This window comes from Medicago truncatula, chromosome 4 (genome assembly GCF_003473485.1).
Source record: "Medicago truncatula cultivar Jemalong A17 chromosome 4, MtrunA17r5.0-ANR, whole genome shotgun sequence".
Classification (NCBI taxonomy): domain Eukaryota; kingdom Viridiplantae; phylum Streptophyta; class Magnoliopsida; order Fabales; family Fabaceae; genus Medicago; species Medicago truncatula.
The window spans coordinates 59,318,440-59,459,511 of NC_053045.1; the positions used below are offsets into that span (position 1 = coordinate 59,318,440).

The following is a 141,072-nucleotide window of genomic DNA, read 5'->3' on the forward strand; positions in this document are numbered from 1 at the left end:
ATCACCGATCTATTTTTCGACGAATCTAAAAAATGAGTTTAATCTTTTGATACATCCTCAAGATCCGTAGCTAATTTCCACCCTTTACTTTACAAACACCTAACCCTACCATTCCTCTTAATCAAGAACACAACTTACCCATTGAAATTGTCTCAACAAATCTAATATTGTCTTGTTCAGTTGATTTATTTATGTCTTTTTGAATGGTTGTCTTGTTCAATTGATGTTTGTGGTATGTATTTATAAAAAATAATTGATGTTTATAAAAAATTGTCTGCATGAATTGATTGTCTTTGTTTCTTGGCCTTTTCTAAATTATAATAAAAATCTGGATTTGGAATTTGTGTGTTTGTTGTTTTGAAGAAGATGATATAATAATGGGGGATAGTGTGTAGGATAATGCAAACAATATGTCGTTGCTTTTTCTACATTTTAGGATTGTGTGTAGATGGTGTAGAGTATTATTGTGAGGCTAGATCAATCCAAGGGTATAAAAAGTTGGTCCGTTATGAACCAATTTTTTTTAGTGGTTCATTTTATACGGCACCGACGTTAGATACCCAATTCTTTAACTAATGGCTTCTTAGTGTAATTGATTTTGTCATCTAAAACGGCCAAATGACATAGTTTATTGTCCAATTGTCTTCTATTTATATGTAATTAATCTTTGTTGTATAAAATAATAGATGTTTGCAAAGTGGTTGATATATATATAAGGAAATGTTAACTAGTGTGTTTGGGGCACAAGTTAAAAAACCAAACGTAGAAAGCTGGAGTACGGTCCGTGCGCGGTTTTTCTTCTCTACCATGACGAATCAATTGATTTAATGTAGGCATCGCTATTTCCTTTGTCCTTCCTTTTTTCTTGGAATATATATATTGAGGAGGTTGAGAATATTATAATGCATGTTGAGGCAGTAATTTCCAGGAAATTGATGCTATATGTGGAAAGAAGACCAGTTCAAAATCAAAATCAAAGTGGAATTACGGTCAATGATGGTAATTTCCAGGAAATTAAGCAAAATTCTATCTAATTTGCCAAAGACTAGTACTAGGACCGCACAGTGTTTATTTTTGGGGATCACGTAACGTATCTATCTTTGGATTCTAGCCACATCTTTGATTTGATTTCAAGTCAAATGTGGAATAATCTTGATGTAATAATAATTGTATAATATTCGTATTCATATTCGGTGGCCAAATTAGCTATCCCTATTTCACCGTGATTGCCAAGTAACCAACGGGTCATATCAAGTTTAATTTTTGAGGGGATATATCAAGTTTAATTTAATTATTTCTTTAAATAAAGTTTAATTTAATTATTAGTAACATAGTTTTATTATTTTTAAAATAATGAATTAGTTTTGAACTAACATAAAAATCGTTAATTATTTTTAATAAAATTAGGATAAGTTATTGTGTGTGTATATAAAATAATAATAATAATAATATTAATAAGGACTAGTTTTTTAGGCAAATAATAATATGGACTTTATCAGATGCATTTTAGTGATTTTACGAATTTTTTTAATCACTGGTAATAAGCCAACTTAAACTTGAGAGCACATGCCTATAATCAGTTTTTCAAAATAAAATGTTGTTTTGTCTTTTGCAAATTGTTTTTTTAAAAAGAATGGTCTACGTACCTTGAATGTGCCAGTGATCTATGACTGATCCAAGATAACATAATTGAAAAAAGGTAGTATAGTTCAACTTGCGGGCCAAGCAAATATGCTGCATACGTAGTTTCGAATTTATCTACTATATAAGATAGTATGAACAAGACATGTTACTTAAGTTGGCAACCATTTTCTAACTAACAATTGTTTTTATTCATTCATTCATTACTAAATTTGCTTGCTACGTCTAGTTCTAAGAAATTACTTCAGCTTTTGGTTCTAAAAGGTTGATTACTCTCTCTTCACTCACTAACTCAATGCACACACAACAAACTAGGAATAAGAAACTATTGTCCATTTAATTTTCATGTTTTGTATTTTAATGACTTGAACCAGTTTCTAATGCTTTTTCTGCAGTTTTTTTTTTACAATTTAGAGTCATTGGTGTAAGGGTTTGTAAGCAAAGCAAGTCTTCTTCTAAAGAAATGGATGAAGACGGTGCAAGTATTCAACCAGTTGTAGATTCTGGCAGCAAGCAAGATTCAGAAAAGAAAAAGGCTAAAGATGAAACCACCAATACAGTACCCTTATACAAGCTTTTCTCATTTGCTGATTCTTTGGATCATTTATTGATGTTTGTTGGGACTGTTGGTGCTATTGGGAATGGAATCTCAATGCCCTTGATGACTTTAATATTTGGAAATATGATCAATGCATTTGGTGGATCATCAAGCACAGAGGAAGTAGTTGATGAAGTTTCCAAGGTAATCCAATCAATATCCCTCCCTCCTCACCAATCCCTTTTAACATGAGCCTGTTTGTGAGAGCCTATGTAAATAAATTATGACCATAAGCTGTTTTTAGCTTATTTCCATAAGCTCTGATGATAAATTATGAAAACAATGTATAGCTTATATGAATATAGTTTGAATTTATTTTTTGTCACAGAAATGTTTTATACATAAGCACTTATATGATATGATAAGTGCATGTGTTATAAACACCATGTTATATATTAGTAGAATTGGTGAAGCTTGTTGGTAAATATACCCTTCAAGGAACAACGTGAATATTAGTTTGAACTTGAAGTGTACATTTTTAACATCAAAATTGTTAGACTTAATAACAACTTGTTGTGTTCAGGTGTCCTTGAAATTCGTATACTTGGCTGCGGGTACCTTCGTTGCGTCTCTTTTACGTAAGTACATTAGTTCATCTATTAGTTCTTACAATCTAATGTATTAGTTTGGTTCATTACAATCTAAAAGAAGCCATTTTTTATATGTATCAGAGTTGACTTGCTGGATGATTACCGGTGAGAGACAGGCTGCAAGAATCAGAAGCTTATACCTCCAAACAATTTTGAGGCAAGATGTGAGTTTCTTTGATAAGGAAACTAATACTGGAGAGGTTGTTGGAAGAATGTCTGGTGATACTGTTCTTATTCAAGATGCCATGGGTGAGAAGGTATTAATGAACCACCATACAAGTCATAAATCATCATCATCATCATTTTGTTTTTCTATGAGTACCAAAAAAAAAGAATTTAGCGAAAATCTTGTTTTTGTTATAAAGGATTTTATATTGGACATCTGGAGCATGACCCTAGTGGCCTGATAGTGGATGGTTCAACGGTCACGCTCATCAGTCATCACTTTTGGTGCATGGGTAATATGGTGGCTGGTCTGGGTTGATAGACTCGAATCCAATATTAGGTTTTCTTTTATTGAGAGTAATTCATCATTACAAATCCGGCTTGTAAGGTGTAGGATGACCTGAATCAGTGATTAGGTTTTTTTACATTTTCATATCATGCTTCATCCAGTGGTGGAAATCCTAAAATCTATTTTTTCCCCTTTTGATTTCAGGTGGGACAGTTTATACAGTTAATGGCTACTTTCTTTGGAGGTTTTGTGATAGCATTCATCAAGGGATGGCTTTTAACTGTTGTCATGATGTCTTGTATTCCACTTCTTGTCTTGTCGGGTGCAATGATGAGTATGGTTATTTCAAAAGCATCATCCAGTGGACAAGCAGCTTATTCTAAAGCTGCAACTGTTGTAGAACAGACAATAGGCTCTATTAGAACTGTATGCAAACTTCCAGAAAGAACTTTTTTTTTTTTCTTTTTTTTATTGCAGATTTTTAGATGACTTCTATTTTTCTGATGCAGGTTGCATCGTTCACCGGAGAGAAACAGGCCATAGCTAAATATGATCAGTCCTTAATTGATGCTTACAAAACTGTAGTAAAAGAGGCACTAGCTTCTGGTTTAGGGTTTGGTTCACTCTACTTTGTTGTTATTGCTAGTTATGGTTTAGCAGTATGGTTTGGTGGAAAAATGGTAATAGAGAAAGGATATACCGGAGGGGAAGTTGTGACTATAATTTTTGCTGTATTGACTGGCTCCATGTAAGTTTTTTGTTCCTTTTCTTCACTCGAGCTTATAATTTCTAAATTTACATTCTTCATCTATCTGAGAATTTACAATCTGGCCCAAATACATGCACTTTTTTTCCTTATATTTTGTTAAAGACGGAGAACATGTTTTACTTTCCTAAGTATATTTCTATTTCCAATTACAGGTCTCTAGGACAGGCATCTCCAAGCTTGAGTGCTTTTGCTGCAGGACAAGCTGCGGCATTTAAAATGTTCGAAACGATTAAAAGGAAGCCCGAAATTGATGCTTACGACACAACCGGGCGAAAGCTTGATGACATTCGTGGAGACATAGAGCTTAGGGAGGTTTGCTTTAGTTATCCTACAAGACCAGATGAACTGATATTCAATGGATTTTCTCTAACAATACCAAGTGGGACTACTGTAGCTTTGGTAGGGCAAAGTGGGAGTGGAAAATCCACAGTTGTCAGTTTGATAGAGAGATTTTATGATCCACAGGCTGGTGAAGTTCTCATTGACGGTGTCAACCTCAAAGAATTTCAACTGAAATGGATCAGACAGAAAATAGGCCTAGTCAGCCAGGAACCTGTTCTCTTTACTTGCAGCATTAAAGAGAACATTGCATATGGCAAGGATGGTGCTACTGATGAAGAAATCAGAGCTGCAGCCGAGCTTGCTAATGCTGCCAAATTTATAGATAAACTTCCTCAGGTGAACTGTTAAATCTATTTAAATGTATAAACTGCACAATAAATTCATGTTTAGCAGTTTGAAATATTCTGTTCCTTCATATCGAACACGGTCTTTTTTGACTTAATGTTTGTAAAATTATGGATAATGATCTTAGGGACTAGACACAATGGTTGGTGAGCATGGAACTCAGCTCTCTGGGGGACAAAAGCAGAGAGTTGCAATAGCAAGAGCGATTCTGAAAGATCCAAGAATATTACTTCTCGATGAAGCTACAAGTGCGCTTGATGCTGAATCTGAGAGAATTGTACAAGAGGCATTGGATAGAGTAATGGTAAACCGAACAACTGTGATTGTAGCTCACCGTTTGAGTACAATAAAGAATGCTGATACCATTGCCGTTATTCATCAAGGAAAAATAATTGAAAGAGGTATATACACATATTCTGATCTAATAGAAATCAAACTGAATGTTTATTATATACCTCATTGCATTCTTATATTTTCAATTGATCAGGTTCACATGCTCAGCTCACAAGGGATCCTGATGGAGCCTATAGGCAGCTTATTAGGCTGCAAGAAATGAGGGGGTCAGAACAGAATGTTACCAATGACAAAAACAAGTCAAACAGTATAGTGCTATCTGAAAGACGATCGAGTCAAAGATCTCTCTCCTCAAGGTCTTTAAGCCAAGTGTCATCTGGAGGTGGGAACAGCGGTCGTCACTCATTCTCAGCATCACATGTTGTGCCAACTGTACCAGTTGGCTTCTCAGAAATTGCAGATGGTGGACCACAAGTTCCTCCTTCAACGGTTTCTTCACCACCAGAAGTTCCACTTTATCGCCTGGCCTATTTAAACAAGCCCGAGATTCCTGTCTTACTTATAGGAACTATAGCTGCAGTGTTGCATGGTGTAATATTACCAATTTTTGGCCTCTTGCTTTCGAAAATGATTAGTATTTTCTACGAGCCAGCTGACGAACTTCGTCACGATTCAAAAGTTTGGGCGCTAGTATTTGTTGGGCTCGCTGTGGCATCGTTATTCATTTTTCCATGTAGATTCTACTTTTTTGGCATTGCTGGAGGTAAGTTGATCAAAAGGATCCGGAAAATGTGTTTTGAGAAGGTAGTTCATATGGAAGTGAGCTGGTTTGATGAAGCTGAGCATTCAAGTGGCGCAATTGGAGCAAGGCTCTCTACAGATGCAGCTTCAGTTCGAGCTTTGGTTGGTGATGCACTCGGTTTGCTGGTTGAAAATATTGCAACAGCTATAGCTGGCTTGGTAATTGCTTTTACAGCTAGCTGGCAGCTTGCACTTATAATCCTTGCTTTGGTGCCTCTACTAGGACTTAATGGATTTTTGCAAGTGAAATTCTTGAAAGGGTTCAGCAATGATTCAAAGGTTTGTTCTTGATCTTGATTTCCATTAACCGATTAATATTGTAAATGAATCTGAAAATGTGTTTTCAAATTAATCCAATAGTAATCAGATAAATATTTTTGTTCAATTTTTGGCATCATACTAAGATGTAAGAAAATTACTTCATGATCATGAATATTGTTACAATACAATCATGATCTCTAAATGCATTTTTGACTTAGCTTTATCTATGTTCTAAATACTTACTGATATTCTTTTCAATGAACAGAAGTTGTATGAGGAAGCAAGTCAAGTGGCGAATGATGCAGTAGGGAGTATAAGAACAGTTGCTTCTTTCTGTTCTGAAGAGAAGGTGATGGAATTATATAAGCAAAAATGTGAGGGACCGATTAAGACAGGCATAAGGAGAGGGATAGTAAGCGGATTTGGTTTCGGGATATCATTCTTTGTGTTGTATTCAGTTTATGCATTAAGTTTTTATGCTGGAGCGCGTCTCGTTGAGGATGGAAAATCTTCATTCTCAGATGTTTTCCGTGTAAGTTACTCTCCATAATAATATACTTATCATCCAAAGTGTTGGGTCAAGATGTTCGTTACTGTAACAAGTGGTACATTATTTGAGCTAATTTTTATAGCATTGAGCTTTTTGCTTCCTAATGTGCAGGTCTTTTTCGCTCTAAGTATGGCAGCTATAGGACTATCTCAATCCGGGTCATTGTTACCTGACTCAACTAAGGCGAAAAGTGCAGTTGCTTCCATATTTGCTATTCTTGATAGGAAGTCACTCATAGATCCAACTGATGAATCAGGAATTACATTGGAAGAAGTCAAGGGAGAAATTGAGTTTAAGCATGTCAATTTCAAGTATCCTACTAGACCTGATATTCAAATATTCAGAGATCTTTGCTTGAACATTCACAGTGGCAAGGTAATTTTCTAATGAACTACTCCAAAGTCCAAACTATTCTATGTAAAGAAGGAACAAAACAACTAACATATTGGTTATATTGTTAATAAAAACATCAGACAGTTGCACTTGTTGGAGAAAGTGGAAGTGGAAAATCAACAGTGATCTCATTGATACAAAGATTTTATGATCCAGATTCAGGCCACATTACACTCGATGGAAAAGAAATCCAAAGTCTTCAAGTGAAATGGCTAAGACAACAAATGGGACTGGTAAGCCAAGAGCCTGTGCTGTTTAATGACACCATCAGAGCCAATATTGCATATGGTAAAGGAGGAGATGCATCAGAGGCAGAGATTATAGCTGCAGCAGAATTAGCAAATGCTCACAAGTTTATTAGTAGTTTGCAAAAGGTAATTTATATAATCATGTTGAAACGTCACTAAATATTATCATAATATCAATTAATATCTCTCATGCTCTTATATTTAAATTATACATCATGTATGAACCTTAATTAAATGTAACTGACTTATGCATGCGTCGCACGAGTATATGATCTTGTACTTAGTAAAAACATGTTATGTATGCAGGGTTATGATACAGTAGTAGGAGAGAGAGGAGTTCAATTATCTGGGGGACAGAAGCAGCGTGTGGCAATTGCGAGAGCTATAGTGAAGAATCCAAAAATACTATTACTAGATGAAGCAACTAGTGCACTTGATGCTGAGTCTGAGAAGGTGGTACAAGATGCACTTGACCGTGTAATGGTGGAGCGAACGACAATAATAGTGGCGCATAGGTTATCGACTATCAAAGGTGCAGATTTAATAGCAGTAGTTAAGAATGGTGTGATAGCAGAGAAAGGAAAACATGAAGCATTGCTCCATAAGGGTGGTGACTATGCTTCTTTAGTAGCATTACACACAAGTGCTTCTACATCTTAGCTAGACCACCAACTTTTTTCATGCTTTTATCTTATATGCATAGATGTTTGTGATGTTGTCCTCCATGATTAGTTAATTAAGTTTAAATACCAAGCTATGTGGTAGTTTTATTTATATGTAATAGTAATAATTTTTCTTTTTCTTGAAATTGAATTAGTGATAAAGGTTTCTATTGTTTATTGACTATCTTCTGGTTTTGACTCAGAAAATGTTTCATGTTCATATTATTCTCATTTACATCATTTATTTATGGTTAAATAAGTTTTTCGTCCCTATAAATATTGCGAATTTTGATTTTAGTCCCTAAAAAATAAAATAGAATGCTTTCATCCTCACAATTTTTTTGTTTTATTTTTGGTCCTTAATGACCAATTTATGTTTATATAAATGTCAAAATTATAACTCTTATAACCAAGATGTATGCTTGATCACTCCTTTAACTAGCTAGGCTAAATAAGTACCGTTGAAAAGAATATTGTGTACAAGCAAGCATATATCAAACTCTAAACAAGTGACTCATACCAACTTGCCTCAACATTTCCAGGATCTATCACTTTGTACAAATACTTGTTACAAAGTACAGTTTTACATAGCAAAATAATTATCATCAAAACAATTTCAAATAGATTATAAAATATAGGCTTATTGATGTGTTTAGCCCTTGCAATTAGGCGGCATTTAAAAATTCGTCCCTGTAATTGCTAATCCTGGCATTTTAACCCTGCAATTGTTAATCGTTTAAAATTTGGTCCTTGGACCAAATTAATCACTGCCCTAAATCTCTTGAACATTTGGTTTATGCATACGAATATCTCTTCTTTTTTATTTTTATTTTTTTTAATTATGTTTACAAATTTAAATATATTTTAATTAATATTTTTTAAATTCATTATTAATAAAAAAAAACAAAAGAAAACATGAAAATGCTAAAAGTGGACCGATCTGAAGCATGGTTGGCCGGAGATAATGGTAGCTAAAACATTCTGTCACAATCATGTAAATTATGTCACTAAAATTAATTTCATAACTATAATTTCGTGATTAGTAAGATAGTAAATATGTTTGTTTTAGTCGTTACGTTACTCGAAAAAAAATGTTCCCGTAAATTCAGCTCAATTGGTAAAGACATTATATTATATATGAAGGGGTTGATATTCAAACTCCGGACGCTTCACCTATTCACCTTAAGAGGTGAAATTTTAGTTGTCAGGTTACTCGACAAAAAAATGTTTGTTTTATAAAAAAGAAAATATCTTTTTTAAGTAGTAAAATAGCTTGAGTAGATTGAGGCCATTAATAATATTCGCTGTTCAAAAAGATATATATAAATTAGGAGATTCTTAATGAATATCTTTAGAACATTGATTAAAGTATTAGAAAAAGTAAATTTGTATAAAAAATGTTTTGACAACTTTTAAAAAATATTGGACCCAAAAGCAATTGTATGTGACAAATGATCTTTTTCAATTTAATCGGAGGTCTTATGTTTGAATTCAGCTATAAGAATGCAATAATGTTAAAAGGAGTTTTGCTATCCATTGTAGTACTACCTAACTCAAGATATTAACCTTTACAATTGTTTGCACAGATACTCAATCGATTAAAAAACAGAAAATTCTATGGTGAAGTCATAAAAATGACTTTTCTGGTGAAGTTAACCCTATGATCAATTATTGAGCTTTTGTGTATTTAATCCATGTCACATCAGATTATATGGTGCATTGCACATTTGCTAATAAGGTGTGTCATTATATCTTTCATCTTTTTTTCCATATCGATTTTGTTCATCCCTTTCTCTCCGAAATTAATCTGCTCCAACACCAAACATAGTGTCTTGCTTAATCAAAATTCATCTTCTCCAAAATTCACATTCTCGAACCCTAAAACCTTTTCTCTCCAAAATTCATCTGCTTAATCAAATCCCTTTTCTCTTCAAAATTCATCTTCTCCAAAATTCACATTCTCGAACCCTAAAACCGTCTTGCTTAATCAAATCGATCTTCACATCCATTTAGTAACCATTTGCTCGTTCTTGACATTCTCGAACCCTCTGCTCCATCTTCGCAGCTAATTCGTAACGGAATTACTCGCACCATATAAGGTAAGATCGATTTGAATATGTTTTTATTGTATCGGGTTAAAATGATATGAATGTGATTGAAGTTTTATGATAAACAAAATAATTTTTTTTTTTTAAAAAGTTAGTTTTCTAACTGCACCGTAGAATTGTCCATAAATGTATTAGTAATATATTTAATGTTTTTCATCGTGATATCTCTTGTTTTATTTAATGATTTTTCATTTTCTTTTATAGATATCAACAAATTAACTTTTTTATTTTATTTTTATTTTTATAGTAATATGTTTAAAAAGCACATCATCATTTTTCTTGTGTGGAAGCTTGAAAAGTCTTTTAATGTTTTTATTGTAATATCTGTTATTTTAATGAATTTTTTATTTTCTTTTCTAGATACTTATAAATTAGTGTTTTCTTTTTTCAAGTTCTGAATGATGTCACATCATTAGTTTTATAAATTTGATGGACTCTAATACCATTTTGAACATATTCGAGAGGAACATTTTAAATACTTTAGTGAACACAACTGTATTCATATAGTTTGATTGAATATATATACTCCTCATCGAATAAACTAATGCCTTGTCAAAATAAAAAATCGAATAAACTAATGTCATGTTATATTTTTATATTAATTTATTTTAAAATAAATTCAAATATTAAACAAGTTTTATTTGAATATATCGGTATTCAACCAAACCACAACATATCTAAGAATTTACCTTCTCAAATATCATTTCAAATGTATAAACTCAATATATATATATATATATATATGACATTTCAAATTTGAGGACTTTTTTTCTTTCAAAAAAAAAATGAGGGGACTTTTTAAATGAGAGAGTGAGAGGATGAAACTGTGGCCTTTGGATTATTGAGATGGCTGTGATTTAATTCTCACATTAGTAGGTCACGTGACACTAATTTACTGAGCAATTAAACAAAACACAGGCTTCCCTCAAAACGTTAATTTCTTATTCCATCTTTTTCCCTTCATTCAACGTAAGAGGATGCTAGCAACACTCTCTTTTGAGCACTCACTCATTTATTAGATGAAATCAATGTATGTCCCATCACTTTATGTGAGTTTCATTTTCAAAATGTAGGTCCTACATTGATTTCACCCAATAAAAGAGTGAGTGCTAGAGAGAGTGCTCAAAAGAGAGTGTTGCTAGTATTCCTATTCAACGTAAAACCTTTCTCTTTCTGCAGAAACCATCACTACTTCTTCCAACCAAATACAACCAAACGTTACACTTCATGGATAAAGATACATCAATTTGATTTGGACAACTTGCACTTCTATTGAGTTACGTTCATCATTCTTCATGGACAAAGATACATCGACTTCTTTTCAAATTCCTCAGGTATATTATAATTAATATGACTTAAATTCATTTGTCATCTAACTATTAATCATATTCAACTATCGATCCCTAAAATATATCTTTTTTCTATGAAGTTTCATTTGCCTTATTATATCTCCTCATGTTCAACTATTGAGTTACGTAACTTTTTTTTTCTTTTCATGGGATGATATTAGGTTTATATATGGGTGTGTATTAGCTAGTTTTTTTTTTTCTTTCTATTTTCTTGTTGGTTTTACTGCTGTTCAATGGTGGGTTTGGCATGCGGTGAGTATGTGCATCATGACACCGCAATTGTCCCCAAAGATCATCTCCATTATTTTGGTAAGAAGCCCCTTTCAAAATGTACTTATTTTGATATTTTTTGTGCTCATGTTTATGGTGCACTTGTTTTGATCTTTTTGTGCTCATATTTTTACTTGATGTTTTTAGGATTGGAAGAATGGCATAGAAAAAGGATGAAGGAAGTTAGACAAACCAGATGAATAACATAGAAGAATGAATGACACTTCTTATTCTTTATGATATGATTTGAAAGTTTAGTTTTGTGATCATACTTGCATATTTTTGTATCAATAACTTAAAATTGTAATGCAGAATTACAATTTGTGATCATGCTAGCTTATTTTGTATCAGTAACTTATTTTGGTGAATGCAAAATTTTAATTTTGTATCAGTAATTTATTTTGGTGAATGTAGAATTTCAGTTACCAAGTATCACTCCTATTATTATGATGTGCCTACTTTTATGCAGCTCATAACAAAATGTCTATTTTTATGTCAAAATGAACTAGAATAAAATAACAGCATTTTTGTGTGTTTTGGTGGCTGACAGTTTTGCGGTTTTATCAGCAGCTGTATTTTGTTCCACAGTCATGTTTCATTCATGTTTTTGTGCCACTGTCAACTAGAAAGTATAACCAACAAAATATAATGCCAATTTTATTTCGTTCCATTAACTATAATGCCGTGTAAATGGCCTTATGGTCTCCAAAGTATAACCAACAATGAATACCAATTTTATTTCATATAGTATATAATTTGCTTTACAATGCAAATGTGAATCACATCAATACAAATGTGAATTACATCACAAATACACAAAATAGAAATTACATTTGATGTTGCAAAAAGAGTACAATTAAGGAGGGCCTAAAACAAAGGGTGCCTCTCCACCAAAATCAAAACTCACCAAAAAAAACCCCTGGAAACCTGCTACCTTAACATAACAGAAACCAAAATAGCAATAAAAGCCAGCCAGAAGCAACTCCAAAACACGCTAGAGGGCCTCCCAAACACAACACCAAACCGCAACTGCAGTGGCATCACAGAAAAACTGCAACTTTGCACAGGACTGCTGTTAAACACAACAACACATAAAATCTATTTTTTCTTATTCTTCAAGTTCTTATTCTCTGTTTGTTCTAGCATATAAATTTCCTTGAGAAGCATCCATGCTTGAGCATTTCTCACATGGTCGTCATCTTATCCACTGAAAATTGAACCTAAATCTACATAAATTCAAAAAGTAGTTAATAGTTTTTTTGAATGACATTGAATCAGTATAACAAAAATCAAGCATTTTACTCCCTCTATCTCTAATTATAAAACTTTTTTAATAAAATTAGGCAACAACAAGTACATATATTACAACTAGCTAGTTAATTTCTCTTTAAAATTAACAAAAAGGGACTGCCACAAGCAGAAGCAGTGCTGAAACTTACTCAGATGAGCATGACAAAGTTGCAAATGTATACTTGAATGACACACAGAAAGTACATGTGTTGCTTTGGTGAATAATTTAATTAGGAAAATGAAGAATGAAAAGCACTTAATAAATCACAACTTTCAAATTCAATATTGTCCACACCACAATCTATGTCTACTAAAAGAAGTATATAATGGGAGAGGAATGTTCCTTTTAACAAGAAGAAAATGTATGCTCCATTCACGCAGTTCATGCTTATATGAGCACTTACGGAGTCAATAGCTGTACGGAAAGGAGAACCATCAGGTGTATATCAAGGTTCCAAGCATAACAACACCCAAAATGCTGAAAAGGATTCTTAAAGTCGCAACAGAACAAGATATAAAAAATTGGGGTATTGAATTAAATTGGGAAAAATGTGAATCAAATTAGGGTAAACAATTTCCAACCTGTTAATAACCGAAATTGAGAAGTGGTTGTCGAGATATCGCCAAAATGACTGTTTTTGGAGTAGAACAATGACTAAAGAAAGAATGGTGCTGAAACGATGAAGAAAGGAGAATTTTCAGAAATCGCGTGAGGTGAGAGAAAGCAACGCGCGGTGAAATTGATGAAAAGAGAGTCATGTGACTCATTAAACCTCTCTTTTAATTACAACCATCTAACTAATCCAATGATCACAGTTTCACCCTCCCACCATCTCATTTAAAAAGTCCTCTTATTTAAAATGTCCTCTATATATATACATTTTGTACCGTCCCAAAAAAAATATGGATCTGAAGTACAGTTCCAAAAATACATGTAGGATGAGGAAAGTTGGTTCCTAATAATGAGTGTGAATTGACTGGTCACAAGTTTGGGAGTAACAATTTTGTCCCACAAAGCATAAACTTATTGGACTCATTCACTCAAGCATAAACTTTTTGTATTCAATCAACCTATAATTTCATATTCTCCAACAGGGTTGACTCTTAGGCTCAGCTGTCCTACTGTATATTTTTATCGTAGGTCTCTACCATTTTTCTTTTGTTAGCTTCCTCCTTTAAATATGCTACACATAGCTATCGTACCATATCAAATAATACTATATGAATCAACCAGATGTTATATCAATTTAGAACAAAGATTGTACGTTGTATAACTATATTTATATGATAAGATCAGGAAAATTTGTTGTCTTATATTAAGATAATGCTATTTGGAAAAAGAATCGTAACATAATTGTATTTAGCAAACATCATGCGGTCCCCATGTTTCTCTAGTCAAATCAGTAACATAATGATAATGATATAGAAATAAAAACAAAATGAGAGGATGCAATCTAAAGATTAATTTTTTTAGTTGTGTAATGTAATAACCAATGATGCATTTGTCCATTCAATGCAATGTTATTTAATTATTAACCTTAGAATAAACAAATGGTTGTAACATTAACCGCAGTTGTCTTAGAGATTCTGCTCAAACTTAATGTAGGTTTCCTAGCTAGTAACATTTAAGTGCCAGATAACCGGAAAGAAAAAAAAGAAAAAAAACCTTCTCAGATAGTCTAAAATCATACTAATGTTTGAATTTGATATCAACTTTGTTATATAAAAAATAGTTCAGATTTAATTCAAGGATCACTGATTTTAACCTTCACTTTAACTCAAGTGCTTAATGAACTCCGGTTAAAGAAACCAGAGTTCGAGTCCTGACTAAAATAATCTTTGACCCGACTTTATTAACTTGTCAAACGAACTTTGGATTATCAGAACCCCTTCTGTGAAAACCGGAGGATTTAGATACACAAAAAAAAACCTCCAACTGTTGTTATTTTAGTGGATGGTGTGTAGTACTTTAAATATAAATATATATTCCTTATAATATGAAATAGGTAATGTTGTTCCATGGTGCATTTAAACCATACATGATTTGATAGCTTTGGCAATGAGCATCTAATTCTGTATTATTCTTTTGCTTTATCTCATGATTTAAAGATAGTGAAGTTAGCTTGCAATGCTAGGCTACTGCCAAGTGTTCCATCAACCTTCATTCTTATAGTTCCCTTCATTCTTCTGTTGCTTTCTAGACAAGAAGCATATCTACATCAAGTTTGCATTAAGGTTTGATTCTTGTTTTTCTACTTACCCTGCTAACTATTTTTATCTATCACTCTTTAATTCTCATTCATCTCTATTGTTGAATTTGCTTAAGTCAACTAGTTTCCAATTTAGGTAGCTGTTGTATTTTTGACATCTAAAAAATCAAAGCTCATTTCATTTGTAACTCTAGGGCCAGTTTGAATTGACTTATTTAAGTTTCTCTATTGGCATACACGTATGGAAACAACTTACTACATGTGCATAAACTATTTTTCAGCTTATTTTCATAAACTCTCCAAGATATAGCTGATAAAAACATCTTATAGCTATTTATCCAAACGAGGCTTAATGGAATAGCTGAATGAGAGTTGCTAACTCAGACTAGTGAATTTTCTTCAGCAGCTGTTTCATTGTTGTTTTTCTTGGAGAAATGTTGGCCAAGGCTAGCTTGGATGGAGATATTGCTTCAACTGAGATGACAGGGTCAACAAGTCATCATCCACCAGTTCCTGCAGGTGCTGAAAATGTTCAAGAAATGGCTGACATGCAACATGATTCCAAGAATAACAAGGTGAAGGATCAAAGCAATAAGACAGTACCCTTTTACAAGCTTTTCACATTTGCAGACTCATGGGATTATTTGTTGATGTTTGTTGGGACTATAAGTGGCGTTGGGAATGGAATCTCTATGCCTTTAATGACTATAATTATTGGAGATGCTATTAATGCTTTTGGAGGAAATGTTAGCACTAAACAAGTAGTTCATCAAGTTTCCAAGGTAACAACTATTTAATCCATTGGTGAAATATTCTATAGGGAAGATGTGAAAATAGTGTTATATGGAATGGTTTCTTTTTGTTGAAGCATACAAGTATAGAGTAATTTTTATTCTAAATTTATGTCATATCACATTCCAACTGTCTATATTATGTTCGATCAGTGTCATCGATTCATTTGTGCAGTAAGTATGTGCTTTGTTGGTATCTAATTCAACAAGAATCAACTTTAGTTTTGATGAGAACAATTTGGATTTCAAATTTTCCTATTTTCATTTCATAATTTAACATGGTTCATTTCATGCTCCCAGGTGTCTGTCAAGTTTGCAATCATGGGTGCATGTGCCTTTTTTGCAGCGTTTCTACGTAAGCATGCCGAACTTTCTAGATTAGTATAATTCAACTTAATATAACCATAAAATTTTAAATATAATTTATATTAATATTAAAATAGCAAAGGTAAATACATGAAATTTTGCAGAGGTGTCTTGTTGGATGATCACAGGGGAGAGACAGGCTGCAAGAATAAGGGCATTATACCTCAAAGCAATTTTAAGGCAAGATATCAGTTTCTTTGACAAGGAAACAAATAGTGGTGAGGTTGTTGGAAGAATGTCAGGTGATACAGTTCTTATTCAAGAAGCCATGGGAGACAAGGTATGAATGCAGCATCATTTGATCTAACCATGATAACAAAATTCGAAGATAATAATAACTCATTCTTCCTTTTTTGGTGGATATGTTCTGCAGGTAGGAAAATTCATACAATATGTGTCATGTTTTTTAGGAGGTTTAGTTGTGGCATTCATCTTGGGTTGGCTTTTAACCCTTGTCCTTCTATCGTCTATTCCTCTTCTTGTCCTCTCTGGTTCCATAATGAGCTTTGCTTTCGCAATGATGGCATCCCGTGGACAAACGGCATATTCTGAAGCAGCAACTATAGTAGAGCAGATAATCGGTTCAATTCGAACAGTATGTGTGCCAACTCCCTCCATAGAGAATATTTCCTTTTTTTCCTTTCCTTTTTCATGTTTCTAACTAAGGATACACGACGCAACTGCTCCAATGCGCGCAGGTTGCATCATTTACCGGCGAGAAACAAGCTATATCTCAATACAATCAATCCTTAGCTAAAGCTTACAAAGTTGGAGTACAAGAGGGATTGGCTATTGGTTTAGGCCTCGGTTCGGTTCGTTTATTTGTTTACTGCAGTTATGCTTTGGCTGTATGGTTTGGAGGGAAGATGGTACTTGAGAAAGGTTATACAGGAGGTGAAGTCATAAGTGTATTTTTTGCAGTACTAACTGGTTCCTTGTAAGTCAAGTTAAGTTATTTTTTTGCAAGATTAGACTCTCATACATAAATCACTTTTTATGAGCTAATTTTATTTTCTAGGTCTCTAGGACAAGCAACTTCGAGCTTAACAGCATTTTCTGCTGGACAAGCTGCAGCCTTTAAGATGTTTGAAACAATCAAAAGGAAGCCGGAAATTGATGCTTATGACAAAATCGGGCTAAAGCTTAATGACATTCAGGGAGACATAGAGCTTAGGGAGGTTTGCTTTAGTTATCCTACAAGACCAAATGAACTAATATTCAATGCATTTTCTCTTTCGATATCAAGTGGTACTACCGTGGCTTTAGTCGGGCAAAGTGGGAGTGGAAAATCAACAGTGATAAATTTGATAGAGAGATTTTATGATCCACAGGATGGTCAAATTATCATTGACGGTATTGACCTCAGAGAATTTCAATTGAAATGGATCAGACAGAAAATAGGCCTAGTGAGTCAGGAACCAGTTCTCTTTACTTGTAGCATTAAAGAGAACATTGCCTATGGTAAGGATGCGGCAACCGATGAAGAAATCCGAGCTGCAGCAGAACTTGCTAATGCTGCTAACTTCATCGATAAATTTCCTCTTGTAAGCTCTCATTTCTTGATTTATCCATCTTGTGAAAATTTCTACACTGTTCTGCTTTTTCACAATACTGGAGACTATTTTATAGTATATATTTTTTCATTAAATTTAAATGTCCTTTTTACCTTACTAGTACTGGAAAATTATTGATTTAGGGACTTGAAACGATGGTCGGTGAGCATGGAGCACAACTCTCTGGAGGCCAAAAGCAAAGAATTGCTATAGCAAGAGCAATTCTGAAAGATCCAAGAATTCTACTCCTTGATGAAGCAACAAGTGCCCTTGATGCAGAATCTGAAAGAGTAGTACAAGAGACCCTGGACAGAATTATGATAAACCGAACAACCATCATTGTAGCTCACCGCCTAAGCACAATAAGGAACGCTGATATCATTGCTGTTATTCACGAAGGAAAAGTAGTAGAAAAAGGTAACATACATACATACATACATACATACATAAATACATACATGCATGCATGCATACTAAGTATGTCGCAATGCAGCAGTCTTATATCTTCTACTAACTGATTATTAGGTACACATGCTGAGCTCACTAAAAATCCTGATGGAGCTTATAGTCAACTCATTAGATTGCAAGAAATTAAAAAGGATTCATCAGAACAGTTTGGTGATAATGACTCGGATAAGCTAGAAAACTTTGTAGACTCTGGAAGAGAGTCAAGCCAAAGGTCTTTAAGCCGCGGATCATCAGGGATTGGAAACAGTAGTCACAACTCATTCATAGCATCAAATTCTATGCCAGACACACTAGTAGGAGGGTCTGAAGTTGTTCCTTCAGCAAAAGCATCATCAACTAAAACTCGAGATGCCCCATTTTTTCTCCTTGCTTATCTTAACAAGCCTGAAATCCCGGTGTTACTCATGGGAGCTCTGGCAGCAACAGTAAATGGTGCAATGTTACCTATTCTGGGCCTTCTAATCTCCAAAATGATAAATACATTTTTTGAGCCTGCAGATGAACTTCGTAAAGACTCAAAATTTTGGGCATTAATATTTGTTTCCCTTAGCGTGGCATCTTTCATTTTTCATCCGTTAAGGTCATACTCTTTTGCTGTAGCTGGTTCTAAATTGATAAAAAGAATCCGGTTAATGTGCTTCGAGAAAATAATTCACATGGAAGTAGGATGGTTTGATAAAGCTGAGAATTCAAGTGGTGCGCTTGGTGCAAGGCTGTCAACTGATGCTGCTTCGATTCGAACTTTGGTTGGTGACGCACTCGGTTTGCTTGTTCAAGATATCTCTACAGTTATTACAGCCTTGGTAATTTCCTTTCAGGCAAATTGGCAGCTTTCTCTCATCATTCTTGTTTTGTTGCCTCTACTATTAGTAAATGGATATTTTCAAATCAAGGCCATGCAAGGATTCAGCACAGACGCAAAGGTTTGTGCCTTACACAATGTGCTTCAATTGCGTCACAATGCATTTTTGTCTCTAAATTTATTTAGTACATATTTTGTTTCTATATGAAATTTGTACTAATCTTCATTTGACATGATGTTTCTATGCTCTAAATATGTTTCACAGAAACTATACGAGGAAGCAAGTCAAGTAGCGAACGACGCAGTAGGGAATATCAGAACAGTTTCTGCTTTCTGTGCCGAAGAGAAAGTGATGGAATTATACCAGAAGAAATGTGTAGTACCATTCCAGACAGGAAAAAGGCAGGGTTTAGTCAGTGGAACTGGTTTTGGGTTAGCAATCTTCTTTCTGTTTTGTGTCTATGCAATCAGTTTTTATGCTGGCGCCCAACTTATTGAGAATGGCAAAACTTCGATGTCAGGAGTTTTTCAAGTAAGTTACGGTCCCAACTCGGAGGCCATTTCAGATATAGTGCTCTTTGGTTGAACTCTGAGCTCATCACATTCTTTTAGCATTAAACATTTAATTTCTTTTCAGGTATTTTTCTCTCTCACAACGGCAGCTGTCGCATTATCTCAATCCGGCTTCATGGCTCCAGGAGCTAGTAAAGCCAAAAGTTCAGCTGCTTCAGTATTTGCTATTCTTGATCAGAAATCAAAAATAGATACCAGTGATGAATCAGGAATGATACTGGAAGATGTGAAGGGAGAGATTGAGTTCCATCATGTCACTTTCAAGTATCCAACCAGACCTGATGTTCATATATTCAAAAATCTTTCCTTGACCATTCATTCAGGACAGGTAAATTAAAAATATTATATATTGGTTTAGTGCATAATTCTCACAAGAATTCACTATCAAAAAATCCATCTAGGTTTTTCTAAGAGAGAAGCTTAACGTTTGGTTGTTTCAATCAGACAGTTGCTCTAGTAGGTGAAAGTGGAAGTGGAAAATCAACAGTGATCTCATTGTTGCAAAGATTTTATGATCCAGATTCAGGTCAGATTAAACTGGATGGAACAGAAATCCAAAAGCTACAGCTTAAATGGTTTAGGCAGCAAATGGGACTGGTAAGCCAAGAGCCTGTGCTGTTTAATGACACCATCAGAGCTAACATTGCCTATGGAAAAGGTGGTAATGCAACTGAGGCTGAAGTTATAGCTGCAGCAGAACTAGCAAATGCTCATAACTTCATTAGTAGTTTGCAGCAGGTAAACTACAGAAATTTATGAAGCATTGACACGTACACAAACACTAAATTGTTTATGGTTCTGTTAAGAGAGGAAACCAAACTGAACTTTTACTACTTCGGTAAGAATGAACCAAACCTTTAATGGTTCATCCAGGACCTAAACAAACTAGTATAAAGGTTCGGTGCACCGATTCAGTGGTTTCAAACCAAACGGAAAATATTTTTACAAAAAAACGAACTGTACTTTTTTCAAACTGAACTAGTTCTTTGTGAATTTAATTGTACCAAATTGCTATTATTAATTGATAATTAGGGCTGTTGAAGAAAACCAAAAACGAAACCAAATTGAATTTTATGACTGTTTAAAAAACTAAAAATCGAATCACTCATAAAAGAACCAAACTATGATAGATAGTTCATGAACTGAACCGAACTGAGTTCAGTCCAGTTCGTGAACTGTCAGTCACAATTAGATTTTTTCGGTATGGTGGAGTTCGCTTCGGTTTAACTGTTCCATACATTTTTTTTAAACAGTCCTAACTGACACGATGTTGACTCTAACACGAAGGCATTAGTAAGAATTTAAGAAAATAAACGTGTAACCGCATGTGTTAGAATCATCGTGTTAGACACTAGACATGTCTTTGATCTAAAGTGTCAGTACTACATAGCACACAATACTCAATGAGCTGAACCTGTTCTTAAAACTCTTGCTACGAACGTGTGAATTGCAATATTTCAAATAACTAGCTACCTATGATGCATGCCTTACGAGGTTCTGAATTCTAGAAAAATAACATATGCAGGGGTATGATACAATAGTAGGAGAGCGAGGGATTCAACTTTCTGGAGGACAGAAGCAACGTGTGGCAATTGCAAGAGCCATAGTTAACAGGCCAAGAATATTACTACTAGATGAGGCCACAAGTGCCCTTGATGCAGAGTCTGAAAAAGTGGTTCAAGATGCACTTGATAGAGTGAGGGTGGACAGAACCACCATTGTGGTGGCTCATAGATTATCAACAATAAAGGGTGCAAATTCAATTGCAGTTGTTAAAAATGGAGTGATTGAAGAGAAAGGAAAACATGACATATTGATCAACAAGGGTGGCACCTATGCTTCTTTAGTAGCATTGCACACAACTAGCACTGCTTCATCTTAAGACTCTTTCAACCTATTCAATCTATTTTTGCATGCTTCTTCAAAAAAAAAAAAAAAATTCTATTTTTGCATGGTTTCTAGAATAAGTTATTTTGAAAAAGTTTTTTTTTATACACACACATTCTGCTGCATCTAATATATAGAAGCATTTATATACATGCTTATTACCTCCAGTACGATTGACACTATTGTGTACATTTTTTTTTTTTTTTGGTAAAATGCTTAAGTATACATTTAACAATGAATTGTGTCATTTTAACAACAAATTATAGGGTTAACACAATTTAAGTAGCACCACTTCATCTTAAGACTCTTCACATTGTTGTATTTATATATACTGTTACTTTTTATATTCTATAAGAAATCTTGATTTTCTATCAATTAATTTAATAACTGTTTCATATTTTTAGGTAAAAATATGATTTTTCATACGGTACTTTGACTATATCTTCTGTTCTCCTTCTAATTCATTAAATTTGATATTATTTAGCTTTGTTTATGTACATTTTCTACTCTCTTTTTTTTTTTTTTTTATATAAAAAAACTTTACATCATCATTTTGTTTTCTAATTCTATTTTTTCACGTTGTATTTTATTTTAAAAAATCTAAAATTTAAATGTGATAATTGATTATTATTATTATTGACGATAAAGAAAAGTAAGTAAAAGATAATCAATTACAAGACACATAGGAACTCCTGTATTGTTTAAATGGGTACCAAAGGTTGGATAAATGTGGTAAGTATAAAAAAAAGTTGGATAACTCAACTGATTTGAACCTAAAGATTAAAGAAGCCGAGGTGATAAAAATTTAGGGTAGTTCAAGTTCGTTGATTTGAACCTAAAGATTAAAGAAGCCGAGGTGATAAAAATTTAGGGTAGTTCAAGTTCGTTTAATGAGAAAAATACTAACATATAACATAATAATGTTTGTCATTAAAAAAATGCTTAAGTGGATTTCACATAGTTCATTTTATAATTTTGGATATCAATAACTAATAATATCTAATGAGCATTCAATTTCTTCAACTCAACATTTCAATTGTTGTAATAAATAAATTCTATAAATAACCATATCATTACCATTAAACAAAACTAATTTATTTTAAAATATTTTATTAAGTTGGGTCCGCAAAAATAAACAACAAAGATTCTTTTAATAAACATCATTCTCTAGAAGAACTCAAAATTATCGTTTGACAACATAGGTATGTATTTAGATGTTAAATAAACGAAGCACACACCATTGTGATGCTCGGTGAAAAGGGAGCGGAAAGGTGGTTTGTTACCCCTAAACAAATATGAAGCTAATTAAAAAAAGGTAATTAACTTTCGTTTGGTTCGAGAGTTTTGGAAGGGAGGAAATATATTTAATTTGATGTGTTTGATTCAATTTTAAAAAGGCCTTTAAGATTTTCATATTATATAATCCGAAGTGAGTTTTTTTTTTCCTTTTTTTGTAGAACATTGTTTTTTTCCACCAATTTGGATTATAAAATTTGAAAAGAAAAAAAAAAAGTACTTCGTATTTTATAATACGAACACTCCTTGTACAACATACTTGGAAACATAAAATCCGAACTCCCTATACATCTTCTTATGTTAAGAATTCATGAGAAAATATATCAGATTATATAATCTGAATCCTGCTATCAACACAAAAGACTAAGCATTTTTGTGTAGGATAACCAATTTAAGAATCATATTAAACATCCTAAGGCCATTGTTCGATGTTTCCGCCATGTCTTATAAAAAAATCCAATTTTTAGGCTAGTTGATGAGTTTTTACTTCAAAACTTGTGATATTGGATTATTAACCCACTACAAGGATTCTAAATCGTGTTTTTCTAGTTCGAATTAATAAACACAAACATCAAAAATATGCTGGGAATAAGACTAAGGGCAAAGAAAGTATGGTGAGAAAAATAATTGCCTAAAAGAATACACAATTACCGACCTAAACTCATCTATAAATACAAAATTTGCGACCTAAAATCTCAAATTAATTTTAATTCTTATTCTTTTTTCCACCGCCGCTCCGTCCAAGCCTTTCATCTCTGTTTCGCAGTTGGCATAGGTTCTGATTCTGCAATCTCTCTGCCACGCCGCAACATCTTTCACCTTCGCATCAGCAGGTTTTATCGATTGATCCTTTCTTTTCTTTCAGAATTACTACCGATCACTTATAAATCACAATTTTAACATTGAATTGAATTAAGTATTATTGCTGATTGTTTTTTTATGAGTCACTTTTTGTTGCCGTACCGAGTACTGTGAATCACAATTGCAACACTGCATTGAATTTTGTTATTTTCTTAAATTTTACTATTATTATTATTGTTATTATCAATGTCACGATTGTTTGCAATGATCTTGTGAACACAATTAATTTATGAGAATATAATCCCCGTCAACACTTATATGGAGGTCTCCTTTTTCATGGCAACGGATTCAAGTGCTTTCAAATGATGAATCCAAAAAACAAAAGAATCATACCATTTTCAATATAATTAACAATATTGATTTGTTGTGTTAGTGTGATTTTCAACAATATTAATATGTAAAACTCAAACGAACTTTGTTAATTATTTTTAAATGAATTTACATGATAAAGATCAAAAGAATTATGTTTAAAGTAATTAAACTCACAAATTTAGCGAGAGGAGAACTTGTGAGAATTATACCATTTTTTTTTTTCTTTCTGGCTAAAATGACTTTAGAGTGAGAATTAGGGTTCCCCTAAGAACATTAGAAGAGTGATGAGCCATCAATTGCCAATGTTTGTGAATTACGCTTTTTGCAATATGATAGTGAGAAGATAAAGGAAGGAAGTGTGTTGATAACAAGTGGTCATGTAACCAGTGATGATGAATCATAGAAGGATGATAACAACAATGAAAAGAACAAGTCGGCGTTGAGTTTCAAGAGTTCTAAAGACAAGATTTTGCAAACATCTCAAGATTGCAAGGAACCGCTTCTAATAACGATATTGAAGAGAAGAAGATTGATGAAAGTGAAACTTAATTCGGGTCCATACATGTTATGAATTTTTAATGAGCTTCCAAGTGATGTTTTTGAATATGAAACCATTTAGCGTCTTTTTTTAGTTTATATTTTTTATTAGGAATGATATTATGATTTTGTGTGGATACCCTTGATGTTGTTATGTAATTTGCCTTGTTGGCAATTTTTTTAATTATAATATCACATGTATTATTGAGCCTTTTATGAAATACATAATAAAACCGCTTAATAATCCATAAATATATTATAACTAAAAATCCTCAATAAGGAAAATTACATGACAACATCAAAGGTATCCCACACAAAAATCATGCTATCATTTCTCATACAATAAACATAAACAAAAAAGAGACACTAATTGGTTTCATCTTCAAAATCATCACTTGGAAGCTCATTCGAATCAAAATTCATAACAACTATTGACCCTAATTCAGTTTCACTTTCGTTAATCTTCTTCTCTTCAATATCATTATTAGAGGAGTCATGTTCCTTGCAATCTTGTGATGTTTGAAAAATCTGTCTTTAGGAATCTTGAACCTCAACACCTGTCGTGGCGGTTAAATACAAAAGCTTTCTTGCAATATGATATATGGTAAAGAGAAGATGAAGGAAGTGTGCTGCTAACAATTAGTCATGTTACGAGTGATGATGAATCATAGAAGGATGATAGCCACAATGAAAAGAACAATTCGGCGTTGAGTTTCAAAATTTCTAAAGATAAGATTTTTCGAACATCTCAAGATTGCAAGGAATTGCCTCTTGTAACCATATTGAAGAGAAGAAGATTAATGAAGGTGAAACTTAATTCGGATCAATACATGTTATGAATTATGATTTTAATGATCTTCCAAGTGATGCTTTTGAATATGAAACCAATTATCATCTCTTTTTTTGTTTATATTTTTTGTTACGAATAATATTATGATTTTTGTGTGGGATAGCCATGATGTTGTTATTTAAATTTGCCTTTTTGATAGTTTTTTAAATTATAATATCACACGTATTATTGAGCAGTATACAAAATACAAACGGCATAATAATAAAAATTCTCAATAAGGAAAATTACATGACAACATTAAGGGTATGGAACACAAATTATATTATCATTTCTCATTCAATTTATATAACAAAAAAAAAGACACTAGTTGGTTTCATCTTCAAAACCATCACTTGGAAGCTCGTTCAATTCAAAATTCATAACAATTATTGACCCTAATTCAGTTTCACTTTCGTTAATCTTCTTCTCTTCAATATCGTTATTATCGTTATTATAGGAGTCACGTTCCTTGCAATCGTGATGTTTGAAAAAATCTTGTCTTTAGGAATCTTAAACCTTAACACCCACTTCTTCATTTCATTGTGGCTATTATTCTTTAATAATTCATCAAAATCACTTGTAACATATCAATTGTTAGCAACACAACTTGTTCCTTAATCTTTTCATTATCATCCATGATGTTGCAAGAAAGTCTGTGCCTTTTACTGTCATGATTGTGATTCACATCAAAATTGGCAGTTTCCTAGTAACTCCATGAGACGAGTTCAACTGTGTTTGATCATCAATAATAACTCTTTTGTTCTTATATGTTATTCGGAGATTCTCACTCTAAAACCATTTTCTGAACAAAAAAAAAAAAGGAATAATTCTCACTCACAAATTGTCCTCTTCAGTCTTCATAGAGCATGATTAGAATGTTATAATTTCTACTCGCTAATTTTGTAGCTAGGTTTTATCATGTTAATTCATTTAAACATGATTCTTGCGAGATTCATCGCGTTAATTCATTTAAAAATGTTAGAAAATTACACTAGCACATCTGATCAATATTCTTAATCATATTGAATATGATATGATATTTTTTTTTTTGGATTCACTTTGAACTCAATTGTATCCAATGTGTAATTTTTTTTTACAGGGTGACTAATTTTCATTTCGTAGTCGCCATGAAAAGGGAGGCCTGAAGAAACCCATTTTCGTCTGTTGTCCTTAATAATATTTTCCTCGATCATAAATTAGTTTGTCGAGGACATCATCTGCATATAAGTTTTTGAAATTTTTAATTAGTAAGCCTATCATCATACCATCTTTTTGTGACATTAATGTCCACATTACAATGTCATGAACCCCTGATTGAGAATGTGTTTCACTTAGAATTCGAAGTACTCTACCTACACGAATAATATGTTCCAAACCTAATAAATTAATGCATAATTGTGACAACTGAATTTTATAGAACTTTTAAATGTTGAATAAAGATCAAATCACTCATAGATAAAATAGTAGTCTTCCTACCATGTTCAATCAAATTTCACGTGTTATACTCTTTAATATCATTGTAACATGATAAAAATCGTCAGCGTTATTGACTTTACTTGGTTGGGTTGCATCATCTAATTTTGATACATGTTGTTAAACTAGTGGCTGCAAGGGAAGCCCTCATGTAAGTCAAGTTAGGAGGACTGTAAGGAAAATGGGACTTCAGTTCAATTCTAAGAGGCAATTGCCTTTTCCAACTTCAATAAGGCAATCATGTACTCTTGGAATCGAACCGAAGTTCCCATTTTTGTGATTCTTCAACATTTTTTGTTCTTCCTATGTGTAGTACTTTTCCCATTGATCCTGCTGTGTTCTTTGTAGTGGTGATATTGATCCACCAGGCACCCATAATTGACTGCACATGAGGTTTGATGTTTTAATTTATATTAAGAAAACTTATCTTTGTTTAAGGGTTTTATTGTTGTTTGTTTTAGACGATGGGATTTTAATGTATATTATATGTCATGGATTTTTGTGTATTTGTTATGTGCTTTATTTTACAAGTTATAGCCATTTATCAGTTATCTATGAAGTTTAGCTTTACATTTGTTATTAACTGGTTCTACCGACGGTTGGACCATGACTTGGGGTCTCGCCAGTTCAACTTCAGGTCTGGTTTGAAAACATTGACTTTAGGTTTTAGATAGTAGTTTAGAAGGTAACTTTGACATGTGTTTAGGTGTTTTCATTTTGCAATTCTGAACTAGTAAACATATCATATGCACATCTCAGCTTTAAGCATGGATCCTGAAGCTGCAAGAAGTGCACGAGAATCTTTGGACCTGGCATTTCACATGTCCAATATACTCGACACGGGTTTAGACCGTCATGCACTTTCTATTCTCATTGCCCTCTGTGATCTTGGGGTCAATCCTGAAGCACTTGCTGCTATTGTCAAGGAACTTAGAAAGGAGAGGCTCCCACTGTCATCATTGCTTCCTACACCTCCTTCTTAATCATGAATGTATTTTGTTATATCTCTCTCCAATGTTGTTTTATGGAAGGTATTTTTTATGTTTATATTTGAATTGTTGTATGCATATTGAGACACTGGTTTATCAAGAAATGTTGGTTAATTTTTTAAAGCATTATAGACAAAAGAAACAATGGAAGAATAGTTTAGGTGTATTCGATTTCTTCCTGATAGAAGTATTAGTTTTGTTTTGTTCTTTTTGTTAATTTTTCCAATTGACAGAAACTCTTACAAAAGCTATTATCTGAATTTATTGCAAGATTGATTCATCTTGGAAGCAATATGTATTTTAGCAAGGTTTCCTAGTAATAGTGTACCTGCCTAATGTTTATATATATTTTCTTATTACACTTATGAAACAAGGAAGGCTTTACTTTCTTATTTTATGTGACGTATATACAGGTCAAATATTGTATTTATTTGGTAGCTACATTTCTAAAAGATGGGGCAGATTGTTTTCTATTTCATAAGTTCTTATTTCTTTCATTTTGTTTTGGTCACTATTTGTAAACTTAAATCAGGCTTGAAGCTTCCTAGCTTTTTGAGACTTGCCTATTATTCTTTTGTTTAGGTTCAATAACCTTTGGTTTGAACTTAGTTTACTCAGTACATGTCGTTTCTTAGGATTTTTATACTTTGTTTTCATGCCTTGGTGTAGGAATCGTAATGTCTGCATCTTTTATAGAAATTACATTTCATCAACTTGTGAGGGCTCTAATGTATTTATGTGGAATGTTTGTGATGGCAGGTATAACTTCATGAATTCTTTAAAAAAAAAAAAAAAGTATAATTTCATGAATAGTAAGAAGATTAGGTCCTGTGAGCGAAATTCAAATGCATTTGTTATAACCCCAAGAGTTTTTCTTCTTTTTTTTTTCTTCTTCTTTCTAATGCAGTTTTGATGACAGAGATTTGAATCGCAGTTCAAAATATTGTGGTAGTTAACCCTAAACAATCAAATATTCATTCATCCATAAACTCTAGTAAATTCATATACTCATTTGTAATCCAATATCTTCGATTCATCACTAATTCAATATAGGATGATTTTCACAACCCTTTTGGCCATTTTTGTGACTATTGTTTAAAGTTGCTTATGACAATTTCATGTCATTGCCCAACTCCGTATGCAAAGATACTTTTTAGTTTGGTTCATTGTATAATCTATTAGAAATCAATAACAAATTTATAAGAAAAGAAACTAAACTTTTTTGGGGTAGGAAGCATAATAATGTTCCCTAGTAATGAATGTGTTGCTCGCATAGGTTCACGTTGAAATCCATATAAAACTCGTTCCTTCACTCATAGTCAGCAGGTTGTTTCGGTAGGAAACCACTATAATTAGGGCATTTATAACCTTAGTGGCTCTATAGAGTAACTTCGCAAACTTCAAATTAGTGGACCGACCGTAGGATTAATTTTTGAAATAATTAAAATATGAAAGAAAAATAGCTAATTTTTTTAAGGGAAAAAATAACTAAATTTTTATTTTTGAAATAATTAAATGCTTATGAGTATGTCTAAATAAATTTTAAAGTTGTGACTACATAAGTATTTCTCTATTAACCGGATAACGGTACTTAATGGTCACACTTGAGAACCCATTAAAGTTGGTTGCTCGGAATATGATAGATCCACTCAAGGGCTAATACAACACTCCATACATGACAAAAATAAATTGCAACATGGTCCTTTTATTGTTTGTTTATGTGTTATGTGTCTAGATGCAAATACCATTTAATTGCTCTCTTGTAAATTACAAGCAAACCAACAAGAGCAATGATATTTGTACATCCATTTAATGACAACTTTGGTGACAATTTTGTTTTCCTCTCTTTTGATTGGTCAAAAACAATGAAGAGAGAAAAAGAAAGAGAGAGGATAATAACATCATGTGAGTATGAGAGAGAAAGTTGTCAAAAAGTTGTAGCAAAATGGTTGTACAAATATCATTTCTCAACCAACAATATTTGGTTTATTTGAGTGGTAAGAGATTCAGACACTTTAAACAAGTGATCAGAGGGTTGATCTCCAACTCTTGTATATAGGTAAAATCTAATTTAGATGATAGAGCTTTCTTATGTGTCAAACAAATAAGTTTTCTTATGTATCCAACATATTGTTAAGAGGATTAATCATGATTAAACGGAGATAATTACTTTTTAGTTATAGTTATACATGATTATTATATATTAAAAAAGAAACCCAAGGGTAGGCGGCTACTCACTGTTCCATATCCCAACACCATAACACAAATCTGTTCACACTTTCATAACCACTCTTTTAGGATATTGTGTTTGTTGTTATTAGGAAACCAAGTGTATTTTACTCCTTCTTATCATTATTGTGGGATTAGTGATGTAAAGTGTCTAAACACCTGAAGCTTATCATGATTCATGCCTCAAACTTGCTTATCACTATCCCTTCCTTAAAGCTGCAGCAAACAATTCTTTACTTAAAGAGAAGTGTTATTTGAACAACTATTTTATAAAACAACTTGTGGGACAACCAAAATATAAAAAGAAATGTGAGTCTTGGCACAAAAACCAAAGTAATAGAGAGAGAAAATGAGAATATGATGTGAGTATTAGAGAGAAAGTTGTCATAAAAATTATCACAAAATAGATGTTCAAATATCATTTCTCTTACTTAAATCATTATTTATGTGATTAATAATACTACCAATTACTGGACAGTTTTTAAAAAAATACCAATTTCCTATCTTTATTTTATTACTACACCTTTTATATATTTTGTCTGAGTTGGCTATGCTTACGTTCATAAACCCAAATTCTGAGTTGCCACGAAGCTCCTTAATATATTTTGTAATCCATTTTTAATTGGGCAAATGAGTCCCATTATGAGAATTTTTCAAAATAAAAAAGTTCACCATTTTTAATCATTTTGATCTCTAACCGTCTTAAGAATAGTTACAATAGTCTCAATGTATCGAAATTCTAAAATAGTATTTAATTGTGTATTTTGTTAATCAATATGTCCCTCGTGTTAAAATGTTCTTTTAATACTATTATATCAATACCTCAATATACTTATTTATCGGCATATTAATCTTTAAAGTATTTACTTATTGTCATATTAATCCTTATAAGAAAAGAGTTATTGTAAACATTGAGGAACTATTTTAACTTCAATAACTATTTTGACTAACAGAGTGCACAATCAAGAACAATTTTAGAATTTCGATACATTGAAAGACTATTGTGACAACTTGTTACATATTGAGAGACCAAATGACTATTATCTAAAAAAAATACATTGTTTATTATAAGATTATTTTAATATTTAATTTTTGTAAATATTCAGTGAAACTAAACTCCTTTAAGCAAAGTTCGCGTCTTATGAAAGAGAAAAAAGGGTTGAAATGGGAGACATCACTAAAAAGTGGTCATATAGATTTTTTGAAGATTAGTTGTCGACAAATTTATGAATACTTTGAAGTTAGTACCAGTAAAATGATCAAAAAATTGTTAAAAATAATAAATATTTGCTTTAAAAAAAAAAAAAACTCGATAAAAACATGTCCTACCTTCCTCTCAAAAAAAAAAAAAATATGTCCTACCAATATTATTGATCATCAAATCAACCACTAAATTAACATCAAAATGATAACTAAAAATGCCCGAATCACTTGATCAGGTCAACTGCTTAGCTTCAAATCCACAATTTACATGAAAAAATAAAAATAAAATGCAGGGCCCATTTTTATCTTTATGTCAAGATCATATCTTAGTTCGCTTAATTTCCAAATAAAGTACATTTTCATCAACTCATTTTATAAAACTAGAAAACTTTTGAACCTTCACATTTGGCATAGCATTTGTCATGCGTCTATGTTGTTCACATCTTATCTTATATCAAAAAGTTTAAAGGCCTATGCTAGCTTATGGTTGACATACCGACATGAATGAATTGATGATGAAATATAAGCTTCTAACAAAACAGGTAAATGTATTCCTCAAGTAATAAGAATGATTTAAAAAGAAGAGTGCAGAGTGAAAAATACCGTATAAGGTAATGACTTTTCAAATGAGGAACCATAATTCCTAACCCAAGTACAAAATTTGATGCCTATTTTTAGCTAGTAGGGATCCGTATAAAAATGATGCAGATAGCTGCTCCCAACATACCAAGCTTCCAACATGACAGTAGAAAAACATTAGTAGTAATTTGTTATTGGTTCATTTAATATGCAAATGTTAGTCGTTAGTACGTTATGTTCATATCTAGAGTTTAAACCCTAAACTTTTTTTCTCAAACTTTTTCTGGTGTTCCAAATCAACAACTTGAACTATGTCGTAGAGACTAGATTTTGTTTCTATATTTACGGCGGAAGAAAAGATAAATTAGTTTATCAAAATGTCACTATGTTTAATCAATTAGGAGATTATACGTAATTAGGAAATCACACATTTGATCAATGTAGTCAAAAACGAGTATCGTGTCATAGGATTGTCCGATTCTATGTGCCATAGCGACGCCGACGAGCTCTGACCTTGTTCTGTGACGTTTTCGTGAGTTTTGTGGTGAGGATCGGGTTCCTATATAGGAATGTAATGAAAAAACGAGTTGGGCTGGCAAAATCAGGATTAGGCCTTGCGAATCGGGTCGGGTCAAAAATTAAAACCCAATTCCCTATATAAAGTTATAACCCGGTTTTTTTCATTCTTGATCTTCTCACCTTCACCGAAACTACCTAACCAAAAACAGCGACCCTTTTTTCATTCTTCCTTTCTTAGCTCCGAAACTACCTGTCGTAGTTATCTTTCTTCCTCACACAGCGCAATAGCACGAAGAACGAGGGTCATGTCTCTGTTTCACAAAAGACGATCGTGTTCCTTTTTCTGGCGGATTTTTTCACTGGCTTTTGAGAAACTTATTTTGAACTTGGTAGTTTCTTTTTATGGGTACTTATGAACTTACTCTTTTGAATTGAGTTACTTTATGAACCCTCATCTTTGTTGTTATGAATTTGAGGATTTATGAACTCTCATCTTCGTTGTTATGAATTTGAGGAATGATGATTATGATATATTAATTTAGTTTAATGTATTATAAATTTTATGACTGTGTATGTGAAATTACAATTTTACCCTTGAATGGGTTCTTATGAACCGTCTTTCATCCCTCATGTTTACGTGTTCCTTCACCGGCAAACCGATCCTGCGTAGGATCTCAACCCTGACTACATTGCATTTGACGCAATCATACAATTTGGACCATTGATCAATATTAGACTATTCGTGTTTAGACTTAAGTAAAAAGATTCAAAATGAGAACATGAGCCATCTAATTTTAATTTGATGGCCTAGATAGGCAACCATACGATCATGTGAATGCAACAAATTCAATTCCGCCAATTACCTGTTGGAAAGGGACAAAAACAAAATTTGGGTCCAAAGGTATATTGTTAGAAGTTTGTTAAAAAGGTAATTAAAAACTAGTTTGAAAAAAACGATGTTTCTCATATTAAGATACTTAATTCTGATAATTATACCGATGTACCAACTAGATAAAGGTTAATTATGTGTTCACACTTCTATGGGAAAAGGGGTTAGAATTTAAACACGTGAATTGAAGAGCAAAGTTACAAAAGACAAGGGATTTCAAAACATAGAAAAGAATGCATTATGCTAAACTCATATTAATATTACTTTAAATAAATCACAACTGCCTTAAAATATGACACCTGAGCTGACATGAAGTCACAACAAACAAGTGAAAACTTGGAATTTTTCCTAATATATTTTAAGTATTCCTTCAAAGGGAATCACTTATTTACCTATATACTCAACCACCTACAACTCTTTTTCTCTCCATAGCCTTCTCCTCCATTATACATTTCCAACTCTCTCATAATCAAAATATGTATTGCCACAAAGGAAAAAACTACATATAAGACAAGTACCTACCTAAATTCAGTTGTGAATGGTGGGACTAATCCATGAAAGCCAAGGTACCAACTTTCTTTGTTTGTACAGGTGTGTGAGTGATTCATTATAATTCATCTATACATATCTTACAATAAACTGATATATTTTCATATTTCTTTTAAGATGATGACATCAAAGAGATTTTGTTGGCATGGCTTGGAAAGGATTTCTTGTTGATTCATGTGAAATAGTATACATCAAGTTCTTAGGCAGGTATTTATGTTGTTACTTATTAGCTTTTGCAAAAACAAATTTAAACACTGCATTAATTAATTAAATAATTTTTCGTTGATGTTCAAATATTTTTATAGGCAAATATATTAGTAAGTTAGTTTAGTTGTTACGTTAGTTTTTCAGATTTCGAATCCTTACTCAGTCGGTGATACTTCACTTACCAAGCCCGCCGAACTACCGACTTGAGACAACTGGATAATTCAATATGATCCATGTCCATTATAACTAAAAACCATACATACATTTATGTTTTGATTTTTAAAAGAAAATAGTTGCGTTTGGTTAATGGTTAGTAACATCTTCCAATAGCAAAATTGCTAAGAAGGTACCATTTTTGAAAGATATAAAGAAGATGAACAAAAAGGGAATGTAGCCTTAAATTATATTGGGTCTAGTAAGTTAGGACCATCTATATATCATTGCATTGCATGAAGCTAGAAATCATTGGAAACATGCATAAAATACAATAATACCTACAGTTGGACCAATTTTAACAAAGAAATGTGCTAAATGCGGTCCACATTTCTGATCAAAACAATAGAGACAAACATGTGATTCAGTGAAGATGTTTTGTTTGCATTTGCTCTTATGGCAACAAAGTACTGAGTAGTAAACGGTGGCTCTAAAATCTAGCATTCTTTCTCACTTTCATGTACAATTTATGTCCTGTCACATGTGGATATGCTTCTGCACTTTCTTCACAGATTTCACGGATTCACTCAGCTTATTATTTGATGATAAACAAAAAGTTATATAACACCAACCAATTCACCTTTGGCATATACGTTAAACTTGGCAATCATCCATGTTCAGCCCATTTAAGTAATGCTACAAATTATTAAAATTGGTCCACAGATTTATGAGCTATACTTGACATGCATTTTTTTGAGGCGTATGACCCCCTACATTTGGTATACGTGTCTTACAATTATCTGGTCTTTTTAACGAGTCCTCCCGGAACACTTTTAAAGATTACAAAATAAGAAATTATTTTATATAAAAGTCAAATATTTTGATTTCAAATCAATTGATTACACATATTGCAATAAAAAGTTGTCATTTAAAGGTCTTATAGAGTGTTCCGAGAGCATTCGTTAACATTTCCTGTAACTTGGTTATTTCTTCCTTCACAAAAAAATTCACTTAATTATTTCTAACATCCAACAAAGATTGATTGTATTCTTCACCTTTTTAAGGTTATCTGAGTATATATTCCCTAAATAATGACCCCTTTTGTAGAAACCGATAGAGAAACATAACTATTTTAATTTTCTGCTTTTTACAGCGTTAAGTAAGGAATTTGTGACTATGGGCTCATATGAGTCATGATTCCTCAATATTAATATACTACAAAATATTGAAAATAAAGAAAAGGAAATAGCCAAGTCTATAGCAAATACATATAGCTACGTTATCTTGAAGTTTTCTCCAGCATGACGAGGAATTAAAATTATTTTATAAAAAAAAATTGACATTAAAAAAATATAAAAATTAAAGGATAATAGCAAAAAAATGCACAAGGAACTATATATACATAAAATTTTATATTTAATTCAATTTTATATTTTGTAATACTTTTATATATTCCATTTTCAAATGTTTTTTTTATCACTATTACATACATATAGTAATTTTATACAAAAATGTCACTTTTAATGTAACCTTAATTATTATTTTTCTTTCAATTGTACCCTCTCATCAATATTGCGTGTCTCTCAAAATTTTATTTTATTCTTTACATCCACAAGAATGAGAATTAACCAATATAAAAAAAAAAAATTGATAATATTTTAATAATCTAAAATGTATATTAAACTAAATTATTTTGATAAACATTGGCAGGAAAAGTGGTAAGTACTAAAAGGTATTGGGGCCTATTAGATTTGAGAGTTTTATTGATAGTGATTCTTATAGCAAGAATCTAGATTCATCTTTTTGTGAGTGGTTTTGCTTTATAAAGTGGGAGATGCACTTCAAAGAAACACTTGATCCTATGCCTTAGATTTGCGTGGTACTTTTTGGATGGATTTGCTTGCACTGCCCTCTTGTTAAAGGAAAAGGAAAATAATTTGCGGACATCCATAATACGCATTCTACAAAGAAGAAAAAAAAAAAAAGAAAAAAAAAGAGAGTGGTGTGATATATTGGTATGATATTAGGAGAAATACAAAGAAAATAAGGTGTGTAATGAATGTGGACTCAACAACTTATAAAAATTATGAATGGGGTCAAATGCATTTTAATGATGAGATTCTTCATATTTCTCTCCTTTTTTTCGTTCACAATTGAGAGGATCTATCTTCGAATATCATTATCCATAACTAAATTTTCATGTGCAACTTAATCAATTAGTCGTACTTTTAAGTTGAAAATAACTAGATAATTGCAAACTTGATATTTTTTTAATTATTTCATGTTGAAGTGGTTCATATTGTTTGATTTTATTAAAACCTAATCTATATTTTTTATTTGTAAAAGATTATCTTCGATGTAATTAATTGACCAGTGAAAAACATTGATCACATGTACGGTTTATGCAGTAAATTATTATAATTAGTGTGTTATAATTTACTTAAAAAATTTATTTTGTGAAAAACCATCATCTAACTCATTGAAAAAGTGAAAAAAACTCGATGTACATTGTCTTCCATTCATCTCACGACAAGTGTTTGTTTGGTATATGTATTCTTCACTATTATTATTTTTAACAATGAGTGAATATATAAATTAATCATGAATGATGTTGTTTTCCGTCCTTAAAAAAATGATGTTATTTTGCTGAATATTTTCATTTTTTTTTTTTAATATTTGATTTGATTCCCCCGCATGATATGTAATTGTCATAGCTTTCTTTCAAAAAAAAAATGTAATTGTCTTAGCTTCAATTGGTGGTGTCAATTAGACGTGAAGATAAGGAAAGGAATGCGATAGGAACCGACTTTAATAAATTTGATTTGGACATCAAAAGAACATTTCTAGGCTTGTAAGAGACATTAAACATTATTCGTGGTCTCAGCTATGATCATCAAATCGTTGTTCCCTCCTTATAACTTCGTTGGTTAGTTGTTTAAGCTACAACAAGAATGCAAGATAAATTAATACCATCATCGTTAGAATGTCTTGAAAATAAGTACACCTTCCGGTCACTAATATAAGTAAAAAACTACATTTTAGGTTCATTTATTTAATGATGCACATGATCTTTATTATAGACCACATACATCATTAAATAAATGAACTTAAAATGTAGTTTTTAACTTATATTAGTGAGCGGATGGTGTATCTACTTGATTTATAGTTTAACGGTTACAACCAATCTACCCTTGGAAGGCATGTGTGTTGTTTGTTGATACGTGACACCATTAATAGTCTCACCTTAGAAAACACAAATGACACAACTTCATTGAAATAACAAAAATGTTCCTTCCATAAGAACAAACATAGTGAATAGAAACATGACTCTTGACTCAACTGTAAAAAAATAAGCGATTACTTTTATACAAAATAAAATTGTCAACAATAAAATTCATAAAATACATATATTCCTAAATTTCATATGACTTTGCAATTAATATTTGAGGGCCCAATAATTGAAATTTATCATCCTCATTTGCATTGAGAAACAATTTTGGACCCACAACCACTTTAGTTCATTATACATGGCATTCATCATCGTCTATGTATATGCACTAAATCATTACAACTGCTAATTGTTGTCTTACATTACAAGACGTACAGACAATAAAACGAAAGCAAAATTAAATAAAATAATATATATTTTGAAGAAGAAAGAATACAAAGAAGCAGAAAATAGAAGTTGGATATTTTATTGGTTGTATAGTATGAAGGGAATCTGATATAAACTAAGCGTAACAGAAAATTAAACATAATATAAAAACTATTTTCTTTTTCAGAATAAGACAAGAAATAAATTTAGCAAAAATATAGATTTGAAGCCAAACAAAAAGACACTAGATAGACCTAGGATATATTGTGTTCATGTGTGCCAACACAATTTGAATAAGACACAAAAATAAAATGGTTTTTTCTGCCGTTTTCTAACTGTACATGTTGATCCTCGTGTCTGTTCACCTTACGTCACTTTCTATTGGGGTGGGGGTGGGGGTGGGGTGTGGCCAACTTTAAATCTTCAAGGTGTATATGAAGATTGCATAGCTAGCTTAGCTTAAGTACTTTGTACCTAATCTAATCTAGATTTAATTGTAGTTTCAATCCCCTTTTTTTTTTTATGTCGATCTTCGTTTTTAAAAGAGTTTTGTTATTTAAACATCAAAATAAATATATATTGTGTGACTTGGTATATGTGTTTCTTTTACTTTTTTTTTGACTTAATAATAGTTTTAGCCCCTTAACTTTTCAAAAGTTGCGATTTTGGCTTCTAAGAAAAGAAACTACAATACCGCCTCCTAAGTTTTGCACTCGTGACAGTTTTGGCCCCCAAGCCAATTTGGACTTGGTCTACGCTGACGTGGCACCCTAAGTGAGGTGCCACGTGGTATTTTTTAATTCTTTTTTGCCTTGGGGGCCAAAACTGCTACAGTTGCAAAACTTAAGGGGCGATTTTGTAGTTTCTTTTAGGGGCCAAAATCGCAACTTTGTAAAAGTTAAGGGGCAAAAACTACTATTAAGTTTTTTTTTTTTTTTTAATCTTTTACAACTTATATTAGTTTCAAAGATACACATAAAAATAAAAATAAAATCGTATTTGACATAAAAAATTTAATGTCAGGGTATTATTTATCTCTTTAAAATTTAGTTTTGTTAGTCTCTTACACATATTTCTGGACCCAAAAATTGTGAAATGACAATCATTTTTATTAGACGAAGTCTATGGTGCACATGTATGATAAGTCTTATATCATATATAAAATTGTTTTCACTATTAGATCAATAGATCTTACTATTAAATTAAATCATATATGATGAAAGATTTTTTTTTTTGAGGGAATATATGATGAAAGATTGAATTGTGAAAAATAGACTACCGTATATTTGACATAGTTTTTTTTATTAACTATCATAAAATATTTGACACAAGTCTAAAAAATTGGACATTATAAAGGTGACGGGAGAACAATCATTTTAGTCCGTGAATGTGTAATGATTAGTTACAATAATCCTTTAATGGATCAAAATTTTAAAATAGTCTCTCATTGTGCATTATGTTAGTCAAAATAGTCCATGACGCTAAAATAATATCTCAATACTCGCAATAACTCTTTTTATATAGTGACTGAAATGACAATAAGTAAGTATATTGAAAGTTTAATATGACAATATTAATAAAACATTTTAACATCAGAGACTATTTTGACTAACGAAATGCATAGTTAGAGACTATTTTAAAATTTTGTTATAATGAAAAACTATTATAACTACTCATTATACATTCAGAGATAAAAGTGACTATTACCAGTTCCATGAGCAAATAAAAATAAGATATCAAAATGGTAACAAAGTCTTTAATCCTAATATGTGTATCATTGACTTGTTACTGTGTTTGACATAATCACTCATGTGATTAGTGATTACAAACTTGAAATATATATATTACTCCTTCCGTTCCAAATTATACGACGTTTTGGGCATTTCACACATATTAAGAAATGTAATTAATATTGTGTGGGAAAGAGATATTGTGAGTTGTTTTACAAAATTATCCTTAATAAATGATATGGGAAAGATAAATGAAAGAATTGAAAAAAGAAAGAGTAATAAATAGTTAAGAATATAATAGGAAAAGTAACATTAATATTTCATTGATATTCTAAAATGACGTACAATTTGGGACAAATATTTTTTCTAAAATGATATATAATTTGGGACGGAGGGAGTTTTATCTATCAATCTCCTTTGTACATGTTGATACTTGTGTATCATTTAGGTTCTATGTGTTCATCTATGGCTACTATCTACCTTCTATATTCACACTCATACATAACATAACACACACGGGTGTCGCATAAAGTTTGTTTTATTATTCTACGTGTCAGGTTCCTGTTACAACACCATACATACATTCACTCTGCTTTAGTACTTTCTCTTTGATCTTTTCTCTCTTCTTTCAGACACCATTTTCAGAATCATAACCATGAAGCAAAAAACACCAACATCAACAACTACAACCACACCAAGAAGTGTGTTGAAACATCACCAACAACAACAACATAGTGATAATAAGTCTCTACAAACTGTTCCACAAACACGTTTAAGAGTAAGAGCTTCTTCTAAGGCTAAAGAATCACCAAAAACACCACCAGAAATTGTTAATAGAGTCTCTACCATTTCATCAACAAGAGCTAAGTCAGTGCCTCCAGACATGAAGAACAATTCAAAGGCCAAAAGAAGTATTTTTATGAACAAGGTTGTTAAATCCATTGAAGAAGAGGTTGAAAGTTCTCACAAGGGTAGTAAGGAAGGTGAAGTGGCTAAGGTTGTTGTTGTTGCTCCTCCGCGGCGAAGGAGGATTGAGGAGGATGATCCTGATGTGAAGGAGAAGAAAGAGTTGCTGGAGAAGCTTGAGGTGAGTGAGAATTTGATCAAGAGTTTGCAGTCTGAGATTAAGGCTTTGAAAGATGAATTGAATCAAGTTAAGGGCTTGAACATTGATCTTGAGTCTCAAAATATAAAGCTTAATCAAAATCTTGCTTCTGCTGAAGCTAAGATTGTAGCTTTTGGCACTAGTAGTAGCACAAGAAAGGTGAGAAATTTATATATGAATTTGTTTCATTTGCTTTTAAAGTGCATGGAATGTGTTTTTTTTCTTTTCTTCATTTGTTTTGTAGCCTTCAAGTGTGTTAATTCATTCATTAGGATCATTTAATCAATCATTGTTTGATTGGAAATTTGGAATTACCTTAGTTTTAGAGTGTTAACTTGTATGGTGATTACAAAATTGAGATCAATTATTTGTTTTTATATGCCTAAAATGTCATCTATCTCAAACTGCTTCCTTAGCAATGAATCTGATTTTTGTTTTTCTTGAATGAAGAAGGAGCCAATTGGAGAACGCCAGAGTCCTAAATTTAAAGACATACAAAAAATCATTGCTGACAAATTGGAAATGTCTAAGGTAAAAAAAGAAGCCAATCCTGAGGTGATTTTTGTTAAATCTTCGATTCCAGCTCCAATTCCGAATCATGCAGCCATTCGTGAAATTACAAGTTTAGGAAGAAAATCTCCACCCAACCACTGCCTCATGCCACCTCCACCACCCCCGCCACCACCAATTCCGTCTCGGCCTTTGGCAAAATTGGCTAACACTCAAAAGGCTCCTGCAGTTGTCCAACTATTTCACTCCTTAAAGAATCAGGACACGAAGAAAGACTTGAAAGGATCAATTAATCATCAGAAACCGATAACTAACAGTGCACACAATAGCATTGTAGGAGAAATTCAAAACCGATCAGCTCATCTTTTAGCAGTAAGTATTGCATTCAATTGTGTTAACTAACTTTCAAATTTATTCTATTAATCAATGAGTGATGACTGATATGACTGGCCATTATTTCCAGATTAGGGAGGACATTCAAACAAAAGGGGAGTTCATTAATGGCCTTATAAATAAGGTTGTTGACGCGTCCTATGTGGACATTGAAGACGTCCTCAAGTTTGTTGATTGGCTTGATGGTGAACTATCCACTTTGGTAAGTTTCTGCCAAAGTTATTTATTGGTGGGCCTTGATGCAGCTAATATGTTATATGTTTGTTAGTTCTTTAAAAGATAGATAGTTTTGAAAATTTCTTTGTATCTAATTTTTGTACATAAAAGATAAGCTCTTTTTCTTTACTTAGGATCTTTTTAAAATATTGGTTCACCTAACTTCTTTTGAGGAGAAAATGAGTCAGACTAAGCGGAAGCTAACTATAAGTATGTATTTGAAAGTGTACATAAAACAAAATGGTTTCTTAGTAGCTTCTTATGATCCGGTGTTGCGCAGGCTGATGAGCGTGCTGTCTTGAAGCATTTTAAATGGCCTGAGAGGAAAGCTGATACGATGCGTGAGGCTGCAGTTGAGTATCGCGAGCTTAAAATGTTAGAACAAGAGATTTCATCTTACAAGGATGACCCTGACATTCCATGTGTAGCTAGTTTGAAAAAGATAGCAAGCCTATTAGACAAGTAAGATTATTGTGACAATGATTCTATTTATGAACTACAGATATGACAGATTTTCAGGTGGCAGGGGCTAACTCTTTCCATCGTTGTGATAGGTCTGAGCGGAGCATACAGAAGTTAATTGTGCTGCGAAATTCTGTCATACGTTCGTATCAAATGTACAACATTCCAACTGCGTGGATGCTTGATTCAGGAATATCTAGCAAGGTATCGTTTTTTATGCTTTTACTCGTGAAATGAAAAACAATGACTCTAATACCCCTATTGGCCTTTGAAATGCTTATTAGAATTGAGTTGATTAGCTATACACCATTTCTGCAGATAAAGCAGTCTTCAATGACTCTTGTCAAGATGTACATGAAAAGATTGACAATGGAGCTTGAATCCATTCGAAATTCAGACAGAGAATCTAATCAAGATTCTCTTCTACTACAGGGTGTGCATTTTGCATACAGAGCCCATCAGGTATTTTAGCAACTTTTAAGGCATGTGAATGAAATCTGTAACTCGTAATTGTTCAGAAATGCGTCATTTGAACATATCATAAATTGAAGCCATAAATTCTCCTAATGTTCAAATGCCACCAAAAGAACAAATGATGAGTAGGTTTACTACAATCAGACTTCTGTCCCATGCATTTAAAACTTAAGTCTGATAAGCTATGTACTGGGACCAACACTTTGAATTGAAGGTGTCTGGTGTACGGCACTGAGAGTCTGACATGAAACTAACATGTGTGCTTACATTCAATCACTTCCATTTTCTTAAATTATTGTGAAGAGTCTGTGTCGTGTCCGGCGTCCGTATACATGTCAATGTTTCGTAGCTAATAAGTGAAAATGAAATGGTTGTGAAAATTTCGGAAAAATGTAATGCATGTGAACAAGTTTGTTTGTGATTGTATCAATGAAGAACCGAACTACCTCTTTGTATTTTTGTATCTTTTTACTTTGGAACCAGGTTGTTGTTCCAACATTGTTTTATTTGTTGTTTTGTAGTTTGCTGGAGGTTTGGACTCAGAAACATTGTGTGCATTTGAAGAGATAAGGCAACGTGTACCAGGACACCTAGCAGGGTCTCGAGAACTTTTGGCTTGCATAGCATCATCATGAGAAGTCACTGATTTTTAATACTGCTACTAATGGTTACAAAATGTTGGCGACTAAACATTCAATATTCTTTAAATATCTTCTTCGATGCTCAATGCTTACAATGAAGGATGAACCCCTCACTCAGAAGATTTTGTGAAGAAAGTAAATCCCAATCCATGGATAAGTCTGCTATGAAACTGTTACAGCCTGTCTCACAATCTAGGAATAGGATCTTCGGTTGAGTTATTTAATTTCAATAGTGAATTTTTTGAGATAGTTCTCTCTAATGTTGTAGCTGCATATATATATATATATATATATATATTTAACATTTACAAAATACTCTAATAATGTAATATTCATGTTTCATGTCATATGTAGTGTCTGTCAAATACATATTGAAGCAATCTCTCTTGTATTATATTTGATAATTGATAATTCGGTACTTTAATCCAAAAGGGAAGTTAGTAGCTTAAAACTCTTTAAGCCTCACTACAAGAGTGTGTTCTGTGGAGATTGAATTGTTTTCCTCTCCTCTCCCACAAGTTGAGTGATACTTGACCAACTAAGTCACATTCATTGAGTACTCTTTTTTTTAAGCAAAAGCATCACATGACATTATGACATAATAGGAAAGGTACAACCAAGGGAATAGTCACAAAGACTAAAATCAATTGTCTCCTTTAAAACCTTATCAGAAAAATTCAAATGGATAAAACCTTGATGAAAGTAAAAAGAGTGTTGTGCAACTAGAAAAATGCTAAAAAAATCAAAACATGACCAAGTACACAGTTCGAGCATATTTCTAAAGAAAGCTTCACTGGCTTTAGATGGAATGTTATTCATCCATGATGTCATAAATATGAAAATCAAAGGAAAGGAAAGAAGATCATTGTTGATGGAACATGATTCGATTGGACCTGGAAAGATGGTTTGTTGGATGATATTCATTGTGCAGAGAGATTGAGCTTTTAGCCTTCCAATGTGGTCTGCTGCGAGTTCTTCTAAATTGAGGGGTTGTTTCTGCACGCGCTCTGACGCCTAAGTCTGTGAGGGGTTCAAGAGAGAGTGCGGCTATACATAAGGTAATATAGAGGATAATTAGGGGTTTTGGTTGTCAAGCATTCACATGAATAGTTGTCCCTGAGGGATAGATGTGACCATTTGGGTGGTTCTCTAGCATTGGATCTGAACTGGACGGACTCGAGCCTAGCCAGAATGGGTTTTAGGCCGGTCCGAAACAAAACACCGATTAGAATCTTTCAAGATTTAATATCCAATTTTTCTTTAGTTGTAGTGAACCTTGATGAGGATGCATCCCAAACTAGTTTAATGGTAATTTATACCTTGATGATGTTCGCACAATAGCGTAAAGAGTGTCACCATCAAATGACAAATAAGAGGGTCTAAAAATACCAATCTTCTTTATAGCATAGATCATATTCCTTATGTAGTGTTAGGAGTAACGATACTAGTGAGTCGTAGGTTTTGAATTTGAGGATAAATGGAGTTAGAATTTTCAATTCGGGAAAAACTGGTGAAGGGGCTGAAATTATAACATATTAGAGGGCTAAAATTGACATGAAATCGACAGAAAAGTTACAATATTATAAGAATGGCTTAATTGCACTTTTGACCCCCTATCTTTTCAAAAATTGCGATTTTGGCCCCTAACTAATTAAAATACAAAACAGCCCATATGTATTGGATATTTGGCAGTTTTGGCCCCCAAGGCCACTTTTGACTTAATCTTCGCTGACGTGGCACCCACATCCCTTAAATGAGGTGCCACGTGTCGACCATTGTGGGTGCCACGTCAGCGAAGACTAAGTCAACAAACATAAACTACATATAGGAACTTGAAGGGATTAAAATAAGGGAGATGCGACCTTATATATCCTTGTAGAATCAAAGTTATAACTGTGCGTGTGCATTGAGTGAGAAAGCTAAAACAATATCTTAAGTTTTTAAGATTCTTTTAGTTCATATAGGTTCCAGCAATGGAAAGTATTAATCTTCAATTGCTTTAAAGAGAAGAAGTTGTCGCATACCTCAATTACAGTTCTAAGATAATCAAGAACAACTGGAATCTTGGCTTCCGCAGAAATTATAACAGAAAAGTTATAATATTATAAGAATTCATCTTTTAAACTTTTTTGCAAAATGTAAAATTCATCTTATGATATTATAAACTTTTATGTAAAATTTTATTAAAAAATATGAACTCTACATATGAGTTTACTTAAAAAAAAAAAAAAGACTAAAAATGAGAAAGGAAAACTTTTGAGAACTAAAAGTCAAAAAAAAATTTTTATATGAACTAAAACAAAAAGCTGATAAATTTATATGGACTAAAAATGTATTTAAGGTACAAAACCGTAATTCACATTTTTTTCTTAAGAGGAAAATCATAATTTACATCAAATTTAATGTAAATTATTGTTGCCATTACCAACTATTTATAGGTTTGAATGGATAAAAGTGATGACACAGTATATTTGTTAGTTTGTTTAACTTTACGTAATTTCTACAATATATTTTTGCTGCTATTCAAGCCTTTTCCAAATGTGCACATGTCTTCTGACACGTCAACAAAATCCTCACACCTGTGACAAGTTATCCTTCATCTCAACCGCATGATACAGCAAAGCTTCCATCAACGACAGATATCAAACCAATTCGTAAGCCCGCCATGCGCAATCACACGCCCAACACATTTAACACACAAACCATACGCCACGTCATCATTATCCAATCAATAACGTCCACGCATATCACAGTTCCAAAAACAAATTCCATAAACAAAAAAGATAACACAACATCCACCGAAAAAGGAAACAATACTTTAAATTTGAAGTTTTGTTTCAATTTCATCGACGACTATCACCGTCATCGTCATGGAGGTTTCCGGCACCGTTCTCCGTCATACAAACTACATCTTTGGCGTTGGGACCCACACCCGTTCTCATGGCGTGGTTCCTCGGAGAGTGAGAATGTCTATGGGGTCTGGTTTTCATGATGAGGGTCACGTGCAGTATTACCAAGATGTGAAGAAAAACACAGAACCTGTTATTATAAGCAACAAGAAGAAGATCAAATTGCTCAAACGCTTCTCTAAAAACGTTTCCCAGTTACCTCAATTAGGGTTTGCTCAAGATCCTAATCTCTTGGATCAACTTCACCAAAACCTCATCACGGTACTTTTTTCACCCCTTTTTCTTTTATTTTTATTTCTGCTATTTGAATTTCAACATTCTTCAGGTTGTCAATTAAAAATCTGTGTTTTTTTCTGTTTCTTTTTCTTTCTTCCCTTTATACCACAAATTCCAATTATGATTGATGATTATGACAATAATTGAATTGATATATATTTTTTTTTACTTGAATGGATGCAGGAAGGTGGTGAGGAATTACTTAGAGAGCTAGAGAAAGTGAGAGCAGAGGAGAAGGAATTGAAGAAAAAAATGAAACAGGAGAAGAAAAAGGCTAAACTAAAACCCTCCAAGATGAAAACTTGTAATAAATCTGAATCGTCGTCGTCTTCATCCTCTGAATCTGAGTCAAGTGATAGTGATTGTGGTGAAGTTGTTGACATGAACACTTTCAGAGGAGCTGGTGTTGTTGATGTTGCCACAAAGCCGGTGGATGAATTGGAATTGAAGCTGAAGCAACCTATGCTATCCATACCTGAAGATTCTACTTCACATCATCATGTTATGGATGTGTGCACTACAAATAATGCATCTCTTGTTACTGGGTTTAAGAAAGAGACAAATGTGGTTATCCCTACAGCTCAAAAGAGGATTGAAGTTTGCATGGGTAACAAATGCAAAAAATCAGGGGCTGCTGCATTGTTACAAGAGTTTGAGAAGGTAGTAGGTGTTGAAGGTGAAGGTGTTGTTGTTGGATGCAAGTGTATGGGGAAGTGTAAAACTGCTCCTAATGTGAGAATTCAGAATTCTGTTGATCTTAACATGGTTCAGGGAATTGATGATTCTGTTAAAATTCCAAGTAACCCTCTCTGCATTGGAGTTGGTTTAGAGGATGTGGATACTATTGTGGCTAGGTTTTTAGGGGAGGATTACAAAGATGTGGGTATGGTTGCTGCAGCTTCTTCATGAACAAAAATCGTAGAATTGGCTAGCTAGTATACCGATTGTATATATGTGTCAGCGTGGAGAAAATATCATTATTATTATCATTCCTTAAGTTTCATTTTGTATAAAAAAAATAGTTATTATGTATTGTGGATTTTCTCAAAAACAAAGTATTGTGGATTTTTCCATTAAAAAATATATTATGGATTTTATTTCCTTTATTTTAATATGGATTTTTATTTCCTTTATTTATTGGGAATTTAAGTTGTTTATAAGAATTCTGCTTTTCACCCTACACATTTTGCTCGCGCCCTGTGCTTTTTTCAAATATAACCTGATAAGCTTTGTGTGACTTATGTGACACACCACTGAGCCTATGCGCGAGTTAACTTGCGCAAGTTGGCCGGTGGTCAAAACTGAAGCATAAACGTTTTTTGGACGGTAGTCAATGGTTTTGATTGGATTTTACACGTTTTTCTTAAGTTTTTCACACATTTTCGGACCTCATTAAGTGTCGTATACCTTAATACCACCTATAAATACCCTCACATACTTCCTCTTTTCCTCACATTTTCTCCTCCCACTCTCTCCCCCTCTCTCTTCTTCTTCTTCTTTGCTTCTTTAGTTTCTAGGCTTTTTTTATACCCCTTTAGGTAAATACCTGTGGCTTTTGGGGGGAAATAGTGGTTCGTTAAGTTGGGGAAAAAGACATCATGTCTTGAGATAATATTAGGTTTGTTTCCTTTTACTCCTAAAATCTTTTTACCGTAGGTAAAAAGAATCAATCTGGGTTTATAAAAGGAACCAAATTTAAATTTAACTCAAGGGATCTTGATGTCGTTTTCTCCAACATGACGGATCCCCAACATGACGGATCACTATTTTCCCCAAGAGTTATTGGCATTAACCGAATAGGGTAAAATATATGTATTATATAATCTAATGTTTGAATCTTATTAATAAAATTGAGAGTCATTTTTATTAGTTTTGTTTTTTATTTGTATTTATTTTTCGCACTTATTTTATGTTTATGCTTATGTATTGAATAAATGAATATTGAATAAATAAAATCGATTTTATTTTCTAATTTTGCATTTAATGAATAAATAAATTAGAATGAAAATTGAATTAGTATAAAATCGAATTTATTTTAAGTGCATAAATAATTTAGAATAAAATAAAATAAAATAGAATTTATATTTAGACTTTGCGCCATATTGACTAAATAAAATATTTTCGACTTTGCACCATATTGAATAAATAAAAAAAAAAGTAGGCACTTTGCGCCACTTAAAGGTCGCACTAGTTTACACTTGCGCCATTTAACATGCGCAACGCTATTTAACTTGCGCACAAGTTTACACTTGCGCTAGTTAACTAGCGCAGGGCCATTTTGGGCATGGTTGCAGGTGCGAGCAAAACGTGCTGGGTGAAGAGCAGAATTCATTTTATAATTGTAAGAATAAAAAAGAAAGCATACTTGTGAAATTTTAATGTCATTTTCTTTTCTATCATTTTGTCATAGTAATTTTGAAGTATGTGCTATGTCACATTAGTAACACCCAGATCACTATTTGACCAAAGATTGGTTTTTACCCCTAAAAAAACTTGATTGTTGACACCTCAACAATTTGACTGCATTCCAAGTTTTATGGGGCAATGGCAGAATGTCCTCTCCCACGATATTTCTTAGATTGAAAAAATGGGGAATCTAAACACTCTTGTATAAGCAACTCACCGTCAAAAGAAGTACAGTTAGATAGCTTACATGGCAGCAACACAAAACTTTGTATTGAGTAGAGTAATTTACAAGCTAAATTCATATGATAAGGTACTCTGTACAAGTCCCACACAACTAGGAGGGGGGAAGTAGTTAAGGGGTGCACCAAAAATCTATTGGGAGACTTCATAACCATCTGATAAAACGATCAGCTTTTCCAGCACCAGCAGCATAGTTTAGAGTCGCCAGCTGTGCTGACCACCTACTTCATATGAAGTATGAACTATAGTCAAATAGCTGTTAGCTACTATAGATGCCTTTATCCGGGGGTGAGTAACATAGAGTCAACAATGATCATATTCCACTATGAGAACCTGCTGTCAATTCAAAATTCCAAAGTAATATTATAGGAAAGCTTCTAAACAATAGTATTGCTGCAACATTCTACATGTTCAGGGGATCCGGATTCACTACCTTTAAGGCGGGAAAGTCACCATGACTTCGAGGCTATCTCTCTCCTATACTACTCTCCCTCTCTCTCGTCTTATCTATCGTTTCTCTTTCATCTTTTTCTTTAATTAAATACACAAAATTGCACTAAAGTCATGTTGACTTTCCCACCACCGAAGTCACTCAATCCCATCCCCTGATGCGAACATGCTTGCCGAGACACAGGAGTTATGGATTTACTTACCATTTCACTATAGTTTTGAGTCAGTACCGGGGACGTTTGGGGGTTGACTGATGTTCCAATCCACCTGTGCTGTTGTCACATCTTCTGACAAAATGGTCAAGAGTTTTTTGCTTTGCAGGGCTACTCAATGGTGGCTGATCATCTGAGACCTTTAAGGTGTTCTCATGGCCATCAAGCATCTGAATTTTTCAATAACTGAAGTTTAGAATTCATCTTAAGAATATAAAATAAAAACTACTTGAGTATAAATCTTCTCTAAAAGGTGCTAAAAACATGTAACAGAGTTCTCAAACAAAATAGAGATATATACCTGCCCCAAATTTTCCAGTTTGCTTTGCACTGTGTCCCTATGAAGTGAAAAATTATAAGATTATCAATGCATCAAAGACGCAAGTCAATACCAACCACCAAATCCTAGAGGACTGAAAAAAACATAAAACCTACCATATGATATCATCAACTGTGTCATTGGCAAGCAAGTAGTATATATTTACCGAGGACTCCTGAAAACAAGAGCTAGAAAGTCAGAATCATCACAGCACAGATTGTTTTTGGATACTAAACTATCAAATAAGCTTAGCAATGACAAATGTTTTCTTTAAAGAGACAATCTAGCACAAATTTTTAAGAGATCGTCACAATTTCTAAAATGATACTGTGTGCTAGTACTCTTACTGCTGATGCTGACTTTTAAACTACGACAATAGATCACTCTCTTTTCCTTTCTTTTTCAACTTAACAACAACCAAGTTTGAGAATACCTGGCCAATTCTATGTACTCGGTCTTCGGCCTGAATTAGATCACCAGGAGTCCAAGACAATTCTGCAAAGATGACTGTGCTGGCAGCAGTCAGTGTTAACCCGACACCTCCAGCTTTGATAGATAGCTACAGGCAGGAACATATGAACAAGAATCACTATCTCTAAATTGAACCGCATTTTACACTAGAATTATAGTCCAAACTAGTTAAGATCTCAACAGATCAAACAGAACGATAATTACAAGAAATCATGAATGAAATTGTCATACCACTGCTGCCTTGATAGTATCTTTTTCCTGAAACTCTGTAACCAATTGTTGCCTTGATCCAGAAGGTGTACCTCCATCAATCCGGATGCAAGCAACCTTTTTTTTCTGGAAATTTTGAACAGTTCTCATTAGTGTTTATCATCACTTGATGAAATGCGTAAAATTTAAGTGGCCTTACAAGAAGAAACTCGTGTATCGCATCAATCATTGGTAGATGGTGTGCAAATATGAGAAACTTGCAGCCTGCCTGCAACAATCATTGCATATATAGAATTACGACATGCAATGGTGATCAACAACTTGAATTAGATCACAGGAAAAAAGCAAGGCAACAAAATCGAAGCAGCCACCTTTTTAATAAAGATTACCCATGAATTTGTTGCATTAGAGGAAAATGCCCTACATTGTCATTTTCCATATTATATTTCCAAGCCAAGATCAATGGCGTGGAAATATAATTTAGATATTTAATAAATCAGTGTTGAAGTTTCACCATTTTGTTTCATGGAAGGGTAATAATCATCACAAAAATTTCTAGCAATGAACATTGTTGAAATATAATGCACATTTCTAGATATTTCTAGAATACATTAGAGAAAACTAGAATAATACAAAGTTGCTAGATGTTTCTAGATTGCTCTATTAATGTCTAGGTTAAGTTAAAGCCTAGAAACATCTATAATAATCTTGTGTAGATAAGGCAAACAAAGGCCTAGATTATTCTAGTTCTAGAAACATCTACAAGCACCTATAAGTAGACTTATATGGGTGCAATTGTATTCAAGCCTTTGGGATGTAATGTCAATAATATTGAAGGCTTCACCAAATCATATTCTCTCCTCCTACAATGAGCTAATTCCTAATGTGTGTCCTCTTGTCCCATACTACTAAACACTCCAGCACTAGCTCCCTTAACTATATTTTTTCAACAAACATAAACTACGTATAGGAACTTGAAGGGATTAAAATTAGGGAGATGCGACCTTATATATCCTTGTAGAATCAAAGTCATAACTGTGTGTGTGCGTTGAGTGAGAAAGCTAAAACAATATCTTAAGTTTTTAAGATTCTTTTAGTTCATATAGGTTCCAGCAATGGAAAGTATTAATCTTCAATTGCTTTAAAGAGAAGAAGTTGTCGCATACCTCAATTACAGTTCCAAGATAATCAAGAACAGCTGGAATCTTGGCTTCCGCAGAATCGGTATAAAGCTGGAGTTGAATGAATCAAAGGTTTAGTGTTTAATCACATAACAGATTCATAATATTTTAATTTGCCCACATGCAGAAGGGGAATGAACAACTATAAAGTATAAACCTTTTCTAATTCTAGGAAATAGTAATAATTTCTCAAACAAATTGTGCAACTTAAATCTAAGTGCACAACTGCTTCCACCAATACCTTGTTAATCATATTCTGTTTAGAAAACTTGAGTGATTCAGCCTCCTCTTGTGACTTAGCTGCCTTAATTTTGGCCTTTACCCTCTCCAACTGCAAAAAAAAAGTCAATACTGGTCAGCTTTACCACCATAAACTGCATGTGCAAGACAAAAATACTGCCATTTTCGAGTAAAATGACCTATTTTTGGTATAAAAAAAAAAGTTAAGAACATGTTTCTAGATAAAAACTACTGAGAGCCCATTCCAAACCATTTCAGAAGTAAAAATTAATCAGTTATCTCTTCATCTCCCTGGAGGCCAGATTATAATTCATTTATTAACAAACGCAGGTTAAATAAAATTCTTGTAATATTACTAACAATCAAACAGTCTAGACAAAGTAAATCAATTTACTCGTTCGATCTATCAAATTCAAAATCCTATGATAAATGTTAGATGCCCTAAAGTAAGCTAAAAGAATATTTTGGAAAAACACTTAGCAACTGCACTTCATAACTAGCTTGAGTTATAACATAACAAAACTGAATGATACAACCCTCATCTCAAGATGTACAACAAATATGTTGAATTACCTCACGAAATAGAGCATTAATTTGCTTCATGTCCTTGTCGGCCAAGTCTAAGAAGACCTGAAAATCAATTATAAATCAAATACAATAAATGACTTTTAAGTTGCACCATAAGCTTCGTGCGTTGGAAAAAAAATGGTCAAAGAGCATAAACACAGATTGCAAAGAAAAAATGGCGATGAATGTACACACTTGTTGCCTACGCTTTACAGGAAGTTCAGAAAGAACATCCTTTTTAAGCCTCCGAATCATCGTTGTTGCCTTCATCAAATTGTGCAATTCCTCATGATTACTTGCCCCTTGATAAACTCCAAACATTCCCTGGAGGATCCATGCAAATGATAAGCTGGACTACTTATCCAATAAAAACAAACGGAAAGGGGGTAATTTAAAAGTCATATATGCAACGAAGAGATGACTTACACCCTTGCAATACCGGTTACCATATTCATGAACATTCTTATACACATCAGGATACAAAGCTTCCAGCTATAAAACAATTTCAAAAAGATTATCAGAATTTAGATTCCATCAATGTCGAGCATTAATGAGGTATTAGACCTAGTGAGACATAAATAACTCACTTGTTTGAATAGTTCAATTGGTCGTGATAAAGCAGGAGTTCCACTAAGCAATATTGCATATTGTGCTTTCTGAAATCAGCACACAGATTTTAGCTTTTTAGTGAAGAAAGCATGAAAGAGTCAGATAGATATTATTCAGCAGCTAAGCAGTCTCTACAGCAACTTGACTAAAAAAAAGCTAAAATATGATCCAATCAAAATGTTTCGCATATAGCACCAGACTACCTTTTGGGGAGGAGGGTAAGGTAATCATGGTTCAGCGTGACAGACACTTCGCACGTGCTTTTGTACACACCGTAACACCAGAGACTTTTTTTTTTATTCATTTTCTTTTATGTTTAAATATCTTTCTGATTCTCAGTCTTCCTCTTTTATCTGTTGTTATGTTTGTTTTCTATGTTCATTGATTATGTAATTACTTTAGAGCCAAGAATTTGAGATGAGATACAAGCATGTGATTGTGGCTTTCAAGAACTAGTACCTTTATAACCGGAAGAGAAGCAGTTGTTCTCTTTGCCTGGGCATTTTTCAGAAAGTGTGACTCATCAGCAATTACAACCTGTATAAAAATAGTTAGCAGCTAAGAGTGTGATTTATCAGCAATACTTGGTGAATAACAACAATAATAATAATAACAACAACGATATCAGCTGCAACAACACCTAAATGGCAAAAAAAAAACATTTCTTGGCATCTTAACCACTTGCTCGAGCCATTTTGACTTTCAAAATACTGGAAGGGGAAACTGCATTAGAAACCAAAAGAAGATAAACAATTCCATTTTAGTTTTCAGCTTTTTACTTTTGGATTATAATAGATGCTTTTGTTGCTTTGCTAGAGCTGGATATTCCAAATTCACACAACCGGAAATGAAATACATCATGTAATAATGTATGCGCTCATTATCTAATAATTTTGTTTTGTGTGAATAATAATAATAATAATAATTAAAGTCATTTTCATTTGATGATCAATGACTACAAAACATCATTGCTAAAAGATCCAAAGGAAGGAGGAATAGCAAATCTTGCATACTCCATAGCCTTCAACAATCTTTACCATGTTTTCACAGTTCATTTTTCAATGAACACACCTTAATAGCCCTAGTCCATTTTTCAAATTTCATGTATTTCAACACTTTTAGTCGCAATATAACTGGGTGGTACTAACCTTAAAGTCAGACTCCATGAGTGTACTTTGCATCTTTGGCACCAGATCATATGAGATAATGTTGAATAGTCCATCCAGATGAATTTTGCTTTTCACACTTGAAGATACTATATTGAAACCTCCTCTATTTGATCCACCAATTTGAGATAAGACAACCTAATCATGATAATTAGATAGTATAAGATAATTTAAGATATTGAGATAAATGATATACTTTATCACAAGGGGAACATAAAGAAGCAAAAAAAATCTTCATAATTTTTTTAACACAACCATAAGAGAATAAACAAAAAACAGAAGTTATAAAAGGATCATGGAAAACTTACAAGTATATCTGATGAAGGAATATTCAGCCATTGTTGAATCATCTAGATCAAAGTAAAACAATAAGGACATAAGTTACCAAGTGTGTTACAATAAATGATGAAAAATATAGAAATATAACCCTTACAGAAGCCCATTGCAAACGTAATGCAGATGGTGCAAGTATGAGAACAGGCCACGAATCCTGAACGCATGCAGCTACACCAATGGCCTGCAAAACCCAAGAGAAGTTATACATTATAATGTAAGCTCTTATGAAATAAAAGGGCAATTTTGGTGAAGAACCACCACTTAGCCTGCCCAGTCACCAAAATCAAAATAATTAGGATCTAGCAACTTATTCACACAAGATCGGATCTACGAAAAGAACTTATATCTAACAATATACACAAATACTAAGGGTGCAAAAAAATGATTATCATTAACAGACAAACAAATACATAGAAAATATGAATTATTGCATGGCCTTGAGACAACTAAAAGTATAATCATATTTCAGACTATCAATTAAGTATATGTTTTTTTTTAAGAAGCTAAATTAGCCCACCCAAATTGGCACCGGAGGGAATCGAACTTGAGATCTTGAGGCGGAGCACACTCCCAGATCCCAAGCCAATACCACCAGGCCAACCCAAGTGGGTTTCAATTAAGTATATGTATTTTGAACAAAGAGCTGATGCGTACATGTATCTGCACAAATTAACAATTTAAAGTTTTACCATCTAATTTTAGTCCAGTTCAGTTTATGAAATTCAGCATAGTCGATCGAAATTGATAGAAATTATCATTATCCTACAAGAGGCAACTGCGCAGGCAAGATAATTTTGGATGAACAAGCACCCACATTGATGGTGCAGGGGTAGCGAGAACTATACTAGCTAAAAGGTAGTTGCAGTCATAATAAGGAATCAACCTAAGAAACGAAGATCACAGCTCCAACATATTACACGGCCTGAGTTGCAAACGAGAATTAAACTCATTGCATGGATGCTACTGTGATTGTGATGTTATTCTTGCATACTATTGTGAATCAAGTTATATATAGATACTGCCATAGCGTCAAGTATGATTTCTACGATAAGTTAATTAACATCTAAGATACTAAGATACTCATTTTAAATGCTGAAGGTAGGAGAAAGGAGAAAATCAACAAAGGTTGCATGTTTGTCGCACTGCTATACAAGCACACACAGAACACAGTTGAATGTATGGAAATAGTTTAGTTTTAGACAATCAATTGCCTGCAACGTTTTCCCCAGTCCCATTTCATCTGCTAAAAAAGCACGACCTCCATGCTGCAATATAAACCTGAAAACAAATAAATAATAACTAATATCAACGCATAGTAGAAGAACAAATTACAGAGGAGAAAAAAACTAACAATCCATATTATATGAGACTGATGGGGAAAAAGTGAGCAAGCCAGTACATACCTTATACCGTCTCGCTGAAATGGCAAAAGTTTTGATTCAACATCGCTAGGGATCTTATCATATCGATCTTCCAGTAAAGATAAAAAATAGAAACTTCAGAAATTTTTGGGGAATAAACGATATAGCATAAAGCCTTTGCTTATCTAGAAAGGAAAGAACAGAAAAACTGATAGTCAAAACATTCAGCTAATACCTCGAAGATCAGGAACAGAAGTGGCAGCAGTAATAGCACGTTGCACTAAGGGATCCAAGTTCTCCACCTGTAAAATATTTACAAAACTATGGAAATTAAGGGCCTAAATCATCTCAAATAAAATCACAAACTTAGTTACAAAAATATGGCATACATCCTCAGTAATCCTCACCCTAGGATAGATTATTATTATTCAATGATCAAAACATTTATTGAATTAGTGATCCCAACTTCGAGCCCAGTCCTATTATCCGCATATGATGCTTTACTTCTCTGGTAATCTGTCTCTCTCATTAGAAATTTGGAACATCTAAGGGTGCATATACAGTATGTGCAGGTTGTACAAAATAATTATAGTGGAGGAAAAAATAATTACAAAGCATGTATGAAATTAAATTATCTCCATTGTAGAGATTTAAATTGAAGCCTGTGAACACTATGGATTCTGTCAAGCCAGAAAATCCCAATCAATCGCATTAAACAGTCGATTAGCAAAGAAAGGGAGGAAACAGACCACCAAAAAGAGAAGCATTACTTTCTAGCTTATGTTCGAACTGTCAGGACAAATGGACAATCAACAACCATATGCGGTGGTTGAACAATGTCACTGGTGATGCAGAAGATCTTCAGAAGGACCACAGTACAGCCAATATGTGCTGAGAAACGAAACTTTCTTCAAACCCATGATTCAGCTACTTCACAATAAAACCCCAAACAGTGCGATGGTATTCCCAAAACAGACCAGGAAAGGTCCATCCACCAGCAGATATACAGGGGATAGCAATTGGTAAGGTAATCAGTTTTTCATAAATCATAACTCCACTCTCATTCAGTCCTACCCAAAATGTATTTGACTCCCTAGACCATGTTCTTGTCATTGTATTCATATTCAATATCAAAATGCGAAAATCAAAGATATTGTATTCTTGTTCTATCAAATACCATATTTGTATCCAACTCATTAGTCTCTACTCTCTAGGTCTTTCTTAATAGTTTCTTTTACAGTTTTTCTATCTCTTCCTCTACCTCTAGTGATTGGAACCCCCTCCCCCCCTCCATTTGACCTACTCTCCTTGCCATAGAATCCACATGTCTTCTCTCTACATGCCCATACCACCTAAGCCTAGTTTCCACCATCTTTTCTACTAGAGGTGCTACCCCAACTCTCTCTAATGTAGTCATTTCTAATCCTATCTCGTCTAGTCTTACGACACATCTAACACAAAATCCTCCTCCCTGCTACACTTGATTTATTTTCGTGTTGATTGGTACAACATTGCCGGTCTTACAGTGATAATCTAAGGAGGGTCACATGCAAACAGCATTATCCCTATGAGCTGATGTGCCCACCAGATCAGGGGATTCACGAGACATTGTCCTTACAGTTGCAAATAGTAAGACTAATTTGTTAAGTGTAAATGGAAGAAGTTATTAATACCTGAACATTATAACCGGATACGTCTTTAAGAACCTTTTCGGCTTCTGACAAAGAAGAGAGAGGGAACAACCATAAGCGTTCTTTGGCATTCCAAAATGATTTAGGGATTCTTCTAAAAGCGGCAACTATTACCTAACAGAAACAAAAGTGTAAAGCATGAGGCAATGATAAAACTAATTTGTAGAATAATGATATGATAATTGAAAAACAAATTTGAATAAACCTGATCATATTGAAATTTTGCAGCAATATTTCCAGTGGAATGGAGAAAAAATTTGACCGAAGCTTTAGTCAATTCTTTAGAATGCTCAACCGCGTTGTTAGTGTTGTTTGGAAGTGGTCTAGCAGGTCCTTGAGGCAAAGCATCAACCTGAAATAGAGAAAGATTAGTATTATGGTAATGAGTGAGCGAAAAATGAAGAAATTAGAAGATTACTCTTTGAGGACGTGAAGGGGGGGGAGGAGGAGGAGGGTTTGAAGGGTGGGAGCGGAGTTGAGCGATTTTCTGGAAAGCGTCTCTTTCAAGAGAATCAAGGTCTTCACCGCTCAAATCCCAGTCTTCTGGTTCCATTACTCACTTTCAACTTTCAATTCAATTTCAAACCCGCTTGATGATTTTTTTTGAAGGTTTTATGTCGCTCTTTGTTTTTCTCCTCTTTCTTTTTAATTGGTATGTAGGTTACAGATGTTGCAAATCGGTGTGGAGAGAGAAGAAAAAACTGTTTTAAAATGTACAATTTCACACATTAAATTCTAAATTTAGCTCGGTCAATAGGACAATACATTATTATACATAGGGGTCGGGATTCGAACCTAGAAGATAAATCTCTTTAAAAAAACTAGAAGATAAATCTTTATTTTATAATAAGAAAAAAATAAAGATAGATTTTTAAATACATTCTTAGATTTAAGGTCAAATCCACACAAGTTAATAAATTATTATAATATTGATAGAACTATTTTATTGCACATGAGGAAAAAAGATAAATTTTTCCTTATTATAATACAACGAGGAAAAAAGAAATTAATTTTTCAATGACGAAGAAACTTACTTAATGTTAACCTTAGTTATTAGAGTAGTAGTAATCGGAAATCAAACCAATCTCTTGAAGATTCATACTAATAGCAATCATTAATCATTTGATTGAATTCATGGTGAAATTGATCAAAATATCTTAGTGGGTATTTAATGGAAAAATTCACTGAAGTAAAGAAGAGAATAGGATATACCCATTCCTACAATTCCCACCATTTTTCCTATCACATTTCCCTTTTTTGTACACTCTCACTACATTTCTAGGGTTACCGTTAAGACAATCCACGTACGAAGCCCTATCCAATGCCATTCCGATGAATCCCTTCCAATCCTCACCGGAGCCATGCGACTGTTGCGGCTTCACACCGACAACCTCTCTCTTCCTCCACACTATCACCTACAGAGCCATCAACCGTCGTTTCTGCACAAACTGCGTTCTCAAACAACAACAAGGCACTTTTTGCCCTATTTGCTTCGAACTCTTCGACGATACTTTCCTCCCTAATCTTCACATCATGTGTATCCGTTGTCCTTCAATTGCTCATCGATCTTGTGTTCTTCCTTCGTCCACGCCGGATTTCGCTTTCCTTTGTCCTCCTTGCGCCGATCCTAATTTCTCTTACTTCAAAATTGATCGGAGTGGTATTGATTTTCATGCTAATAAGGTTCTTGCGGCGGCCGCGCAGATTTCGGCGAATACTTTGACTAGATCGGCTGCTGCGATTCGGTTGGATGCTGAGAGAAGAGCTATGGTTGCGGTTGGAGCTAGGAAGAGAGCTGTTGAAGCGTTGGAGCTTTTTGCTGATGTGGTTGCGCAGGTGCAAGAGGCTGGTTCGACGGAGCATGAGGATGATTCTGGTACTCAGAATTCTGACTCAGAATCATCAGATTAATGTGTTTTTCGTAGTTGCTATTGAAATTAAGAATGGAATTTTGGTTGTTGAATTGTTTATCTTGTTGTGAATTAAATTCCCTGTTCAAGTTCTGGTGTTATTGTGGCAGGTTTTGATTAGGACTAGTTGTTGATTAGGTTGATTGCATTTTTCAAATCAAATGTTGTTTGTGTTTGTTATAAAATTACAGTGATTTTTGTAGGATTAGTTGATGAGTTTGATTGCATCGTTCACATATTGTAGCTTCTTAAAAGAATAAAAGAATAAGTTATTTTTGTTCTTTCTTGTTCAAATGCAGTAATTTGCATGTTATAATATATCTTTCGATAACTTGTTAGATTATTAATAAATCTAGGGCAATGTTGTCAGATGCAGATTGTGGAAAATAGCGTTTGTACAAATTCTACTATGCTACAGGCTGCAGCTTGCCGCGATAGCGACTATTTGACAACACTTTGTACTAAGGAGCGTATCACAGAGTAAAAGGGATTTGTTCAAATTCTGCTATGATATAGTGTTATGGTGCCACTATCTGACAACACCGAATCTAGGGCACAGCTACCTTAGTATAAATACTTAGAAAACACATGCATAAGAAAATAAAATTCTCTAGTCTACACAAACATGTTGTTACTAAGAAACTGGACTAGAAAAATGTTCAACAGTCATATCATAGATCTAGACATGTCTATGAAGATCATACTTTTATGGTGTTTGTTTCATTATTTATCTGCTTGTTGTTACTGAAAAAAACAGCACAAGTTTCCCACATTTTAGTTTCACCGTCATTATTATAAGAGAAATGATATTTGAACAACCATTTTTTGACAACTTTTGTGACAACTTTCTCTCTCATACTCACATGATTATTCTACTTTCTCTCTCTATTGCTTTGATTTTTGTGCCACTATCTAAATTTCTTTGTAAAATTTGGTTGTCCAACAAGTTGTCACAATAAATGGTTGTACAAATAACATTGCTCTTATTATAACTCTTGCTCTTTCTTGAAAGGAAACAAATATTTGTATGTATAAAAGAGTAGGCATTTGAGCTCTAACGACGAAGGTGGTGAAGGCAGTGACCAATGCTTTAGACAATGATTGATGCGAATACAACTTATTCTCTCACGGGCCTGACGAAAAAGTTTACAAATTTAATCGTGTACCCAAAATAATGTAGTGTTTCGTCAAGTTATGCTCAAACCGTACCCAAGCTGTACTTAAAAGAGTTTTTAAGCTATATTCAATTTCTTTTTTGAAATATTGTTTCAGCTATTGGGTTTGTGTATGTCTCCGAAAAGAGAGATTACTTTGCTTTAGAGGGCATAAGACTTTTGTGCCAATCCATCATTTTAGAAGTGAAATATATGTCAATTATGATGGTGGGTTGTGTCACAATGAATGTTCTCTAGATGGGTACGCTGCTTGATCCAATATCCGTTTGTCTGACAATATCTGTACCCAATAATTCTGTTGCTGGTTTCCTCCGACTTATATATAAATCTACTACATAAAATTGTTATTGCAGAAGTTACAGGTTGTAGGTCTTTTTCCCATCACTATCTGTTACATTTTTAGTTTGGGATATATGCATTGGTATGATGTTTTCAGTAAATTTTGATAATTCTCCTTTAGGATTTGTATTCTGAAATCTGAAAATAAATTATTCCAGTATGCTGTTCTTCCGATTTGATATTGAGTACAAGGGTTATCCTATGAGGTAGGAAAACACCTAAATGAGGAACAAATCTTAGTTGATGGCTTTTTAATATGAGGTTTGGTATACGTCTTAGCTGTTACGTTTTCCACCGGCTTGCTTAGAATCAGTTTAAAGAAGCAAAGCATGGTTCTCACCGTAGTAAGATCTATCCATATTTGTTCAAAAAAGATCTATCCATATCAATAGGCGATTTAGTAGTCTGATGTGGGATAACCTAAACAGTTAACAAATCATAGTTGATGGCTTTTCTCTGAGGTTCATTTTATCTTGGCTACTTCTTCAATGGCCTTTTTAGAAATAGTTTTTAGAAAAGAAAGGGATTCTTGGTATAATAAGATTGATACAATCAAGTATCAACTGGTATGCAAGAACCAAGAACAAATCTTTATCCTTTACAACATGAGTCGGAGAATGGAAGAATGAGGAATTGTATACAATCTTTAGGGAAAATTCAGGAGTCCTTGAATACTCTCGTATACACTACTGTCAACTTCCTTCCCTCTTTCCTCCCTCTGTTCCCTTTTTATATTCCATCCCTATCATAACTGTCATAACTGCATGTGACTATGACTACCCTACTTGTAGAACTGGGCTGTTATTTGTTTCAGATGATACAACTGAATATTGTACCCTGCTTCCCTTCATATTCCTCCTAATAAACACATTTTTTTATCAATGGTCCCATATCAAAGATAATCCAAATAAGTAGGAGCAAGGGTGTATATGCTTAACATCAGTGGTGTCAAATATTGCTTGCTCTAAATATTGTTTCTTGCTTGTTAGTGATTAAAAATCTCTTATAACTCTGTTCTGCGTCTCAGTTAAACCCAACAAATTTTGTTCCATGTTGGCAAAATGGAAGCCTGGACAAAATATACTTAGAAATCTCCGTAATTATATAGTCATTCTTTTGTCTGATGATCAGACTCTCTCACCTATCTGCAATAGATACAGTAAGTTATGCTGTAGTGTAATATTATTGTTATCGAAACAGTGGAGGTTGAGTTGCGGAAAGGGACATGCAGTTGGTCGGGATCTTCAAGCTCGCTGTCTCTCAATCGCAAATTATTGTTATGGATCCTTTTTCTTGTTTTCCCAATTTCATAGCTTGATACCGTTAACCGTATAGCTTAGTGGGGCTCAGCTTACCTTGCAAGACACCTTATGAGATGTTCAGCCCCCAGTGGGTACAGACATCCAAAATCCCTGGCGGACTGGTGTGCTTAGCTCACTGTTCTTTTCTCTCTCTCTTCTTAAGTTACTTTTCTTTTCGATATGAACTGTGTTTCACTTTTTCCTAATCTATGACTGGAACTTTCCTGCTTTCCTTGACATTCCGTATCATTTTTCAACTCTGATATTTCAAATTTTCTCTATTAATTGACAACAAGAGTAAACTGTTTGTAAATCATTTCGTTGTCCCAGCAGCTTTTGCTTTCTGTGAGCCTCTTGCTCTTGTCTGACCAGCGTTCTTTAGAAAACTAAGCAATGGTGTGGATGAGTTGGTTTTACTGGATTACTTTTCACACACGTTTGGGATGAGGGTCTGAATTCTCTTGCTCAAAAAGAAAATGGTATCAGTTACAAGTACAGAGAGGAGGGCTTGACCAACAAGAGCCCTCTTCTCCTTCGAATGAACCTTGTTCACTTGCAAAATTCCGGGTTCCCATTCAAAATGAATCTATCACTTGTTGCCTTCTGGTCCTTGAGAGACCTCAGGTCAGATGCTGAGCTGACTATGTTGACAAGAAGGTAACTTTCTATGCTTTATTACTGTTGCTATTCCTTCTAACTACTTTTTTTTTGTCATGGATGTGCCATTTAACATTGATTTCAAAAGAGTATTTTTTTTAAGAGAATAATAAATCAATACTTATAATAAATATATTTTTTTAATTTTAAGAATATTGTAAAAAATGGGTAATCCGGTGCATTAAAACTCCTGCATACGCATACGAAGGGTCCGGGAATCCCACCATTTTTTGTGTATTGTACGCACTACGCAACATTACCCTGTCTTTTTTACACAGGAGCCTATTTTCAGAAATTTTAAAATAACATAAATTGAATTTGAAGAATTTGTATAAATCCTCCAAAATCTTCATCCAATGCAATTTTTGAGTTCCTCCAAATTACGAAGATTTTATATTATGAAGAAAATAAAACCCTCCAAAATTCTCCCTTCCCAAAACTCTATATTCTTTCCACTTGCACCTTTCTTTTTGAAAGTCCATCCTTCCCTGCCCTCCAAATTCATAAACAAATTCACGGTGAGTTTGATAGAATTACAGTGCTACAGTAATTTCGTCAAACCCAATTTTTATTTTTTTTGAACAAGCAAACATGTCGTCAAACCCAACTTGATTTCAAACATGTCCTTAACTAGTTTTTTAAATAGAGTTAATCCATAGTACAAATTCTAACACAGTACATTTTCTCACGCAATTTTATTGAAGTAGTGGGTCACCACCAAACATGTGTTCAAGGTTTGTCTCTCCAGATCTCTTTTTTGCCGTTGGGTATTCATTTTCTGATAACCAAATTATTTTATTTTTGAAACAAAGTCCGTCAACCAAAATAAATTAAAGATTTATATTTTTATCAAATTGATACTATTCTTTTTGTATTTTTTTTGTCCGTATTTCTTAGATAGCCAAATAATTTTGTATATATATTTTTTTTTACCAAAGCAAAGTTAACTATTATCATTAATCAACCAGTTTTCAATACAAAAAGGATAATAATAAAAAATACGGTGACTAGCCCAAAAATAGGCCGCCCTAGCTAAGCTATGAGCAACCATGTTCGCTTGTCTCCTAACAAACTTCACCTCGAAGTTGGAATGTAAAGATAACTGAAAAATAATACTAGAAACAATAACATAAAATTCTGAATCACCATGGCCCGAAGACGATAGCGCTTGCACTAGAGTAGCTGAGTCGGACTCGAAGACAACCTGGTCCGAACTGATCCCAACAGCAAAGTGAATGACATCGAGTAAGGCAACTGCCTCCCCCCTCCAAAACTGTCATATTTGCTCGTTGCCATTTCGTTTGAGCCCGAATGAATTGCCCACGAGAGTCTCTAACACAACATACGAAAGATGTAATATGTTGACGGTCATGAAACGCGGCATCCACATTGCAGTTCAACCACGTCTCACGCGGTTTCTCCCAAACTGAGTTGTTAGCTTGCACTCTATTCTGCCCGTGTTGCGCAATCGATGATGAGGGTTGTTTATGAACCTCCTGCCATTGCTGCCATGCATCTAGTGTTGTCCTCCCAATGCTTGTTGAAGTGTGATGAGCGTCATTCCAAATGACATCTTTACGTGCAGCCCAAATTTGCCAAAGAAGTAAAGCCACCCGACCAACAGTGTCTCGATTTTCGAACAACATATGTCAAAAACAAAATCTGCCAAACTACTTGCAGTGCCAACTCGTGATTGCAGCACAGTCGAAAGCCCTGCCCAATACCAACTCTCACGCACCACCGTACAACCCACAAAAGCATGCCAATCATCCTCAACAGTTGTATCACACCAAGGGCATAGCACCTCACATAGTACATGTCGTGATTGTAGTCGGAGACGCATCAGAACACACCCCCTGCAGATCCTCCATAACAAATTATGTGCTTTATGAGGGGAGTTCACCTTCCAGATTCTATGACATTCTCCTTCAACATGAAACTGATCGGTATGTAACAACTCCATCATAGCCAGTTTATAATCAGTCTTAACAGTATACCTCCCACTACGTTCCATCATCCACGCTATTCTATCATTATGAACTTCCGCAAATAGTGGCCTGTCGAGAATAGCTTGCACCATATCATCTGGAAACAAAGATTCAAGCTTATCAATATCTCAAACTCGTTCCTCGTCAACTATCAAATCAAACACATGCAAACTATGGACACCTTCGCTTTGTGGGGATTGAATCCAGTTTCCATGAGTACCTCGAACCCATGGATCATTCATCACGCCGATCTGCCCATTTCCAATTGTCCATCTACATCCATATAAAAGTAACTTACGCGAATTCCAAATACTCCTCCAAGCAAAGCTCGGGTTATATTCGAGTTTAGCACCCAAAAAAGAAGAATGGGGAAAGTACCTCGATTTAAAGACTCTAGCAACCAGAGATTCAGGTTTAGACAGAAAGCTCAATCCTTGCTTAGCTACCATAGCGAGATTAAAAGCTTTGAAATTCCGAAACCCCATTCCACCAAATTCTTTGGGGCATGCCATGCATTCCCATGCCATCCATTTAATCCCTCGGTTGTTACTCCTTCCTCCCCACCAAAATGCATTAATCATCTTCTCAATATCATCTAGAATTGAATTCGGCAGAAGATAAATACTCATTATGTAAGAAGGAATAGATTGTAACACAAATTTGATCATAACTTCCTTACCCGCCTTCGATAATACCTGTCCCCTCCATGCATTTATTCGTTTCCAGATACGATCCTTGATAAAAGAAAAAATGGACCGCTTATCTCTACCAATCATCGAAGGTAAACCCAAATACTTTCCGGTACCCATCACATGTCGGACACCAATAATGCGTGACAAATCCTCCTGCGCCGCCCCACTCATATTGTGACTGAAAAACATGGACCGCTTATCTCTACCAATCATCGAAGGTAAACCCAAATACTTTCCGGTACCCATCACATGTCGGACACCAATAATGCGTGACAAATCCTCCTGCGCCGCCCCACTCATATTGCGACTGAAAAACACTTCAGACTTTGATAAGTTAATTTCTTGTCTAGACGTTGTCTCGTAAGTTCTAAGAATAGCGAGTAAATGTTGTGCTTCCACCACATTGGCCCTGCAAAACAAGAAACAATCGTCTGCAAACAACAGATGGGACACCACTGGTGCACCGCAACATACTTGTACCCCGTGAATATCACCTCTGTTAACTGCCTTATGTATTAGAGTCGAGAGGCTCTCGGCCACCAATATGAATAAATATGGTGATAACGGGTCACCTTGGCGCAACCCTCGACCGGGTACAATAGGCCCCACCCTGTCAAAGTACATAAGTAACAAAACTAACACACATCATCATCCACTGGATCCATTTCTCTTCGAACCCCATTCACATAAGCACATCACGAAGAAACCCCCAATCCACTCTATCATAAGCCTTGCTAATATCAATCTTGAGAGTCAATTCCCCTCTCCATCCCTTTGTCTTCCTCTTCATTGAGTGAGTTATCTCAGTAGCTATTAACATGTTGTCCAATATAGAACGGCCCTCGATAAACGCTGACTGTTCCTCTGACACGCATTTATCCAAACATCGATTCAGTCGATTAACGAGCAACTTTGACACCATCTTATATAACACATTACAAAGAGATATAGGTCTTAGATCCTTTATATAATCCGGGTCGTCGCACTTCGGGATCAAACAAATATTTGTTTCTTTATAAAACATTACAAAGAGATATTTGTTTCTATAACCACAATCCAACCAAGAAACCACTGCCTGAAAAATATCATCACCACACACATGCTATAATCTCTGATAAAATGCCGGGTTAAAACCATCTGGACCTGAGGACTTGTCCGATTGCATCTGAAAAAGGGTCTGACGCAATTCTTCCTTAGTAATAGGTGGTGTTGTAAGCATTATATTGTCATCCATTGAAACACACTGGCTCATCAAATCCAACACCGGTTTATGAACTCCTGCATTCGCAGAAAATAATTGCTCAAAATAACATTGAGCCACGTTACACATATCCTCTTGCGACGTAGCCGTCTAGATCCTCTAAAATACAAACACATTGGTTAATTTCTTCTTTAAACCGAACTCTCTTCCTCCTACCCCAGCTTTGCAACTTTATAGAACAATTCACAACTCTATCACTGAGTTCCAACCTTATAGTCCCACCCCAGCCATCCACCACCACCTCCTCAATATCGTCCTCTAAGAGCCAACTGTTTTCAAATTTAAAAGAATAATTATACCTATGACGAACCGTAGGGACAATATCAAGAAGTATTGAAGTGTGATCAGAGTGGGAAGTAAGCAAGTTTGTAAGTTTGACTTTTGGAAAACGTTGTAGCCATTCTGAGTTTCCCATAACCATATCCAATCTTTCTTCTAGTACTTGATTAGTACCCGAACTCTTGATCCACGTAAATGGGTGACGGTGCAATTTAATATCGGATAAGGCACAATCATCAACCGCTTCACGGAAACCCATACACAACCAATTAGGATGAGGATGAATACCAGACTTGTCTTGTTGAGACAACAAGTCATTAAAGTCCCCAATGATCCACCACGGAAGAGATGACATATCCCGCAACTCCCGAAGTAAATCTCAAGCATCACAACGACGAACACGTTCAAGAAAGCCATAATAACAAGTTAATCTCCAATCACCAGCTTCTTTATCCTCCACAATCATATTAATGAAATTTCGAGAGTAATTTAACACACGACAATTAGAAACATCTTTCCAAAACACTGCCAGCCACCACTCATGCCTTCCACATCAACTGCTAAGCATGAGTTATATCCCAACATGACACATATATTTTTCATGCTTCGTGTATTAGCCAACGTTTCAGAGAGGAAAAGAATGTCTGGTTTGTGTCCCCGGGCCAGGTTTCGTAGATTTGGAACTGCACTCGGGCTGCCCAATCCCCGACAGTTCCAACTCAATAATCATTGGTCCCGACAGTCCTGGCTGCAAGGACGTGCCGATAAAAAATGTTGGTTTGTCTGATTTGTGGAATCCTCGACCGGTTGGTTGTCCTCTCGCATATGTTTTCTCTGAAACTGATATTCCATGTCTGCATTATTTTCATTCTCACTAGTAATGTGCACCTGATTTTGGTTATCAATAGTTGAGGAAATGACCGAACATGATGTACCCGAGCTTATATCTTTAGTAAAAGTCAATAAAGGAGCATTTGCATGCCTTAACTCCTTCACACCAATGTTGGCCCCACCTGACATAAGCGTAGAACCAGTTTGCTTACCCGCCAGAACCTGACATGTGGTCACTCTCTCCACAGAAGTCGGAGATGCCTGCTGCCTACTGGACTCAGACTGTCCATCTGTTTCGGCTCTCCTCCCTCCCTCCTTTACCACATCAGCCTTAGAACCCCCATCTTCCCGCAACCATTGTGATGACGCCCTCCCCCTGGTTTCCATGGATCTGCCCTAATATTGTTTGACCACCGTTTTGGAATCGTAACATCTGGCTGAGAGTACCTAACCTCACACTTATTCTCACTATGTCCTAGCACCCCACACACAAAACAAAAGGTTCCTAACTTCTCATACTTGAAATTCACCACACACCATTCTCCCTCATTCGCCTTGATCTTCTTCCCTATCTTCAGTGGTTGTCTGATATCAAACCTCACCTTCAACCTCATGTACTCACGCCAGAAGCTAGAATTGTTATTTCCATCATACTCCAAAAAAACTCTCCAATATAGTTTCCTAGCCCCATTCCGACTTTCTCCTTCATCATACCAGTTGACAAATTGTAAACCCTAACCCAAAGATTCATGTAGTTCAACTGTATATCCTTCAACGACACCCCTATTCGCAACTTTTCCAAAACCAAAGAATGATTGTCATATGTCCACGGACCGCCTTTCAGTACCTCCTCCATATCTAGTTTGTGAAAGAATTGGAACAAGAATAGTCCTGGTTGCGCTTCCTTCACCGCCACCCTTTCACCCACCGATCGCCACACCTCAGACATCCGTATATTCATCTCCTTAAGTTGAATAGGACGATTGACAAGAAAACGGCCGTCTAAGCATGGACGAGGATCATGTTTAGAACTCTCTTCCTCCTCAATGTCAAAACTTAGTCCTTCATCATCACTTAATGATAAGTCTTCCAAACTCACTTATGTCGTTGTACCAGCACCACAAACTCTTACAAGAAGAGAAACACAAAAGCTCTCACAACAAAGGAGAGAAAACCTTCAACAATTGGACCCAATTGCAGAAAACCAGTATTTACTTTTGTTAATCGCACATTACAGAAGAGCAGATGGTTAATTTGATTGATATCGCAAATCACAGAAGCAGTTGTATAGCAAATCGCAGAAGCGGTGCTTACTTTTAATAGCAAAACGATTTCATGTAAGGGAGGCGCATGTCAAGAAGCAAAACGCAGAAACTGTGTTTACTTTTAATCGCAAATGGCTTTCATGTAAGCGGTGACTTACGGTAATGAAGTGAGTGACCAATAGCAAAACTAGCTGTGTTTGTTAATTCAATTTCTTTTCAATAGAACCCGTCGCAACCGCAAATAGCATGTTGGGAAGTAGGAAGAAGAAGCACTTAAAGCAACACAGAAGTGATAGAAGCAACACGTTTATATTCTTAACACAATCGCAACTTGAAGAATTTCAATTAACCGCAATCACATATTTTTTTGATTGGTTTCAAAAGCTTGGAATCACAATCGTACTATTGTCAATCGAAATCGCTTTCCACCGTTTGTATATTTTCTTTTGAACATAAAAATAAATATTTTGTTTGAACTAGCAAAACAAATCTTAATAGACAAGCTCAACTCACAATAACAATTTATTTGGCTGAACACAATGTCACAAACTCCACAACTCTAACTAACATTGTATCTCAATCAACTCCAATTTTTTTCCTATACATCTGAACAAATTCATAAATCTCCTTTTCATCAGAGATGAATTTTGAGACGCTTTCTCTCTCTAAACATCTCTTTCCCCATGCAATAAGTTTTGGAGAAAATACTTGGGTGACATAGAGTTGGGTGACATTGGTGACATTGGCCAATCACAATGCCACAATGCTTGTGTTTCTCTCTCTTTCACAAGCATTGTGACATTATGATTGGTCAATGTCACCAATGTCACCCAACTCTAAGTCACCCAAGTGCTACCCAAGTTTTGGGCAGTCTAACTTCATTTTCCCTACTGTCTCATAAGTAGAAAACCATCTATAAAATGGAATTAAAGCAATATCAGGAAAACCAAATGTGTCTCCCGCTAAATATGGCTTGTCACCAAGAACCTCTTCCAATGTCTTCAAATTTTTTATTAACTCCTCCTTTTCTTTCTCATGTTCACCCACCTTTCCAGTCCATATCTTCTTTGCAACTTCATGCACCTGTATATTTAACAATAACATTGATGTCAACATAATCCTTGTTATTTGGAGAGAGAAAAAAATCCTTCTAATTTGGCACACACAAGTAGATATAAAAAAATGTATGTGTGATTGAATTCAAGCTATACACATTTTGACCATCTAAAATCGAATGATTAGTATTTCAACTCTTAACTATTTAAAAATATAAAAACTTAAGTCGTTATAAAAAAAATTGAAAATTTATTTAATATTTAAACCATCTAATTTTGATCGAAAGTTCGAGATGCATGTGTTTGATTGCGTAAAGTCACGGTGCACGTAATCCAATTGTCACGTGGTTGCAATTGAGACAACATCAATTTCACATCACCTTAAACGCGACCACATTTTCTATAATACCCTCACACATACATTAATGTCGTAGCCTATCAAAAAACTATTAATATCTTATGGATAAAATAAAATTTAGTTAAAAAAATTAAACTAATTAACCTTATTATCAACAAAATCAGCCCAAAATCTAGCTTGAGCTCTCTGATGTGGATCGGTGGGCAGCAATGGAGTTTGATCTTTCCAGACCTCATCAATGTATTCAACAATAATCAAGGATTCACAAATGGGCTTCCCATTATGAATAAGGACTGGAACTTTTTTGTGAACTGGATTCATTACCAGGAGCAGTGCACTCTTGATGTTGACAAGATCCTCTTCCCTGTACTCATACTTGACCCCTTTCTCTGCCAATGCAATCCTAACTCGTATATCAAACATGCTGAGATGAAAACCCAACATCACCACCTCATCCTCCATTGTCTTAAATGACTCCACTGAACCAACCAAGAGTGAGTGCCTTTGAATATATAGCAAAAACATTCATTCAAGTCATACTTAATGTTGTAAACTTTTTATTTTGACTAAATTAATGTTGTAGACTTCTCTTTTGTCGATATTCTTATTTCATGTTGTTAACTTGAAATGCATTTATTTCTCTCAAATACTTTTTTATTTTTATTTTGAATATAAACCAAAAAAAAAAAAAAAATCTAATGTAAATAAAAAATATTACTCCACCCCTCCCAAAAAAATAGTATTATAGGGCAATGATTAAGGAAGTCAAAAGTAGCATGTTTGTATTGATTTCAACAACATTTTGACTTTTAAAAAGTTAAATTTATCACTTTTCACCATTTTTCAATACTATATTTCTATTTTTATCTCCTTATCCAATGTTCCAAGAGCAATGGTTAGCCTTCTCCATTAAAAATATATACTCCCTCCGGTCACATTTATAAGCAACTTTCAACTTTTTAGATTCATTAAATAACTGATGTATCTAAACTATATATAGTCTTGATATATAAGTTAATTAATGAATCTGAAAAAACAAAAGTTGCTTATAAATGTGACCAGAGGGAGTATAAATGAAGGAACCGGTGGTTGCAGATTTGGCCTTGGTTTGAAACCCATTAGGGTTGTTTGTATGTCAACACTTTGGACTCGTATGGGTTCAAAAGCGATTTTGAGAAACCGGTGGAGTTTGTGTTTCTTGCTTGATTCTCTAATATTTCCAGGTCTATTGAGATCTGCAGGTCTCGATGCATTAGGTCCACCTTAACTCCGGTGTCGTCTTGTCTGTTGCAGTCCTTGTGACTGTTCTCAGAGTGTTGCTCGAAAAAGCTTTATACCTGCTGCTTTGTTCAGGGGGTTGCTGGAACGTGGATTTGTTACTGTGTTGGCAGTCGATCCATACACCAATCTAAAAACCCTTTTTTATCCTATTGACGCCCTCTTGTCATCTTTTTTGTAACTTGGTTTCGAGCGTACACAGTTTCGCTGGGTTGCGCCCGTGATGATAGTTCGTTTGTTAGGATTGATTAGGGTCGTTTCTGTTTTATCACGATGTATTCCCAATTGGGTTATTTCTGGGTCAGGTCTAATGCCCCCCCCCCAACTCTGTACCTTTTTTCTTTTATGTTATTATATTTCTCTTTTGCCTAAAAAAAAATACATTCCCCTCCCCTCTTATGTTAAAATCTACACTTTATTCCCTCAATAATTTTTTTATTTATAATAATTTAACACACTTTGAAAAAAATAATACTCCAAGTCTATTTTAATATACTTAAAATTTGAATACATATTTTTCGCAATTTTTTATTCATGATTTTATTAATATATCATTTTAAACCCTATTGTAAAATATGAAACAACCCAAAATAAAATTAAAATATATAAAAAATTACTAAAGACAATAAAGTATGATTATTTAAAAGTTAATTTTATACTCTAAATTATAAGATTAATAGAAAATATTTAAATTTAATTATCATTGACATTTAAATTATTATGAAATAAATTTATTTTTCTTAAATGTTGGTTCAAAATTAAAGTATTCATTTATGTTAAACTAGATTAAAATGTAGTGCATATTTAATTATTAAGTGAGGAGGTTTATTAAAAAACAAAATATTAAGGGATGAGGTTGTAATTCAAGCATCTTATAGAAGAGGGGAATAGTTTATGAGAAATGCTAAGGACAAACTCTCAAACACACTCTTTCAACACACTCCAATAATAGGAAGCCACCTCACCCCAATTTTTAATACATTTCAATTTCATATTAGGTTGTCGGTTAATTAAACAAAGGATGGGGATGATGTGTCAACATGTTATTGGAGTGTGTTGAAAGAGTGTGTTTGAGAGTTTGTCCTTAGCATTTCTCATAGTTTATTTTACTTTTCAAGGAAGTGGAGTGTATATTTTAACATAAGAGAGGAGAGGAGTGTAATTTACTCTTCTTTTTTTTTTAGCATTTTTCTTTCATGTGTAAACTTGGACATATTAAGAAGATCAAAATAGTAAATTTGTATCGAAACTTGTGCATTTTATATAAAATATAGTATAATTTTCTAATAAATAATTGTTGTTTTCAACACAATGTTGCTACTTTCACTACAAGAAATGTTGCATTTTGCCAGGGGCGGAAGCCCTGGCAAAATTCAGAAAGCCTTGGCAAATGCACGTTTGCCAGGAGCAGAATCACCAGCAAATATGCCCGTCGCAAATGAAAATGCCTTGGCACGCCCGTCCTTTTCAGAAACATGTCAGGCACTTTGCCAGGGGTTAACCCCTGGCAAATTGTGTACGACTATAAAAATTAAAAAACATTTTTTATTTGTTAAAATATTAAAATTTAATAATTAAAATAAACGTTTTTAAATTTTATTTTTTTTTAGAAATTGTTTTAATAATAAAAATTATTGGCAATTAAAATAATTTTATAAAACAATTTAAAAGTAGTTAACAATGCAAAATATTGTCTAGGAGCATTGAAATTAAAATTGTACTAAATACTACACACCATAAGTATCAAATATGTAGAAATTGTGCCAGACCTAGAAATTATATAGATAAAAGCCAAAAGAGAATATATCATAAAGGACCTAAAACATCAATCCTCAACATCCACATCGTCCACATCATCCTCCTCATATACGAGATAAGGCTCAACATTCGGACTTAAAACCGGCGCTCCAGTGTGGGAGGGAGCTTGAGCCTGTGCTTGCGTAAGCCGAGCTCCTCGTATAATCTTTGGCGGTTAATCATATCTTGTACATGGGGTTTAATCTAGCTTCTGTTGCTGCGTCCACAAAGTGAGTAGTATACCTCTTCCTGTTATTGCCCTCGCTCTTTTGTTTTTGTTTCGGAGGCATTCCTAGATATTTATTAATAAAAAAAACAGCATATCAAAATGAAATTGGAGGCTTGAATGCTTCATTGCATGAAACTATATCAGAAATTATAAAGCATTCCTTCATGATTTGTGTAAAGTCAATACTTTGTACCAACCAATCATTTGCAAATATGCTAGTGTCTACCTAATTGGATAACAAACTAATATTTAGCAAACTAATATTTAGGATTGCAGGGGTGAAATTGAGATAAATACCAATCATTTTTATAACTTAAAATCACAATAAAATAACAGACTCTAATGCTCAAAAACAAATCTGAATCAAAACCAACAAATGGCAGATATAATCTCATGAATGGATGACATAATACTGATCCAAATTATCATGCATATCTTCTTCTAATCTACCTCATAAAAAACAGAAAAACTATATTACTTCCACACATATCCATATGCCAGGATTAACTTAGTTCAAAACTAGTTATAACACTCACTCATAGATCAGAACCTTAAGAATGTGAGGTGCCACAAACATTTAATTCAGATGACGCAGTAGTGAACATAAACCAACTTTTAACTAAAATGATACTCATACAAAATTAATTCTAAAACATATGCAGTACTGACACTCAATATTAAAATGAATGCTAGTTATGCGAAGGTCGCTATATCAAACAGACTTTAAAAATTTTAAGAAGTAACAAACCTGATGAACGGTGGCGGCGGTTTACAGTGAAGGAAGGAAGGAAGGACGGTGGCGGTTTCTTGAGCGATTGAGAACATGGCGAACACGGCTTCTAGAAGAAGAACAAAAAACGACCACACAGACTGCAATTATCATAGCATAGGTAAATGCAATATGAGTCAAATTAGCACAAGTCTTATAAGCAAAAAAATACATTCACAATGCAATTTGAATAAATGAATTAGAAAACAACTTCTAAAAGTTGAATGCATTGTTCAGCTCCATACTTTGTAGCATGAATGCAACAGATATCATCACCATAAACACCATTTGATCAACCTTGTAATTACATAAACCATACATCCAAAGATTTATTTTTCAAACAACATGTTATGAAAACGACAGAAGTAGTAATGAGAAACATATCTGCACCATCCTTATAGAAAAGAGAAATAATTATACTTCTTCCATATGATAAGAATCAAATTTTGGTTTAGTTCTCAACTAAATAAGTCATCTCAAGTGCTATTTAATTAAGAGTTTAAGTCTCAAGGAGACAATTGAAGTTGCAACTATTATTTCCATTTTGCTGAATACACGATCAATTAAATTTCTGTATATAAAAAGGGATGAATCGACCGCATTAAAGGGAGATTTATAAAAGAGATTTCTAAAATTCAAGGTGTTAGAGTATACGATCTTATAGAAGGAAGGAAAAGAGAACTTTGAATCAAAACAAAAGGGAAAAAATAAGTGTACGATGTTATAAAACTAAACTAACATCAAAATTTTGAGGCATCTTCATTCATAAACAAATTAAACTCCCCTGCCACAAACAAAAATCATAGTAAATAAATAACAGGTAAAAAGGAAGGAAATAAAAAGAGTGATTAACAACAATAAAAAAAAACTATAAGGTGATTAACAACAATAGTAAGTAAGAAGGTTCATAACCAAAAGGAAAGAAAGAGATAACAAAGTCATGTACATACAATTGTAGGAAGTAAGAATGATTTACCCCAAGTTAACAACTTCATTCCATGAAGAAATGTCCTATTTTTTTTTGAGTAAAAATGGTTGACAATACATGCATGATAACTCATTTCAACAAGTATGAAACTATCTCTTTGTGCCAAATATGAAACTATAGCATGATTTAGTATAACATTCTTTTATACGTGGTTGTAATGAAACTACTGATCTCATCCATAGTTTTTTTCTTCAATATCTTTCAAAAGTATTCAGCAATTACACAACAGAACTAGCAATTACACAATTTCAAAAGTTCAATAAGCAGCAGAACTTGTATTCAGCAGTATTACAGCAACAACAACAAAACTTGTATTCAACAATTACACAATTTCAATAAGAAATCTCAACAAATATAAACAGGGATGAATCAAGGACATCAATTAAACAGCGATTACAAATATAAACAGGGATGAATCAAACCCTAAAACCCCCAATTTCAATCTCACCCTCAATGTGAATCTCAATCCTGTTTGGTTAAACTACCTGTTTTTGTTCTCCACGCCGTTCCAATTTGGTTTCGTCGTCGCGTTTCTCATTGTACGTATTAAAGAAAGATTTATAGACGAGAGAAAACATGAGATCAAGAATTTACAAACCTGATGAAGAACGGCGGCGGCGGTTACCAGTGTGAAGGAAGGAAGACGTGTTTTTGAGAGATTGAGAAGATGAGAGCGCCGGCCGTTTCCTGCGTGCGTAGAAGAATGAAGGAAGGAAGAGGAATGAACGGCGCATAGAAGAATGAAGCAAGGAAGAGGAAAAATGAATCTTTCTAGGGTTTGAGTAGAAATGTCTAAAATACCCTTGTTTTGTTTTTAAAACCAAGGACCATCTTGTATTTTCACTAACGATACCAAGGACCCACCGAAAATTTGCCAGGGTTACTGCAATTTGCCAGGGGTTTGCTCCTGGCAAATGGTTCAATTTGTAATTGCAATTTACCAGGGGGCTTCCCTGGCGTTACTCCTGGCAAATTTGCCAGAAGCATCAGCTCCTGGCATTATTCCATGGCAAAATACAACTTTTCTTGTAGTGTTTTAATTATTTTATCATATGTAATATTGTAAATGGTAGACAAACTCTTATTTTTAATATAACTATCTGTTTAAAAAAAAAGTGTAGGAGACTGTGATTTTAATACACACACTTTCAACAAGAGAGAATCTTTTCACATGCTAACAAGTGTATAACTGGTAAAAAAAAACTTAAAGAGAGAGTTTTATGTTCAAAAGATAATTTTTTAGACGTTTTAGAAGTTGGTTTTTTAATAAATATCCTAATGACACTTGTTAACATTTTCCTTAATATTTTTTTTAGAGGTACATTTTTCTTACTGTTTTTTGAGAGGATTTTTCTTAATGTTATTAACTAGAAAATATATTATATTCCTAGTTATATAAAAAATATGATTTATTTGCCAAATAAATTGTCCTTGAATAAAAAAAAATCGTCCATAGATAACTCTTTAATTCAAATTACTATTTTTTTGCTAATTTGTTTTGATGCAGGGGAGAGGGAAAAAAAGAAAAAAGATTAGGAAAGAAAAAAGATAGGTTAAACTGGACGAAAGGTGGTTCCCATAAAATCAACAATCAAAATAGTTAAAAGAGGAATTGAAACACCCTTTGATTTAGCTTTGATAACCGGCGCACACAACTATTACATTCCCTTAAGAAATGATTGGAAGACAAGAGTCAAAGGTGAGTTGTTGGAACTCATTCCTTGATCAAAGTCAAAGCCGATTGACAATCTGATTCATATAATATTAATTTTACTAATTAGTATTATATATATCATTCTTAAATCAATATATTTTACTTTGTATTTATCATAGTAGTAAATACACAAGTAACATTATCCGTGTGAGCTTACCGATGCTCTTCATCAGATCACCAATGCACGCCGATTACAATACTCGTCAATCATAATAGCCACCAAAAGACTTTTCCCATTTTTATCGTAAACAAAACTATTGAACACCCTTCCAAAAAAAAAAAAAACCATTGCACACTTTTAACAATATACATTTAAAAAGTTGCAGTCAAAGAGTAGAGAAAAAGAGAAAAAGAGAAAATTCAAAGAGTAGAGAACTTAAGTTGTATTGTTCAAGTGCGAATAATTCATACGACCGAGTATTTTAGACCAAGTAAACACGCATGGACCAGCTCCTAGCTAGTTCATAGATATATCTTAGGATTCAAAAGACATATAAAGAAACAATTGTTCAACAAAAATTTGCACAACCAAGTATCAGAATCGATTATCCAATTAAAATTTGGTAGCTTATAGCTCTTGAACATAACAATATTCTAGCAATATATACTAAAATCAACATGGAGAATTTATCAGATGATTTATTGATAGAGATATGGAGTCGTGTTTCGTACAAGACAGCAGTGAGTTGCAAATCCATCTCAAAGCGTTTCTTAGCTTTAATCTCACAGCTCCAATTCATTGAACGATCAATTCTTCATCACCATACTTTGCTCCAACAAATGAAAGAACAAGAAAACCAGAAAAAATGGCACTTCAATTTTATCTCAAAGCGTAAACTTCTCATTTCGTTCTCACCAAATCTCAATCTTTCTACTCCTGAAAATCAAATTTCATTGTGTTTTCTTGGCCGAAAATTCGATCCTAAACTTGACAATATAACAAGAAAAAAACATGTCTTATATTCGAGAATTGTCGGATTTTCAAATGGCTTGTTTCTCTGCAAGAAAACCACACGTGGTAGAGTCTACCATGTATGCAACATCCTCACAAAAGATTGGATCAAACTTCCACTCCCTCCACCGCCGGGAACCGGTCACAATAAACGTGACCGTGTACTAGAAGGCTTTGTTTGTGAACCTTATTATAGCATCGGAGAAAGCACAAAGAAAGTATCTTTCAACCATCACAGGTTCAGGGTAGTTCGTTTTCCTTGTTTTGAAGGAACAATTAGTGAGATTCTTTGGGGTATAACAAAGTCCGAATTTGAAATGGTTGTTTTCTCTTCGGAAACTGGACAATGGAGCAAAAAAAATGTGTCCTGCCCAAATGGTTTAAGCTTTACACGACCTGCCATTTTGCCGTACGTTGTTGCACATGAAAACATTTTGTATTTCATGGGAAAAACTAGTATTCTAGTGTATGACCCTTTCAACAATGATGAAAAATGTGAAATCATTAATTTTCCTAGTGATGCATCAGCAAATGATATTCTATTTAATGGTCATGTTGGTGTGTGTCGTGGAAAATTTCGAATGGCTTGTTTTTGTACTCTTCGATGCTTTGTGAAGGTGTGGGAATTGGAACAGGATTATAGTTGGAGTTTGTTGCACGTGACTTGTTTTCCTCCCATACCAGTGAGGGATTGTATTGTAGATGAGTTGTTGATGACTGGGGGAAGGAATGAAATTGTTGATATGGGGACTCAAGTGAGAGCTATTCATCCTTATGATGGTGATGTTGTGTTCTTACAACGTGCTCATAGAATTTTTGTTGGAAACTTGAAGACTAACGAGATTGAGGGTGTTGGTTATGGGATTCATGGGTTTCAATCGTTGCAAATGATTTCACTTGATCTTCCATTGTGGCCAACTCCAATTCCATCCATACCATAGCATAAAATAACATGGGTTATGCAGACAGAATTTGTATGTGTAGTTAGTAGCATTAGTATATGTCAAGATATATGTATTCAAACATGCAAGTTTAATTTTGTTGACTTGCAGCTTAATTTGTCGACAATAATTCCAACCAACTCCAAAATAATTTATCTATGCTACATGACTGAGGCAGTACTGCTCAAGTGAGTGAAGAAAGTGCTGCATCTAATGCTGCCTTGATTATAGCTTCACACACAACATCTATAAAGGAAAGGTTTTTCTTTTTCTTTGAGTCTGAGGGTTTCGTAGTTGAAACATTAGAAGAAAAACACAATCCCTCATGCAATGAAAGAGGAAATGGTTGGTAGTTGTTTGAAGAAATAGGCATTTGGAATTTGAAGAAGCTATTAGAGGGTTGGGTTAAGTCCAATGTTATAGTGGAACGCGATGATGCAGATGAATAGAAACATTTGTAGAATGCATTATTAGCTATCAATTTATAGTATAGAATAACTATTATTAGTTTGGAACTAATCATGCATAGCACAAACCAAATACTACTTTTGTAGTAGTAAATGTTGTAAAAATTCTAGAATATAACCCCATGTCTGTAAAGAGGAAACTTATGTACAAATTGTATTCAAGTCTTCGAGATGGAATGTTAGTAACATTGAGGGCTTCACAACATGGTATTTGTCCTCCTAAAAAATGTTAATTACTTACTACTTGGTTGCCTCTTGTCTCATGCAACTAAACATTCCACCAGTACTTTCTAATAGTGGTATTAGAGCTGCATTCGGTCATTTAGTAGGCATAGCAAAACAATTTCTCTTGTCAGCATCTATATTTTTTTTTTAAACTATCTATTCTACAATAGAAATACTACTATCCTACTAAATTAAAAGATGAGTCTTTTGACCCTCGTAAGTTCAAGTTTAACTAATGTTGTAGGGTTATGGCTATAAGACTCAAGTTCATATAGAGCACACAAGTCCAAACGATAAATAAAATGGAGACATGCGGCATCTAAGAAGAAAAATAAGTTTGTTGGAGTAAAAATTAGTCCATGTCAAAAGTCTTCAACAAAACTTACAAAGACTCTCAAGCAACTAATTTGAGGAGCATGAATGAAAATCGAAACATGTAAGTTATTTTAAGACATTTTTTTAATCAATATATCACTTATTTTAGGACGGATGGAGTAATAGTTAAGTAAGATGCATGTTCCTTAAAAAGAAAAAGTAAGGATGCATAATGCATAGTATAAACCAATGCATTTCCTGTAGTAAACGGCATGAAATTCTAGAATGGTTCACTTTACTATCATTAATCTTGACATTAATAGTAAGGTCAATATTAATGAAGGTTCTTCAATATCAGAATGGTTGTGAGGTTTTGAAGTGGGGGAAAAGATAAGAATCACGTCATCAATTTGCTACAAATTAAAGAAAGATGTGGAAAAAGAACAAATTAACGAATTACTACCTGCTTAGGAACTGGACATGATATGGTGTTGTTCCCAATCCCATATTGCAACGATAGTAGGCCCGGGGACAGTATGGGTTAACTCAGATGCTCGATCATCCTCCATTATAATTTGTTTATTGATTTTATTAGGTGATGAAGATTGTTGGTTCTGCTGCTGCTGCTGCTGCTGCATCGTCTCCACTAATAACTTATTCTGAAGAAGTGCATAGTGTTGTTGAGTTACTTGATTTAACATAGATCTTCAAATCTGATTCTCCTTCTTCACCTCTTCTACCTTACTTTCCAGCCACCCCAACTGAATTAAGTCCACTCATAAAAATAAAAAATAAAAATATTAATTGGTTCAGCATCAATTCAAAATTAAGCACATATTATAAGAAAATAATTGTATAACTATAACCTATATCAGTTTAAGCTATATATATGAGGGTTAGGCTGGTCTTGATTATTCATTGGAAGCTCTTCTGAATTACTATTCAGACTCAAACTGAGACCACTACATCCTATTCCTACCTGCACATACTAAATTATTATTCAAAAGCAATAATCAATATACTAATTAGGAGGCATGCAGTGAATTATAAATATACTAATTAATTACATGGATGGAAATTAACTCACAGAATTTTTATCATATAGCCTTTCATCAACTTGTACTAGTTTTTGCAGTGCAACTTTCCCTTCAATTTTTGTAGCAACAATATATGAATGATGGATGCAGCCTTCCTACCGAACTATATAATTAAAGGGTGTGTACAAGGACTCTTAATTTCTTAAGTCGTTTTACTTTGTTATCAAGAAATTAAATTTTCCACGTAAGATATATAAAGTCACCTAGCTAGTTCAATTAGTGGTAGACTCAAGAGGATATATAGCGACTAGTTAGAGCGGAAGACGTTGCCAAGGTGATTAAATACTAAAAAAAAAACTAGTTTTATATCATAATTTAAAATTGAACACGAAACGTATATATATACTCGTTAAAATGAGGTGTTTGATGTTCGAACTCCAATCTCTATATATAGTAATGTATTGTCCCTGTCAACTAGTTATGTTCAGGGGATAAGATATTTGATTTTGAACCTAAGACTTCATAATTAAAGAGACTGAAAAAAGTATGTATATATATATTCTCAATCACCTTTTAGTGTGTAAAATTGGAGTTTAAAGATGGATCCTCATCAGTAATTTTAATAAAATATTGAATTTGTAAATTAGAAAGAAAAAAAAGATAAAAAAAATGTGGCATTACTCTAAAAAATGTGATTTAGGGTCCACCTTAATTAGACTCTTTTTTGGAGGTTCTTATCAAAAACTTCATAGACATCACCTATAAATTGTTATAGTAGATAATTTCACACAATTAAAAAATGATGTAAATAAAATAAAAAAGATAATAATTTTACCAAATTAGTTGATTTTATTATGATAAATGCAAAGTGTAAATAATAGCTTGGAAGTTATGCACATATATAGTACTACTATTGATTAAAGAGTATAAATAGAAAAGGTACTGATAATTAATATTACGTTGAAAATAAAATCAAAAGTGACGTGAGTTTATAATGGTTTTGCCATTTCGTTTATTTAAAAAAAAAAACCAAAAGTGACAATTATACTATATTGTAGGATAATTTTTATTGGGAAATGTTAAGTTAAGAAGTTTAAAAAGGAAATTTTATCTTGGAAATGATGTAATTTAACACATTGAAAGTTTAAAAATTAAATTTATCTACATAAAACTTGTAAATTATTTCTATATTTGAATCTTTAACTAGTGCCCTAAGGACATTAGTTAACAAGACCCATTTTTATTTTACAAATGTGACGATTATTACAAATGTGATAATTTTATTTTACACAAATATCTAGTGAACAGCGTACTCTATTTTTTAATTGGACAAAGATGGACGTATTTGTGTAGCAGGTTTAGCCATGCATCAGTTGTCTTGAGATTAAATTAAAGTATAGAAAGCAATTCATGATTCATCTCTTAAGTCAACCAAAGAAGCTGCTACGTACCATTCAACAAAATCAATGGGTAGACTTAATTCGTTTCCTTTCATCCCATGTAAAGGACATAAAGGAGAAGACGACAATAGTAATTGCATTATTACAGGAAGTGTGCATTTACTTAAACGGTGACATTTAATTTTGGGATGAATTCGTGAAGCAAAACTTCGCTCAAAATAGCATGGCTCTATATATAGATATGTATGGGTCAAAGTTCGAATACCAAACAGACCGCTTATTTATTTTGAAAGATGAATTTTTTAGTGTTATTTGAAAAAATAAATAAATAGAGAAATGGTTGTATAAAAGAAAGTGACAGATAAGTGATTTGCTTGTAACAAGCGGCAGTGACTTGGTATTTCGAAAGAGTTTACTAATAGTACTAACGATGGAAAGGGACAATAGAACATGGACATTGTTTCAAAGTCATATATCTGATACCAATCAATCCATGGAAAAGGAACAAATAACGGTGCTGGTAGTAATTTGGTAAAGGAAAGCTGCTCTAATGGCCATCTTCACATCAGACCAGACCACTTCAACTTTGACTTTAGACTACAAAAACAAACTTGACTAAGTCTTCCAAATTATTGTTGTTTTATGTTCTCAATGACATCAATTTATTTATATTTTAATTTTATCTATAAATTATTATTGTGTAGATGACTTTCGAATCGTTATATCTTTCAATACATATATGTGAATTGTTAATAGTCTTGGTTTATGAATATTTTAGGGTGAGGGGATGGTGCCTTAATCCAAGGTTGGGAAGACCTTTGGGCTCAAAGAGCACTTACAAAAGTATTTACATTGACCTCCCTCTAAAAGCATTAGTAGGGCTCAAACCCGAGTAATAAGATAAATTGACCATCTTAGTTTATGTGAATTGTTAATAGTCGATAGCTAATAAGATGAGTATGTTAAGTTTAAAGAATATGTATGTTTCTTGTGATCAACATTAACCATCTATTCAACTAAATTGATAACATTTTTACACATGATTAATTAGATATTGTAGGTGTAAAAAAAAATTGATGTCTAAAACAATTTCATCTTAATTAGATTTAACAAGCATTGATGTTTATATTCACATTTAAAAATATACCACTTTGAAAAGAAAATCTATCAATATATATATCAACAAGCATCGTAACTGTGTAATTAATTATGTTTAGTTGTTCTAGTTCGGTCACTCTCCCAATTGAGGAAGTGCCTTCTAGTTCACATCACATCTGGATTGGGGGATTTCTCATAGTGGGTGTTGCTGCACATGCAGCCTTCTGGAGTTTGTAATGGTATAACTGCAAAACTAAGATGGCTTCCATCCTCACACGGTTCGAGTTGGAAATAAATGAGATCGACAAAGGTTGATGTTTGGGAATCGACTCCAACAACTTTTGGCAACTGAAGATGATATTCTTCACCAATCTCTTCTCTAGATTCTTTCAACAGAAACAAAGGATCTCTTCTCGATTAGCTTTCAACAACTCAGATTTCAATGCAAATGCGGCCAATGAGTTCCATGGTTTTTCGACTATGTGACTGTGTATCGTTGCTAACTATGTTTCTTGCTACCTGCTGGTAATCGAAGGATGCTTATGTGTTCGAGGTGTTTGTTGGGGTCTCCCACTCCCGTAGGTGTTTCAAGCTTTGGTGGTTTCTCTAAGGCTTTAAGATACATAATATGCGATATTCCGGTGAACGGTCCACGAATGGTGGTGATCCCGCTCGAGGAGGATTTCTTAGTACGTCGAGGTGGTGGTTGAGTGTGGCTAATGTATCATCATGAGCAATGGAGACGGAGGTCTACGAGGAGGAACCCTAACTGCGTTGAAGTGGCATCACTAATTAACAACAACGATGAATGAAATTTTAGGAGGGGAGAGCTTTGCGGGGTTTATTTTTTTCACAAGACAAAAAATATATTTCTAATTTTGTGGAACTTGTATTGGAGGAAGATTTTGATAAATGTTTCAAAAAATAACTATTTATTTATTATTCTCTAAAAAAACACAATCAAAAAATTTAAAAAGTTTCTCTATTTTCTTCTATTGTCAATCTCTAAAACTCTACTCTTTATTCCCCTCCAAACTCCTAAAATTTGAAAAAATTATACTCCTCTAACAACCATTTGGTATTTTTGTATCAAAACAAACATTTGGTATTTACACACCAAGGATATAAGCTGTATATGTGTGATCGATAAACTTTGGTTTTCATTTGTATAAAATAAAATAAAATAAAAATTGACAATTACGGCTGGGCTAAACATATATGTAACAATAAAGAAATACACGCTAATCGTAGCGATAACTTTAGAACTTCCATTGATCTTTCATATGATATTTTCATGTGCAGCTAAATCTCTTTTACTTCTATATAATTAAGCAACTTGTATCATTTTAAATGACAAACATAAGCTTTCATAGAAAAAAATTAAAATAAAATCAAACAATGGGTTTTTTGTCCTAGCTGAATAAGACTTAAACGAGTTTAATCACAAAGATATTTTCAAAAAGAATATCACTTTACAAAAATATTTATTTTTTGCAAATTTTTGTCAAATTTTTTTAATATACGAACATGTCTATAAGAATCAAATGTTAGAGAAAGTTTTTTATTTTATTTTTTTTAAGGAAAATATTAGAGAAAGTTGATGGCTCATTTTGTTACAACTAGCAATTGTTGAAGTTACAAATAGATTCCGATAAATAAAAAGTCCAAATAAAACAACTAAAACTTTTATTTTGGTAAAATAATGCATAATTCTTAATTTCATTGAACAGAATTATTTAATAGTATTATTTTAGTCACACCAAAAACATAGTGTTCAATCTACCTCCAGGTAAAACAAGCATTTTACTAAAAAAAAATATATAAAAGGTATAACAAGTTTTTTTTTAGGAACGTAGAACAAGCCATGTGCAACATAATACAAAATCTAAAATCATTGTAGTTTAGTAAAGTAAAACTTGTTAATTGAATGTATATATCATTCACATTATAAACTTGATGATTTTTGAAAAGGAAGAAAGAAACAAGGATGTCTTTTCAGACTCTTTTGTAAGGGAGTCTATAACAAAGTCGTTATTTTTTTTTTTTTATAAAATAACAAACTTCACTCTATTATTGTGAGATGTATATAAAAATATTTTTAATTAGTAAAAATCATAGCTCAACTGGCAAAATGCCGAAATTGTTAGGCCGGATGCCATGACCGGAGTTCGAACCCCGATACCTCCACTTGTGTGTGTGTGAATTTATAATGACTTTGTCATTTCGTCTATCTATCCAAAAAAAAAAATCATAATTGGATGTTTGAGCCGGTTGGAAAACGTACAACAACCTATCAACATGCAATTATATTGTGCTATTATTTTACCAACATTTCACATTTTACAAGGTCGTAAAATTGGTATAAATAACAAACTTCACTCTATTATTGTGAGATGTATATAAAAATTCTTTTAATCAAGAAGCATCATAATTGGATGCTTGGATCGGTTGAAAAATGCACAATAACTTATAAGTATACAATTATATTATGATATTATTTTACAAACATTTCACATTTTGTAAGGTTGTAAATATGAAACATAGAACATGAGTTTTAATTCTTTCAAAATAAAACATGAGTTTAAACCAATGGTTCAAGTTAATAGAAAAAAGCACCAGAGTTAATGAAGAAGGTGAGGTATGACATGATTGTATGTGGACAATTGTAAATATTCTCTTTTTTAATTATGGTAGATCTAGACCATTAATCTTATTTGATGGTAAAAATTAAATGGTCCACCGGTGAACCACTTGTTTGATGGTTCACCCTAGAATCCATCTATTTTTTACAATAAAATGTAAAAAAAGAAAAAAAAAAAATTAAATTTTTATGAATAATGAAATGATATATTTTTTTATGAAATGATATTTTCTAAAATACAAATAACTTTTTATTTCATAAAAATGATAGTTAATTTATAAATTTTTGAAGTAAGAGTACCGGTACACTTTAAATTGTGGGTGTACCGTAGAAGTTTCCATAAAAAAAAGGATTATTACGGATATATTAAGGAAAAAATTGTAAAACGAATCATTCTCGTTAAAATATTGCTTAATAAAATAGATACAAAGTTGCATAACTTTTCAAAATAGAGTACTAAAAGACAAGGCAGAATGAGTTGATAAATTGTAGTGCAACTTCTGGTATCCAATTAAACATCAACTGATGCAATTTCAATACCACCAATTTCCCCCAATTTGCTGCTAGAAGTAGAATCACAATGATAATAAGAAAATATACAATCCACTTTCACCCACGTTATTTCGAATGAAAGAGAACTCATCCAACATAGAAGATAACCTCTAGTTTTTTTTATATCTTTGCATTGGGAAACCCCTAAGGAATGTTTGTTTGAACATCATGAAAATGTGACTTCAGGAAAAAATAGAAGGTTTCATTTAACATCAGTGGGAATGACATGATAAAGAAGGGAATGCATTTGATATCTTCCCATGTGAAAATGTGAATTAGAACGGGTTGACAATCAGATAGTGATTATCTGATGCAATCCAAATTGTAGCGTGTACCTTGTGATACTTAAATGAGATCAATCCGATATCAACAATTACAGTAATTCAAATGAAGCCAACGCTTTATGGCTAATTGTCATCATGTATGAAAGAAAAAAAATGAAATCTAATACATTTGGAATTTCGCCTTTGTTTTCTCGAAAACCTCTTCTGCAATGACGGCCTCATTACCATCAGCTCTTTTAATTTCCAATGTTGCTTTCTGATAGAATCCAGTACCTCGCAATGCATCTGCAATAAAATCATCAAACCCAATAGCAATTGCTGCTTCTGCCTTCGCCCCATAAACCAATCTCTGTTTGAAAAAGAATATTGTAATAAGTTATGCTTAAAACTGGACAATGTTGATACAGATGAGAAACATAGGAAAATCAGGTAATTCCAACCTTAATTCGGGAAAGGTGGATTGCACCAAAGCACATGGGGCAAGGTTCACAAGAAGCATATATTTCACAATCTGAAAGTTCTATCTGCTTAAGCTTCTTACAAGCCTGTAAATTGAAAGTGCTGCATCAATTTTTGTTTACCGTTTCATAAAGTTAATGAATTAAATATAGGCATACAGAGTAAAACATATATGGTTTTTAGAGTTTATTTTGGCATTAGATTGTAAGAGCTTATAAAGTCTGTGTGATAGCCTTTCTAAAAACTAAAAAGTCTAGAGTGATAAAGGATAATGCTGGGAATCAAATCCATATCCGACCATTAACCTATTGTTCAAAGTGGTGATGATATGTTAAATTCTGTTAGCAATTATTTCTTTTTCAACAGTTCAATGCTGCAGAATTTTAATCTAAGCGATATCTAGATATTAAAATTTAAACCCATTAAGTACCCTATTGCAAGCATAGTCTCCTATTATGTGTATCCTAGAATGATGGCAAATCTTTCAGCAGTATATATATATATATATATATATATATATATATATATATATATAGCAATTTCAACAACTAACAGTTTTTGCCACTTAGATCACTGAAACTATAGGAGACCAAAAGATTCAAATTGATTAATGTAGCAGTTCACATCTCAAAACTAGGTATCAACTATCAAGACTCAAGAGAGTCAAATCCCTTATCATTTTTTTGCATAGAAGAAACCCAACATATGTTCAAGACCCTTATTTGACCAATGTAACCTTCAAATTGATCATTTTACATACTGTTTTAGTGGGAGTAAAGGGGGCAGGCACGGTGTCCCTAAAAATAATATTAATTAGTGGCTAGACAGTTGCTCTTAATAAGTTTTAAACTAATAGAGTTAACCAAAGTTTGAGTGGTATCTTTAGAAGCACTGCCTGTTATGTTGATGGTTTGAATCTTTCAATCAAGTCAAAATATGAACATTTACATGAATTAAGTATTGCTTTGAAAAAATCAATTATCAAATGGGGCAGGATGTATCCATCTTGTGCAACGATGAATGCTATTTCAGTTAGAAAAACAAATGCAATAAAGAATACCAATACTTCCTAATAGAAAAATTGGATTTTCCATGCTGTATGAGAAAGCTACAGTTATTTATGATCTTACCTCTCTTATTGCCGTGACCTCTGCATGAGCAGTTGGATCAGTAAAATTCAGAACCATGTTGTGACAGCTAGCAACTACTTCATCATTGTGAACAATAACAGCACCAAAAGGGCCTCCATCTCCACAATCTACTCCTTTGTATGCTTCTTCGACTGCTCTTCTTAAAAATTTGTGGTCTCTATCTTGCACAGCTAATTAAGCAATGACAACAGCAGGATACAATTGATAAGAAGCCAGCACATTACCGAGCAGATAAAACAAAAACTCCATATTGCTGTTCTTAAACCATGGTGAATATAGAAAGATAATACAAGTCTTTGCTTATAAAGCCAATTGTTTGCTAATTTGAATCCTAAATTTCAGGATAGTATTAAATGAAATGACATGAGTAATACTCTGAAACATGGTCATCAACATCCTATGATACAAGTGAATCATATCTCAATTCCATACAAAACTAAAACTAATCAATATGAATCTCTTATCTCTTTTGAACACGAATCTCGTCTTGTCTCCCGATGCATTACCCGATTCACCATGATGAGTACCGGTTTACTCAAATGAACCACTACCTAAACTTAGTGTAGTCAGCCACTTTTTTTTTTTTTTTTCTTTCTTTCAATTTTGTATATCCAAACATGTTTCTTTAATTTTTATATGCCGCTTGTTTTTACTTAAAAAATAATATATTTGTATCGGTTTAACGACAAATGTTAGTAATAAGTTGTTATGTTTGTTTTTCTCTCCGTCCCAATATGAAACTAGGACCTCCAATTCATTATCCCTTAGCTCAAACTAGTTGAGCTACCCAACCACCCCATTTGTATCGGTCATGTATGTTACGATTCATGATAAGATTTAATTCAGAATTCAGAAAGTAGATCTTTTCGTTCTCGAATCGATACCCATACTCCGAAATAAGTAAACCTAAAAAAAGGTGAATTATACAGAAGCATTACCTTCCTGATGACCAGCAAATGCAGTAGCTACTGAAACGGTTCCATCCTTAGTTTCTACCACTGAAATAATTAAAAAAAAAATAAAAAAATCACAATTAAGCAAATAGAATATTGTGAAATTCTACAGAAAACTTGTCAGCTAGGTTTGAATTTGAAGGATCCAGATGAAGCACCACAAATCCAATCTTCCACAAGTTTATAATATACTTGAAATTACAAGATTTTAGGGTATAATTAAGGTTCTGCGATTAATAATAAATAAGATCAACACATAACATAACATGGTTGAGAAAATGTGTTGCAGGAAAATTCCAAAATAAATTGCGTATAAAAGTTAATCAAAAGTGATGATCATAGAAATCAGAAAAAATAAAAATAAAAATAAAAATATTGGAATCAGGTTAAAGAAAAAGTGAATAAAGAGTGATAGTGAAATACCGTTAACTTCTTCCATTGAGAGCGTTGTTGGTTGGAAATCGAGAAGGTTTGGTTTGGTTTAGAAAGAAGAACGATGGAATGAAATGAATAAATAAAAGAGGGATGGTGAAGAGAATAGAGTCCACGAAAATAGTAACAGAATAATAGTTACGGAAATAAATCATTATTATATAACTAAATATTCGGCATGTGAGTTTCGATGCAAATTCAAATAAAATAAAGGTCGTGATATGTATTGTATGTACACAAAAAATATATATATTATATAAAATAAAGTTCGTGATTAACACTAAAATAAAAAAGGTAGTGATGGGGTTGCCGTGAACTTGATGTTGAACAAAATCTGTGATAGAGAACCAAAGCAAAGCAAAGCAAAAAGAAAGTTTATGAGTTGTCCTACATAGTAGTGGTTAACGTCCTCTCTATATTCATAATTCTTTCTAATTATTCCATTTAAAGAGATAATATCATAATAAAACCTAAAAATAATTAATGATGGGTTATTATCTATTTTTTTGTACATAGCAAAGATCATAACTCCATTAGGTTCAAAAAGATCTCAATACTCATTAATCCCTAATAAATGCACTTGTTGATCCCTTGTTAAAGAGGTGTTTGCATGTCCTCGTGAGCTTAACTCAGTGGGTATAGATAATGTATAAAATATGCAAAAAAGAAATAGATGTTTACATGATATAAGTTGAACTACGACTTTATGAATCAATTAGTTTTTTTTTATCAATTAAACTAACTCAAAAAAAATAGTTAAAAATACAAAGGAACAAAAGCAAAATGAGATTGATTAATATGAAATGAAATTAAGGGTAAGTAAATGGAAAAACAAATTTTCCTTGTTTTTTTTTTTTTTTTGTCTTTAGTCCAAAAAAACGATGAAAGTATTTATCAGGGTTGGACAATCTCAAAGCTAAGTAATTGTTAATAAGGAACACGAGAATGAAAGTATTAAGCATTCACCTATTAAAGATCAACAATAGTTAATGAAAGTATTTATCGATCATTTATTATAGAAGTTTTTACATCGACATCAACAACTGAAATAGGAGTACGAGTTTATAAGTGAGTTCGTTTCTAACCAATTAAGTTAACTCACATAATTTTTTTCTTAAAAAAATAAAATATTAAAATCAATCTCAAAACTCAACAACTGTCAATAAAAATATTTATCGATCACCTATTAAAAAAGTCTTTATATCAACTACAGCAGTTGAACTACAAACTTGCGAATGAATCAAATACTTATTAATAAAGCCAACTCACATGAACTTTAAATAAAATAAAATAACAAAAGCAAAAGGAGATAGATGAATGTGAAATGAAATTGAGGGTAAGTAAATATGAAAACGAACCTTCCTTGTTTCTTTTTATATTTTTTTGTCTTTATTCTAAAAAAATAATATAGTTATGACTTTATGAACATGCTATAGTTATGGTTGTTAAAATGGGTATGGTTGTTGAAATATAATAATGTTGGATTGTTATTAACTTGCTAAAACAAAATAGTATAAGGTCGGATTTTCTTCACAAAAATAACAATAATTAGTAAGATGTATTTTTTAAAAATTATAAAGAATGAGATATAAATTTTTGAATGAGTAGTTTGATGGATTTGATCTTATCTTTGTTTGTGACTCACTCATTACACACGTTACTCTACCGCCCAATTCTATGCGTGTTTCCTAGGTAACTTTATTTGGTACGTTTCAATAAGAATATACCAAAAAAATCATTAACTGCAAAGATAAATGAAAGTATATAGTCTAGAAGTCACAGCTCAGCTGACAAATGCCAAAATTGTAAGGTCAGACGTCGTGATCTGGGTTTAAACCCGAAACCTCACAGTTGTGTGTGAGTTTTAATTTCAGTGAATTACCATTTCATCTAAGACAAAAAAAAAATGAAACTATACATATTCATTTAATGATATTGAAAAGTTTACAATTTTATGATGGTGAAAAAATACAATTTTATTTTGGTCTGATATAGAGTAAAGCCTCCATCTCCGTTGTCTTGTAAACATAATTTAGTTGGTAGATGAAATGAGGTAGCATTTCACGTGGGAGAGTATAAAACTTTTCCACCATAGGACAGTTCACTTTAATCATTAGGATCAATGGAAGAACACAATCTTATCATATTCTTCCAACACTATATTATTTTCTAACACCTTCCACCACCCTTCTCTCTCCTTCTTCTCTACCACCAGCAACATCTAACAACATGTAATAATCTGCAACGCAAAATTAAAAAGTTTGGAGAAGGTGGGATCGAGCCACCATTTGAATAGGTTCATAGTGTTCATCTTACCCATCTTTTCTGCAATAACAATTAAAGTTTTAAATATCAATTGCTAAAATTAATTAAAAAGTTAAATGAACGTCATTTTAAGTATATCCAGTTTACTTGCACACCCCTAATTTTAACTACTGTTAAAGTCTTCCTTTACTTGTTGTTTATTGAATTCAAGGGTTCAGCCTTGAAGCTTTACTGGTAATCATTCCCATATCAATTGTTGGCATGTTCTTTTTCTGGCAATTTTTTTTCCAACTATGAGGCCCGTTGTTTGTGCCCATCACCGCCATCCCTTTTCCCGCCGACCACTGCTTCCGCCATCCCTATGTTGTTTGCCACCGCATGACTAGTTTAAAATACTTCCTAATCTTTTTGTTTCTAATTATCAATACAAACATTTTCTGCAATAGGGCGTAATTTTTAAGGGTAGAAGAATTCAGTCTCAAAGTTCAAGCTATTATCCTAAAATGAGCTGATGGTATTGAGGATTTATAAAAAAAATTGAAAATTTTTTGGATCTCAAATTTATTTGACGTCTTACTTTGGCATTTCTTTAAAAAATGAAAGAAGCAGGTTGTGGAGAGGGTAAAATCGCGGCATGGCCTCTGGTGAGGGTGAATCTTGCAAAGGCATGTTTGTGGTTGTAGACATGCAAGAATGGCAATACGACAAGGAACAGCGTTGCGAAGAAAACATGAGAGGATTCACATTCGGTAGTGTGTTTGATGTTGCTGGTGATGAGAAGAAGGAGAGAGAATGGTGGTGGAAGGTGTAAAAGAAATAATCTAATGTTAAAAATGTATGATAAGATTGTGTTCTCAGATTAATCTAATGGCTAAAATAAATTTTTTTATGGTGGAAAAGTTTTATACCTTTCCATGAGAAATGCATGAAATGATGTCAGTTGAAGATATTAACGAGTACAAATTCATTACTACGTAGACTAGTTCACTTTTTTTATATGGGTCTTGTTATCTGTGGCATTTAGCATGCACAAGTTTTTTTTTTCACCATAGATTTTAACATGGTCTTTCCATACTATATTTTTCTTTATTGGCTTCAACCTCATAAGAGAGTGCGATAGGACATAGTAGTGCAGGTGGGTTGCCGATCAATCTTCTAATCCAATCTAATCCTCTTAGAATCTATTATTAAGCAAAAACAAATCATTATGAGCTTGTTTTCACATTCCACATAAATCCTCTATGATAACAGAACAACTTTTTAAGATCTAAAAAATGTAAATCCAGAACATGTATTGGAAAAAGTCAACGAAATGGAAATTAACAGATTGAAAAATGTAGACGAATCAAAAATTAATGGCTTCAAATCGAATCCTCCACCACCGTCGGCGCCGAAGATCTTGCTTGTTGAACGAAACTCCATCACCTTCAAGATTCAATAGATCTTGTTCTCTGTCACGAAATCTCTCTATTAATCCACTTTTTGCGTTTTGGACACCTTCGCCAGAGAGCCACCGTCCACCGCCGGTTCCAAGGACCCTGGTCATCTTCTCCCTTTCATTTTCTGGGCAACTTATCTTTTTTTTTTTTTTATGATTTTTGTTATCAAGTTTTAATGGAAAAGAACCGTACATTTTACTGATATAGCAATACAGGGAAAAATGTTCATCTATTTTTTAATGTAGGGGTTAATCTATCATGTAAAAAAACAGTTGAAGATTGAATAAGAGCGTGAATAAATCAAAAGGGGGATTTTGATACTAAACTGTCCATGGGTAAGAATTAAACGAATTGAAACTTTGATTTTAAACAGCTTCAATTGAAGAACATGTGAATTTGTTGTGAATGGAGGAGAAGATGATGACAAAGAAGAGGATGATGATGAAATTGGAACTTTTGGAATTGAGATAATGAAGATTAAAGAACTCTTTTCTTTATTTTTGATTTTTTTTTTTTTTATAAAAATAAAATTTAACAGGTACAAAAGCATAGACATAGAGTCTTCTTTCATGTAACCAAAAAAAAAAGCATAGACATAGAGAGAGAAAGCCATGAAATTTTTTGATCAAGTGTTGAGAGGCCGATGTAATATGGTGTTCTTAATATGATCTAATGGTGCACCAAAAACTTGTGCATGGTGCACAAATTTGTAGTTTGTGAATAAAACTAGAAGTTTATCATAGAAAATAACAAAACTTTAACTTTAAAAAGTTTAATAAAGTTGAATGCACAACTTTTAAGACAATTATTTTTATTTTAAATTTCTTAGTATATGTCCTTAGGGCACATGTTAACATTTACCTTTTTATATATACAAAATGTTAAAGAGTGTCACATGTGCACTCCTTAGCATACCATAAATGAAAGGGTCTTGCTAAATTTATCACTTTTCATCATTTTCCAATGCTATATTTCTAATTTTATCCCCTTATCCAATGTCCCAAGGACAATGGTTAGCATTCTCCTAAATGAAAATACAACTTTTTTTCTTTGAGATCAAATAACATAGTAGTTGGAAATTCACGTTTTTAAGATGAATAAGTGAGGTGTTTGAGGTTCGAACTCCGATTCGGAACAATGAAAATACAACTTTTAATATACAATAGTATGAAAGTATATTTTATTCATAAAAAAAAAAAAAAAAAGTGTGTATGTATTTTTCTTATTAAAAATAGTGAATATTTTCTATCAAAATTCCAAAATTCAAAATTTATTAATAAAACTATTTTTATTAATCACAATGGATGCTATTATTTTATTGAAGTTCAAAAAAGTTAACTTGGACTTAATTTATGATATAAGCACTATAATTTGTATTTGTTGGGGGGTATGGGTGATTAAATTTGCGAGTGATTATGTTTCAGACAATCTATGAATAGATAAAACATGGTTAAACTGTACTTTTCAACTCTTAAGTTTTAAAATGTTGCAATTTTGACCCCCTATTAAAAAAAAAGGGTCTTGTTAACGAATGCCCTCGAGGCACTCTTTAAACATTCCTAATGAAGAAGTTATTCTTTAAAATAATTAAAGACTTCAATTTCCAATGCAATAAATGCACAAACTTTCATAAAATCTTACCATTTTAGGTGCTTAAAGAGTGCCCCCGGGGCACTCGTTAACATTTCCCTAAAAAAATTATAATTTTTGCCCATTTCGTCACAAAATTGGTGAGAAGACGCCACATGTCCCAAAAAAGGGGCCATAATCACAACTTTTTGAGAAGATAAGGGGTCAAAAGATCATATTTCCCTTATGTTAGGGGGTCAAAAGAACATATTTCCCTAAACATGAGGTCACTTTTGTCATTTTCTTTCATTAGGGGCCAAAATTGCAACTTTTTAAAACTTAAGGGGTGAAAATTGGACTTTAGCCATAAAATATTGAATACATAAGATAGAATAGAAGACCTATATACCTAGTGTCTTAAAGTTTTAGATGGAGATATGGTGTCTCTCTCTTGTGGCCTTGAAGCATTTTGGTAGGTTGTTTCTTCAATGACCCTGAACTTCTCAACAAGTGATATCAGAGCCATGGTGCCTGATGGGGGAGCATGAGTGGGTCATCTACTGGATTCTCATGCGCCTTTTTGATTTCCAAAATATCCTCGTTCAAATTGTATAATCTCACATAAAGACCTTCAACTCATAGCCAGTAAATTTTCTAAAAGTTTCATCTTTTAATTTCATGAGATTAACCACAAAAGAATGAGAAGAGATTTAAATGGAGGTTCAAATCTCGTGTCCACAAGTTGAATCACAACACTATGCGCCCCCACGCATTGGACAGAGTCAGAGGCCATCCAGAAATCAAGTTTTCCAAACCTCCTCTTTTGTACATGATAATATTTAAGTCACACTCAACACATATGAACATGCATTTTGAAGAACCATAATCCTCAGCCATCAATTATTACCGGAAATTTACCAAATCGCAAGTGGCTTTTTAGAGGATTATTATATATAGTTGTACACCAACGGTATCTAACTTTTTCCCTTTAAAATGAGATTAATGAAAAAGTAAAAAGAAAACAATACAACAAATAATATGATTAGTGAATAAGAGCAATAAAATACCTTTAACAATAACAATGAATGATATATAAAGAGTAAAGATATCGTGCCTTGTATTTGATCAAGTTCAATTGTACGAAATATACGTATACCAACTGTACCCTCTATTGAAGATCCCTTAAGAATTAAGATCTCATAAAGTTAAGACAGCTTGATATATAGCACAAATATCAGCCTTAGCTTCACCACTAACGGTTATGGCTAGCTGCCTCTGCATAAAGATAAATAAAATGAACATATATTAACCAAAATACGATATATATACATATACTATACTAATTAAAGCTGAAAAGGAGGTCCTCAAAGCTTCCTTTGGAATTTTTTTTTTATTACTTCTAAGTCTTTACCTTTATCCTTTTTGATAAATCTATACGGTACAATGTACAAAGTACACGGTCCAACTTTAGATGTTCAAAAGAATTTGATTTAAGTATTATTATAAGCACATTTTTTAATGCTTCTTAGGCATAGTTGCATTCCTAGCTAATTAAGGATGAAAAGAGCTAAGATTAAATTCCCCCTATGCATGTGAACAGAATAATCACAGAGAATTGATATAGGGCTGTGCACAACTTTCGTTGGACTACAACAACAAGCAAATATTATTTCCTTAATTACATGCATATTATTAATAGACATTATGAATTTTATTCGAATATTAAGTTTTCTTTATAAAACATTTCAATTGTTCGATTGAAAATGAGAAAGAACATAGAAATACGGGACCCTGTTGCATTTCATTTTTTCATTCCCATGAAATATAATCAAACCTTCGTTAAATAAAGGCATTGCGTGTAAAATAGAAAACTTACACAAAAGATATTGGCTCTAGAAATGCTCTGTTTAGCAACAAAGGTAAAAGTAAAATGCAAAGAATTCAATAAATCCTATGCACGAATTAATTATATATAGGATAATGTTTCATGTACACACTTTTTTTCATACACACATTGTACCACTTTACTGAATGTTATGCATGGATTATATATAGGTCAAAGATTCAAAAATGAAAATAATTTTTAGTAAGTTTTATGTAGAAAATTTTATTTTTTAAAATTTTAATGCGTTGAATGCGCCATTCTTAAAACAAATTTACACTTTAGACTTTTAACAAGTTTTTTAAGAGCACTTGTTATCATTTTTCATATGCAATCGAGTAACATGATAACACATGATCCAATGAATCTTACATAAGTTTTGATAACATCTTAAAACTTGATTTAGATCTAACTCAATCATATAAAATCGACATGAAACATAAGCATTACCTCCACTTACAAACCTATAATGTTTAGACTTTATCTCATTGGAATCTTAACAATTCAAACCGCCAAACTATATCTTGTTGAATAAGTTACATATAGTAATAGTAGTACTAAGTTAATTGATGAAAAATTCCATAGAATTATTCACATTTAATATTACGACAGACCTTCTAATCTTGTTGGTGAAGTAGTTAGTTACTCTAGGGTTCCGAGAAAGAGGAAACCAGGAAAGGAATAAAAAAAGCTCACAGAAATTTGAGATGAAAAGTGAGAAAGACATACATTCAACAAAGTTAGGAGCAGAAGCATTAATCTAATTCCGTAGGCACTATTATATTTTATTTATATAAAGAAGGCATCTTTTGTGTGGGGGAAACAAAAGCAAAGCTGGGTGGGTAGTAGTAGTGTTGCAAGGAAAAAGGGAAGAACCGCAGCAGGTTAAGTCAAAATACAAGATGAGATGAGAGGACAACAAAACTAGTACCTTTTTTTTCCCTCTAAAGTTTTACAACCATGATAAATCAACAACTATTTTTATTAGCCATTTCAAGGAATCTTGATCGTTTCATTTAGCTGAGTAATTATTATTATTTATCAGAAATTAAAGAAAAGCTTTACCAAATTAATCTTATTAACCAGGGATGTATTTCCATTATCATAAAATACTCATATTTTTGTTGCATTGCATGTGGCATATTCACTTTCTTTCCTGTAGGCTATAAATATGCACTGCTATTCCAAGCTTGCTACTACCATAATACCAACTAAAAGAAGATACCTCACATAATAATATAGGTTAGCTTAGAGGTCAAGTAATCTTCCAAAAATCATATCTTATAGTGATAATATGGGAGGCAAGAAGTCCTCTTCCTTTTGTGGTATGTTGAAGTCTTGTTTCTCAAGTGGAGGAAGCAGTAGGGATGATTATTACTATTATGATGATGATGGCAGTAGCAGAAGGATATTTGCAAGTGATGAAGACAGAGGTCGTTGGGTTGCTGAGCCTGGTATTGACAAGAAAGCTTCTGCTTTCATTGCTAGATTCTATGCCAACCGAGCCACTGATTCTGAGCAACAAATTGCTTCTTGAAATTTCATTTTAACTTCTTCATTCTTGTTTTTCCTACCAATAATCCCCCTCCCCAAATGTAAAATATAATGTTTTCTTTATTTGGTTGTAGTCAGTTTTATAATAATTTACTGCAGTTGTTCTTGATCATCGTTTGATTATATATGATGGTGGTCTAGTTCTTTCTTTTCCCTTTGATATTGCATGTATTGTAGCACTCGCACACAAAGAGATGGATAGGGTACTAATATGATTACAATGACATTGAATATCAAAATAATTAAGTTACAAGAAATTATATAACAAAAACTAAATAGATTAGACTAAACTATAAATATAAACCCTCAATATAACTTAAACCCAATATTTTATTATGTAACAACTCCGTCTTGTTTTATTTTGGTTAGCTTTTTTTATGTTAAGGAAATATTTAGGGTTTAGGTTATTTAAGACATATCTAGCAATTTCTAGTAAGCACATCACATGAATGAAATTAACTTTGCAGTCATATAGCTAGATCATTTGGTGTCTACCTTATAACGTTCTACTTTTCTAGTGCGAATCTGTAACTTTGGTATACCTACAGAAAAAGCACTGGATTCCCTTTCCTTTGTGTCAATATTTCAGCTTTTGGGACAACAGTAACCCTCATTGTTCTCGTATTTATCCGATTATTAGACTATAGTTAGTTAGAGAAGCTTGGTTAAGAGTTAGTTAGAGTTAGTTACACAACTAAACATTATATATAGGAACACTAATGCATCATTTCTACTACCTTTTATCAAATCTAGTTTACTCTATTATGAGTCACTATGGATATCTCCCACATGAATACACCTATGCTCTCTTTCTAGCTGATCACTATGATCTTTATCCTTAGGATTCCATAATTACTAACACCGGTTACCTGTTATGGAGCACTACACAACAAAGGGAAAGAAAAGTTAACGATCTCTTTTATCTAAAGTAGGTATCAACACACCAAACGAAAATCTTAAAGAGATGCCATAAGTATATGGGTTTTTCTCATTTCACCCTTTCACGCCAAACATTATTGAGTTTGATCATGTGTCACGGGGTGAACTTCTATATTTGGTCTTACTTGTCATAATTGATTATTCTATATCATATTAATTTTTTATATTAGAATTGATGTGTGGATATTTTTGTGGACGGTCCAAATCGATGAAGTTTGATGATATATTATTCTTTTATATTGAGACTAACTTATCATTACAAAATTAAATTTCGATATGAGAAGTATCCATGAGAGACTTGGCTTATGGATGTACAATGTTGAGTCTTAGATCAGTTGATTTATATTCTTACCATGTTCCTTCATTTTAAGTATCTTTTCTTATGAAATTATATTCCTTGGTCCTTTTGTCAAAAATAAATATTATTGTTAAATAGTTTGTGGGATTGGTGTTATTTTTCAAATATAAGTTGAACATAGAAAAAGTACAGTCAAAAGTTCAAACTCCCAACAGTAGGATGCTAATTTGGAAACTGACTACAGTACAATTTTGTTAATTTGGAAAGCAGAATACATTTTGGTTCGAGTAGTGATATTTGAACATCTATTTGAAACAACTTTTGTGACAATCTCTTTTTTCTCTCTTTCTATTGGTCAAAAATAATAGAGAGAGAGAGAGAGAGAAAAAAAGTAAGAGAGGGAATAAGAGTATAATGTGAGTATGTGAGAGAAAGTTGTCAAAAAGTTGTCATAAAGTGATTGTACAAATATCATTTCTCTTTTGATTCTGCCTAATTATATACATGAGCAAATATTCTTACAATTTGTTGTTTGTGTCAAGAATATGTTAATTACTTTTACATGCATAAATCCTGTGGGGTATAAATATGCATATTGCCTAATCTATTTCTAAGCCCAAATTAGAAGAAAATTCAAGTTCAAAAGAGAGTCAAGAACTTGTATCTTGACATGGTCAACTAGAAATCTTAATAACGGGAGGGGCAATACAAATGTGGTGTAGTGTGAGTGCCAAACATTACTGTTACATGCATAAAAGAAGTGTGAATTCTTGACTCACTTTGGAAACCATTGGTAAAGGTTGAATGGAATCATCAATAAATGTACATTAGAATGAGAAGGTACCATTTTAAATTGGAATATCATTCCTGCAGCATCTTGTACAAGAACCAATGTTTATCCTTTGAATCGCATGGCTTCTAAGTAGCACAAAGCTACTTTCAGTGTCGGGAATAACACTCAATTATATTTGTCACTTCTTGGTTCTTCTTACATCATTTCACCCAAAATTTTATGCTATATGTTTGGTAAACTATAGTACATATAACCAACAATTCACTTTTTCCCCACATGGAATGAATTTTTACTACTTTTATTGGAAATTTCTTAGAGGTGTATAGTTCTCTTGCTCAGCCTCAGATTATAACTTGGCCTGATAAAATAATTTGGATATTTTAGATAAACAACTTTAATCCAAGGTGAATCGGAGAGACATGATCCAGAGTTGGTGATGTGGGACGAAGAACGATAGTGCAATTCGGAGAGAAGATGTATTTGCAAAGTGCAAACACTTTAATACTCAAGTCAACATTTGATTAAATAGAGTGAGAGGTTTATCAAAATTGGTTGTGTGCCTTTCTTACGACACAAGTATCCTTATATAAATGGAGTTTCAAGTAAATTAAGGTAAATTCTATTGCAAGTGTTGAGAGATTGTCGATGCAATTAGTCGATCACCGTCTGATGATGATCATGTGATTGATTACTGGAAGGATACACTTTGGTATGTTGGCGGCACAACGTCTTAGTGTGTGCCTGTTTATCGATAATAAATAGCAAGGTTGCTTTTTTTCTTATGCTTGACTTTGAATGCAATCCATTTTTTCTTGATAAACTTGAATGGGGTCCTTTTGAAAAGGATAATGCATCAAAGTCATTATTTATCTATATTTACTTTTGTGCGCCTTACATTGTTTGTATCCGTTAGTAATTTGAATGAAAAGGGTCTTACTAATCGGTATAAACAATATATGCACAACAAAAGTGACTCAACACAAATCAAACAGAAAAACAGAATAAAACCAAAAAGAAAGGACAATTTTAGTGATGGAATAAATTTATATGGTTATTTTGGAGTGACAAAACAAATGTTGAGTACTTCTATACTATTTTTGTTGTTGTTGTTGTCGACAGAAATACATTCCCATACTATCAAATAGAATTATTTTCATTGTTGTGTTCACTCCCTTTTTAAGAGACTGTTGGCACATGAACATAATGAAAAGGAAGGTAACTTGTTTTGTTTTCTCTTAAGTTTCATTCTTTTAAGTGAAACTAAAAGGATACTATTTTTTGTTTATGTTTTGCCTTGCCTTATTCTATTTTAACACACAACAAATAAAGAACAGAATTCACATGTTCTATTCTATCCTGTCCAGCAATTATTTAACCTTTTTTTAATTATTTTTAAAAAAATTCAAAAATTGTGAATTACTTTTATTTTCTTTTTCCGCAATTTTATTTTATTTTTCCCTCAAACCTCATTTTTGTTAACTATACAACTGAACTAAGCTCACGAGCTCCCTTAAACCTTATTTTGTATATACTATATCATATATTTATTTATTTTTTAAATGAAAAAACGTTTCTCACCTTTTCTGGTCCCTTAAACCTTATTTGTATATATTGTATCATATATTTATTTATTTTTTAAATGAAAAAACATTTCTCACCTTTTCTGTTTTGGAATTAAAAACAAGTGTGTCTGGTTCCATAACAAACGTTTCTTTGTAGGTAAGCTTTTTTCATTCATCAAATCTCAACTATTCATTTTTTAAAAAAAATATTATTAATTGATTTTTTTTTAAAAAGAACGAAATACTACATACATAAATATTTTTAAAAAGTTATGTGAATTTAAAAATAAATGTTTACTCAAAAAGACACTTCCTGCTTTTTTATTTCCGGCACAGGTCGATACATATATATATATGTTCGAAAATTTTACTCGTAGTGACTTGAGCTCAAATACAGAGTTTCTTTAGCTTTTTTTAAAAATAAAAATAAAAAAAATACACTACAAAGTTTCTTTATTATTAAGTTGTGTACAAATTATTATTAAAAAAAAAAAGTTGTACATGGACAAATTAAATAATAAATTAACATTGGTGTTGGTGGTTTTTTTTTGTGGTGTCCGGGATTCAAACCCCGAACCTTGCATATATTATATATTGTCCTTATCAACTGAGTTAAGTTCACGGAGACAAGGTGTTGGTGGTTTGTTATAGTCTATGTCGTTTCTTATAAGTTTTCTTTATTGAAAAACGTTTATTAAGGAAAAAACAAACTCACAGAATCACAATAGTATATCAAGTTTTTTAATTTATTGTAGTTTTATCCGATTAGAGATATTTATCTCAATTATGTGCGGAAGAAATTCGATCTAATAAAAAATAAAGTATTATCATGAATTTAAGTTTTGAAAATAAAAATAAGGTTGAAAATGAAGACTTCATTGTAAATGGTCAACGTCAGCCAAATTTTTCGAGAGATATTTATCATCGATAAATTTGATAAATATTTAATAGCTGATAAAAAAAAAATGATTGGAAGTGGTCAATTCATTATGAATGGTTTTATAAAAAGGCTGTCATGCCAAAATATGATGGAAAAAAATTGACACATCCACAAATAGAACCTAGAAGTAGTAAAATTTGATTGGTTTCCTATTCCTACCAGTGATCAGCTAGATGGAATTAGAGCCATCTAAATTGATAGGAACATTCTTTTCTTTTTTTTGGTATTCTTTCTTTTGACATCTTTAGTTAGTTGTGCATGGCTCTTTCATGTGGAGCCTTAGTTGAAATGGTGACCTCAAGTTATTTCCAAGTTTTCAGTGGTGAGTATTGTATCTATAATCAGTTGGAGATGGAGGTGAATAAGAGAGACAGAATAATTTGTACATTTCTTTCAAATGTAGAGGCTGTTATATAATGGAGTTCATCAAGAGAATTGGAGAGAAATCTCATTGTGGTCTTTCAATGATTTAAGTTGTGATTAGTGAATTTTTGGTTGAAGTCTCTTCTAGACAGTGCTTAACTAAGATGTGTTTGGGAAGGTTTAGGGGAGGAGGGTTTGGGAGTTCTAAATCTACATTTTGATATATATATATATATATATATATATATATATATATATATATATATATATATATATTTTATTTTTTTTTGTTAATATATACACACACATATTTAATATTTTAAAATAACATCGCTATTAATGATCATATAATAGTATAGTCACATTTAATTAATTTTAAAAGATATTTCAAGTGTCCATAATTTCTCAACAAACACGCCCTTAGAAATTTTCACCAATTAATTTCAACGTTTTTTTTCAAGTTAAAAATTGAACATTTCTTGAGTAAATAATCAATTTAGTTCTTCGAATATTATTTTCTAATCAAATGTTTCAGCTCAAGTAATTAAAAAGTTTTCAACTAGCTAGTTTTCTTAAAGTTATGTGCAAAACTTTAAACGATGAGATAAATTAATTTAACCAATGTTTTCTCTTTACAAAAACAATGGTGAGACACATGATAATCACTAAGATTGAATTAAGAAGATCAATATTCATAATAAATAGGAAAAATAGGAATAAAGTTAAGACTCATAATATAATGGAGAAGAAGAAATAGAGATTATAGAAGTAAAACCAAATAGATAAATAGAAGCAAATAGTAAAACTTTATTCAAAACAAAAAGTAGTAAATACATAAAAAAAAAAAAAAAGAAGTAAACAAAATAAACTAAGTTTTTGGGCTATGAGAAAGAAAATCTATTGTTTTTTTTAATCAAAATTGGATCGTAAACTAAGAAATTTCAGCTTATCAAGATTTTTTTTGGGTACATATGCTTAAAAAAAAACTTAGTTCCAAGGATAAAGAACTTTCAAGGAGTCACTTAAAAGAAAAGAATTCAAGCCTTCTTATGAGGAGTCCCAAATCTTGAACTTGGCAACGATGCCACACAATTTGGCCAAAAAATCTGCACTAACACTCTCTTCTTTGAAAGAGTGACATAACTGCACCTCCCAATTCATTCTCAATAACTCTTGAACACAAGCAATGCCAAAACCATAACAATGGTACTTGTTAACCGATTTAGTAACAATATCAATAATAATTTTCGAGTCTGGATAACAACAAATTTGATTGCAACCCATATTATAAAGCTTCAGACCAATAAACAATGTCATAAGTTCCGAAAAAGTATTATTGAAAATACCCAAAAAGCCGTTGAACCCAACTACCATCCCCTCTTCTAATTAAACCACCGGTTCCAACTCTACCGTAGTGATTAATATATTGTTTTTTTCAATTAATATTGGTTAAGTTAGTTTAAATTGCAGTTTTGTTCAGTTTTTTGAACATAACACATAGCAATTAATGAATATGCATTCTTACAAAAAAGTAATTTAGACAATATGTTTACATTATGTAATTACCTTAGAAATAACTTGACAAACGACAGATACTTTTGAATTTTCTTTCTTTCTTAATTTGAATTCTTCCAAGGACTAATATGATAGTGCCTAACACTTTCATGGATCAAAAAGCAGTACTAATTTACTTGTTATTTATTCATTCCGATGAAAAAATGGAACATTGTACCCAAAAAAAATGGAACTGTTCATAAGAGCAATGATGAGAATGAATAAGACATGTGACCAAGAAAATGGGCATTATAAAAACGTGATGTGGGCATTGAGTTCCCTACCTCAAGAGACAACATAGACAAAATCATGTTATGAGACTAAGATTTTATTAGAAAAGGAGAAGCATGAAATAAATAATGGGAAGAAATAAGAGTATATTATTGAGTTATGCTTGCACCTGGAGTCTTTGTGATTGGGGCAGTGTGTCTGTAGAAATGGAAAGACGCACATTGTACGGCACCTTATCATGCACTTTGCCCACCCTCCTTCGGACCCTTTCTTAATGTCTTTTTGAATGTTTGGTCCCATCTTCAAAAAATGTGTCATAAACTATTTGAGATTGTTTAATAGACACCTTAAAATTGCTTATTAGATTGAAAAAAAATCTTATCAGAGTTACCACTCGATAAGATTTAACGCACAAAAACAGTTAATTGAAGATTACAATCTCAACATGAGCGAAATAAAGGTCAACTTTCAAATTATTCTCCATCCAAAATATATACCTCATTAAGATTTTTAATTATGAACCGAAAAAAGCTTTGCTCCCACATATATATATATATATATAACAAAGAATAAATGTCTAAAACAAAACAATGAATCAATATTAGTATTTGAGATGACTTCGAGATTCCATTTGTTCTTTGAAAAAGAAAAGAAAAAATGTAATTTTTTATTTTGAATAATAAAAAAAAGTCATTTTTAGTTTAAAAAAATAAATTGAGACAACTTCGTCTTTGCTTAAACCACCTTCAAAAAATTAATTTTTAAAAATGATATTGTTTCGAAATAGACAACAAACCCGAACATCATTGAAAAACCCAAACAATAAAAAAAAAATGGAGAATTTGGTCTCTAACAACAATTTAAAAGGAATAAATTGGTCCTTAGAACAAGAACAATACCTTCGTTTTACAATTATTCGTTCATTTTAGTTGTATTTCTTCTTTTGCATTCAAAAGACTAATTTTTTGTTGGTCTTAAAATGGACGATTGATTGAATAAGGAACTACTTAGGATTTATTTATTTATTTATTGTAGAAACCAACCAATTTCTCACTTTTTAATTATTGGCAGGATCAAATGATTCATTGTTTATTATTTCTTTAAAAAAAATTACTCATTGTTTATTATTGTCAAATACTTAATTGTCTGTTTTGAAATATTATTGTCATAAGCAAACCAATAATATGACGGTGGTTTAGGTATAAACTGTGTTATTCCAGTTTATTTTTCTTATAGAATTTTTTTCCTCAAAAACTAAAATGAATCTCCATGCAAACAAAAAATCAAATCATCAATACTAAAGAAAAATACATTGCAATGATTAAATTTTAATAAATAATAATGGTATAATTTTTTCCTCAAACAAAAAAATAATAACATTGGTATAATTTTTATAAAAAAAAATCCTTTGATCTCCTTCCATATGATTACTGAATATATATAAAAGGAATTTAGCACAAAATTTTGTTAAAATAAGACTGTTTTTAATACTTCCGATGAAAGAAAAAAATACACCACTTTATAAAAATGATCGAATATAGTATCAATTATTTTTAATGAGAAATTCGAAAGTCAAATTATTATTTTTTTTGTTACAAAGAGAAACAAAGCAAAAAAGAAAGAACAAACTAACTACTCTCTAAGAAATAAAGGGCCAACGACTCGCTTCTTAGGAGATCAACAAGGCCAGCAGGGGGAATCATGAAGCAGAAACTCAACATCATAAGAAGCTTCAAGCTTTGTCATATAGTCTGCACATTGATTCTCCTCTCTTAAGAGTGTGAGAAACCGTTACATTGAGTTGATGAAGCATTTGTTTTATGTCTTGTATGATAACAACATAAATATGGAACCTCTTAATGGGGTCATATACAAGGTTGATGCAAGCAAGATAATCAGAATATCAAACAAGGTCGACATATCCCAAATCCTTTGCCATGATCAACCCGTGATAGATAACAAAAATCTCACCTAGCAAGATGTCATATGAACCTGGAATGCAACTAAAGAAGCACAAAAGGAATATACCTGCATCAGCACGCAAGACTCCACCAAACCCGGTTTTAATTGGAGAACCAAGACAACTTCCATCCACATTAAGAATAGCACCTGAAAAATTGTTATCTTTCCATCTGATGTACCTGTTAGTTGTAACAGCAAAAGAAGAAGGAGAAAGGCTGATTACAATGCTTTCAATCAAATTTTTATGTTACAAGTCAGACGATGTAAAGACCAAGATTCACCACCCAAACACATAAGATTCTGATGTCGCCAAGATCACCAAACTCCGACAGAAAAAGTGATAGCATGGGAACCCTTAGTTCCCCCTTTAAGCCACTCGTAAGCATCAATAGAAGAGAAGAATTCAGGATTAGTGAAACCTAAGTGGTGCCATAACATAGCAGAGAAATAACATATACTTACGTATCTAGTTTATTAGATTTTTAATTTGAAAACAACATATACTTACAAAAATGTCTCATAAGGTGAAAAATGACGAGCATTCTCAATGAAGAGTCATTTACTGAATATGAATTTTAACCTATTAAGGAAGAAAATATTGGTACCATTACTACTACTTTTGGTTACATTATTAAGCAAAACATAAATTTTTAGGTTCATTAAATAACTAACGTATCTAGTTTATAAATGTGACTAGATACATTAGTTATTCAATGAATCTAAATTTTTTTTTTTTTTTTTATTATAAATATGACCGGAGAGAATATTAGTTATCATCACATATACAAAGACTCTCACTCTTCAATAATAAATATGTCCGAAAATTAAAATAAGAAAGAAAATAGGTAAGAGAAGGTTGAACCATCATATTCATATATACTTCCACTCTTCGTGTAGTGATATAAAGTTATTAGTGAGATTCATTTAGTGGTTTTGTTTAGAGATGTTGAATTTGAGTTATTGAGTCACTAATATGCACTTTCATTTAAAATTATACATAAATTATAAGTGATATGAGACTTATTAAAAGCTCTTTAATTTACTAAGCTCTAAAATGTATTTAGGCTTTGGGAGATATAGATATAGTGATAAAATTTATTAAATTTTTTTTAAGACAATGTATTTGCTAACATATTTTTTTAATTGCACGCCATTATCTCCTTTGATTTCCGTCAAATAACAAATTTAATTGATTGTGATATTTTCTTATATATTCTTAATAAAAACTCTCTAGATAAATAACGATGTTATTAAACTTTTACCTCTTTAGAGCGTGGACCTTGTGTCTTTTATTTCTGAATACGGTCCTCACATAGTACTATTAGGCTCGCTCTGGGAATAACATTTGGTGGGTGATCTGATCTGACTTGAAATGCTTTGATTTAATTATTACTTTTCGGAAGCTACATTTCATCACACCTTTATCATTAAAAAAACTCCTCATGTTTGAAAGTATATATTTAAATCGCAAAAATTGTTTGAAGTTACACATGTTCAAAGTTTTGGTGGATTTTTTTGGAAGCAATCCTTTGAATTGATATTGGATGGGCGGAGAAAGTAGTCTCATAACGTCTTTACAAAATTTACTTATAAGATGAGGCATAATATTTTATAAACTTCTTTTAGATGATAACAACATTTGATATTTGACCATTGCGTGTGAAGAAACTTTAGTTAGAATATATCAATGATTTAATCGAACTCAATATCGCATGGGTTAATCACAAACTATATGTGAGTGATTCTCAAAGTACTAGAACTATATGCGATGAACTCAATATTGCAGTGGTTATCATAGCCTTGCGCTAGGTGTCGGCTAGGCAAATATTTTCAATTGCAAAAAGAATAATTTCTTATCTTTAAATTTCAACAATTAAGTATCTTCATGAATTAAGTATCTTCTTGATTGAAGAATTTTTTTTTTGGTCAAGGTCTGAATCCAAAACCTTGCATATACTATGCTTGTCCTTACCGACTGAGTTAAGCTCACGAAAACCCTTGATATAAGGTAGAAGTGGTGTCTCTTGTTCTATAATCAGTGGAATCAAATTTGAGATTTAGTGCTTGATTTAGCGGTGGTTTTTTAAGAATCACGGTGAATTTTCATGTTTTCACAAAAACTTGTTTTTTAGTTTGAGAATTTTCACATCCAACTTGCCTCGGGACGTGATATTTTCACTGCAAAAGCTAATCCAAACAAACACTTATTGTGCTGGCTAGCATGCTTTGAAAACTCTTCATGCAACTCTTAACAATTATCATCTTCTTATTTTAGTTTTTTTTTTGTTCATCCACACAACACAAGTTCTAAATCTCTGCCAAGGATACAAGTTACAAACATGCATTCACCAAGATGTAAAAAAAAAAAAAATAAGAGCATGTAGCAGCAGGATTAGAAAGTGGAAAAGTAAGGCCGACCATCTAAAGACCAAACATGCAGTATGTCTACATGTGAAAACAACGTACACCACCAATCATCTCAACTGTTTTTTAATCAAATGTGTTATTTTAGGGGGGAAAGTGTTATAAAACAATAATCATTCCACCAATAATTTTCACTCTTCAGCTGTCAGTCAGTCACATGATACATCATTAGATTGCATGTGAAAAGGAATAAACCAAGTCTAATTAGATTAATTACAGAATTGAAAATCAAAAGAACAAAACTACTTTGCAATAAGATCATATTACTGTTACATTCATGGTTCCATTAAATCATTTATTTGTTATTAGGGTTATGCTAACTAGTGTTCCTCAAACACCAGTTAAAAACATAAGAAATAGAAATTTTTTATTGATAACAATTTTTTTTTTTTTGTGATCAACAACTTCTTAATAGTACTTTACTCCCTCTGTCCCTTAATAAATGACACAGTTGACTCCATTACGCATTTCAATGCATAATTTTGAGTTTAAATATCTTGAATAATATGTTAGAAAAAATCATGAAAATTTGATATTTTGAAAATACTCATCGAGACGAATCTAATGATATCTTATATTATATTATTTATCTATGTATATTAGTAGAAAAATATGGTCAAAGTAAGCTAGATCATTTATTGCGGGACGGAAGGAGTATTAATTTTCTTAATAAGTGATTAGGGACACTCTTTAACATTTCTTATACCTCATAACTAAATCATTGAAAGATTAATTTGAAATAAAGAAATGTCAATGTCATAAGATTACATTATTTATGGGTTTCAGATTCCCAAAGATAAGGCAATATTTCAGCTCACAATATAATGTTGCTTTCGATGTAACCATAATGCTAATTTAATCTATTGATTTTTATGTTTGGAACCAATTGACCAGACACACTTTGCAGCAGGGGATGAAGATATAAAGATTTTCAAACCAAATTAAGCTGCATTGGGAAGTTAACAATCGATTACTGTTAGTAGTACATTATTTAAATTGACTATTATGTCTTTGTCAACCCATGATTACAAAATCAACGGCACCGTCACACTAGTGTTCACATTTTATTTTTTTGACAAACACTAGTGTTCACATTTAACAATACAAAGTTTCTATACATTTTTTAATCCATTAAATTATGAATCCTAAGACTAAGTTTCAATAGCTAAAATATAGGCACACTATTGAGTATTAATGTCAAAATTGGGTGCTAGATGGAGCTGAAAATGAAGTGCCTTTAGCTTGGAGACCCCACAAAGGGTTGGTTTCTTTGTTTCCTTGTGTTCTTCCATCTTCCACGTTTCCATTCCCCATATCTCATCACTATCACGAATCTTAATTGCATATAATAATTGGCAATTTTATGCATTCATGCAATTGGTAGTTATTTAATCAAAATCGTGTAAGTATTAATACAAATTTTTTGTTTGGTTTTAGAATTTAAGATATAAATTTAAATCGTTCAATCTCAATCTATCGACCATCGCATAATCGTGTGGAAATTAACACATCCCATGTGTATAACTAAGCCTTTGTCCAAAGATGATCTACTAATTTCAATTAGTACAATAAAGTGCTAAGAATTTACCAACCTTCAATGGGGTCGCTTCCTTCCTTCACATAATCACAGTAACAAAATTGTTTTCCTCATAGAGTTAAAATAAAATGCACAAAAGACAATTTTAGAATTTAGCTAGTCTACACATGTAGTCTTGCCCCTAGTAGCAACGTGTCAATAGAAAAACAAGAAGGGTTAAGGAAGGACAAAATTGTGCAATGAAGGTAAAGTAGAAAGAAAAAAAAAGGTTACATAACATTATTAACACATAGCATTTGCATAGGATATAGGAGGAGGAATAGGACCTCCAATCCAATGAAAAGGCTAAAGTTAAACTTAATTGGCTGAGAAAAGTAAAAGGGTCCACCCTTATTATTTGATTGAATTGAATTAAATTAAATTAAATTAAAAAAAAAAATAGTACAATCCAATTGAAAAGATCTTCACGTGTAAGTTGATGTAGCATGTGCTTATGTCCAGTCCTTTAGGTTTGATGAGAGAGATAAGAGAAGTCAATAAAAAGGAGTGATGTTCCTTCCACAATCTTAACCTCATCTCACGGATCTTGCTCCTCTCTTTCCTTCTCTTCTCTATGTGTTTGTGTTTGTTATTTTTTTATGCTCTCCTATACATACATATATATATATATATTTTATATAAAAGCTCTAGGGTATACATTCATTTGCAAAGATAAGGTATAGAGAGCATATTCAAAGGCTTTTGCTTTGTGTCAATCAACCTAAACCAAATGGCTTCTTGGAAGAAAACCATCACAACACCATTCAAAAAAGCTTGTACTTTCTTTAAAGAACAACCAACAACAAGGGATCCTAAGAAGTCTCAAACAGGTTTGTTTGTACATGTCATCCCACAATCTTAAATCTTCAGAATTTTTTTTATTTTTATTTTAAATATTTTCTTACTTTTTTTTAATTATTTTCAAAACTAAAAATAAAACACTTGTTGTAATTGTATGATAATTATTCAAATAGTATTTTGTCGGTTAATAGTACTATTATTCCTTATAATTTAGAATTGTACTTTTATTAATTGTACTCTTATAGAATCAAAAGAAATTGTACTTTCAATTCCACATTATTTAATTCATTTTTCATTGTTTACAGAACAAGAGAGGCGTATAATGGATCTGCAAGGTGAAGTAATGGCATGTGGGTATGAAGATGTTCAAGTTATGTGGTCAATGCTGGATAGGTCCAAATCCACAGCCACAGAATGTAACATAACTTCATCAAGTTGAATTACTCAAATGCCCTTTGAAGTCCCAGTGCATAAATTAGCGAATGTTTTTTTTATATGCTAATTAATGTTAAGGTCATAGTTGTTGCATCAAATATCTTGAATATGATATGAATGTAATGGAAATTAACAAGATATTTGATATGTGCCCCTTTTTTTTCTTTGATGAAGAAGAATTAAGGTGGCGGTTTTAGTTTGTCTAAGTCAAAATGTTAGTACTCGTTGGGAATCCCCGTGATTGGTGAAAGAATATCATGGTGAGATTTTTTTAATCAAAGGTAGATTCTATGTCTATGTCTGTTTTCCTCTTTGACGGTTCAATAAGTACAGTGCAATTTTACCCTTGTCTTTTACTTATTGTGTCTGTTTTCATAAGGAAAGTGGAGAAAGAAAGTAGTAAAAAAATAATCAAAAGATCTCAAAATCAGATATTTTTTACAATTCCTATTACGTAGGGTCGAAAATGTTGATCGGAGCTCCTTTAATTATTATCATGAAAAATCTTGATATTTTGTGTAATTGTAAAAGTAGGGTCAGTCATGAAATTTTTGTTATTTTAGACAAATTAAAAGAACTGTGGCCTCTTAATAAGATTACTTCTCACAACATTGTGAATCAATTGAATCTCAAAATCTCAATTGAAGAAAGATAGTCGTATTTTAGTGTTCGACGCATTTCAAATAATTTTACCTCGAGTGAAAATAAATTATTTCCTCCCCGCATTTTTTTGTTGTTTAGTCATTAACGGTCTATTTGAAATCAATGTTCTTTAAAAAAACATTTTCATAGGAATCAAGACTATTTAATCTATCTTATATATTGCAAATAAAATTTTAGTAACTTAATTTCAGAAAATATCTCTCAGCAGATACAATGGTAAAAAAATAAAAAGGATTATTAATATTATTTTAAAAATGTATTATAAAAGGGTTACACATTTTCTCTAAAAAAAAAAAAAAAAAGGGTTACACATTTTAGTTAAAGGTAGATATTTTGAGACACGAGGATCCATGTAGATTTTTCATTAATAAATAAAGATAGTCTTCCCTTTAATTCTATAGCATGCTTCAATCCATCAACTCGAGGTCTTAGTCGAAGCGCAGTTGAGCACATAAAACTGATGTGGATATTTCTTTCAATGCGATTCAAACATTGTTTTATCATGTTGTGAGAGACTAACTTATTCGGCCAAACTCAACCATATTGCTAGGAGACATTATTTTAACTAATTTAACTTAGGGCTTAATTGTACTTTTGGTCCTCGTATTTTTATTAGCTCACGAAAATGATCATGCGTCTTTCAAATCGAACAAAACTGTCCCTAAATTATCATGTTTTTTTTTTTTGCAGTTTTAGTCATAGTTCACCATCTGCAACAAGCTCCAACAATTCACCATCATTGTTTAGAGGCTTAAGTCCACGCTGAAATTAGAATTTTGGATGCTGGTGAACTGTTAGAACTTGTTGCTGATGGTGAACTATGAGTTTTTGGAGGTGAAAATAGAGGCTATGACTAAAACCGTAAAAAACATGATAGTTTAGGGACTGTTTTGTTCGATTTGAAAGAGGCATGACCATTTTCGTGAGCTGGTAAAAATGCGAGGACCAAAAGTGCAATTAAGCCTTTAACTTATGAAGAATCATTTTACTATGTTTATTGATTATTAATGTGTTCCCTCGCATCTCCCATGATTGTATCACCATCAATGTGCGTTTATCGTTGGCCTAGCGTTTCACTTGAAACATAGCTTTTCAATTTGGGCAAAATCGTTTATCTTTCCAAGTTTCCATAACATGGTTGTTGGTTGTTTTGCCTTGTCCGCAAGGTTGTTGGCTATTTCTCCTTTTTTTTCCACCCATTATAAAGCTATTTTATGGTTATCGTCGCTCCTTTAGGGGTTGAAGGGTTCTTGTGAGACCCCGTCCGTCGCTTTATATAAGCATTCTTTTGTGAGTATAAAATGGTGTATATAAAAAGGGATGGAGGGACTGATAGTTTGCTTTGATAGGAGAACATTATGGTGCAATGCTTTTCTCCTTGTGTATAATACACTGTATATGTATGTTGTCTTGACTGGGAGTGCTAATTTAATACTTTTGTTGTCAAAAATTATTTCAAAAATTATTTCTCCTTAAGCACAAGAGGGTTAAATTATTAATTTCAATTTCTGTGTTTAAACTTAAGTCAGCAACAGTGGGCTAATCATCCTCTGAAAAAAAAAAGTAGCTAATCAATTTGTTTGTGGGGCAATGTTGATTCATATGATGGAAGGTTGAAATTTAATTGTGTTACGCAAAAATGAAACATGTTTTGATTTTTTATATTCATTGAATATAGCAGTGTCGATGTCCATAACTTGTGGATGAAATTGTTGTGGGACAATATATATTATGTTGACATGTTTCAGCAAGGTTTGGGAGACCAGGGTTAGCAAATGTGAGTTGTGTGCATAAAGCAGCAAAAGGTGATGGAGGATGATGGAAAGTGAGGTGTAGTAGCCGTCGACGGAGGCCCTGACATGTTTGAAACATTGCCACACACCAATAGCTAGTTCAGATTTGCGGCTGAAACAATATTCTCGCATCCTAAGACAAAAGGATCGTGATTTGTGGCTGAGTCTACTGTGCATTGTGACTGTGTTTAAAAAATAAAAAAACATGACAAATGTGGACACCTTTCTTAACAGATATTCAAACATTGGATCATCATGTTGTGGAACACTAATTCCTTTCGCAAAAACCAACTTATTTTGGGGAATCCATTTCCAGTTATAATACCTTTGCTTGGTTTGACTAAATATTATGGATCCCCTGCAAATTCATATTTCACTTGTCAGAATTATTTAGACATTTTTTTGTCAATCTTTTTCCAAGCTAAGACGAATGATACTTATGCCTAAAGTTTTTTCCGTTTTGGGTACAGAAAGATATAAGAGAAGAAGCGCTGCAAAAAGCAAATGATAGCAATACGCTGAACCAATGACTACTGGTCTTATAAAACCAACTAGTATACTAGTATATGTAAACAACTCGAACGATAAACATTAAAAATATACATTCTACTGAACTATCTGATTAGGCATGGTTGACTATGGGGCCAATTCACCTGAAATTTCTCTCTTCCTTTGCTTCAAGGATATCAACTTCCTCGTTGGATAGAAGATCCACAATGGGTTCATATACATCCCACTCCTTTCTTTTCCTGATGCATTCAACCAAAACAGCCAAAACATATGAACTTCTCATTTTTAACTTAATAAATAAAGCCATAAAATAAAATACAAACATAATCTTAACAGAGATGCGTATTTTTTAACCAAAAATTACAAATAAGTTTGAACCAAACAAACAAGTAGAGCCTTGTCCTTGTATGTTCAGATTGGCTAAAATTGCACAAACAGCAAATGAAGTGTAGTAAAAAAATTATGCAGACAAAAGACAAGCGAACAATTAGTAAAACAGTTCACTTTTTGTCTCAAAAATTCCACAATAGTCCTTACACCAATCAGCAAATTTGTTTATAAAATTGAACTAACAGATATTAATAGGCTTACACTTGTAAATATATATCTACAGTCACATTATGCCGCTGCTTAACTGCCTTACCAAGCTGGATTTTGAAGCTTATAAACTACTTTTATTTTTGGCATAGGCAAGGCTTATAAATTACTTAATATTAAAACCTATAGTAATAATAGGGAAACTTTCACATTATGTCATATGAAAAAGAACTTTAACTACGTAAGCACCGTGACTTAAACAGTCCAAGATGATAGGATTATATCAATGTTCAAAAGCAAATCATTGAATTTCAGCAAACAAAGAGTGCATTACTTTATGAAACAAACTTACCGGACAACACTAGATTTAATACCAAATAGCTTGACCAAGTCCACTGCTACAGCGCCTCCTTTACTGTCAACAGATGATAGATGAGTCAGCGATTAAATAGTAGATTAGGCACACATGTACACTCTGAATTTATAATAAAAACATTTATCATATCAACTGAACTAGGATAAAAGTGTATGAAAAACCTGACTGGAAAGAAGTCAGCCCCTCGACGACCCTTCTTGCTTAATCTGCTTTCTCTTGCAGAAACCACACTCTGAACTACAATCTGAATATGAAAATGAATTAAGACGACGGTAAATGAGCCTATACACACACACACAGACACACACACTAATCGACCAATAGAATGAATGACCTCGTAAAGCTGTTCTCTGATGGCAAAGGCAATAGCTGGCTGCAAAACAGTAGCATTTAGGTGTTTAGTATGTTTCAATTTCAAAAAGGTTTGTGTGTTTCAAATTTCAAAGTCCATAATAATGGGTACTTACAAATTCAAGGAAGTACAACAAATTAATTTATTATTAGCAATAGGTAGATATACTTACTCCAACCTCAGGATCCTCAATGCCCATGTCTCTGCAGAAGGTTCTTGCAAACTCTTCAGGATCACTATCAAAGTTGTTCAAGTCCTAGAATTTAACAAATTTAGACACATACATGAGGAACCAACAAAAGTGCAGCAAATCAGTAGATAACAGTTCCAATCATATAATACAATGCCGGTCCTGCAATCTTACCCATAAAAATTGGTCCTTTACAAGCGTATGATTTACACGAAGATCAAGCTGTAAAATAGAAACAACCCGATTTTGTCAATAGGCAAATATTCAATTCAATGACAAATATATTACACTCATTTCCCTTGAGAGATGCTTAAACTACAGTCCTCTACTCTAATTGTAAAAAATACACTCGCATCCCCTTAGAGAAATGAAATGTGCTGCACTTTTCTCCATTATGATGTAAATGAACCTTTTAAAACAAGTCTTCCAACTTCCAAAAACATGTGAATAATTTTCAATGTCATTGATGGTAGCCAAGTATGTAATTTTGAATACATTATTTATTTGGAAACTTAAGATTCAAAGTGATATGTTCATCATGCTAAGAAATGAGCATCACATATTTATATAAAAAAAATGGATACGAAGATAGTTTAATTTAAGATAGATTAAAGTGTACTCCCTCCGATCACATTTATAAACAAAAATGTACTTTTTAGCTTCATTGAATACATAATGTATTTAGTCTATATATTGACCAAATACATTAAGTATTGAATGAATCTAAAAAGTGTTTTTCTGCTTTCAAATGTGAGCGGAGGGAGTAGCTCGTAATCATATCATTGATCATTAAAAAGAAAAGGGCAGGCTTCTTTGATGGGGAAAGAGTGTAAATTAGTTTTAAAGGGATGATAGGAATCTATGGCCTTTTTGGATTGACTAATTTGAGGTTATGCAAATGAATAAGCTTTTATGTATAAATTCACAAGCTTATCCATGAGAGTGCTTATATAAGCTGCCCTAGTTCAATCCAAGCAACATAGAGAGAGAGAGAGAGAGAGAGAGAGAGAGAGAGAGAGAGACCTTGATGGGAACAATCTTTTCTCCAGCATACATATCTTGACCGTCATAGGATCGAAATTCAGCAAGCTGAGACTGATACACAGAAAGACAATCAGCATGATGATGAAATTAATAAAGTAAAATTGAGTTAATGTAAAATAAAGAAACATTGAAGAAGAGAAATGTACTTGAATGGATTGAGCAATTTGAGTAACAAAAGGTGGAGGTAGCTTCAAGTCTCTCACGGTTCTTTTAGCAAACACCACAACCTCAGAATCAGGATCTAGAATAATGAATGAATCAATGTTTTTTGAGTAACATAATGATTAAAATTAGAAAGATATATAAGAATGGTAGTGGAATAAATAATAATACCAGAAGGGTTCCAAGTGAAGGCATCCTTGTATCTATGACCGTCGATTTCAATGTCGAGTCGAATGGGTACGAGATTTTCCGAAGTTGGCCTGTGTTTTTTTTGTTTATCATTCGTTCAGTACTCGTTAATTCAATCATTCAAGAAAGAAAGAAAGAAAGGAACTTACATCCTGAACTTGACAGGGTTTCTGTAGAAAGCGGAAACAGGGGTTTTCATCTTCAATATTCAATGATCATGCACCAGGAACCAAATTAATCTCAGAATACAAATTTAGGTGATTAAAATAAAAACAAATCTTCTTCTCCGTTAGGGTTATTTTGATATGTTTGGGGTGTTCAAGAGCAATTTTTTAAATTAGAAGAGCGATTGGGCCTCTCGGGTCAGGCTGTAACAGGCTGGGTGATTTTCATGTTTTTAATGCATTACCAGGGCTGGCCCTAGGGATAGGCCGCGAGTGCGAAGGCCTAGAGCCCCCGTAGGGGGTCCTAATTTTTTTTTACAGGGGGTGTATATAGCAAAGCTAAGGAAAATGTGGGGTGCGTATAGTAATTTGTACCAGTAGGCCTAAATATGAATCATTTTCTCGGCCCATTAGGAATAAAACAGAAAGAAAGAAAACGTGGAAAGGTCCAATAAAGAGGAAAATAATGGAAAGGGTCCAACTAACACACAAACAAAAACTTATTTTGAACAATTAGAAAGACAGATGAAAAAAGAAACCTAAAAAAAAAAAACCAAAAGGTTCCAAAATCAGTCATTCTCTCCGGATGAATTGTCTTAGGTTTATTTTTTTTTTCTTTCTTATTCCAATTCTATTTGATAATATTGTTTCAATTCTCTAATTGCTTCAAGTGATGAATTTTAATTATGTTTTTTTTTCTTATTCCAATTCTCTTTGATAATCATTGTTTCAATTATGTAATTGCTCGAGGTGTTGAATTTTAAAATTCTAATCGAATGATTTATGTTTTTTCTAATTGAATTTTTTATTTTTCCATATAGCATGATTTGTACACCAAAAAACATATAGCATGATTTATGCAAAATCAAGAGTTTACATATTGTACATAAAACACAGTACACGTTGAACTTGAATATCATATAGACTACAGTAGTAGGACAGTACACGTGATTTTTGTATTTTTAATTTAATTCTTGATTTTTTCTTAATTAAGTGTTGATATATTTTTTTGGGTGCCTAAGTCCCGTAATACAAAGGCCCTTTTTTCATACTATGCCTAACACCCGTAAAACTCCGGCCCTGCATTAATATATTGCTTTCTTTCTTTCGGAAGTGTTAAAGTTTTCATGTTTCTTGTGTAGGACCCAGTCCTTCTTGTTCAATCTCTTCCTCGTTTTCTTCCGTGTCTAGTTAAGGACGATTTTCCTCAGGACCAGGTTTGTTTGAAACTTGTCTATTTTATCTCTAGTTGAAATTTTGTTGTTTTGATTGTTTTTTGTGTGACTTTGTTTGTTTAGTATTACGCTGCTTTCGCACTTACAAACATAGCAGCTGGAACTTCTGAGAACACTAAGTTGCTAATTGATCATGGAGCTGTACCAATACTTGTTTAGTATATTTTATTTATTATACTTATATGTTATGTATTGTTGCTGAACACTAAAACTCTGAAATTGTAGGCATTGGGAAACATTGCCGCTGATTCCCCTAGTTGCCGTGAATGAGCAAGCAGATCTTTCTATGCTGATCTCTTCTCACCCCTTGTATAAGTATTATTATGTCATCTCATGTGTCACCTGTTTGAATAACCTGATTTGGTGGGGCTCTTTTTGTCAGGTTGTTATCAATCATGGTTCACTCCAATGCCTTTTGAGCCTGTTGACCCATGATCACAACAAAAGTATTAAGCAAGAAGCTTGCAGGACTGTATCAAACATTACAGCTGGTAACAGAGAGCAGATACAGGTAAACAAATAATTCCCATCTTTTTTATACTCAAATGACGTTAAATATCAATGTTAATGAAGTGCAGTGAACTTTACCTTTTATTTATGTACGATGCAGGCTGTTATTGAAGCTGGTCTCATTGCTCCCCTGGTCGATCTTCTTCAATTTCAGCAGAATGTGATCATTGTATCTTGTACAAAAAATATATTTTGCTGGGGAGAAGGTATGTTGCAGAAGCAAGGAACCGTGACGCATGGCAATTGTGGAAAAAGTTTATGTTTTAAATCCGGTGGCGTCTAGGGTGAACCATCTCTTAAGTGGTAAAAGTGAACAAATGTATCTTCCTTTCCCCCACCTTCTCTTTCCCCCCCTGATATCATATCTCTCCCAATTTGGTAATGTGTAGCACTCCCTCAATTGAAATAGTGTTGTATTGCAGATTAATAGATCATTTCAAAATGGCATATATCCTACATCAATTAAAGACTTTAGAATTATATAAAGCTATATCTAAAAGTTATATTTTGAAATCCATCCACTGATATGTGGACTTAAGAATAATTTTATGGAGTAATAAATAGCATAAAGACGAATATGTTGGTAGAGTGATTACGTCAATCCACTGAAATATGGACTTAGAATAATTTTACTATATTTTTATAATATTGATAACTACCATGGACATGTTAGTATAATAATTTTACTTAATTACTAGATTAAGTTTATTGTCCGCAAGTTTTAGTTCATAATTTTACCTAATTACTGGATTAAGTTATTGTGCGCAAGTCTTAGTTTATGGACTTAAGACGTCGTGATGAGGGTTGAACACGACTCCTTCACCTATATGTGTGAGTTTCGATAGTTATTTGTCATTTTATTTATCTAAAAAATAAAGTGTGTGAGTTTCAATAGTTATTTGTCATTTTATTTATCTAAAAAAAATAAATTACCAAGACAACACATCATGTTAAGTAACCTATAACAAGACTTACCCAAAAAGAGTAATTGAACAAGACTACTCAATTTTATGATTTTTTTTTCCCGAGTGGTCTAACGGATAGAAATTTACATTTTAAGATGAATGAGCGAGGAATGTAGAGTTTGAACCCCGTTCATGCATATATAATGCAGTGTCCCTGTCAACTAACTAGGTTAAGCCCATGTGACTACTCAATTTTATAATTTAAGAAAGAAAGAAAGGAAGGAAGGGACTTACATCCTGAACTTCACAGGGTTTCCGTAGAAAGCGGAAACACGGGTTTTCATCTTCAACCTTCTCAATCAACTTTTCCAACCAATATTCAATGATCATGGGAAACCGATGCTATCTTATGTTCGGGTGATTTGCTTAGGAGACATATTTTGGCTAATTCTGTTGTTAATTGTTCGGTTGATTGTGGTTGCATGAAAGATAACGATCATTTATTTACCAAGTGTAATTTTTCTCAGAACTTTGAACTTTAATTTCTTGTTGGTTAGGTATCTCAACGGCTCTTCATGGAAATTTACACGATCACCTTCTTCAGTTCGGTGGGCTGAGAGAATTATTCAATATAAGGTTGATTAATAAATATGACGATGTAATGTGTTGTCAAGTCAATTAATGAATATGACAAGACAAGACACCAATAAAAAAAAATACATTGGTTTTCATATATGTCAACATTTAGATCATTAGAAAAAACTTGACCACTCTCTAGATTGTCTCTTCTAGTTTCTTCATTGAGGGGTGATTTTGGGTCAATTCTTTGACCTGAAATCACTCATCTTCATCTTTTTCTCTCTATTTCAATCTAAATAAGTGATTTTCACATAGATCTAGGTTTTTTCTTTTTGATTTCATCATCTAAGTGTGGTGATTTGTTGTTCGTCGTCTTGTGCGGCATTGTTTGATTTCCCGTCTTCTTGCGGTGTTAATTTGATTCATATTGAAAGATTGATTGTTCAATCAACAATTTGGGCGTCAACGTTGCAGATCCGGAGGTCATGGATATTCCGGTCACTTTAATTTTATCATATATTTTTGTAGGCATTATGTCGTTATATGCTATTAACTTGGATGATGTGAGTTTGTTCACAGATTCATCCTTTACGTTTTTAGCAGTGTTGAATGATGTAATCTCTCGATTTAAATGAATGAATATCATTTTATTTTTGTCAAAAAAAATTAATGAATATGACAACACATTTATTTTAATAGTCAATAAATAACGTGACAACACATTAAATCATCATATTCATTAATCAGCCTTTTAATTATAATTAATATTTTTAATTTATTAAATGATTGGTTGGAAGAAATAACTCATTTATGAGTGTGATTGATCCGCAAAACAGAAAGTACTAGACAGACCAACACAAGACAGAACAACATAGCACAAGATAAAGATTTCAGTTTATCCTATCATTTATCTTTAGTTAGTTTTACAAATTAAACACCGTACAATTGAAATTGTTATGTCTTATCCTTTATTTTTATTTTTAGTAAATCAAATGCATTCTATGTGTCAAGATATTTTCGTATGGAGTGAGAACTTCACGCTGTTAACATAAAAAGAAAAGAGAAATGATATTTGTACAACCACTTTGTGATAACTTTTTGACAATTTCTTCTATCATACTCACATTATTATATTATTCTCTCTCTTCCTTTTTCTCTCGATTGTTTTTAACCAATAAAAAAAGAGAAAAAAAAATTGTCACCAAAAATTATATGAAATGGTTGTTTAAATATCACTGCTCAAAAGAAAAATTAACACCACCAACAAAAATTAAATTGGAATCCTTTTCAATCAATATAATATCTCCTCCTTTAATTGGAAGATATTTTGGTAATGATTAATGCAATAAAGCGGTAATCTCCCTATAAAAAAAGTCTACGACCCCTTCAATTATTTTCACACATTTCAGTTTAGTCATCGTAATGATGAGATGTGGTTTTCTTTTGTTTGTGTCAACACTAATTCTTAGCAGTTCGTTGTCATATGCCTACACATATAATGTTGGTGCCAAAGATGGTTGGACAGTCAAACCCTCACAAGATTACAACTACAATTTCTGGGCTAGTAATATTAGGTTTCAAATCAACGACACGCTTTGTAAGTTCAATCCAAACTTTTATCTCATTTTTCATCCCTAAATGTCAAAACTTGATATACATCGTAATATTGTTTTTTTTTTTTTTTAAGAAAGTAAACAAAATAATCGAAATACTCCTAAAAAAAATCGAAATACAAACTTAGTAAAAGAATTCAAAATTTAGAATATATATATTTTGATCGTTACAATTTTTTTTTTTGAAGGAATCGTTTTTATGCATCCATTTTCAATTGTTATATTATTTACAGATCGGTATATTTGAGTATTTCTTTCCAATTTAGTTTATAATGTGAATAGACTAAAAATTAGATCAATGATGAAAAACATAAAATATAGATTTATGTTAAAGTATTGTAATTGGTTAGAAATTCATCTTAAAATATATTGTTCAAGTTTTCTATTGGCTAGAAATTTTATGTGGCGTGTTTAGGTTAGAACTTGACTCATACTATATTACAAGACATTGTCTCTATCAATCGAGCTATCACAAAAAAAAAAAATTATTTAGATTAAAAGATCATATTTTTAGGACGTGAATTGTAATGAAACATTATTCTAATGTCGACAAATATACCATTTTTTGTTTTATTTTATAATATGTTGTGTTTCACCATTTTATCATGTAGTTTTCAAGTATCAAAAAGGTTCTGATTCGGTGCTAGTGGTAAACAAACAAGACTATGATTCTTGCAACATCAATAACCCGATCCACAATATGGACAATGGAGATTCAAGTTTTCTATTGGACAAGTCAGATCACTATTACTTCATTAGCGGAAAAGATTTGAATTGCGTAAATGGTGAAAAGTTTAATCTTGTTGTTTTGTCTCCACACCACCATCACTACCATGAACATCATGGTCCATCATTATCTCCCGCGGTTGCACCGGTACATCCCCCAACATCGCCTTCACCATGGAATGCTCCAACACCGGATGCTCATGGCACAGCTGTTCCGACACCAAGTGCTCGTGATATGACTACTCTGACATCCAGCGGTGTTCACAATGGGAATGCTCCGGCGATTGCTCCTGCATCGAATGATCATGGTCATAATTCTCCGGCGCCGTCTCCTGCTCGTTCGGATTCTACTAGGTTGACCGGTTCCGTTGGTGTTATTGTTATGGTGGTTTTGGTCTTAGGAAGCTTTACCTTTTTTCATGGGTAGCCTAGTTGTCACCTAATTTTAAATGTTGCTTCTGTTTCCTTGTATTTTTTTTCCGTTGAATTTCGTCGTGTTCTAGTGTTTTAGTCTATGGAGATGTCCTCCAAAACATATTTTATGAAATATAATTAACTTTTACTTTTATAAACTGCAGTAGTTTTTCTATTTACACCCTATATATTTCTGGTTATACCCAGTTTTTTTTTAAAGTTTTTTTAAAAAGTTTTTGATAATACCAAAATTGTCCTTTTATATAAATTTTCTTAAAATCTAGATTTCATTAATTGTCATTCTAAAATTCCACTCTCTTGTCACTCTAAATTTCACTCTAAAATCTTGATTTCAGTTTTACATTGTTGTGGTTAACTTAAATTCAATTTAAGTAGATTCATGTAAACTTAGGGGGATGTATTGGATTAGGATTCTACGGAATTTTAAAAGACTTTTTAATTATGAAAAAATTTTGTGGTATTCAATCAAGACTTTTTGCAACTTAAAAAAAGTTTTGTGGTATTCAATCAAGACTCTTTGTCATTTTAAAAAAGTCTTGAGGTATTCAATCAAGACTTTTCATCACTTAAAAAAAGTCTTGTGGTATTCAAAATCATTCAAATTTCGAAGGATTGTTTAATAAATTGGATTTTGATGGATTTTGTGTAATTTTATAGTGTAATTTTAACAAGAAAAAGTTTTTCATGAAAAGATGAGATTTCTTGAGATTGTTTTTCTTTTAAAAGTTACTATCTCTTTCTTCCTCTCTCTCTCTCTCTAATCTCTCATCCCCCCTCTCTCCCTCTCTCTATCTCATAAAAAAATAAAAAATTGTATTGAGAATATTATGAAAGAGAGTATGTCGTAATCAATGTTCCGCAAATCGAGTGTTAACTCTCCGATATTATCGAGTTTACATTTTTAGGTACAAAAATCGTGTTAACTCTGACGTAAAATCGGTTTCTGGTAAAATTGGAAGGTTTAACCAGTTTGACTGAGTTAACACTCGGTAAACTCGTGTAACTCGACCGATTTATAATGGCTGACACAATATTTTTTTTGAAAGATTTGTAAGTGCTGGCATAATTTTAAATATGTACAATTGAATTTTGTGGGAATAACATTTTTAACAAATAAAAAATGTGTATTGAGAATAATGTGTTAGAGTGTTCTTTAGTCCCTTAAAATCTTATAAAATCCATAAAATTCTTAAAATTTGAAAATCAATAGTAAAAGAATTTTTTATTGGTTATATTTTTCTTTATTCAAACGCTAGAATTTATTTGTTCATTATTTTTATCATTCACGCTTGTAAGTTTGTTCTTTTTCCCCTAAAATTCATTGAATCCTTTGAAATTTTAAAATCACATAAAATCTTTTGAAATCCTTAAAAGTCAGTGTGATAAATCCTTTAAAATCTTGAGTGTATAAAGTCTTTTACATAAAAAGTCTTTTAAAATTTCACAGAATCAATACAATCTCACATAGTCGTTTAAAATCTTAAAGACTTTTTTTTATTTTATTTTATTAAAATAGTATTTTAAAATCCTAATCCAATACACCCCCTTAGTTTACATAATCTACTTAAACTTAGTTTACATAACCTACTTAAACTGAGTTTAAGTATGTACACTTAAACTCAGTTTACATGACCTATTTAAACTAAGTTTACATATACATACTTAAACTGATATTATGTATAATCATTGAACAAGGTTGAACTTTTAGATGTACACTTAAACTCAGTTTACATGACCTACTTAAACTGAGTTTACATACCTACTTAAACTAAGTTTACATGATCTCCTTAAACTGAGTTTAAGTATGTACACTTAAACTTAGTTTACATGACCTACTTAAAATAAGTTTACATGTACATACTTAAACTAAGATTAAGTAGAATCATTAAACAATGTTGAACTTTTAAATGTATACTTAAACTCGGTTTACATGACCTACTTAAACTGAAGAGGATTTTAGGGTATAACCGAGAAAAAAGAAGATGCTTTTTGAAAATTAAATTTTATGGAAGGGTAATTTTATCCTTTTGGGATGCAACCAGAATTAAACAGAGTGTAATTAGAAAAACTCAATATTTTATTTCATAAAAATAAATAAATTGTGCTATTATTTCCTCTCAAAAATCTAAATAAACCGTGCTATTATTTATTGTATATTTTTGGGAAGTATTTTATTTATTATTAATTACGAGCATCAACTCTATTTAAAGGTGAATGATCAAGATAGATATTAGAGTTTTTCTAATTACATCTGTTTAATCTTGGTTGCACCTCAAAATGATAAAATTATCCTTTCATAAAATTTAATTTTCAAAAAGCATTTTTCTTTTTTCTTGGTTACACCATAAAATCCCTCTTCAGTTTAAGTAGGTCATGTAAACTTAGTTTCAGTAGGTCATGTAAACTGAGTTTAAGTGTACATCTTAAACTCAGTTTAAGTAGGTCATGTAAACCGAGTTTAAGTGTACATTTAAAAGTTCAACCTTGTTCAATGATTCTACGTAATCTCAGTTTAAGTAGATCATGTAAACTAAGTTTAAGTATACATACTTAAACTCAGTTTAAGTAGGTCATGTAAACTCAGTTTAAGTATGTCAATGAATTTTAAGTGTACATCTAAAAGTTCAACCTTGTTCAATGATTATAAGTATAATATCAGTTTAAGTATGTACATGTAAACTTAGTTTACATGAACCTACTTAAACTGAATTTAAGTTAACCTAAACATTGTAAAACTGAAACTGTCGTACAGTGCAGTTGAACAAGAAGAAGAAAATCGAAATCAGCGTTATTGAAAAAGAAGAAAAAAATCACTTATTTATATGCAATCGAGTATGAATGAAAGATGTTTTGATTCACTCTTTAATCTTCCATAGAGATTAATTGAACATCAGGATTGTTTGATCGTTGGTGGATGAAAGAGAATGGAATTTTAGAGTGACAATGAATGAAATCAAGATTTTAAGAAAATTTATATAAAATGACAATTTTGATATTATCAAAAACTTAAAAAAAAAAACTGGGTGTAACCAGAAATATATAGAGTATGAATAGAAAAATTCGGGATATTATCAATGGTTGATTTTGTGTGTATGTATAATATTGAATATTAAATATTAACATTTATATTTATAATTAGGGATAATTACACCCACCTCCCCTTAAGTTTTAGTTAAATGACAAATACCTCCCCTCTTTATATTTGCTTCTAAATGACACGGATCCCCCTCCTCCGCTAACGCCGTCTGTGAATTACTGATAAAAGACTGCCTTCAACTTCATCATCGTTCAGGATTGCTGTTAAAAGAGTGTGTGGTGTGTTTGGTAAGGTGTGGTGTCACTGTTTGCCATGTTTGAATTCATTTATCTCCATTTATACTAAATAGATATTGGGGTTGAAGGAAACAAAACTCAGAAGTTGCAAGAGGCAACTCATCTTTGTTTCCAAATTAGTATGTATAACTTCGTTCACAAGCTGTTTGTTGTTTTGTCTCAACCAAGACTACATACAAGTACATACTTTTTGGCTCAAGTGTGCTTAGAATTGCTTGTTGATGTGGTTTAATTGATACTATTTTTCTTTTTATTATGAACAAAATTATGTATAAAAAGAAAATAAGCCATTATGTTATTGTGAATTAGAAGATGAAAATTTCTAACAATGTATTGTTGAGAGTTGCTTAATTTCTCACCGAGGAAGGATAGATAACAACAAATTGGAAAACGTGAGTACATAGCTGAGAGCACCGATGAATGTGTTTCAATTTTTTCTTCCAAATGAAACATAACAGATAAGGGAGGTTATCTGTTTATTAGTAAACTAGAGGAGAGGTGTGTGATATTTAGCTAAACTTTGGGGGAGGTGAGTGTAATTTTCCCTTATAATTATAATTAATAATCATAATTTTCCCCCAGGAAAAAAAAGTCATAATTTTATTATAAGGAAAATAATGACGCAGTGCTGAATGTCGATCTAGGAGTAATTGACTAGTATGGAGAACCAATTTTCAATGAAACCAACAATAGTGTTCATAAGCTTAGCTCAATATAAATAGAGGTGTGTTATTTGAATAAATATTTGTGAGATAACTTTTGGAACAACTATCAATTTACAAAAAAAAATAGGTATTAACACAGAAACCAAAATAATAGAGAGAGAAAGTAAAAACATAACGTGAGTATGAAAGAGAAAGTTGTTACGCTGTCACAAAATGGTTGTACAAATAACATTTCTCATATAAATATGAACAAATTATAATATATGTATGTGGTCGGTGTTCGAACACGTCATTTATTCATCTTAAAAAAAATAAATTTCTAGTTATTAGACAACTTAAGAAAAGAAAAAAAAAAACAATAATAATAATTATAAAAAACATTTGAATGTGATAATAAGATATCTCTTTCAGTTTAATTAGAGGTTTTTTATTTAAATACGGCGAAGCTATTATTAGTAGGTTGCAAAACACAATGAATTATTTACTCTTAGAAAATTAAAATGGTAAAATAATTTTATGAAATATAAGTAGTTTTTTCTCTCAAAAAATATTAAGTAATTTTTTTTAGGGGGCAAATGATATTGAACTCGCAATAGATGGAGACATGTGATTTTACCAGGCCGTCCTTGAGGAGGTGCAAACAGCTCTATAGAACTGGGCCTTTCCAATTTTGGGGGTCCAAAATTTTTTTTTTTAATGTACAATACAGTAAAAATATAATATATACCTTAGCATTACAGAATTAACTAAATGGAAAGTGTGCCCAAGTGGTATTTCTTGGTGTTGTTATTCAAAATACCATCAGTTTGACTCTCATTGATGGCTAATTAACATTTTTTTTTTTAATTTTTTTTTTTCCAGCATGAAAAGATCTCTTTTGGGCCTAATTTTTTTTTTTTTTTTAAGAACACTTGTAATTTTTGGCATATACTTGTAGTATAAAATCGCAAAGTTCTAACAACAATCAATATAATTATTCTCTAAAAAAAAAAAAAAAGCCAAACATTATAATTATAGTTTTTTTTCTCTTCTAAGTTTTTTTTAGAGGCCTAATTTTACTAAGAGAGTCGGGCCTCCAGTTTCACAGGGACGGCCCTGGATATTACTAGTGTAAAGATTTGATGCGGATAAAAATATATTTTAAATAGAAAAGGATATCAATTTGAGTGCACTTTATTATTACATAACGTTGTTTTGAAGGACAATGTATCTGATACATGGCGTTGGCTTAAAGATCCTGTTCATGGCTACTCAGTTTGGAAAGCATATTGATTTCTTATTTCTGGTGAGCAGGTGGATAGAACTCTCGTTGATGATGTCTGGCATAGATGCATTTTGGCAAAAGTGTCTCTGTTTGTGTGGCGTCTGCTTCGAAACTGTCTTCCCACGAAGGACAATTTGATGCGTCGAAGGGTTCTTCAGGTTACTGACACCGCGTGTGTTTATGGTTGCGGTGACTCGGAATCAACTAATCACCTCTTTTTAGAGTGCGAGATTCCCAATATGGTTTGGTTACATGTGAGAAATTGGATAGGTTTATCTACGGTATCCTTGTCAGCTGCGAGAACATTACACTCAATTCTCTTTAATGGCGGGAATGCCTCTTAGTTCACATTATGTCTTTAAAGTAATTTGGTTTGCTTGTGTTTGGATGATTTGGAATGATCGTAATGACCGAGTCTTCAAAAACACGGGATCAAATTCTTCTGTCTTCATTGAGAAAATCAAACTAAGTTCTTATTTATGGATTAAAGCTAATAGACCGTCTATTAATTTATGTTTTCATGATTGGTGGCAACATCCGTTACATTGTTAGGGTGCTGCTTGTAATTATTTTTTGGTGTTGGAGGTGCCTCAAATTGTTTGGCATCTCTCGTTGTACTCTTTGAGCGGTGTCTTCCCTTAACACACCTTGCGCGGGGGACTATACCATTGTTGTTAATATATATCATTTTGCCTTGTGAAAAAAAATAAATAAATTACTAATATATATGTATGCATTTAATAATTGATTCTATCGCGTTTTGGACAAATATCTAGAATTTATGGCGTTTTTTTAGGGGTAGAATTTATGGCGTTAATGAGTGAGTGTTAATCTATTTTTTTTCTCAATGTTATGAGCTCTTGAATACATATAATAATTATAGTTTAGTGTCTAGAGCTCATATAATTCATACTCATTGTTGGAAGTCGAGACTGATCAAAAGGGTATGCAATTCAATATACCAAATGACTACTAATACAAACTGAGCTAGTTCCAAAACAAAGATGGAATTTGGAAGATCCAATCATAAAATTAAACATAGAGATTAATTAATTACTACTAACTCAGTAGCTAGCTAAGGTATTCACTAAATTGACAACTAGGTGAGAAGCTATACATCTATGTTTTTGGGTGTAATAGCAGTCACATATGATAATCATTGAAGGCAAATTTTTATGTGGAATTTCTAACAATTTCACCCACCCCACACTAATTAACAATTAGAACAAAAATTTATGAACAGTGAAAATTGAGGAGGAGCATGTGTCTTGAGAGATTGTATTCATTAGTAAATTAACTAGCAGCTGTTAGCTCTTGTGATCTTCAGCCTCTTCACACTGGACAAAAACATCCTGCATTAATTGCATAATTTGTCAAAATCATGAAAATGTAGATGTCATTGTTATGATTGCTGATATCTGACTACATTTTATTTTTCAATTTTTGAAACCTCTTTCGTGATACCAGTTCAATTCCTACTAATAGAAAAACTTACTCCCAAGGCACATCTCCAACCATCATCCAATCTCCTTCTTGATCTTCATATGTTAGCACATGAAAATTCCATGAATTAAGTGGTTGAGAGTTAGGACCTGCAGAAAGAAAAAGAAAAGAAAACAATTTGATCTGTAAGGTCCAAAAGAATGAAATAAATTTTATGAGGGCTAATTTGAATTCTTACAAAGAATGGTGGTCCTAAACATATGACAAAGAGCTTTAATAAGTCCATCATAGCTATGATGTTCCAACAGATTTAATTTTCTTCCAATTGGGATTCCTTCCATGTAAACTTTCACAAATAAAGAAGGTCTTTGTTTCTCAGCCAAGGTGCTTCTCAATATGGACTTATTAATTGGTGGCCAATCACATGTTTCCTCCCTAAAACATAACATTTAACTTGTTAATATTACAATTAATCAAAAATATATAACAAAAGTAAATAAAAAAAATATGAAAGGATACCTTGGTAATTGAGATTGAGAAGAAGGAGAGATGCTAAGACCAAGTTTGAGGTCAGTGCTCAAATCTGTTCTGTTTCTACTGCTGCTACTATTTCTGTAGACACTTGAGAGGCATAGTGATGAAGGGTAGTTGTTACTATCTATTGAAGAAGATGAAGATGAAGATGATTGGGTTTGATGAGCATCAATTTGTTCATATGTTTCCATATCAATGTATGTATGTAACTGAATTATTAATGCTCAAAAGAAAAGCCGTCACCTTAGGCTCCTTTTATATATATATATATATAAGTTCATTAAAGAAATAGTTATATAAAAGTATATATTAGAAGCTGCTTTAATTAAGAGAGAGAGAATGAAAAGCAAAGCAAAGCCAAGTCAGAAATTGAGAAGACTCATATTGGTTTTGATTTGCCATGAGGGTGGGCGACATGTCCACAAGGCCTAAATTACACGGTTTTCAAGTTTTGGTTGGTTGGAACCTATAAATCTTATTATTTTAATTAACCCCTTAATGATCTTCCACCCCTCTTTATTTTCTGCTTATTTTAGTTTTAGAAGCTTATTGTTATATTTTTAATCAACTTTTCATTCTATGGCTGTTGTCTTCACATGATCATGGGAGGACATCATGTGAAGGATTTTGGTTCAATAGTACTGGCCATGGACATGCACACCATGTATAATTATAATAATAAAACCATAAAGAATGAAAACGATGTTCTCTTATCAATTCAGGTATAATAATCCACTGTAGAATTTAGTGTTTTTTTCATGTTTGTTTGGGGGTCCCTAATATATTGAACCAAAGAAACAGACAGACCTATTGTTTCTTTGTTGAGTTGGAACTTTTTTTTTTTTTTTTTGAAGGAAGGAAGTTGGAACTTATTATTTTCTCCACTTTTTTATATTTGAATTCACGCAATTAACAACATATAAGTGATCGCTGCATCGAGATCGGACCGTCCAAATTTCAAACTCAGTATTTTTTAGTTAAAACAAAAATCAAAACCTATTTGCTTTCTAAACCGTTCAATTGTGTTGAATGTGATAATGCGTGGGATTGTGACGGTAGTTAATTCAAATCCATTTTTTTTCTTAATACCAACAAAACAAATCATGATGAGTGAAAGATCTTTTCAATTATATAATTTTCCGGTGGAAAACAAATCAGTATTATATATTGTCTACTAATTTTCTTAGAAAAGGACATTTGAATATAAAGAGTTTTTAAAAAATAATAGAAAGATTCCACTAAAAAAAGAATAAAAGAAAGAGTTTAAGTATCTAATAACATTTGTTTGTTGGCCCATTTTGGATGTATCCTTATTTGTTAATGGAAAAAGTGAGATGTATGAATATAAGGTTGTGCCAGAATTAACTAAAGTTCAAGCATAGTCATACCAGTACACAAGTGTTGGAAGAGAATGATGGAGACTATTTGTTTGAGGACCATTGAATTCAGTCTTGTATTGAGTACCCACCCCAACTCCTCAAACCAATATAAGTAGAAAAAAATTAAATTGACAGCTTGGTCCATACTATCACCAACTTCATTTTGGCAAATTGGAGTTACTATGATGTTCAGCCTTTTGTAGTAAACTTGGATGCATTTATTCCAGCTAAACATTCATAGATTTTAAATATTGGACACCAGTTGTTATTTTCTGTTCATGCTCACAGCTCATGTGTTATCTAAAATCATATTTTAGTCATTTTTTTCTCTATTTGATACTATCGAGCTTGATATCTAAATCGTTTGATCCTGATCCAACGTACTGATAATGGGTTGAATACGTAAATTTGTAACCTCGACAAATTCAAATTCGTATTGAAAAGATTTTATGATTTTTTTTAGAGGAAGATTTTATGAAGTTGATTACTACCTCCGTCCCTATATATAAGACCATTTTGCTAAAATTATGGGAATTAAGAAAGTGAATATTTGTATTAAAGTTGTTTGTAATCACTATTGTTTTTACAATTTTATCCTTAAGAGAGATAATTAGTTTATATTTTTCATATGTTATTTATTGCTGATTGAAGAAAAAGGCGCATGTATGTAAAAAAATAATTAATGTAATTGGAAATAGCAAAGGGGTCTTATAAAAAAGGACAAAAAAAATTCTCAAAAGAGTCATGTAGTAATTACTAAGGGTGTGTTTGGATTGAGAGTTTAGGAGGGGAAGAAAGAGGAGAGTTCAATTTTAATTTTTAAATTACGAACAACACAAAATGTTTTTTTAAAATAAATTAAGTTTTTTGAAGTATTATATAATCATTTATCATTTTGTTAATTCAATTTTCTATAAATTATTTTATAATATCCCTAATTTAAAAAAAAAAGTAAGCTCTCTCCTCTTTTACCCTTCTAAATCCTCCATCCAAACACATAAAAAAAATTTCACTTGACTATTGTTGTTTTTGTCTTTTTATTTTGTGAAGTGCAATTTTAAATCCATTCATTAGAAAGGAGGGTACCAACTACCATCCTGATATAACCAACCTATGGTGGCATTTTTCCTTTAATTAGAGGAAAACTCGTACCATTATTTTACTCCTTTAAAAATGTCTTTATAATAAATAAATATATGATTAGTCATTTGGTCTCCATTTAGAGATGAGATATTATGATAGGCCTCTAGGTTAAATTGGATAAATATTAGAACTAATTAATTTGGTCCACGAAACAAGTTAATCAGTTGCTATTCATATTAATGAATTAACTATAAAAAATCTAAGGGTTCTAAATAAAGCATACAAGTTCATGACTTCATGTGATGCTGCATTAAAGCTTATTAGACTTTTCTTTTACCAATTTGTTAGATTTTGTTAACTCGTACTTCTCCAAGATGTTTGCTTGGAAGGGGAATATTTTTTAGTGAAAAACGTTTGAGTTAGCTAGCTAGCTGTACATCAAGAGAGCAAAGATATGTGTGCTAGATTTCACAAACAAATATAGATATTTGCTAGACAGCCTGAACTGAAATAAAATTAGAAACATTGCATAATATATAGGTTAAAGTTTTAATCTCGAATGCCTCATTTATTTACCTAAAAAAAAAAAAAATTAAAAACTAATCAAGATACAAAAATCTACTTAAAAGGTTTACTTATCCCAACAACTCTTCCATACAAACTAGTCAAGGATTGAACATAAAATCACATGTTTAAGAGACTACGTTATCCGTTAATTGTGCCACACTATGTTAATCACTGCTTTGTTATATATTATTGGTTCTTATAATATTTCCACAAATATATGTGTAAACTTTTTTACACGAAAAGCACATACTATTTAAACTTTTGTAATTCTGTATAAGTGTACATCGATCTAATCTTTGTTTAGTTCAACAATTCACCTGTGTGAGAAAATAAAAGTACACGGAGGTACCACATTTGAAAGAAAACTGTTTTTAATTAATATGATAATACAAATAAATAAATTATAGTACTATATTGAAAGCAATGAATGTATGTTGTAAATGTAACATCCTAGACTACTTTTAGGATTGCCGACTGACCCTACAAACTAATACGAGTCTTTCAGTGTGTTTTGTCCTCATTCGCACGCTTATCGAAAATTTCCCGGTAGGTCACCCATCATAAGAATACTCCAAGTCAAGCACGCTTAACTGTGGAGTTCTTATGAAATGAGCTACCGAAAAGAAGATGTATCTTGTTGATATAGATAGTACCAAACAATTCTTATAAGCCTTCCTTCAACCATGTAGTCCCATACCTACACGGCCTCATGATTCCTCTCATTCCGATGTGATTCGGCTTGTCTAGAAGTTATAGGGAACCGCTCATTATCATGCCTTGTGCACCGACAACCACTCCCCGCCCTCATCAGCCTTGGGTGTTATAGTAAGAGCCTAAAATGGATTAATTAATCAGTAGATCCAACGTGTGGGATGGGGTTGTAAGTATCAAATATGGAATAAAGAAAAAAAAGGAATGCAGAGACAAAGAAACACGATTTAAAGTCACAGTCCTCTTTGAAATTTGCAGACTAGACAATTTTCCTTCTCTCTGTTGTTATATGTTTCTACGTTTCCACCTTTAATTATCATCATGCCAATATTGTAAAATTATAGAGCTCTGCTCTACACTTTAAACTTTTTTTCCTTTTTTAAGAGACATCCTAACAAACAAAATTGGACCATACAGATAAATTCATCAATGCATGTACTTGAATATTAATTTCATTTAATCAATTAAAGAATTATGAAAGGCTACCTATGTACATGATAATCTAAGTATGTGTTTGTTCTCATGAGTTTAGTTCGGATGATATGGACAAAGACGTACAATTTTTACGTAGCTACGCTTTATAGCTTCTTATTTTCAGAGTTGAAAAGGTTACAGACAAACATGAGTTTATCTTTTTTTTTTTTTTTTTTTTTTTAAATTGAGGTGGAACCAAACACACATTAAATATATACTTATATTTTCTCTATATATTTGGCAATCTAACAAACCACACGGTCCACCGAGCTATGTATCCATCACTAAATTATTAATTTTTTTTGACAGGATCATTAAATTATTAATTAAAGGTTAATCAATCCAACACATTATGTCCATGTGGTAGTCATCCCTTATATCCAACACTAAGTTTGCTACGCTATGATTTTTTGGATATGAAATATTATTAACATCACCGATTGTTAATTAATTAATTACGTGTAGGCGAGAACGTGATGAACTTGTTAATAAAAAGTGAGATTTATTTACACACCAAAGCTATATAAGCTGAGCTGGCAGGCATGATTAGCAAAAAGGAAAAGAAACACAGGTGGAAGTTAAGGGGAACACCAAATTAGTGTACCCATTGTTTAAAGTTTGTATCTGAGAAATAGTTTACCATCTTATTTAGGCAAGTTTTGGTATATTTGACTCTTTTTACCACTTTTTCTCAATTGAACTAAACAACTCTTTATCTCTAAGGACTTGTTTGTTTCTACGGATTGTGGAAGGATTGATGGTAGGAAGGACAAAAAGTTTATGGAAAAGTTTCATTTCATAGTTTGGTTTCTAGGTCAATGAGAAAAGAAAATGTACTTTTTATGGACCTCATAGGTATAAAACTTTCCGCACCAGATTGAGAAGAAAGGTGGGAGAGAGCATTGAATTTAATAAAAAGATCAAATAACCCTTATTTTAGAGCATTGCATCGCGTACCTACTCTAGTGTAATTCATGAAATTTCTTAATTACATAAAAGCTTAGACATGCGACAACCTTTCCATTTTTTATGTAATGTTTATAAGGGCAGGTTCTTTTTCCATTTATATTATATTATATATATTTATATAATTGTAATAAAATATTATATTTTAAATGAGGGGTACTTATGTCATTTAATAAAATATGTGCCTTTCTTTCCTTTCACTTTCTTCTCACTTTCATTTATACCAAACAACCAAACAATCATCTCATAATCTATCCTCTTTCTATTCACTTTCATTCCTTCAACAATCTTTTCTATTAGTTTCTTTCCTTATACTTTGTTTGAGCATTCAAACAAAGCCTAAAGCTAGGACATGATCCCAACTTTAAGAAACACGCAATTAACTAACAAGTTCTCTTTCTCTTTATTAAATATTAAGTATAGATAAACAAACATATACATATTTTTTGATTAAAAAAAAATACATATTTGCATGTGCCTAAGCATATGTGCTTACATGGCAACTCTGACTCTCATGTTTGATAAAAATTACGAGGCTGATCAAATTACAATCCACAATCAACTCTTCTAGTTTAGTTACATCTAAACTAAACTACTACATATTCATTCTCATCATATTTATAAACAAAAAACTACTTTTTAAATTTATTGAATACGTATTTAGTATATATTATAGACCAAATATATTAGATGTTGAATGAACCTAAAAATATATTTTATTTGCTTATAAATATGACTTGAGGGAATATTTGCTATTTAGAGTTTATTTAATTTGATGTAATTGAACATGAACTATTTATCAAATTGGACTTTCAACAATGTTGCATAACCGAATTGAAGATTAGCCAAATATATAAATAAATATAAACAATTATTACAAAAATGACAAAAAAATTGGCTGAACTTAACCCAATTCAATTCAACTATGAACCAAGCGTGCATGGTATAATTGAACCAACCACCAAACTTGGTGGGTTTTATTTTATTTTATTTATTTATTTATGTTGTGTCTAGTTTTAGGGTAGGGAGAGTCAAAAGTAATTCTATACACAAATTAATTTTAACTCTAGGATTGGTTTTTATTTTTTATTTCTTCTGTTAACTCTCCGATTCTTAGACGAAGGGATCTTTCGTAATCAATTCGGTTGTGAGTAATGATAGTCAGACAAAAAATTGTCCCATTCAACATCAAATGCGAGTTATCATGAACGATTCGTTTATTGATGGAGTTCATTAACCACTTAAGTCAAATTACTTCAAACCTATATATGATTTATGCACTCAAATTTATTAATCATCAAAGTTTTTAAGTGAATGTATCCAACGATTACACTTCATATTCAACTCCATTTTAATTAAAATCAAGTTTACATATACATACACAAAACTTAATCTATCGAATGGAGAACTGATTTCATATGTTAATTGAGTTGTTAGGATCTTTAATTTGTACATTTTCCTTTTCAAATGGCATTGACAGCATGGGCAATAGCATCTAGTTATTCTGAGAAACCCATATGTTGGCATGCAAATGAAAATTTTGTAACTAGCTATAGCTAGACGGACCTAGAGGTTAATGTAATACACAAATAGATTTTTTTTTTCTTTCTTTCCATTTTAGTCCTTTTCATTACACATTCATGAAGATGGCACCACCATGCATGATCTGAATTTGTGTACTCTGCCTTACTTTCTTGGTGCTTCCTATTATTTTATGTTGTATTACATGAATATGGAATAATTTGTTTATACTGGACAATGTACTAGTATAATTGCATACCAAATGAAACTGCCAGATGAGGGGTGGGAGTTTAGAAGCTACAGGGAACAGAATTATTCCTCAAGAAAAGGGAGAGAGAGATTTAAGATTCGGTTTGTTAAAAACAAGGGTAAAAGAAAAGGTTGTTCCCCCAATGTTGCTTTAGTTGGACCACCCCTCTTTCTTTAATGGTTTATATGGTTATATTTATTTCATCATCTATTTGTCACACTGCACTTTGTGTGTAGCTTAAGCATATATTTCATCCATATAAAATTTCCTCGAAAATTTTCTTTATATCTTTATGGAGGATAAATTTGGAAAACCAATACTAGTTATTAGTACTAACAAATTAATATTAGTACAACATTTTTACGTCCTATACATAATGTAATCAACGAGATCTTATAGTAGAGAAAAAAAAGTTGTAGAGATTTTGTTTCTTCACTTGTTCTCTTTTCTTTCAAAAAGTGACATGCAAGAAGACATTATAAGGGAATAAGAGGTGGGCATGTCAAAGGAAGAGGTGGGCATCGTGCATTGAGCCCCAATAGTTACACCTTTGTGTTGGCCCTAAAGATAAACCTAATTAACATTAATTAATATGTTCCCCTAAGTGACCTACAATGTCTAATTTCCACACCTAATTGGTTTTCACCTTTGTATTTTATGAAACCCAATAAAGGCCACTTGTTGAAATCTTTCTCTCCCTTTGTGCATTTTACACCTTAATTATGATTATCATGCAAATACAAACATTCCTTCCTTGAGCTCCAATATTAAGCCTACTATGTTGTTTCCTTAATTCTACGTGTCTTGTGGCAGTTAAGCATTTGATTACACCCATGTTAGCTTTGTCTCTGCCCAAGTTGTTTCAATGAATTTTCGGATATTGTTTTTCGTGCGTAGAAACACATGGAGTGCTTTTACGTAACTAGATTGAAGGAGTTCGTGTCAACATTTTATTTGCTCGACAAAGATTTCAACATGCTGATTTGGAATGTAACCATTACTTAGTTTTTTCTATTTTTAACAAACCATTAGGTAACTAATAGTATCCCAAATAATGTTTTTTTAACTAGTGTTTTCGAAACACTATTTAAAGTATTGATTACATGTCTTTTTAAGAGTTTGTCTATGCAAAATTGCAACTTCTTTTCATGAAAACAATAATTATTAAGTACAAAATTATACTACCTCCATCTTTAATTATAAGACCCTTTTGAGAAATTTTTTTGTCCCTTTTTATAAGACCCCTTTGCTATTTTCAACTACATTAATTATTTCTTTACATACATGCCCTTATTTATTATTCATCTTTTTCTTCAATCAGCAATAAATAACATGTTGAAAACATAAACCAACTCCCTCTCTTGAAGGATAAATTTGTAAAAACAATTGTAATTACAAACATATTTAATACAAATATCTATTATCTTAATTCCTTCTTTATTTTTTTAAAAGGGCTCTATAATTAGGGAGGGAGGTAGTATTATTCAAGAAACATGCAAAATTATATTA

At 32.6% G+C, this 141,072-nt stretch overlaps 15 protein-coding genes, 1 long non-coding RNA gene and 1 pseudogene across 23 annotated transcripts; 10 read left to right on the plus strand and 7 right to left on the minus strand.

Moving 5' to 3' along the window:
• Positions 1-1,754: 1,754 nt before the first annotated feature.
• Positions 1,755-8,168, plus strand: LOC11418583 (ABC transporter B family member 11). 2 transcript variants are annotated; one of them, XM_013602904.3, is made up of 13 exons: positions 1,755-1,905; positions 2,056-2,383; positions 2,763-2,817; positions 2,911-3,086; positions 3,488-3,709; positions 3,793-4,031; positions 4,205-4,730; positions 4,867-5,140; positions 5,227-6,113; positions 6,361-6,627; positions 6,757-7,020; positions 7,119-7,412; positions 7,593-7,946. In XM_013602904.3, the coding sequence occupies exons 2-13, from the start codon at positions 2,105-2,107 to the stop codon at positions 7,944-7,946; spliced, it is 3,837 nt and encodes a 1,278-aa protein (XP_013458358.1). In that variant the 5' UTR covers positions 1,755-1,905; positions 2,056-2,104. The 2 variants fall into 2 exon arrangements, with proteins under 2 accessions (XP_013458358.1, XP_039689159.1); XM_039833225.1 differs by having other exon boundaries at positions 1,764-1,907; positions 2,037-2,383; positions 7,593-8,168.
• A 4,211-nt stretch (positions 8,169-12,379) lies between these two features.
• On the minus strand, positions 12,380-14,028 carry LOC112421422 (uncharacterized). Its single transcript, XR_003011755.2, has 2 exons — positions 13,548-14,028; positions 12,380-13,455 (listed from the first exon to the last, which is right to left on the minus strand). It is a non-coding gene; the product is annotated as an uncharacterized lncRNA (long non-coding RNA).
• Positions 14,029-14,966: 938 nt separating this feature from the next.
• Positions 14,967-21,917, plus strand: LOC11419569 (ABC transporter B family member 3). 3 transcript variants are annotated; one of them, XM_024782056.2, is made up of 13 exons: positions 14,969-15,200; positions 15,579-15,957; positions 16,267-16,321; positions 16,437-16,612; positions 16,706-16,927; positions 17,031-17,269; positions 17,351-17,876; positions 18,029-18,302; positions 18,411-19,276; positions 19,421-19,687; positions 19,793-20,056; positions 20,173-20,466; positions 21,254-21,917. In XM_024782056.2, exons 2-13 carry the CDS (start codon positions 15,610-15,612, stop codon positions 21,608-21,610), a joined length of 3,888 nt encoding a protein of 1,295 aa, XP_024637824.1. In that variant the 5' UTR covers positions 14,969-15,200; positions 15,579-15,609; the 3' UTR covers positions 21,611-21,917. The 3 variants fall into 3 exon arrangements, with proteins under 3 accessions (XP_024637826.1, XP_024637824.1, XP_024637825.1); XM_024782057.2 differs by having other exon boundaries at positions 15,582-15,957; XM_024782058.2 differs by lacking the exon at positions 21,254-21,917 and having other exon boundaries at positions 14,967-15,200; positions 20,177-20,319.
• Positions 21,918-23,466: 1,549 nt separating this feature from the next.
• On the plus strand, positions 23,467-28,076 carry LOC11438220 (mitotic-spindle organizing protein 1B). Of its 2 annotated transcripts, none has more exons than XM_039833322.1 (2): positions 23,467-23,744; positions 26,550-28,035. In XM_039833322.1, exon 2 carries the CDS (start codon positions 27,670-27,672, stop codon positions 27,904-27,906), a length of 237 nt encoding a protein of 78 aa, XP_039689256.1. In that variant the 5' UTR covers positions 23,467-23,744; positions 26,550-27,669; the 3' UTR covers positions 27,907-28,035. The 2 variants fall into 2 exon arrangements, with proteins under 2 accessions (XP_039689256.1, XP_003609888.1); XM_003609840.3 differs by having other exon boundaries at positions 23,470-23,744; positions 27,683-28,076.
• Positions 28,077-33,713: 5,637 nt separating this feature from the next.
• On the plus strand, positions 33,714-43,784 carry LOC11421894 (protein CHUP1, chloroplastic). 4 transcript variants are annotated; one of them, XM_013602906.3, is made up of 9 exons: positions 33,714-33,897; positions 33,998-34,083; positions 40,198-40,829; positions 41,124-41,552; positions 41,644-41,775; positions 42,070-42,251; positions 42,344-42,455; positions 42,570-42,713; positions 43,247-43,767. In XM_013602906.3, the coding sequence occupies exons 2-9, from the start codon at positions 34,026-34,028 to the stop codon at positions 43,358-43,360; spliced, it is 1,803 nt and encodes a 600-aa protein (XP_013458360.2). In that variant the 5' UTR covers positions 33,714-33,897; positions 33,998-34,025; the 3' UTR covers positions 43,361-43,767. The 4 variants fall into 4 exon arrangements, with proteins under 4 accessions (XP_013458360.2, XP_024638135.1, XP_024638134.1 ...); XM_024782367.2 differs by having other exon boundaries at positions 33,716-33,897; positions 41,121-41,552; positions 43,247-43,784; XM_024782366.2 differs by having other exon boundaries at positions 33,716-33,922; positions 41,121-41,552.
• Positions 43,785-46,166: 2,382 nt separating this feature from the next.
• Positions 46,167-47,657, plus strand: LOC11425403 (diacylglycerol O-acyltransferase 3). Its single transcript, XM_003609842.3, has 2 exons — positions 46,167-46,536; positions 46,735-47,657. The coding sequence occupies exons 1-2, from the start codon at positions 46,237-46,239 to the stop codon at positions 47,458-47,460; spliced, it is 1,026 nt and encodes a 341-aa protein (XP_003609890.1). The 5' UTR covers positions 46,167-46,236; the 3' UTR covers positions 47,461-47,657.
• Positions 47,658-49,130: 1,473 nt separating this feature from the next.
• LOC11446717 (SWI/SNF-related matrix-associated actin-dependent regulator of chromatin subfamily A-like protein 1) lies at positions 49,131-58,685 on the minus strand. The gene is made up of 23 exons (XM_024782812.2): positions 58,429-58,685; positions 58,216-58,362; positions 57,993-58,124; positions 56,555-56,621; positions 56,362-56,428; positions 56,170-56,236; positions 55,056-55,139; positions 54,931-54,972; positions 54,605-54,760; positions 53,916-53,993; positions 53,435-53,503; positions 53,274-53,339; positions 53,043-53,171; positions 52,854-52,910; positions 52,282-52,371; positions 52,026-52,091; positions 51,059-51,127; positions 50,881-50,985; positions 50,612-50,737; positions 50,295-50,353; positions 50,161-50,197; positions 49,851-50,029; positions 49,131-49,533 (listed from the first exon to the last, which is right to left on the minus strand). Exons 1-22 carry the CDS (start codon positions 58,561-58,563, stop codon positions 49,871-49,873), a joined length of 2,007 nt encoding a protein of 668 aa, XP_024638580.1. The 5' UTR covers positions 58,564-58,685; the 3' UTR covers positions 49,131-49,533; positions 49,851-49,870.
• A 415-nt stretch (positions 58,686-59,100) lies between these two features.
• On the plus strand, positions 59,101-60,678 carry LOC11443728 (uncharacterized). Its single transcript, XM_024781406.2, has 2 exons — positions 59,101-59,886; positions 60,291-60,678. Exons 1-2 carry the CDS (start codon positions 59,343-59,345, stop codon positions 60,308-60,310), a joined length of 564 nt encoding a protein of 187 aa, XP_024637174.1. The 5' UTR covers positions 59,101-59,342; the 3' UTR covers positions 60,311-60,678.
• Positions 60,679-70,183: 9,505 nt separating this feature from the next.
• LOC11443729 (glutathione S-transferase U25) lies at positions 70,184-71,663 on the minus strand. Its single transcript, XM_039833681.1, has 3 exons — positions 71,266-71,663; positions 70,592-70,791; positions 70,184-70,429 (listed from the first exon to the last, which is right to left on the minus strand). Exons 1-3 carry the CDS (start codon positions 71,644-71,646, stop codon positions 70,285-70,287), a joined length of 726 nt encoding a protein of 241 aa, XP_039689615.1. The 5' UTR covers positions 71,647-71,663; the 3' UTR covers positions 70,184-70,284.
• An 8,308-nt stretch (positions 71,664-79,971) lies between these two features.
• Positions 79,972-83,071, minus strand: LOC120579993 (uncharacterized; annotated as a pseudogene).
• Positions 83,072-87,705: 4,634 nt separating this feature from the next.
• Positions 87,706-90,947, minus strand: LOC11423855 (guanosine deaminase). The gene is made up of 5 exons (XM_003609851.4): positions 90,795-90,947; positions 90,357-90,416; positions 89,398-89,588; positions 88,249-88,353; positions 87,706-88,157 (listed from the first exon to the last, which is right to left on the minus strand). Exons 1-5 carry the CDS (start codon positions 90,808-90,810, stop codon positions 87,969-87,971), a joined length of 561 nt encoding a protein of 186 aa, XP_003609899.1. The 5' UTR covers positions 90,811-90,947; the 3' UTR covers positions 87,706-87,968.
• Positions 90,948-98,917: 7,970 nt separating this feature from the next.
• On the plus strand, positions 98,918-99,658 carry LOC11423858 (uncharacterized). Its single transcript, XM_003609854.4, has one exon. It carries the CDS (start codon positions 99,253-99,255, stop codon positions 99,493-99,495), a length of 243 nt encoding a protein of 80 aa, XP_003609902.1. The 5' UTR covers positions 98,918-99,252; the 3' UTR covers positions 99,496-99,658.
• Positions 99,659-112,590: 12,932 nt separating this feature from the next.
• On the plus strand, positions 112,591-113,739 carry LOC11419573 (uncharacterized). Its single transcript, XM_003609857.4, has 2 exons — positions 112,591-112,984; positions 113,261-113,739. Exons 1-2 carry the CDS (start codon positions 112,885-112,887, stop codon positions 113,392-113,394), a joined length of 234 nt encoding a protein of 77 aa, XP_003609905.1. The 5' UTR covers positions 112,591-112,884; the 3' UTR covers positions 113,395-113,739.
• A 2,448-nt stretch (positions 113,740-116,187) lies between these two features.
• LOC11438224 (chromatin structure-remodeling complex protein BSH) lies at positions 116,188-119,515 on the minus strand. The gene is made up of 10 exons (XM_003609858.4): positions 119,356-119,515; positions 119,189-119,277; positions 119,002-119,096; positions 118,835-118,906; positions 117,986-118,033; positions 117,794-117,877; positions 117,604-117,642; positions 117,431-117,513; positions 117,246-117,308; positions 116,188-116,595 (listed from the first exon to the last, which is right to left on the minus strand). The coding sequence occupies exons 1-10, from the start codon at positions 119,403-119,405 to the stop codon at positions 116,496-116,498; spliced, it is 723 nt and encodes a 240-aa protein (XP_003609906.1). The 5' UTR covers positions 119,406-119,515; the 3' UTR covers positions 116,188-116,495.
• Positions 119,516-120,825: 1,310 nt separating this feature from the next.
• On the plus strand, positions 120,826-121,514 carry LOC120580269 (importin subunit alpha-3). Its single transcript, XM_039833868.1, has 2 exons — positions 120,826-121,116; positions 121,216-121,514. The coding sequence occupies exons 1-2, from the start codon at positions 120,892-120,894 to the stop codon at positions 121,396-121,398; spliced, it is 408 nt and encodes a 135-aa protein (XP_039689802.1). The 5' UTR covers positions 120,826-120,891; the 3' UTR covers positions 121,399-121,514.
• A 2,510-nt stretch (positions 121,515-124,024) lies between these two features.
• LOC11446719 (early nodulin-like protein 1) lies at positions 124,025-125,365 on the plus strand. Its single transcript, XM_024780819.2, has 2 exons — positions 124,025-124,196; positions 124,824-125,365. The coding sequence occupies exons 1-2, from the start codon at positions 124,025-124,027 to the stop codon at positions 125,363-125,365; spliced, it is 714 nt and encodes a 237-aa protein (XP_024636587.2).
• A 6,203-nt stretch (positions 125,366-131,568) lies between these two features.
• Positions 131,569-133,177, minus strand: LOC11446720 (auxin-responsive protein IAA31). The gene is made up of 4 exons (XM_003609861.4): positions 132,598-133,177; positions 132,317-132,513; positions 132,131-132,227; positions 131,569-131,987 (listed from the first exon to the last, which is right to left on the minus strand). Exons 1-4 carry the CDS (start codon positions 132,801-132,803, stop codon positions 131,933-131,935), a joined length of 555 nt encoding a protein of 184 aa, XP_003609909.1. The 5' UTR covers positions 132,804-133,177; the 3' UTR covers positions 131,569-131,932.
• Positions 133,178-141,072: the final 7,895 nt, after the last annotated feature.

What these genes read in the sequence shown, in the direction of transcription:
- LOC11418583 (XM_013602904.3), top strand. Translation starts at nt 2,105, where the DNA reads ATGGATGAAGACGGTGCAAGTATTCAACCAGTTGTAGATTCTGGCAGC. An exon ending in CAATAGGCTCTATTAGAACT is followed by an intron (nt 3,710 to 3,792) that starts GTATGCAAACTT and finishes TTTCTGATGCAG; the next exon opens with GTTGCATCGTTCACCGGAGA. An exon ending in AGGAAAAATAATTGAAAGAG is followed by an intron (nt 5,141 to 5,226) that starts GTATATACACAT and finishes TCAATTGATCAG; the next exon opens with GTTCACATGCTCAGCTCACA.
- LOC11419573 (XM_003609857.4), top strand. Translation starts at nt 112,885, where the DNA reads ATGGCTTCTTGGAAGAAAACCATCACAACACCATTCAAAAAAGCTTGT. An exon ending in TCCTAAGAAGTCTCAAACAG is followed by an intron (nt 112,985 to 113,260) that starts GTTTGTTTGTAC and finishes CATTGTTTACAG; the next exon opens with AACAAGAGAGGCGTATAATG.
- LOC11438224 (XM_003609858.4), bottom strand. Translation starts at nt 119,405, where the DNA reads ATGAAAACCCCTGTTTCCGCTTTCTACAGAAACCCTGTCAAGTTCAGG. An exon ending in AACCCTGTCAAGTTCAGGAT is followed by an intron (nt 119,278 to 119,355) that starts GTAAGTTCCTTT and finishes AAAAAAACACAG; the next exon opens with GCCAACTTCGGAAAATCTCG. An exon ending in TCAGAGAACAGCTTTACGAG is followed by an intron (nt 117,514 to 117,603) that starts GTCATTCATTCT and finishes TTTCATATTCAG; the next exon opens with ATTGTAGTTCAGAGTGTGGT.
- LOC11421894 (XM_024782367.2), top strand. Translation starts at nt 34,026, where the DNA reads ATGGCTTGGAAAGGATTTCTTGTTGATTCATGTGAAATAGTATACATC. An exon ending in GATCAGCTCATCTTTTAGCA is followed by an intron (nt 41,553 to 41,643) that starts GTAAGTATTGCA and finishes CATTATTTCCAG; the next exon opens with ATTAGGGAGGACATTCAAAC. An exon ending in ATGGTGAACTATCCACTTTG is followed by an intron (nt 41,776 to 42,069) that starts GTAAGTTTCTGC and finishes GGTGTTGCGCAG; the next exon opens with GCTGATGAGCGTGCTGTCTT.
- LOC11423858 (XM_003609854.4), top strand. Translation starts at nt 99,253, where the DNA reads ATGGGAGGCAAGAAGTCCTCTTCCTTTTGTGGTATGTTGAAGTCTTGT.
- LOC11438220 (XM_039833322.1), top strand. Translation starts at nt 27,670, where the DNA reads ATGCACATCTCAGCTTTAAGCATGGATCCTGAAGCTGCAAGAAGTGCA.
- LOC11425403 (XM_003609842.3), top strand. Translation starts at nt 46,237, where the DNA reads ATGGAGGTTTCCGGCACCGTTCTCCGTCATACAAACTACATCTTTGGC. An exon ending in TTCACCAAAACCTCATCACG is followed by an intron (nt 46,537 to 46,734) that starts GTACTTTTTTCA and finishes GAATGGATGCAG; the next exon opens with GAAGGTGGTGAGGAATTACT.
- LOC11443728 (XM_024781406.2), top strand. Translation starts at nt 59,343, where the DNA reads ATGAATCCCTTCCAATCCTCACCGGAGCCATGCGACTGTTGCGGCTTC. An exon ending in GGAGCATGAGGATGATTCTG is followed by an intron (nt 59,887 to 60,290) that starts GTACTCAGAATT and finishes CAATGTTGTCAG; the next exon opens with ATGCAGATTGTGGAAAATAG.
- LOC11419569 (XM_024782056.2), top strand. Translation starts at nt 15,610, where the DNA reads ATGTTGGCCAAGGCTAGCTTGGATGGAGATATTGCTTCAACTGAGATG. An exon ending in GCAGTACTAACTGGTTCCTT is followed by an intron (nt 17,270 to 17,350) that starts GTAAGTCAAGTT and finishes TTTATTTTCTAG; the next exon opens with GTCTCTAGGACAAGCAACTT. An exon ending in AGGAAAAGTAGTAGAAAAAG is followed by an intron (nt 18,303 to 18,410) that starts GTAACATACATA and finishes ACTGATTATTAG; the next exon opens with GTACACATGCTGAGCTCACT.
- LOC11443729 (XM_039833681.1), bottom strand. Translation starts at nt 71,646, where the DNA reads ATGTTTTTGCTATATATTCAAAGGCACTCACTCTTGGTTGGTTCAGTG. An exon ending in CTGATTTTGTTGATAATAAG is followed by an intron (nt 70,792 to 71,265) that starts GTTAATTAGTTT and finishes TTAAATATACAG; the next exon opens with GTGCATGAAGTTGCAAAGAA. An exon ending in ACTTATGAGACAGTAGGGAA is followed by an intron (nt 70,430 to 70,591) that starts AATGAAGTTAGA and finishes TGTCACCCAACT; the next exon opens with CTATGTCACCCAAGTATTTT.
- LOC11423855 (XM_003609851.4), bottom strand. An exon ending in AGGTCACGGCAATAAGAGAG is followed by an intron (nt 88,354 to 89,397) that starts GTAAGATCATAA and finishes TTCAATTTACAG; the next exon opens with GCTTGTAAGAAGCTTAAGCA. An exon ending in TCCACCTTTCCCGAATTAAG is followed by an intron (nt 88,158 to 88,248) that starts GTTGGAATTACC and finishes TTTTTCAAACAG; the next exon opens with AGATTGGTTTATGGGGCGAA.
- LOC11446720 (XM_003609861.4), bottom strand. Translation starts at nt 132,803, where the DNA reads ATGGAAACATATGAACAAATTGATGCTCATCAAACCCAATCATCTTCA. An exon ending in TCTCAATCTCAATTACCAAG is followed by an intron (nt 132,514 to 132,597) that starts GTATCCTTTCAT and finishes GTTATGTTTTAG; the next exon opens with GGAGGAAACATGTGATTGGC. An exon ending in GTTGGAGATGTGCCTTGGGA is followed by an intron (nt 131,988 to 132,130) that starts GTAAGTTTTTCT and finishes CAATTAATGCAG; the next exon opens with GATGTTTTTGTCCAGTGTGA.
- LOC11446717 (XM_024782812.2), bottom strand. Translation starts at nt 58,563, where the DNA reads ATGGAACCAGAAGACTGGGATTTGAGCGGTGAAGACCTTGATTCTCTT. An exon ending in TTCCTTCATCAGATATACTT is followed by an intron (nt 54,761 to 54,930) that starts GTAAGTTTTCCA and finishes TATCATGATTAG; the next exon opens with GTTGTCTTATCTCAAATTGG. An exon ending in CAATTGAACTATTCAAACAA is followed by an intron (nt 53,340 to 53,434) that starts GTGAGTTATTTA and finishes ATTGTTTTATAG; the next exon opens with CTGGAAGCTTTGTATCCTGA.
- LOC120580269 (XM_039833868.1), top strand. Translation starts at nt 120,892, where the DNA reads ATGCTGATCTCTTCTCACCCCTTGTATAAGTATTATTATGTCATCTCA. An exon ending in GTAACAGAGAGCAGATACAG is followed by an intron (nt 121,117 to 121,215) that starts GTAAACAAATAA and finishes TGTACGATGCAG; the next exon opens with GCTGTTATTGAAGCTGGTCT.
- LOC11446719 (XM_024780819.2), top strand. Translation starts at nt 124,025, where the DNA reads ATGAGATGTGGTTTTCTTTTGTTTGTGTCAACACTAATTCTTAGCAGT. An exon ending in TCAAATCAACGACACGCTTT is followed by an intron (nt 124,197 to 124,823) that starts GTAAGTTCAATC and finishes TTTATCATGTAG; the next exon opens with TTTTCAAGTATCAAAAAGGT.